This window comes from Podarcis vaucheri (assembly GCF_965113315.1).
Source record: "Podarcis vaucheri genome assembly, chromosome: 2".
Classification (NCBI taxonomy): domain Eukaryota; kingdom Metazoa; phylum Chordata; class Lepidosauria; order Squamata; family Lacertidae; genus Podarcis; species Podarcis vaucheri.
In genome coordinates, this window is record NC_138760.1 from 125,850,759 (window position 1) to 125,992,005 (window position 141,247).

The 141,247-nt window shown below is 45.6% G+C and overlaps 7 protein-coding genes and 1 long non-coding RNA gene across 21 annotated transcripts in view; 2 read left to right on the top strand and 6 right to left on the bottom strand.

The window, feature by feature from the left end:
• Window positions 1-29,840: 29,840 nt before the first annotated feature.
• On the bottom strand, window positions 29,841-35,937 carry LOC309526210 (vomeronasal type-2 receptor 26-like; the record flags this gene model as incomplete). Its single annotated transcript, XM_082212124.1, has 4 exons — window positions 34,315-35,937; window positions 33,455-33,752; window positions 31,969-32,784; window positions 29,841-30,116 (listed from the first exon to the last, which is right to left on the bottom strand). The coding sequence occupies exons 1-4, from the start codon at window positions 34,515-34,517 to the stop codon at window positions 29,841-29,843; spliced, it is 1,593 nt and encodes a 530-aa protein (XP_082068250.1). The 5' UTR covers window positions 34,518-35,937.
• Window positions 35,938-40,206: 4,269 nt separating this feature from the next.
• Window positions 40,207-49,131, bottom strand: LOC309524671 (vomeronasal type-2 receptor 26-like). 5 transcript variants are annotated; one of them, XM_082209536.1, is made up of 5 exons: window positions 48,815-49,131; window positions 45,761-46,012; window positions 43,670-43,897; window positions 42,695-42,821; window positions 40,207-41,452 (listed from the first exon to the last, which is right to left on the bottom strand). In XM_082209536.1, exons 1-5 carry the CDS (start codon window positions 49,127-49,129, stop codon window positions 40,542-40,544), a joined length of 1,833 nt encoding a protein of 610 aa, XP_082065662.1. In that variant the 5' UTR covers window positions 49,130-49,131; the 3' UTR covers window positions 40,207-40,541. The 5 variants fall into 5 exon arrangements, with proteins under 5 accessions (XP_082065662.1, XP_082065658.1, XP_082065659.1 ...); XM_082209532.1 differs by having other exon boundaries at window positions 45,761-46,567; XM_082209533.1 differs by having other exon boundaries at window positions 45,761-46,567; window positions 47,641-48,946.
• An 8,094-nt stretch (window positions 49,132-57,225) lies between these two features.
• Window positions 57,226-84,731, top strand: LOC309526211 (vomeronasal type-2 receptor 26-like; the record flags this gene model as incomplete). The annotated part of the gene is made up of 9 exons (XM_082212125.1): window positions 57,226-57,362; window positions 58,070-58,361; window positions 63,664-63,768; window positions 65,164-65,290; window positions 77,244-77,482; window positions 78,181-78,423; window positions 81,084-81,311; window positions 83,119-83,245; window positions 83,821-84,731. The coding sequence occupies 9 exons, from the start codon at window positions 57,226-57,228 to the stop codon at window positions 84,729-84,731; spliced, it is 2,409 nt and encodes an 802-aa protein (XP_082068251.1).
• Window positions 84,732-91,202: 6,471 nt separating this feature from the next.
• LOC309524668 (uncharacterized protein) lies at window positions 91,203-104,407 on the bottom strand. 3 transcript variants are annotated; one of them, XM_082209526.1, is made up of 7 exons: window positions 101,415-101,642; window positions 99,963-100,461; window positions 98,954-99,811; window positions 97,530-97,668; window positions 96,095-96,352; window positions 91,579-92,743; window positions 91,203-91,430 (listed from the first exon to the last, which is right to left on the bottom strand). In XM_082209526.1, exons 2-6 carry the CDS (start codon window positions 100,011-100,013, stop codon window positions 91,722-91,724), a joined length of 2,328 nt encoding a protein of 775 aa, XP_082065652.1. In that variant the 5' UTR covers window positions 100,014-100,461; window positions 101,415-101,642; the 3' UTR covers window positions 91,203-91,430; window positions 91,579-91,721. The 3 variants fall into 3 exon arrangements, with proteins under 3 accessions (XP_082065652.1, XP_082065651.1, XP_082065650.1); XM_082209525.1 differs by lacking the exons at window positions 99,963-100,461; window positions 101,415-101,642 and adding an exon at window positions 103,975-104,407 and having other exon boundaries at window positions 96,095-96,349; XM_082209524.1 differs by lacking the exons at window positions 99,963-100,461; window positions 101,415-101,642 and adding an exon at window positions 103,975-104,407.
• Window positions 104,408-105,971: 1,564 nt separating this feature from the next.
• LOC309524859 (uncharacterized protein) lies at window positions 105,972-114,104 on the bottom strand. Of its 7 annotated transcripts, none has more exons than XM_082210000.1 (4): window positions 113,876-114,104; window positions 110,244-111,044; window positions 108,437-108,563; window positions 105,972-107,257 (listed from the first exon to the last, which is right to left on the bottom strand). In XM_082210000.1, the coding sequence occupies exons 2-4, from the start codon at window positions 110,964-110,966 to the stop codon at window positions 106,443-106,445; spliced, it is 1,665 nt and encodes a 554-aa protein (XP_082066126.1). In that variant the 5' UTR covers window positions 110,967-111,044; window positions 113,876-114,104; the 3' UTR covers window positions 105,972-106,442. The 7 variants fall into 7 exon arrangements, with proteins under 7 accessions (XP_082066126.1, XP_082066124.1, XP_082066130.1 ...); XM_082209998.1 differs by having other exon boundaries at window positions 110,244-111,047; XM_082210004.1 differs by lacking the exon at window positions 113,876-114,104 and adding an exon at window positions 113,780-113,826 and having other exon boundaries at window positions 110,244-111,047.
• A 5,045-nt stretch (window positions 114,105-119,149) lies between these two features.
• Window positions 119,150-141,247, top strand: part of LOC309525572 — a 30,679-nt gene continuing 8,581 nt past the window's right edge. The window contains exon 1 of the long non-coding RNA XR_014216431.1: window positions 119,150-119,231. This is a non-coding gene — a long non-coding RNA (uncharacterized lncRNA). The remainder of the gene's footprint in view (window positions 119,232-141,247) is intronic.
• LOC309524676 (uncharacterized protein) lies at window positions 119,229-131,193 on the bottom strand. Of its 2 annotated transcripts, XM_082209557.1 has the most exons (6): window positions 131,004-131,193; window positions 127,227-128,033; window positions 124,593-124,766; window positions 122,802-122,934; window positions 121,427-121,678; window positions 119,229-120,766 (listed from the first exon to the last, which is right to left on the bottom strand). In XM_082209557.1, the coding sequence occupies exons 2-6, from the start codon at window positions 127,941-127,943 to the stop codon at window positions 119,679-119,681; spliced, it is 2,364 nt and encodes a 787-aa protein (XP_082065683.1). In that variant the 5' UTR covers window positions 127,944-128,033; window positions 131,004-131,193; the 3' UTR covers window positions 119,229-119,678. The 2 variants fall into 2 exon arrangements, with proteins under 2 accessions (XP_082065683.1, XP_082065684.1); XM_082209558.1 differs by lacking the exon at window positions 124,593-124,766 and having other exon boundaries at window positions 131,004-131,190.
• The window catches only part of LOC309525047 (uncharacterized protein), a 274,308-nt gene continuing 271,560 nt past the window's right edge, over window positions 138,500-141,247 (bottom strand). Inside the window, exon 3 of the transcript XR_014216045.1 lies at window positions 138,500-138,615. The gene's annotated coding sequence lies outside the window, so the exon portion shown is untranslated. The remainder of the gene's footprint in view (window positions 138,616-141,247) is intronic.

Consider the following 141,247-nt stretch of genomic DNA (forward strand, 5'->3'; position numbering starts at 1 on the left):
TAGAATCATAGAGTTGGAAGAGACCACAAGGGCCATCGAGTCCAACCCCCTGCCAAGCAGGAAACACCATCAGAGCACTCCTGACATATGGTTGTCAAGCCTCTGCTTAAAGACCTCCAAAGTAGGAGACTCCACCACACTCCTTGGCAGCAAATTCCACTGTCGAACAGCTCTTACTGTCAGGAAGTTCTTCCGAATGTTTAGGTGGAATCTTCTTTCTTGTAGTTTGGATCCATTGCTCCGTGTCCGCTTCTCTGGAGCAGCAGAAAACAACCTTTCTCCCTCCTCTATGTGACATCCTTTTATATATTTGAACATGGCTATCATATCACCCCTTAACCTCCTCTTCTCCAGGCTAAACATGCCCAGCTCCCTTAGCCGTTCCTCATAAGGCATCGTTTCCAGGCCTTTGACCATTTTGGTTGCCCTCTTCTGGACACGTTCCAGTTTGTCAGTGTCCTTCTTGAATTGTGGTGCCCAGAACTGGACACAGTACTCCAGGTGTGGTCTGACCAGAGCAGAATACAGTGGCACTATTACTTCCCTTGATCTAGATGCTATACTCCTATTGATGCAGCCCAGAATTGCATTGGCTTTTTTAGCTGCCGCGTCACACTGTTGGCTCATGTCAAGTTTGTGGTCAACCAAGACTCCTAGATCCTTTTCACATGTACTGCTCTCAAGCCAGGTGTCACCCATCTTGTATTTGTGCCTCTCATTTTTTTTGCCCAAGTGCAATACTTTACATTACTCCCTGTTAAAATTCATCTTGTTTGTTTTGGCCCAGTTCTCTAATCTGTCAAGGTCGTTTTGAAGTGTGATCCTGTCCTCTGGGGTGTTAGCCACCCCTCCTAGTTTGGTGTCATCTGCAAATTTGATCAGGATGCCCTTGAGTCCATCATCCAAGTCGTTGATAAAGATGTTGAATAAGACCGGGCCCAAGACAGAACCCTGTGGCACCCCACTAGTCACTCTTCTCCAGGATGAAGAGGAACCATTGATGAGCACCCTTTGGGTTCGGGCAGTCAGCCAGTTACAAATCCACTGAGTGGTAGCATAGTCAAGACCGCATTTTACCAGCTTCTTTACAAGAATATCATGGGGCACCTTGTCAAATGCCTTGCTGAAATCAAGGTAGGCTACATCCACTGCGTTCCCTTCATCTACCAGGCTTGTAATTCTGTCAAAAAACGAGATCAGGTTAGTCTGACATGACTTATTTTTCAGAAATCCATGCTGACTATTGGTGATCACAGCATTCCTTTCTAGGTGCTCACAGACTGTTTGCTTAATGATCTGCTCCAGAATCTTCCCTGCTATTGATGTCAGACTGACTGGGCGGTAATTATTTGGGTCCTCTCTTTTCCCCTTTTTGAAAATAGGGACAACATTTGCCCTCCTCCAGTCTGCCGGGACTTCGCCTGTTCTCCAGGAATTCTCAAAGATGACTGCCAGTGGTTCTGAGATCACATCTGCCAGTTCTTTTAATACTCTTGGATGCAGTTCATCTGGCCCTGGAGACTTGAATACATCTAAACTAGCCAAATATTCTTGTACTATCTCCTTAGTTATTCTGGGCTGTGTTTCCTTTGCTGAATCATTTGCTCCAAATTCTTCAGGTCGGGCATTGTTTTCTTTATCGGAGAAGACTGAGGCAAAGAAGGCATTGAGGAGTTCAGCCCTTTCTGTGTCCCCTGTTTGCATTTCACCATCTTCTCCTCTGAGTGACCCCACTGTTTCTTTGTTCTTCCTTTTGCTACGAACATACCCATAAAAGCCTTTTTTGTTGCTTTTAACCTCTCTAGCAAGCCTGAGTTCATTCTGTGCTTTAGCTTTTCTGACTTTGTGTCTACACGTGCTGGCTATTTGTTTGAATTCCTCTTTGGTGGTTTCCCCCCTTTTCCATTTTTTGTACACATCCTTTTTTAATCTTAATTCAGTTAAAAGTTCTTTAGATAGCCACCCTGGCTTCTTTAGGCACCTTCCACGTTTCCGTCTCATTGGTATTGCCTGTCATTGTGCTTTTACTATCTCCCTCTTAACAAACTCCCAGCCATCATGAACTCCCTTTCCTTTTAGTATTGCTGTCCATGGGATCTCACCCAGCACTTCCCTAAGTTTTATGAAGTCGGCTTTCTTAAAGTCAAGAAATTGAGTCCTAGTATGCTTGGCTGCTCCTTTCCGCTGTATAGTAAACTTCAGAAGAGCATGATCACTCGCGCCTAATGATCCTTCCACATCTACCCCACTAACCAGGTCATCAACATTGGTTAGGACCAGATCTAAAATGGCTGTTCCTCTTGTTGCTTCTCCCACTTTCTGGACAATGAAGTTGTCTGCAAGGCCAGTGAGGAATCTGTTTGACCTTATGCTCTTGGCTGAGTTTGTCGTCCAACAAATATCCGGGTAATTGAAGTCCCCCATTACTACTATCTCCCTTCCTTTTGCATGCTTGGCCATCTGTTCCAGGAAGGCATCATCTATGTCCTCCGTTTGGCTTGGGGATCTATAGTAAACTCCCACAATGAGGTCTCTGTTATTCTTCTCTCCCTTAATTTTGACCCAAATGCTCTCACTTTGGCTTTGAGGATCTAAATCTTGGATCTCTTCACAGGTATACACATCCCTGACATATAACGCCACTCCTCCTCCTTTCTTGTCTGGTCTGTTTCTCTGAAATAGATTGTATCCCCCCATTATCACATTCCAATCGTGGGACTTATCCCACCAGGTTTCAGTGATGCCTATTATGTCATATTTAGTTTGCTGTACCAAGAGCTCAAGCTCATCTTGTTTATTTCCCATGCTTTGCGCATTAGTGTAGAGACATTGAAGTCCATTAATCATTCCCCCGTGTCTCTTATTTAAGGATTTTTTAAATTAAGATCGCCGGAAGAAATATCAACAACCTCAGATATGCAGATGACACAACCTTGATGGCAGAAAGTGAGGAGGAATTAAAGAACCTTTTAATGAGGGTGAAAGAGGAGGGCGCAAAATATGGTCTGAAGCTCAACATAAAAAACCAAGATCATGGCCACTGGTCCCACCAGCTCCTGGCAAATAGAAGGGAAAGAAATGGAGGCAGTAAGAGATTTTACTTTCTTGGGCTCCATGATCACTGCAGATGGTGACAGCAGTCACAAAATTAAAAGACGCCTGCTTCTTGGGAGAAAGGCGATGGCAAACCTAGACAGCATCTTAAAAAGCAGAGACATCACCTTGCCAACAAAGGTCCGTATAGTTAAAGCCATGGTCTTCCCAGTAGTGATGTATGGAAGTGAAAGCTGGACCATCAAGAAGGCTGATCACCGAAGAATTGATGCTTTTGAATTATGGTGCTGGAGGAGACTCTTGAGAGTCACATGGACTGCAAGAAGATCAAACGTATCCATTCTTAAGGAAATCAGCCCTGAGTGCTCACTGGAAGGACAGGTCATGAAGCTGAGGCTCCAATACTTTGGCCACCTCATGAGAAGAGAAGACTCCCTGGAAAAGACCCTGATGTTGGGAAAGATGGAGGGCACAAGAAGAAGGGGACGACAGAGGACGAGATGGTTGGACAGTGTTCTCGAAGCTACAAACATGAGTCTGACCAAACTGCGGGAGGCAGTGGAAGACAGAAGTGTCTGGCGTGCTCTGGTCCAGGGGGTCACAAAGAGGCGGACACGACTAAACGACTAAGCAACAACAGACTGTCAAAATATTGAATGTTGATGCTGACAGGCTAAACCTCTCTTTAGTGTGAGTATGAATGCATGTGGGTTCATAACAATTTAAATATGGTAATGACTGGGAAAAACCGTGGCCACCTCATCCAATTACTAAAATAAGCAACCCCCTGGAAATTGCACTCCAGGACAGTTGACTCCTACATATGCACAGCTTGACAGAGATTCCAAGTTAGGTTGCCAAAGCTGATGTTGACAGGCATTTGAAGGCAGCCCCACACAAAGCAGGAGACCATGATTAGAGATTAGATAAAATGCAATAGACGGTATCTCCCACCTTGTTGAGCTTTTTGGGCAACACATCTGCATCAATGGTGCACTTTAGGTCTGAGGATCCCTGTCTCTTGATGTTCCCAAACCTCACTCTAAGGTAGGTCCGATTGGAAAACAGCACCCAGTTCACAATGTCCCAGTCGGCTCCCACTTCCCCGTTCTCATCCAAATACACTCCGTCCATTGAAGAATTGTAAAACTGGGCATTTCCCAGGAAAGGGTGGAGCTAGAATGGCAGAGAAAAGGGCAGTGTTTGGAATATGGAAAACAACAATGGCTATCCAACTCTGACCTTTCAATCCCTGGCTCTCGTCTGACTTGGATCTGGGTGCAGACTCAAGTAGCTTTGAGTGTGGGCTACACTGAAATTTATAGGGACGCGGGTGGCACTGTGGTCTAAACCACCGAGCCTCTTAGGCTTACCAGTTGGAAGGTTGGGCGGTTCAAATCCCCGCAGCTCTGTCCCAGCTCCTGCCACCCTAGCAGTTCGAAAGCACGCTGCTGCAAGTAGATAAATAGGTACCACTGTGGTGGGAAAATAAACAGTGTTTCCGTGTGCTCTGGTTTCCGTCACGGTGTCCCATTGCACTAGAAGTGGTTTAGTCCTGCTGGCCACATGACCTGGAAAGCTGTCTGTGGACAAACGCCTGCTCCCTCGGCCCAAAAGCGAAAGGAGCACCACAACCATATAGTCGCCTTTGACTAGACTTAACTGTCCAGAGGTCTTTTACCTTCAGCTTTTTACATGGAAATTTATGCAGGTTAAATTTGCTTAGGGAGGCAGTTCGAAAGCACGTCAAAGTGCAAGTAGATAAATAGGTACTGCTCCGGTGGGAACGTAAATGGTGTTTCCATGCGCTACTCTGGTTTGCCAGAAGCGGCTTAGTCATGCTGGCCACATGACACGGAAAAACTGTCTGCAAATAAATGTCGGCTCCCTTGGCCAGTAAAGCGAGATGAGCGCCGCAACCCCAGAGTCATTCACGACTGGACTTAACTGTCAGGGGTCCTTTACCTTTACCTAGAGACTAGGAGCTTGGAGGATGAGGAAATGGGGGAAACAAGCAGGTGCCCCAGCACAGAGCACAGACAGGAATCAGACATGGCAGCTTCACCACAGAGTCCATCGGCCCACCCCCCGTCCCAAAACAAGGTGTCTGATGCACATCACAGAGCAGGGAGCCAGGCAGAAACAGAAAGGGTCCCTAGGGGCTCCCCATAGACAGAGGGAGGGGCATGACACAGAGGGAATGTGGGGAAGTGGGAGGTGTAAGACAGTCCAGGCAGCTGTTGCTAAAGTGGAGCATCTCTCAGAGGTCTTTGCTTGTTTTCTGCTCTGCTTCCTTAATAATGGGGAGGAAGAGAGTTGCTGGGGTCTGCAAGGTGGCCAAGGAAAGGGGGGACAGTGGTGCAATAGGGCAGGTGTAGGGCTGGTACTTCCAGGGCAGCCTTGAAGAAAATGTAAATAGGCATTGTGACTCTTCAGGGGGGAGATGTGGAAGGTAGTGGGGGCTGATGGCTCCTGTGGCTCCTGGGATCTGGGCTGCTGCCACTGTGGTTCCTACTGCCTGCTGGGGGAAGGGAGGAAGGGAAGGACGGGAGAAAGAGAGCAAGGGGAGAGGAGAGGGGAAGGAAGAGGAAGAGGAAGGAAAAGGAGGTGAAGAAAGCAGTGGCACACAGTGCAAGAAGCCAACCCATTTGCCCTTGGGGAACAGGCAGGTCTTGGCCTGGAGAAGCAGCGCCACTCACAGGCAAGCGGGAGGGAGGGAGGGAAGCTGGTGCTGCCCACAGCTCCCCTGACAACCATCCAAGGCCCCCAAGGGAGCCACAGCTCACTGGTTGAAAACCGCTGCCATATGGGGAGAGGGAGCCTGCAACACCATCTCTCTTGCCAAATGGAATTCTTACATGGGGGTTAGGGGTCATGCTCCAAATGGGACACTGCAGCCAAAGGGGAGGGATTGGAGTCCATTACCAGAGGGGCAGTGCCCTCTGAGGGACTTTTGTGTATGGGGGGGGCACAAAGAGGATCCAGTTCAGGGCACTTCAAAAAGCAGTTTGATAAATTTCACCCACTACATTCCCCAAGTTCTCAGACCTTCCCCAATATGATATTTCTGGACCATCATATTTGGCAGAGATGTCAGTGATGGGAAGGGAAATACCTGCCATGGCTGTAGCCTTAGAACTTCCAGACTGTCCTTCAACCTCCACTTTGATCTGGAGGAATATGCAGCATGTAAAGAATGTGCCACAGCATGGACTGTGTTGTAAATCCTGTGACTGTCTGAAGAGGGGATTCTTTCCAGATCGTCTTGAGGAAGCATCTCCAGCTCTTCTCTCTCTCTGCATCTTGTCCGGCCTTTCACTGACAATGCATGCTTTACATAGGAACAATGGAAGCTATCCTCCCAAAACTTCTTGATAGCAAAGAAAAAGCGATTAAAGTCATCAGGTTGTGCCCAATTATTTTTCACAAGAAAAAAAGAAAAAATACCTTGGATGTGCTGGTAATTTAAACCACTGTACTTTAGAGTTATGGAGATGTCCCACATTGCTGTTGTGATCAAGACTTTTCCTGCAGTGGGTTTTTTAAAAACATTGATCAACTCTTTCACAATTTTGAGCCCCGCTGTTAAATAAATGTTTTCTACATAGTAAAGAAATACATTGACTTGTCCCCACTCAATGAACTGAGATCTACTGTAGATCAATGTGTTAATGCCTAGTTTTAGGATGAAGCCTTCTGAGAAGGCAACGCAAATGCCACTCTTTATGAGCAGAGGCGTCAAGGTCTTCACAAACCTCTCTCCGTTGTTGGTGTCTTGAGTCAGAAGACCAATGAATGTCCAGTTGAAGTGAAGGAGCAGCTTGACAATTCCGGGGTACAGGGCATCTTCTTGGGGGACCATCCTGTAGAAAAAGGGAAACTCCCTCTTGTCATTCAGATCTCGGGAAACAAAAGCATAATTGACCTGGCAAGAAGAGGAAGATTGTTAGATTGTTTTTATTTTGGATCAAAGCTGCAATATTTGGATCAAACGAATAACAAATAATTTTATTGTGAAGATAAATATTTTCCCCTGGGCTTTCCTTGACACATAACATTGGACTCTGTTTCTGTCTCTAGAAATAATTTAAAGCAGTTTTTTAAATTTGTTATTGTACTACTGTTTTCCTGATTTTCTTTTGTATATCTTGCATCATTGATGTGTTACTGTTTTTGCTGTACACCACAACAAGATTTTTAAACTCTAAGGTGGGTTGTAAATGTTCTGAATTAATAAACAAAATACCAGTGTTTTGCTTGGATTAAATGTTTCCAGTTACTCGAATTTCTAGCAGCATGGCTACCAGCATAATGGGCATGGAGTGCATAGAATCACTATTTGACACACACGGAAGGAAAGTAAAGGTGGTACGAAAACAGCCTACACCCCTATCCATTCTTACCTGTGGGATTTTATAGATGCCCAACATGGTGGAAATCAGGATGGAGTTTTGAGAGTCACAGTCAGCCCCTTCAAGAACAGCGAGCGGCTGATTCTGTTCCCCACAGTTGAAGTTTGGGACATTCACCTGCCCAGAAGAGAGCAGGTCAGCCAAAGCTTCATACGTCTCCCTTCCATGAAAAAAGTTATCATGGATGCTGTAGCCTAGTGTGATGTTGGGCAAGAGCTTGGGATTCTGGTTGATCTGCCGAATGGCAAAGATGAAGGACAGGAATAGCCAGTACAATGCTCCTGTTTTCCTGCAAAATGTACATAGCACACAATCATTATCCAGCATTTCACCAATATATCAGATTCAGTTCTGCCTTTTTGTGACAAGTTTTTACAGTTAATAGTGTTTCATGCAAGATTCCAGGTGTTCCAAACACTCACCCATAGTTCAGTTCACTTGGAATGAAGGACAGCGAAGAACGTGGTGTCCTAATGATATATGATTTATTTAAACATTATGTGACAGGTCACATTTACTGTTATCTCCCTGCCCCCTTCATGAATTAGAGGTGAGAATTAGCGTGACTTCATTTGAATCACAGTGTCTTGTGATCTTGATGTGATCTGGGGGGGTCTTCTGAGTGTGTGGTTCTCTTCACTTGATTTGAAACCAGTGATAAAAACAGTTTATGCTGTAAAACCTAGGGTTCATAACACAACTAACCCAAGCTTTAGACACAATTAACCCCACCCTATGATTAATAATAATAATAATAATAATAATAATAATAATAATTTATTTGTACCCCGCCCATCTGGCTGTGTTTCCCCAGCCACTCTGGGTGGCTTCCATAGAAACCAAAAATACACTGAAACCAAAAATACACTAAAAATTTATGGATTAATAAAACAAAAACAATAAGTTTTAAAAAGCAAAAATGAAAATTCACTTGTGCCGTGTCTTTGTCTGAGTGATGTGCTTTCACAGCAGTGTTGTCCTTCTTAGCATTCAAAGTTGTTTAATGTGCACCCAAGTTTTCTTCACTGAAAGGAAGTTCCTGAATCTTCTTGAAGCAACATATTATTATTTTTTTTTGATAAATTGTTTATTTCTATATACAGGCTGAACTTTAGTAGGAGTCTGACAGCATTAGCCCTCTGGCTGATCTTGCTCCACCATTCATTTTTGGAGGTAGGGACCCGGGTCCTTCAACATCCCCCTTGAAATCCAAGCGCTTTCTGACCCTTTCCTCAAACTGTTTCCAGAACTACAATTTGCAGTTTCCTGACAAAATTCTGGTGGTGGTGGTGGAGGAAACTCAGCTCCTTCCCCTTCCACAGGAGCCCATCCATGGACAGAGTTCTGCTTAGCAAAAGCAGCAGAGGTGGGCAAGTCTGCCAGAGAAATGAAGGTGACCTTTCCGTAGTCTCCACATTTCCATGCTTTCCTATTTTTACTTTGCAGTGTCATAATATCGGAGGGTTCCTTTGGAACATACCTTTTGAAACCTTCCCTACCTGTGGTTTGTTGCTGGATGCAAATAATCAGTACAAATGCTCAATAGAAAGCAAATAGAAAAATAACCAGACTGAATGCTCAGTATAGAGGAAATCCGGAAGATATTTACAATGGTTTCCATCAGATATTTAAGGCTATCAGATTGCTAAATTTTGTAGGGGATTTGGTTGCACTTTAAGGGGATGGACAGCGAAAAGCAGCAAGTCTGTTCACCCTCTTAGTGCAACTGCGTTGTGAGATGGCAGAGGCTTTCCTGGGGCCCTGATGAGGGAACTAGAACTCCAGTGCCCTTCCTGATAGGCGGTGGGGGGCATAAGCCCATTTAAGCAGCCCGCATCTGGGGCGCTGCCTGTTCATTCCTTCGCTGGGTTTCTCTGCCCACCCTCCCTCGGTTCAAGCTGATAGTCAATGACTTGGCTGTGGCTATGGTGGTTGCCGTTCCTTATGGGTCCAGGTAGGAATTTGCCCACTGGGCTAATTGGCTCTTACCTGGTGGTTTTTCCTACCTCATAGCAATCATCCCAACTGGTTGGGCATTGGGGCAATCCTGTGTTTTGGACGGAAGGGAAGTTGTAGTCTCTGCCTGCCCCTCCAAATGCTGGGGTATCCTGTTAAAGGGATCCAGGGGGAGTGTCCATGTCTGTGTGCCCAGGGCCAAAGGCACTCCCCCACACGGTGTTCACTGCAGGGGTCACCCTATTTGATGTAAGCCTTAGGAACCCCCACCAGGATTGACCACACATCACTTCTGGCAGGCAGGCAGGCTGGAAGTATTTAGATTGCTCCATGCCCAAGCCAAATCTCTTTCATATGTATTCAATAAAGTTGTGGCATGTTTTGACCCAAAACCGTCTTATTGGTCTCTTATTTATATGGGCTGGGGCATGGGGAGCCCGATGCCTGGTCCTGCAATGCAGAACGTACCCTGGCCCTTTCCACTTGCCAAACCAAGAATGAACCCCTTTAGCCTGGGAATTGGGACTCATGAATTTGTTAACCCCATTCCATAAAATGACTTACTCTCTAAAGTTGGTAGAGGGAGTCGTCTTGAAACTGTGTGGAATAAACGTAGCCATTGTGGCAGAGATGAGCCCGCTCATGAGGTGGTCTCCTGGTCTGGAATAACTGAATGGGTCTAGTTCATCTCTCTCCAGAGTCAAGGGGCATTTCACCTTCACTCCACATTCCACATAAGGCATCAGCAGCAGCAGTAGCAATCCCATTCTGGAACAGCTCCCTTCCTTGTGACTGCTCATCTCAGAGAATTATTTGATGAAGCCAAACTCTTTTTGCTTTCCTAATGTGGATGGAGCCCAACTACAGCTTCAGTTTTGAAGGGGATGGAAGTCAACCTCACACCTTCATCATCCAACTCACCTAACCTGAATTCCTACCCAAATTCTCATTGGAACAAAAGGCATTTATACCCCAGTCTTTTCCAAATGCAAGATGTTGCCTCATATTGCTCTTGATTCTCATGTTTACTTCAGTGCACTCAACTGCGATCTGTGAAGTCTCTGGAGCTTGCTTGAGAAGATGAAAGAAAATCACTATGATTTTGATAATTACAAAGGAAAGAAGCAGCAGCTCTACAATATCCTAAACAGTTAATTAATATTCATGTGCAAGGGAAGTAGTTGGGAGAAAAACATGTTTGTGAAAACTCCCAGTTCTAGCTGCCAATTCTGAGACGCCAGACCCTCCTCACTTGAACTAAGGGGCACCAACTTTAGGAGACCGTGGGAGCCCAGACAACCACATTTTTTGTTCTGTGGATGCTTGACCTCCACCCCGTACTCCCATCGCCACGTGTCTTCCACGGCCGTCCACTGCCAATTAACTTCTGGCACTCCGGTGCCCCAGTAGCAACTGGGTTGGGGCCCGTGCCTGTGCTAAAGCCTGTACGATGTCATCATAATCATAATCAATTTTATTTATACCCCGCCCTCCCCAGCCAATGATGTTGTGGCATTGTACACGTGCTGGACACCCACAGTATAGGGCCCAAGTCGGCACCGCTGCTTGAACCGCGAGTCACTTTTGCTCAGGCCAGGCCCAACCCGACTGCCTTACATTTGAAATTTTCCTAGAGGGACAGCCAAGTTGGAAGAAAGTTCATTCCAACTCAGTATGTCTTCTAACTCAGTATGCCTTCTAAGCAGACAAGAGTATGCTGCCATGACTTCAGTCCCTTATTCTCTCTAACCAGAGCAGCTCTTCTCTATAAACTCAAGTCAAGAAGCACTTCCTCAAGGCTTGGGCCAGAAGAGAAGGGGGAGGAAGAGCAAGAGGTGTAGCTGGTGAAAGCAAGTGTGGTGGGAAGAGACTGCTGAATTAATTTTGGGTTCCAAACATAGCTGAAAGTGAAGCATGACGTGGGGAAGGTCACACTCCACGTCTGCACTCTGGAAAGGGAGTCTGGAAGTCAATGCAAGCAACTTTTTGAAAAACAACCTTTGGACATCTCCAGTGGCTTAGCCATGCTTACCTCTAGCCGCATGCTATCTGGGCACACGTGTGTGCTTTAAAGCTCCAAGTGGTGTTTTGTTTTTTGGGCTGTTTATTCTTAAATATGCCTTTGTATTCCGATCAGACCTCAGCACAATAATGTTGCACTTGGGCATGAAGATGTAACCTAAAAGCCCAGCACTGGAGGCCAAGATGGGAGCTGACAGTGGCTTTGAGATTAGAGAGGCTGCACTTCCCGTGCTGCTACCTCTGTTCAAAGATGTTTTGGAAACAGTCTTAATCCATTTTCATTTAAATTTGTATTTTTAAATACAAGAAGAAGACACTCAAATGAATGAATGAATTTATTATTACGGTCACAGACCAGTTCCAGCCCACATACAATATAAAGGAAATCAATTAAAGGTAAAGCTTAATCATTTGGACACGTTTTGAATCCATCAGAAAAGGAGGCTTAAAAATGGTTTTTTGCAAGTTGAACCCAGGTGTGCACTAGCTGTATACAAAGTAGTATTTTTTCCACTGAGGCATATGGATTCTACATTTGCCAGATTCAAATCTGAAGGTAAGAGCAACAGAAATCAATATAAACTGAAACATGCAAAGTGGCAAATACATTTCCAGAGAGGCTGATACTGCCCAGATGTAGCCATTTCTGAGGAAGAGACAAGCTCTTCTCACAGAAACACCAGCTTCTATACTTTCCATTTTGCCAAACATGGTCAAATTGTTCACATTCCCTTTGATGAGCATAAATACCAGGACATGCCTACATATAATGCTATTTTTCTAGAAAGAGAGGTGCTAGAACTCACCCTTCTTTCTCTTAGAATGGCAATAGCCGAAAGAGAGGTGCCGGAATTGAGTTTCTTTGAGTTCCAACTGAAAAAAGCCCTGTCTACACGAGGTCCTCACATGCATCCAACTGTTCCCCTTTCTTTAAGTCTGAGTCTGACAACTTTACTCCTCCAAAGACCACCCATCTCCTTCCTGACTACCTAAAATCAACATCACTGTCCGGTCCAAAGCCAAAACTTCCAGTAATGTCCTTCCATGTACTAACTTTTCTTGTAGAACTTTTTACTTCATTCTGTGATAGCCTTACAGCTAAGAATCAAATGTCCTGTTTACGTTTTTTCTTGCCAGGTGCTCTCTCAGGTTCAGATCTGGCCTCAGTATAATAATGTAGCACTTGGGAATGAAGATGCAGCCCAGAAGCCCAGCACTGGAAGCCAAGATAGAGAAGACCTGCACGGCCACCATGTATTTCCCCTTTGTGCTCAGGTAGGTGGGAACAAAGGAGACCCAAACGCTGCAGAAGACCAGCATGCTGAAGGTGATCAGCTTGGCTTCATTGAAGGCCCCGGGCAGCTTCCTGGCCAGGAAAGCCACCGTGAAGCAGATGGCAGCCAGGAAGCCCATGTAACCCAGGGCAGCATAAAACATGGCAACAGATCCTTCGTTGCATTGCAGGGTGACCTCTCTGGAATGGGAATGCATGTCAGACTCTGGGAATGGTGGGGAGGCCCCCAGCCAGATGGTGCAGATGACAGCCTGGACAGTGGAACAGGCAATGATAATGGAGTTGGTCAGACTCTTTCCCAGCCATCTCTTCACCCTGTTTCCTGGCTTTGTGGCCAGGAAGGCCAGCACCACAGTGATGGTCTTTGCCAACAAAGAAGAGATGGCAACTGAGAAGATGATGCTGAAGGCCATTTGTCGGAAAAGACAGGTCACTTTCCTTGGCCTTCCAATGAAGAGCAAGGAGGACAGAAAGGAAAGCAGGAGGGAGATGAGGAGGATATAAGAGAGGTTCCGGTTGTTGGCTTTGACTATGGGAGTTTCTCGGAATATAATGAATATTCCTAGCACAACACACGTGGTTACGGATAAGAATAGGGCAAAGGAAGCTAGGAAGATCCCCATAGGTTCTTCATAAGCCAGGAAGGTGATGATTTTGTAGAAACATTGATCTCTGGCCTTGTTTGGATGCTGATCTTCTGGACACCTGGTGCAATGCTCTGCATCTGGAAAGAACACAAGGAATATCAACTTTATGGCCTTCTGTACTGCTTTTCATTAACAAAAAGTAATACCAAAGTGGTCTCCACTAAAAGAAAACATAACTATATTCAATAAAAATCATTGCATATAACCAGAGAGAGCTTTTATTGGTATTAATAATATTACAGGACAGGAAAACCTGAGGCAACTGGAATGTCTTCAATTGGTGGTAAAAACACTGGGGAGAGGATTCCACATACTAAGGGAATCACAATGCAGGAGGCCCTCAATAATATTTCTGACAGGAATAAAATAATTCTAAGCCATCGTGACCCCTTTCCTGAAAGGGTGTCAATGGTAGGATAAAGGTCCTGAAGCCCAATAGCTTCTAATATGACACTCAAAAGGGACCTTGTTGGACTCAACTGTCTGAAACATTTGTGACTGATAATCACCCCAGAGTTCATGGTGCCTCTTGTGCCAAGTTTGACTAACCGTCAAAGTAATGTCAAATTCCCACATCCCAGGATTTTCTCCCACTTTTTGTAGGCTTCCAATTGTCATTCAATGTGTCAATACAGCATGTATGTGTTGACAACTGGCCCCCTCGGCAAAGGCTGACTCCTCTTCCCAGGCACAGTGGCCTGTTGTCGGCGATCTACCCTGGCTGGTTTTCGGCCAGACCAGGGAGGTCTTCAATAAGTGACACCTCCCTCTTCAGAGGTGCACACTCCCTTCCCCCTTGCATGGCAGCAGGAGAAAGAAAACAGTCTGAAAAGTAGTCTATTTCATTCTACTTTATTTCACAGACTGTAAACTGTACAAAGACATGACTTCTCTCTCAGAAGCCTCCGTACAACTAACTGACTCCTCCTTTGCAGGAACAGAAAGGTCTCAAGTTACACTGAGAACACATCCCTGAGAAGAGCGTTGAACATCCGGTCTCACGCTCAGAGACATCAGACAATTCATGTGATGTAAACAATGAGCTGCTACTTCGCAGCTGCTGGGCACTCATATTACAACAGTATGGACACCCAATGGGGGAAATGCCCAGTTGTGTTGTAGCAGTGCATCAGTTCTAAAACTCCCCTTTAATAGACTCTGGACACCAGAAAGGTCCTTTGTCCTCTTCCCCAAGGGCAGCTCTTTCTTCTGGTGTCACCCACCTTCCTGAGTGGCCATTGTTCCTTCCGCACAGGGAACGCAGTCATAGCAGCAGAGCAGCATTCCTTCCTGAACTACCTTGAAGAATCCAGGCTGGCAACTTTCCACACACCTGGAAGTAGGCAGGGGCTGAGCATAAAGGGGCATCAAGGAAAACGTGTTAAGGCTGATGTGTTAAGGATGATAGCAATGTATTACTTAATTAATTATCTTTGACCACATTTATATACTGCTTGATTGCAGGAAAACCTCTCATGAGAATGTTTCCCTGTTTGATCCAAGCCCTAGTTCCTTCTGCTTCTCTTTCCCTGTTGCTCAACTCTGTTTCAGTTTCCCCTCTTGTACATGATAAAGTGTCATGATCACTGTATTAATCAGAGGTAGCTAAACTTTATTCATTTGAGGTCCATAGTGATCCCAGTGGAATCTGCTGTTGGTTTGGCCAAAACATCAATGTGGGCTTGATTGAGAACCACAGCTCTCAAGTTTGCCATCCAATAGGTTTTCCCATCACCTCTTTTCCAGTACTTTATATTTCATTGTAAGTTTCAGTTTTTAAAAAACGTATTTGCACAAACATATTTGATCAGGAGGGAGGTGTCACAAAAACTTTTAGCATCACAGCATTACAGCCGCAGACATACAGGAGCGCAGTAAAAACATTTTCAGAAAATAATACTTGGGTTTTTTGTGTGTTTTTTAAAGGGGAGATAGGTGCCACATATTGGGGGAGGAACTAGCTGCAAAAGTTGAGGGGTTGTTAAATTTCCTTGAAGGGTTCAAGTTAGGAGGCCATCTCTTCTGGCAAACAGATTTATTGCACACTTTTCTGGAGGTTGTTCCATAGAACATGGATTTACAGGAGCATTTCAGAAAATATTGCCAGCACTGAGGCTGCTAACAGCCACACTCTCCTACATATTTTAGGTTTTAAATGGTTTAAATATGACAGGGGAAGGGGAAAACCAGTGGCTGCATCATCTAGTTACTAAAACACCCACCTTGAAATTACACTCCCATAGCAGCTGATTCATGCATATACAGAGTTAGATTTTCAAGGAATGCAGGAGGCATTTGAAGGCAGTGTGACACAAAACAAAAATCAGATGGGAAATCTAATAAAAGCAAATTATTTTCCCCACCTTGTTGAGCCATTTGGGGCACACAGTGGCATTCTGGTCGATGGTGCACTTTAGGTCTAGGGATTTCTGCCTATTGATGCTCCCAATCCTCTCTCTAAGAAGGGTCTGATTGGGAAACACCACCCAGTTCACAATGTCCAAGTCAGCTGCCAGTTCCCCGTTCTCATCCAAATACACACCGTCAATTGAAGAATTGTAAAATTGGGCGTCTCCCAGGAAAGAGTGGAGCTAGAATGGCAGAGAAAAGGGGTGCATATTGAACAGGGGAACAACACTGACTATTCAACTCTGCACATTTCATGCTTGGATCTGCTCTCATTTGGGATTGGCTACAGAGTGTCAGGGACTGGTTGGGCAGTTTGGTGGGAAGCACCAGCCAGGGAACCCCCAGGGGAGGAAGGCTCAGAGCCAGGGGATTGGTGGTGGGAGACTGAGGAGAGGTCAGAGGAAGAAGATTGTGATAAGGCGCTAGATGCTGAAGGGGCAACATGGTTTAGTGAGCAGGGAGAGCCGGTGATGGGGAGCAGTACAGATTGTGAGACTGAAGCAGAGGAGAGGGGTAAGAGGCTGCTGGAGAATCCAAGGACTCTTTCTCTCCTGCTGAAACAGGCTCCCCTCCTCCCTAGTCTCCAAGAACGTGCAGGATAATGAAAAGGGCAGAACAGAGACCAGAGGTGCCTTAGAAAGGGCAGAAGGCAGGTCCCTTCAGTTCTGGCAACTGCTCTATAGGGGCGAGACCAAATGGGAAGGGTTGCTGAGTTGTATGCCGGTTTTCTTGAATAAATAGTTGACAATTGACTGCCTCTGTGTTCTGAGCTGCATGTGACTCCAGCCTGGCACCAAAAGATGTATAATGAAGGTGCCAGACAAACCCCCCTGGAGACAGCATTCTCCAAACGGGGAGCCACTGCAGAAAAGGCGCATTCTTGTGTTGCCACCCTTCAGACTTCTCATGAAAGAGACATATGAAGAAAGGCCTCAGATGATGATTGTAGGTATTATCTGCTCCATATTAAAATATTCAAGATTCTATATGAAATGGAAAATTTAGCTCATTGCATATTAATGGAATCAGAATATAAATACGCCAGAAATATGATGAATGTCCATATATCTCAAACTCTTATCGTAATGAGAACATGAGTCACTCAGGCACTTAATACAGGCTCCACCAACACACAAAATCTTTGGACAAAGGATAGAGCTCAGTGGAGCTCAGTTGGTGCCGAAATATCACAATAAACAGGAGGGAAGAAGGCTTTGGGAGAGAGAGCCTTTGCAATGCCATCTTCCCTGCCCAAGGGAATTCTTATGGAGGGGGTGGGGGTCAAATGGGCCACTGCAAGGCAGAGAAGAGATTAGGCCAGTGGTAGGAACTGTTCCCAGAGAGACTATCATCTGAGAGGAGATAAAAAGGATCCAATTCAGGGCACTTCACAAAGGGGTTTTCAAAACTTCACCTCCCCACTACATTCCCCAAGTTCTCCAAGACTACCATTCTGGAATTGTACAATTGATTGTCACGTTTGGCAGAGATGTCAGTGATGGGAAAGGAAATACCTGCCATGGCTGTAACCTTTGAACTTCCAGACTGTCCTTCAACCTCCACTTAAATCTAGAGGAATATGCAGCATTTAAGGAACGGGCCACAGCTTGGACAGTGCTGTAAATCCTGTAGCTGTTTAGAGATAAGAGTCTTTCCAAATGGTCTTGGGGCAGCATATCCAGTTCCTCTCTTTCTCTGCATCTTGTCCAGCTTTTCACTGACAATGTATTCTGTAAATAGGAACAATTAAAGGCTGTCTCCCAAAACTGCTTAATTGCAAAGAGAAAGGCATCAAAATTATCATATTTTGTCCATTTACTTGCCCCAATAGAGAAAGAAAGAATACTGTGGAAGTGCTGGAAATCAAAACCATGGTTGATGAAGCTGACGAAGTCTATACTCAAATCCCACATAGATGTTGTGATGAAGACTTTCCCTGCTGTGGGTTTGACCAGCTGGTCAAACATTATTTTTCCAAGTCGTATTCCCAGCAAGAAATAAGTAGTTTCTACATAATAAAGGAATACATGGACTTGTCCCCACTTTTCTAATGGAGGAACATTGACCGTCACACGGATGGTATTAATCTGTGGAATGATTAGTGAGACAGCAACACAAATGCCACTCTCTACGAGCAAAGGTGTCAATTTCTTCATGAACTTCTCTCCATTTTCAGTGTCTGGAGCAATGAGACCAATGAACATCCATCTAAAGTGATGGAGCAGCTTGACAATCGCTGGGTAAACGGCCTCTTCTTTGGGGACCGTCCGATAGAAAAAGGGGAACTGCCTCTTGTCATTCAGAACATGGGAGCCAAAGGCATAGTTGACCTGGCAAGAAAAGAAGGACTGTTGGCTTGCAATGTTTGGGATCAAAGCCGAAATAATTCTTACCCCCAATAACATATATCTGTTTTGTAAAGACACACTTTTTTGCCCAAACTTTCCTTGGCACATAAAACTCGATGCCATTTTTATGTTTATGTATTCCCTCAGTTCCTGTTTTCATCTTTTAAAATACGCTTTTATACTTCTATTTTACTGGTATTCTACTGTACATTTCTTTCAACAATTTTGTTACTATTTTATGTTGTGCAATGCTAAAATGTTTTTTTATTTGTTGAATGGGTTTTCAATTGAAAAACAAAATATCACAGTTTCACTCAGGTAAATCTTTTCGACTTTATCCTATTTTTAGTGGCATGGTGACTAGTACGAGGGAAGTTCCCTTCCTTCCCATTTTATATGAACAGGCATACAAACACACAGAGAGAAAAATCTGCATTTGACACAAAAGGAAAGGAAGAAGTACAAGTAGTATCAAAACGAGAACAACAATTCTTCTGACCGTTCCTTATCTCCTTTCTTCAATACCTTGACCTCCAATGTCTTCCTCATTCTGAGTTGACACTACCCAAAATTTTCATGCCTGAGAAGCTCGGTCAGATAATCCCTCCATCTCCATTCCTACCTGTGGCATTTTATAGATGCTCAACATGCTTGAAATCTGGATGGAGTTCTCAGAGTCAGAGTCAGCCCCTTCCAGTACAACAATCAAGTTATTCTGTTTTCCACAGTTGTAGTTTGGAACATTCGCCTGTCTAGAAGAGACCAGGTCTACCAAAGCTTCATATGTTATCCTTCCATGAAAAAAGGTCTCATGGATATTGTAGCCCAGAGTGATGTTGGGCAAGAGCCTGGGATCCTGGTTGATCTCTTGAATGGCAAAGAAGAAAGACAGGGGCAGCCAGTACCTCATTCCTTCTTTGCTGCAAAAAATATCACATCATATCCTCCAGCATTCAGTGAATATATCACTTCCAACTCTATTTTTTTAGACAAGCTTCTAAGGGTAATATAAAGTCCTGGATCCAATTTCTAGAATTTAATCATGCTAACACTGATCCAGATTCAGAGGTTTGACAGCCAGTCCCCACTTGATGATGCCTGACTGGTGGGAAAGCCTTGTTCAATCAAGACCCATTATCCCTTGGAAAACAAAACTAAAATAGAGTGAATTTTTCATGATGAAATTAGACGTGCACAGACTTTCAAATAACAATACGAGACAAAAGGTTTTTAAAGGCTCATAAAATGACACAGAACATCTATTGCTCTCTCCCTCCCTCCCCAGTCCTTTATTTTTATAATTAGTTTTATTGATTTGTTTTTAAAAAGAAGTGCAGACAGTAAAAAAGAAAGAAAATAAAGAATTAAAAATTTATAGCCTAAAGCATCACAGTCTGGAAGGTCTAAAGTACTCAGATACACCACAGTTCCAGAAGGATGATGGATAAAGATAAATATTGAATGAAGCAGCAATAACCAAATCGCCATAAATGGACTTACATGATAAACTTGGTAGAGGGAGACTCATTGAAGTGCTGTGGATTAAATATTGCACCTGTGGCAGAGAAGACTCCACTAATGATGTGGTCTCCTGGGCTATAATAATTGAATGGCTCAATCCAGTCTCTCTCCAAAGTCAAGGGGCATTTTGCCTTCACTCCACAGTCTGCATGAGGCAGGAAGAGCAGGAAAAGCAGTACCATTCTGTGCCTGCTTGGAACACCTTCCTTTCCTGTGACTGCTCCTCTGAACTAGAAGATAATTAGATAATGTGGATGGAATCCAACCAAGGCTTCCCATCTAGAAGGAATAGAGGTCAGTCTTGCACCCTTGTATAGCAACTCACCTCTCCTAAATCTGAACCCAAATTGTCAGTGGTACAGAAGGCCTTTATGCACTTATTCCTCTCTGCTCTGATGATATATCTTAATTACCTTATGTTGTTGACAATTCAGATATCTCCCTGAGTGGACTCAAAGGTGATCTTTGGACAAAATCTCTGGAGCTTTGTTGAGAAGAAGATGAAAGGAAAACCCCTCTATGATTTTGATGATTTTAATAATTATAAAGGGATCAAGCATGGCCTCTGAAATGTCCTGAACTCTTCACGTGGCTTCATGCGCAGGTGCAGGCTGAAGAAAAACATGTTTGCATAAACTCTGTCTGTCCTACACTTGGATTCTGGGAGGAAACAAAGAAGTTGGAGCACCCCAACTTAGAGGAACTAGACAAGCATATCCAAATTCACCCTTGCTTTTTCATATTTGCTTCTGCTATTAGACAACATCGGGAGATCTATGGAGTAGGCCATAATTCAGTTAAATATAAATTGATTTCATATGCAGAAGATATTCTTCTGATGATTTCTAAACCTCATTTTACTATTTCCCTGTTTGTGCAGATGATAGATGTCTTCACAATACTCTATTAAGTGGTACAAATTGGGTTTGGTGCCTATAGGTGAAAATTTACTTACCCATTCATTTAAGGACTATCAGTTCCACATTTGTTCCAAATCTATTAAATATTTAAGTATGGTAATACCAAGAGATTTACCTCTCACTTTGTAACAAGGAACATATATATATATAAAAAGAGAGAGAGAGAGAGAGAGAGAGAGAGAGAGAGAGAGAGAGAGAGAGATATTTTTTCAGACGTTATTAGCTGGGAGTCATTCAGCCTTACACTTTGGGCAAGAACATAAATTATACATCACAAACAGTTGATAAAGTCACATTCCCATATATCTTTTTAGGTTATCTGATATTTAAAGGTTCTTAAGGACCTTTCCAGTTGTTGTGGTATTTTGTATAATTTTGTAGCTACTGAGCCCAATTCGGCATGTCGGTACTTGGATCAGAGCTCAAGTTCTTAGAGGAGGACTCCCTCCCTCCAATCTCTGCCATGGTGAATGGTGAGATCTGCAGGATAGTTCAGTCGATTAGCACAGCATGTTGCAGCACCACAGATATGGAAATTCATTTATCAATCTTCCATGTAACACACCATGGAAAATAGAGAAGGTGAATGGTGAATTTACTTGTTTGCTTTAACAAACTGAAAGCTATGACGAAATTTCTGTACTACCTGATTGTAATAAATCCTCTTATGATTCTGCTTCCATGGTTGTAAACTCTCGAAAGCACATACTTCTACTCTTCTGCCCTGTAAAATGTTGCACCAATAAAGACCACAGCTGAATAGGAGTTGGCTAACCATTTTTTAAATGAACAACCACAGAAACCCATGTGGAACCTTCAGTGGGTATGGCCCAAGTATCAAAGTAGAAGAAGTTGTATGGAAACCACTGTGATTTTAATAATTACAAAGGAAACAAACAGCAACTCTACAACACCCTCAAGAATTTATTGATATTCATGTGCAGGCGTAGTAGTGGGAGATGTTTGTGAAAACTCCCAGATCTAGCTCCCAACTCTGAGATACTAAACCCTCCTCAAATGAACTGCTAGTCACTTTGGGGCAGGGCAGGCCTAACTGCCTTACACTTGACATTTTCTTGGAGGGAGGGCTGCCCTCTCACAGGGAAGCTGGAACCAAAATTCATTGCAATTCAGTAGGTCTTCTGAGCAGACAAGACAATGCTCCCATAACTTCACTTCCTTATTCTCACTCAGCTGAGCAGCTCTCCTCCATGTAAATGCTACCTGAGAAGCAGCTCATCAAAGGTAAGGAGGAGGAGGAGAGAGGGGTGCGGCTGGTTAAGGGAAGGGTGTGTGGGAGTGCTGAATTAATTTTGAATTCAAAGCATGTCTGAAAATGAAGCATGGCATGGGGAATGTCACACTCCAAGTCTGCGCACTGGAAAGGGAATGTGGAAACCAACACAAACAACTTTTTTAAAAAAATAATTATTTGATTTTACAAGGAAGCAATATCTTTTCTCCAGCACAATATTTGCCTGCATTTCTATACTACTTCTCTGTCAAGGCAACCATTATTAAATTACTAAAATAAATTATTGACAGAAGAAATAAAAGGGCATTTCCAATGGCTATAATGGTACCTCAGGTTACATACACTTCAAGTTACATACGCTTCAGGTTACAGACTCCGCTAACCCATAAATAGTACCTCGGGCTAAGAACTTTGCTTCAGGATGAGAACAGAAATCACGCAACGGCAGCGTGGGAGCAGCAGTGGGAGGTTAAGAACGGACCTCCAGAACAAATTAAGTCCTTAACCTGAGGTAACACTGTACTTATATTTGCCCCCAACAGCTGAAAGAGTATCTTAAAAACTCAATGGATGGAATTTAGGTGCTGTTACAATCTCATGATTAATCTGAGCCCTGAAGATTGGACAAGAAAAGTGGTCCATGGTACAGGGTATATTTTCTGCAAGAAACTTTTCAGGCACAGTGTAATAAATTACCTCATTTAGCCTTGATTCTGATGTTTGGCTGATTTGTCTCAATCCCTGGTGATTTGGCAAGAATAAGAATAATTGTAAGGGGGATATGCATCACCTGAGTCTCTGTGTGGCTCAAGGGACAGGTGCAGACCTAGAGGAAAACACGAGAACAAGAACGCACAGAAATGGCTCCCTGGTTTTTACATGGGTTGGCTTGGGGGGGGGGATCAAAGGTTAGCTTGACCTTTAAATGGCAACATACTCTTTTAATGTTCCGTTAATACCAGCAAAGTAGTGTGAACTTTGTTTTCCACATAATTATCAGAATCATAGTGATTTATTCTCCCCAGAACTCAAGCGATATTTTTCGTAATTGTCCATACATCTGAATAAATAGAAGCACAGTGTCATTCATTGCACTGTGCTGGGGCCCTGGGGAGAGAAATCTGGTGCACAGAAGATCCTGTGTCAGAGAAATATTGAGTCAAGATTTAGAGCAGCTGAAGTAGTTAGTAGTTTACTTCAAACTAAAAAACTTTAACCCCCGAAAAATACACGCACTCCAAAATAACAGCAAAAAACACTTGCAACTAACACCCCAGTTGTAACACCAACACCCACGTCCTGAACATTCACCCTTCCTTCCCTACAAGCTCAGTTACTCAATGGATCTGGTTCTGCTAACCATAGAATAGATGTAAGATCTTTTCAGTTGCTGTCTCTTCTGTATAGGCAAAACCTATCACTGTGGTGCTGTCCTTCGTGGCCACAAAGCCAGGAAACACAATCAAGAGATGACTGGGGAAGAGTCTGGCCAACTTCATTGTCATCTTCTGTCCAACTTGCCATCTGCATCATCTGGATGGGAATCTCTTCACCCTTCCCAGAGTCTGACATGACCTCGCAGGCTGGAGAGATCACCTTGCAATACAATGTAGGGTCTGTTGCCATGTTTTATGGCTCCCTCGGTTACATGGGCTTCCTGGCCTCCATCTGCTTCACAGTGGCTTTCCTGGCCAGGAAGCTGCCTGGGGCCTTCAATGAGGCCAAGCTGATTACCTTCAGCATGCTGGTCTTCTGCAGTGTTTGGGTCTCCTTTGTGCCCTTTTATCTGAGCACAAAGGGGAAATACATGGTAGCCGTGCAGATCTTCTCTATTTGGCCTCCAGTGCTGGGCTTCTGGGCTGCATCTTCATTTCCAAGTGCTTCATAATTGTAGTCTGGCCTGATCTGAATACAAAGGAGGATCTAATGACCAAATCAAAGGATGGTGTATGATCTTGTTCTATGCAACTGATTTGATGATTAATATCTAGTGTCTGACAACAAAAGCTGATTCTTATATTACTCATTTGCGACAACTGTCATCCAGCACAGACATACTTGCAAATGTAGCTTCTTAGATTTAAATCTTTCTTCCTGTCAAATAAATCATGAATGTTGAAATTGAAGTCATAATAGCTTTGCAGTGGCCATAGGTCCTTTGGGCATAAGCTTGTACATCGCTTCATCACAGGCTTATCCCGCTATATTATTGACCAACCATAGTAGTCTTTATGCTGCTCATATTTACCTGGGGTTCACAAATAACCAGTCACACTTATTTGCCTATTCAAACTGTTGGTAGTCAGACTTTTTCTTCTTCTTCTTAAATGCCTTTCTTTTGTGCTGCATAAATTATTTGATCTACAGCAAGCCTCTTAAAACAGATGTGCTTTGCTCTTCTCGCTAGCAAAGGGGTTGTTATTTGAAAATAGAACCATTTTCTCTGCATTTGTAGCTTCAATTTTTTTCCTGACACACCACATTGTTATCCTTTTCTGTTTGTGCCTTTTGCTGTGTATTTGCCCACTATCACATATTCTTTTCTCTGCCCTGAAACACCTTGGAGCACATCAGAATTTTTAGGAAATTATTAGGATTACTTTCATTGTTGATAAGATTTCTGTGTTGCCCCTTCTCAATAGGATCCTCGTCTTCTTCCTCATCATGTTGCAGCTTGGTATGTAACTGATTGTTCTGTGATGGATATTTCATACATGAATTTCTAGGATAAAATTTAGTTTATTTTTCTACATCTGAGGTTATCCCAAGACAGCTTACCGTGTTGCTTGATTTACTGGTATTTTCTTGTCTTGTCCAAATTAAAATCCAGCCATTATAACTCAATTTTACATGTAACCCATTAATCTTTCTGGATCATTCCTGGATCAGCAGTACATTTATATAAACTTTACAAGAGCAAATAAGGGATGAGATGAAGGTACTCTGCACATGCTCATGGGCACTCTCAGTTGGTATTGCTTTCTGTGCCTATGGCACAGTCCTGACTCAAATGGAGCTAGTCAGTCAGAAGACTCAAACCCAGCCATTTCTCAGGGTTTCAGAGGGCATTAACACCCCAACTCTGCTATGTGAACTAATTGGCGTTGCTGAATACATCATGGAACCTGAGATAAAATCATGCACTCAGCTACCTAGTTCTAGCTTCTCCACTTTCTCAGCTACTCACAAGTTTGTGATCCTCATAATGATGTGAGAGTGTCTCTTCAGAACTTCAGAGACCTGCCTCTCAATCCCTCATTGACCCTAGAAGAGAAATCCTTGGCAGTCAGATATTCTGACCACCTTTTATCACCAAATAATTATCCATGCTGGCAAATGAGCTAGCAATGGACTCTTTCCAGTTTGCCATGCTCCACTGGGAGTCCAAATGAGCATCTCTTTTGATCCCCTTGCAGGAGGGTGTCCCGGATAGTGTGACCTTGTCCCCACCCTCCACAAACTAGGTCTCTGCACCACTTGTTATCTATAGATTAAATGTGTCTCTGTGTGTTTATTTTAGCAATTCTCCCCTGCCTCTTATGTGGCAGAGGGACAACTGGAGCTGATCTAGGGTGGATTTCCTTCCACTATGATAAGTTCTGCCATGTCTAAAGAAGTCAGGAGACAGAGCTTCAGCTACAGAGAATCTAAGACATCACAGATTAAGGGAGGAGAATCCTTCCACTCATCATGGTAGTGGAAAAAGAGCAGCAGCAGCAGAAACTCCAGCCAGAGTCAAATAGGAGCGCATGCTGGATATGGTTTGCATTCCCACCCCCAAAGGAGCTGACAGTGGCTTTGAGACTAGAGAGGCTGCACTTCCCATATTGTTACCTCTGCTCAAAGAAGTTTTAGAATATATAACAAAAACTGCAAAATAGATGCAAAGCAAATGGGATGAGTGGGTGTACCATGAGCAGTTATCTCAAGTCACTATCAAAGGGCATTGGGCTTTCTGGAAGAAATGATCTTCCTTTCTCCATTACTTCCTTCATCTAACTATCATTGCCGTGATATTTCCCAACAGAAATGAAAAAGAAGAAAAAAATCAGCACTCTTTCTCGCCAGCTCAAAAGCAACTAAGTCCTGAGACACCGTGAAGAGCAACAGATTTATCAGGGCAGAATTATCTCAGTATTTTTAACATAATGTTTGTGAAGGAAAATACAGATATTAATTGTATGTAGAAAGAAGAACAATTCATATCTCAAAGTTCAACATGCTTTAAATGGCATTTTACAATAAGGAATAAATTATTCTTACCATGTTTATTCCCCCCTCCTAAGAACCCTCCCATTGTGATCTATATATATATATCTGTTTCTGTGCCCTCTATTAACTGTTCCTGGAAAAAAATCACTACTCAATTACACTTTTCTCCTCTATTTGTTTTAGCAGTCCCAATCAATTTTCCTATTAAATCAATATATTGAAATGCAGGAAGTGCCAAAGAACCTGAATTTTAAGAGAAAGACATTCAGCTTTCCAAGTTAAAATAGCACAATTAAAAATAAAATTTAAACATTTAGACACTTCTTAAAGGTTTGAAAAGTAACCATTAGAAAAGAAGCCATAAACATGCTTTTAAATCTAAGAAGCTACATTTGCAAGGCAAGTATGTCTTTTTCAACATTACTGTGCTGGACAACAGTTGTCGAAAATGAGTCATTTAAGAACCAACTTTTGTTGTCAGATGCTGCTTTGTGTTCAGATCAGGCCTAAGTACAATTATGTAGCACTTGGGAAAGAAGATGCAGCCCAAAAGCCCAGCACTGGAAGACAAGATAGAGAAGATCTGCACAGCCACCATGTATTTCCCCTTTGTGCTCAGATAGGAGGGCACAAAGGAGATCCAAACGCTGCAGAAGACCAGCATGCTGAAGGTGATCAGCTTGGCTTCATTGAAGGCCCCAGGCAGCTTCCTAGCTAAGAAAGCCACTGTGAAGCAGATGGAGGCCAGGAAGCCCATGTAGCCAAGGACACCGTAAAACATGGCAACAGACCCTTCGTTGCATTGCAGGATGATCTCTCTGGAATGGGAATGCATGTCAGACTCTGGGAAGGGAGGAGAGATTCCCAGCCAGATGGTGCACATGGCAACTTGGACAATGGAACAGAAAATGACAATAGAGTTGGCCAGACTCTTCCCCAGCCATATCCTCATCGTGTTTCCTGGTTTTGTGGCCAGGAAGGCCAGCACCACAGTGATAGTTTTTGCCAACAAAGAAGAGATGCCTACTGAGAAGATGATGCTGAAGGCTATCTGACGAGAAAGACAGGTCACTTTCCTTGGCTTTCCAATGAAGAGGAAGGAGGACAGAAAGGAAAGCAGGAGGGAGATGAGGAGGATATAGGAGAGGTTCCGATTGTTGGCTTTGACTATGGGAGTTTCTCGGAATATAACGAATATTCCTAACACAGCACATGTGGTTAAGGATAAGAATAGGGCAAAGGAAGCTAGGAAAATCCCCAAAGGTTCTTCATAATCCAGGAAGGTGAGGATCTTGTAGAAACATTGATCTCTGGCCTTGTTTGGATGCTGATCTTCTGGACACCTGGTGCAAAGCTCTGCATCTGGAATGAACACAAAGAATATCAACTTTGCTGCAATGCTTTTCATTAACAAAAAGTAATACCAAAGTGGCCCCCACTAAGAGGAAACCTAACTATATTCAATGAAAATCACTGCATATAACCAGGGAGTGCATTTATTGGTATTAATGATATTACGGGACAGGAAAACCTGAGGCAACTGGAATGTCTTCACTTGGTGGTAAAAACACTGGGGATAGGATTCCACATAGGAAGGGAACCACAATGCAGGAGGCCCTCACTAATATTTCTGACAGGAATAAAAGAATTCTAAGCCATGGTGACCCCTTTCCTGTAAGGGTGTCAATGTTAGGATAAGAGTCCTGAGGCCAAAAGCTTCTAAGATGACACTCAAAAGCGACCTTGTTGGACTCAACTGTATGCAACATTTGTGACTGATAATCATCCCAGAGTTCATGGTGCCTCTTGTGCCAGGTTTGTCAATTTCCCACATCTCAGGATTTTCTCCCACTCCTTGCACGCTTCTAATTGTCATTCAATGTGTCAATACAGCATATATGAACACCCAATGGGGAAAATGCCTAGTTGTGTTGTAGCAGTGCATCAGTTCAAAAACTCCCCTTTAATAGACTCTGGACACAAGAAAGGTCCTTTGTCCTCTTCCCCAAGGGCAGGTCTTTCTGCTGGTGTCACCCACCTTCCTGAGTGGCCATTGTTCCTTCCGCACAGGGAACGCAGTCATAGCAGCAGAGCAGCATTCCTTCCTGAACTACCTTGAAGAATCCAGGCTGGCAACTTTCCACACACCTGGAAGTAGGCAGGGGCTGAGCATAAAGGGGCATCGAGGAAAATGTGTTAAGACTGATGATTTAAGAATGATAACAATGTATTACTTGATTAATTATCTTTAACAAAACTTATTAACTGCTTGATTGCAGCAAAACCTCTAACGATAATGTTTCCCTGTTAAATCAAAACCCAAGATTCTTCCTCTTCCCTTCTCCTGCTGCTCAGTTGTGTTTCAGTTTGGTTTGTTAAATCCTCAAAGCATAGACCTCCCCTCTTGGACTTGATACAGTGTCATGATTGCTATATAAATCAGAGGTAGCTAAACTGTTTTCATTTGAGGGCCATAGTTACCCAAGCGGAACCTTCTATTGGTATGGCCAAAGAGTGGGCTTGATTGAGAACCACAACTCTCAAGTCCTCAGTCCAATATGTTTTACCATCAGCCATTTTCCAGTACTCTAAATTATTTTTATATTTCATTGTATGATTCAGTTTTATAAAACATATTTGCACAAACATATTTTATCAAAAGGGAGGTGTCTCAAAACCTTTTAGCATCACAATAACTGCAGCATACAGCACAGTAAAACCATTTCCAGAAAATAATGCTTGTCTTGTTGTTTTTTTAAAAAAAGTGGTCCTAGGTGCCATATAGAATTTGGGGGAGGGGGCCCAGATATTAGCCACTCTTCATATAAATAAATGATAAACTGGTGAAGAAGTTTCTGTCACCACAACCTGTTTTTGAACTGGAGCTGGGACAATATTTTCTAACAATATTTTTTTCATTCACCAAATTGGTTGGGAGAGGAACTAACTGCAAAAGTTGAGGGATGGTTAAATTTCCTTGAAGGGTTCAAGTTAGGAGGCCATCTCTTCCAGCAAACAAACCTATTGCACACTTTTCTGGAAATTCCACAATTGTTTGTGGAAGAGACCAAGATGCTGCTAAAAGCCACACTCTCCTACATATTTTTTTATGGTTTAAATATGACAGGGGAAGGGGAAAACCATTGGCCACCTCTTCTACTTACTAAAATAAGCAACCGCCTAGAAATCACCCAGCCAAACAGCTGAATCCTGCATATACACAGTTCCACAGGGACCTACTCTTAAATCTTCAAGAAATGCAGAAGGCACCTGAAGGTAGCCGCACACCGAGCATGGTGACTGTCAGGAGTTCCCAGCTTGATAACACAGTAAGCTTAGGTAATTAAAAAGGAAGATTTATTACAAAAACAGATAGCTCTGGATGGCTCTAACACAGCCACCACCATTATCACTCAAGATGAGCCTTCTGAAGACTCCTTCTGGTGTCTACAGAATATATTGAACCGATGCCTCTTACATCTCTTGTTTTGCTTCCTGTCTAGCAGTCCTCCCATTCACCAGCTCCTCGGACTTATTGGATCAGCTCCAGCCTCTTCCTTTTCTGAGAGAATATCTCTGTGTCTGTTCACGCCTATTTGAGCTTTCTGAGAGCTTTGGCTGAGTTCCAGCCCGCTCTCGGTTGTTCCCCTGGCAACCTTCATTCCAAGGGGTGGGGAAGTCTCCTCTGACTGCTGTTCAGTCTGTGTCCGATCTGACCATCTCTGTTCTGCAGCTGGCTGTAAAGTTCTACTATGAGCTGGCTCATTCCAGACAGTGACATGATTAGAGCTTATGGGATGGGAAATCCAATAAAATGAAACAAATTATTTCTCCCCACCTGGTTGCGCCATCTGGGGCACACAGTGGCATTCTGGTCGATGTTGCACTTCAGGGCCAGGGATCTCTGCCTATTGATGCTCCCAATCCTCTCTCTAAGGAGGGACTTATTGGGAAACACCACCCAGTTAACAATGTCCAAGTCAGCTGCCAGTTCCCCATTCTCATCCAAATACACTCCATCCATAGAAGAATTGTAAAATTGGGCGTCTCCCAGGAAAGAGTGGAGCTAGAATGGCAGAGAAAAGGGCCACATATAGAACAATGGAATAACATTGACTATTCAACTCTGCACACTTCATGCTTGGATTTGCTCTCATTTGGGATTGGGAACAGAGTGTCACGGACTGGTTGGGCAGTCTGAGGAACTGTGGGAAGCACCAGCCAGAGAACTTCCAAGGGAACCCCCAGGAGAGGAGGCTCAGAGCCAGGACATTGGTGGTGGGACACTGAGGAGAGGTCAGAGGAAGAAGATTGCAATGAGGGGCTGGATGCTGAAGGGGCAACAGGGTTTAGTGAGCAGGGAGAGTCGGTGATGGGGAGCAGTTCAGGCTCTGAGGCTGAAGCAGAGGAGAAGGGTGAAGAGGCTGCTGGAGAATCTAGGGACCATTTGGGAATTCCAGGGACAGAGGTATCTAAATTGTACAGAAATTATTTGTGTATGCAACAACAGCAGCTACTCTCCTAAAAAAGGAAAGAAGCAGAAGAAAGAATGGATACAAAATCTAATGGAATATGCAGAAATGGCAAAAGTTCCCGGAAGAATAAGAAATCATGTTAACAAACTTTTTAAAAAATGGTTTATTGAATATTTGCAGATAAATCACAAACATCTAAAACCATTGGCAGGATTATTGTAATAACCTGCAGTTTCATAAGGATATATATTTAAAGTACATAATTAAATGAGCAAATTAAATGAATTTGGATATGCCGAAGATATAAGAAAGCAAGTTTAAAGAACCACAGAAAGAGGCAGATGGAAGTCAAACGTTGAAATGTTAAAATGATTGTAAAACTAATGAAATGTATAAATTTTAAAAGTATAAATAAAAACTTTAAAAAAGATAAAAGACCGAATGGGAAGTGTTGCTGAGTTATATGCCGGTTTTCTTGAATATATAGTTAACAACTGACTGTCTCTGTGTTCTGAGCTGCATGTGACTCCAGTCTGGCACCAAAAGATCTCCCTGGAGACAGCATTCTCCAAATGGGGAGCCACTGCACAAAAGGCACATTCTCATGTTGCCACTCTCCAGACTCCTCATGAGGAAGGGACATGAAGAAGGCCTCAAACGATGATTGCAGCTGTTATCTGCTCTCAATAAAAAAAATTCAAGATATTCTATATAAAATGGAAAATTTAGTTGAATGCATATTAATGGGATCAGGATATACAGTGGTACCTTGGTTTACAACCATACTCTGTTCTGGAGGTCTGGTTGTAAACCAAAACAGGTTGTAACCCAAGGCGCGCTTTCACCAATGGGGCCTCCCCCCACAAATGTGTTGTAATCCAAAAAAAAGTGACATGCACTTCCGGGTATGACATGGTTGTAATCCAAAACGGTTGTAATCCAAAGTGGTTGCAAACCAAGGTACCACTGTAAATACACCAAAAATATGACAGATGTCCACATATATTAAACTCTTAGTATAATGAGAAGATGAGTGACTCAGACACTTAATACAGGCTCCAGCAACACACACAATCCTTTGGAGAAAGGGTAGAGCTTAGTGGAGCTCAGAAGATGTCAAAGTTACACCCTAAACAGGAGGGAGAGTCAGTGCAATGCCCTCTTCCCTGCCCAAGGGAATTCTTATGGAGGAGGTGGGGGTCGAATGGGCCACTTCAAGGCAAAGAAGAGGTTAGGCTAGTGGTGGGAACTGTTCCCAGAGAGACTATCATCTGAGAGGAGATAAAAAGGATTCAATTCATAGCACTTCACAAAGGGGTTTGCAAAATCTCACCTCCCCCCTACATCCCCCAAGTTCTCAGACAATCTCCAAGGCAACCATTCTGGAATTGTACAATTGATTGTGATGTTTGGCTGAGATGTCATTGATGGGAAAAGAAATACCTGCCATGGCTGTAGCCTTTGAACTTGCAGACTGTCCTTCAACCTCCACTTAGATCTAGAGGAATATGCAGCATTTAAGGAACGGGCCACAGCTTGGACAGTGTTGTAAATCCTGTAGCTGTTTAGAGATAAGAGTCTTTCCAGATGGTCTTGGGGCAGCATCTCCAGTTCCTCCCTTTCTCTGCATCTTGTCCAGCTTTTCACTGACAATGTATGCTCTGTATAGGAACAAGTAAAAGCTTCCTCCCAAAACTGCTTAATTGCAAAGAAAAAGGCATCAATATCATCATATTTGGCCCATTTATTCAGCCCAATAGAAAAAGAAAGAATACTGTGGAAATGCTGGAAATCTAAACCACTGTTGATTAACTCAATTAAGTCTACACTCAAATCCCACATCGATGTTGTGATCAAGACTTTCCCCACAGTGGGTTTGACCAGCTTGTCAAATATCATTTCAGCAACTTTCATTCCCTTCCAGAAGTAAGTAGATTCTACGTAATATAAGAATACTTGGACTTGCCGCCACTTTTCTGATGGAGGAACTTTGGACCTCATACGGTATGTATTATGTTGTGGAAAGCTTAATGAGATAGCAACACAAATGCCACTCTCTACAAACATAGGTGTCAATGTCTTCATGAACGTTTCTCCGTTTTCAGTGTCTGGAGCAATGAGACCAATGAACGTCCATCTGAAGTGATGGAGCAGCTTGACAATCGGTGGGTAAATGGCCTCTTCTTTGGGGACCATCCGATAGAAAAAGGGGAACTGCCTCTTGTCATTCAGAACATGGGAGCCAAAAGCATAGCTGACCTGGCAAAAAAATAAGGACTGTTGGCTTGCATTGTTTGAGATCAAAGACGAAATAATTCATACAAATAATTCATACACCAAATAACATATATTTGCTTTGTAAAAACACGTGTGTTGTTGGTTTTTTACCCAGACCTTTCTTGACATATAAGACTGGATTCCCTTTTTATTTTTATGAATCCCCACAGTTCCTGTTTTCGTTTTTTAAAATACGCCTTTATCCTTTTATTTTAATGCTTTATACTGTTGATTTGTTTCAACAATTTTGTTACTGTTTTAGATTGTGCACTACTAAAAGGTTTTTTTAATAATTGAGTGGGTTGTGAATGTTTTCAATTAATAAACAAATTACATAGTTTCACTCAGAGGAAACTTCCCCACTTTATCAAATTTTTAGTGGCATGGCCACTAGTAAGACGGAAGTTCCCTTCCTTCTCATTTTATATGCACAGGCATACAAACACACAAACACAGGAATCAGCATTTGACACAAACGAAAGGGAGGAAGGACTGTTAATATCCAAAAGAGCACAGCTATTCATCTGACCATTCCTTATCTCCTTTCTTCAGTGCCTTGACATCCAATGTCTTCCTCATTCTGAGCTGACAATGTGCCAAATTTTCATGCCTGAGAAGCACAGCCAGATAATCCCTCCATCTCCATTCTTACCTGTGGCATTTTATAGATGCTCAACATGCTGGAAATCTGGATGGAGTTCTCAGAGTCAGAGTCAGCCCCTTCCAGAACAGCAATCAAGTTATTCTGTCCTCCACAGTTGTAGTTTGGAACATTTGCCTGTCTAGAAGAGACCAGGTCTACCAAAGCTTCATATGTTATCCTTCCATGAAAAAAGGTCTCATGGATATTGTAGCCCAGAGTGATGTTGGGCAAGAGCCTGGGATTCTGGTTGATCTCTTGAATGGCAAAGAAGAAAGACAGGGGCAGCCAGTACCTTGTTCCTCCTTTGCTGAAAAAATGTACATATCACATCATATCCTCCAGCATTCTGTGACAAGCTTCTAAGGATAATATAAAATCCTGGATTCAATTTCTAGAATTTAATCACCCTAACACTGATCCAAATTTGGATGTTTGATAGCAAATTCCCAATTAATGATGCATGAGTGTTGGGAAAGCCTTGTTCAGTCAATACTCATTATCCCTTGGAAAACAAAACTAAAGCAGAATGAATGTCTCATGATGGAATTAGACATGCATAGACTTTCAAATAATAATAGGAGTTAAAAGGTTTTTAAAGGCTCATTAAATGACACAGAGCATCTATTGCTCTCTCTCCTCTGCCCTCCCCCAAGCCGGTTATATTTATAATTAATTTTATTGATTTGTTTTAAAAAAAAGAAGTGCAAACATTAAAAAAGAAAGAAAATGAAGAATTAAATATTTAAATCCAAAAGCATCACAGCTTGGAAGGCCCAAAGTACACAGATACACCAAGCTCCAAAATGATGATAAGTAAAAATCAATATTACACGGAGCAGCAGTAACCCCATCCCCATAAAATGACTTACTGCTTAAAGCTGGTAGAGGGAGACTCAGTGAAGTGCTGTAGATTAAATATAGCAAATCTAGCAGAGATGACTCCACTAATGAGGTGGTCTCCTGGCCTGTAATAAATGAACGGCTCAATCCAGTCTCTCTCCAAAGTCAAGGGGCATTTTGCCTTCGCTCCACAGTCTGCATGAGGCAGGAAGATCAGGAGAAGCAGTACCATTCTGTGCCTGCTTGGAACACCTTCCTTTCCTGTGACTGCTCCTCTGAACTAGAAAATAATTAGATAATGTGGATGGAATCCAACCAAGGCTTCACATCTAGAAGAGAGAGAGGTCAGCGTTGCACCCTTGTATAGCAATTTGCCTGTCCTAAATCTGAGCCCCAATTCTGAGTGGTACAGAAGGCCTTTATGTACCAATCCTTCCCTGCTCTGGTGAAATATGTTAATAACTTCATGTTGTTGTCAGTTCTGATATCTCCTTGATTGGACTCAAAGGTGATCTTTGGACAAATCTCTGGAGCTTTGTTGAAAAGGTGATGAAAGAAAAACCCCTCTGTGATTTTGATAATTACAAAGGGAAGAAGCATGGGCTCTGAAATGCCCTCAGTTCTTTACATGGCTTCATGCGCAGGTGCAGGCTGGAGAAAAACATGTTTGCAAAAACTCCCACATGTGCCTTCAAACTCTGAGAGGCATAAGAGAATGGGCAACTAAAAAGTCTAACTTTGGTGAAAGAAGCTCATTCCACACCCTCCAACATTCCTCTGATGTAAATCGGGACGGAACATATTTTGGTGCCGTGCTCTCGTGGGAGCCTGCTGACTTGACCAAGAGTGCGGCACCACTGCAAGCTTGAGCAGGGTCATGCCTGGGATATGGAAGGCTGAAGGTTTAGAAGGATCGTGCTTCTGTATCACAAGGGCTGACGGGAGTGCCGGGCCATTGCAGGTCAAGAAGAGGCTGGGGAGACAGCGAGGTCATTCTGGCTTGACTCCTTCAGCTCAAGAAGTTGCAGGAAACTTAGCTCCGGCCCCGCCTTTCCCCTCTAGCTTCTCACTCTGGAGCCCTTCCCAACAGACGGAGACTGCAACATGGGGGTGAGCTCCTCCCCTGAGTCTGTCTGTCAACATGTAGGACTCTTCTAGATCAGGGTGTGAGAGGAGGAGAGCCAGCAGGACTGAGACTGTTCTGCTGTGGGATGGCAGGTGTACTCTCTGATTCCTCACTGTCTGTGTCTCTGCTCACATTGAGACACTCAGCCTTGTCCTGGAATGGCCTCCTCCTTCTGACACCCCCCTTGATTCCAGCACCTCCCAGCTCAGCCCTTCCCCCTTGTCCCACCACCAGGACCCAGGGGTTCAGTCCTCATCTTCCCTGTCTTCCTTGAGGGGCTCTTGGATGGGAGGCTCCCCCGCTCCTCCTCATCCAGCCAGGCCGTGATACTTGAATATGGACCATGTTGAGACACAGGTCAACTGAGGTCTCCCACCGCCAGCCACCGCAGGAAGCTCTATGGTCCGCAGGCCCCACCCTTGGCTTCTGGAAGGAGACAAAGGTCTTGAGGGCTGCATGCAGCTCTTGGGACTGTGCATTGGAGCACCCCAACTTAGAGGAACTAGACAAGCATGTCTGATTTCACCTTTGCTTTTTCGTATTTGCTTCTGCTATTAGACAACATAGGGAGATCTATGGAGTAGTCCACAATTCAGTTGAATATAAATTGAATTCATACGCAGATGATATTCTTTTGATTGTTTTTAAACCTCATTTTACAGTCCCCGTGTTTATGCTGATAGATGTTGTCAGGGGTTCAGGAGCAGAGACGCAGGAAGGGGAGGAAACAGAGAGCGAGGGGGAGGAATCCGAAGGAAGGATGAGTGATGATGACGACCCGAGATCTCCGAGTCTTTCCAGTGAATCGGAAGATTCACAGAAAGGAGCGCCAGTGGTCAGAGCAAGGGGGGGACCCAGGGGGACACCCCAGGAAGAAGGGACCAGAGGGGACTCAGAGAGCAGCAGTTGGAAATCGGGGCCAGCGTCCCCAGCTGAGCGCAGCGGGGAGGAAGGGGGCCAGGCAGCGGATGCCTTCGCGTCAGAATTGCAGGAGGTCCACGACCAGCTTCGACGGCAGCTGGAACTAGCTAAGCACGCATACAAGGTGCAAGCTGATAGACACAGAAGGGTTGGCGAAAGCATACAGGTGGGAGACTGGGTCTGGTTGGCGGCCCAAGCAGTGCCGGCCAGATCGTTAGCAAAGAAGAAGCTAAGGCACAAGCAGCTGGGGCCCTACCAAGTCGAGGCACAGGTCAATCCGGTGGCTTTCCGGCTGACACTTCTGGAGGGGTCCAGAATGCATCCGGTGTTCCATAGATCAGTGCTCACTCCCTGCAAGGCACCTCACAGATTTCAGGAGCCAGGGACGGCACCGAGCCCCCTCAGGGAAAGGACCACGCAGGGGGGATTGCCAGAGGAGGAGCCCATCAACGAGGTCACAGAGATTTTGGACTCTAGATGGAGGGAAGAGGGAGTGGAATACCTGCTAGCCAGAGAGGGCACCCCGGTCAGTGCCAACAGCTGGGTTCGGGGCTACGCGTTGGACGAACCTCTGCTCAAGGACGAGTTTCATGCCCTTTTCCCACACAGGCCCATGCCAGCCGACTTTTTCGACGACTGGCTTTTCACACCCACGCTTTCAGCCAGCACGTTCCAGGGGTTCGACTCGGACGAGGAACCCACACTGGGCGCCCATTCCCAGGGAGGGTCACCCTCAGGATCTGCCTCGGAACCCTCGTATTGGTGGGACGATCGACTAGAGGAGCAGTGGCGCAGGAAGTGGCTGGAGGGTCCCGGGCGAGCGACGTACCCAGGAGAGACCGAGGGAGAGACTGACGTGGATGTGTTTGGGGAGGACGTCGGGTTCGAGCACGGCGGCACTGAAATGGAAGCAGAGATGATCGACGTCGACGAGCACGAGGAGGAAGAACCGGACTTATCCAGTTGGACGCACGCCACGGGAAGCGAACTGTATCCGGCATTCACCCCCGTGACGATGGAGCACCCAGCACCCACACCTGAAAGAGGGGAGGGGGAAGGGGGGCTTCGAGGGGGGATGGATGTCGGGTTCAGGAGCAGAGACGCAGGAAGGGGAGGAAACAGAGAGCGAGGGGGAGGAATCCGAAGGAAGGATGAGTGATGATGACGACCCGAGATCTCCGAGTCTTTCCAGTGAATCGGAAGATTCACAGAAAGGAGCGCCAGTGGTCAGAGCAAGGGGGGACCCAGGGGGACACCCCAGGAAGAAGGGACCAGAGGGGACTCAGAGAGCAGCAGTTGGAAATCGGGGCCAGCGTCCCCAGCTGAGCGCAGCGGGGAGGAAGGGGGCCAGGTGTCGGGTGCCGGAGGCTCTCAGCAGGAGAGAGGGCATGAGTCAGGAGTGGTCACGCCCTCATCAGGGAGCGAGGAAACGGTCAAGAGGAAGGTAGAAAGTTGGGCGCGCGCGCCAAGTTCAAATGCAGCGGAAGGTGGCGCAGTAAGCAGCCCGGAGAGGGAGCCAGGTCCCAAAGCCCGCCGCAAGGAGACAGAAGGGTCCGGGGGGTCTGCTTCAGAGGAATCCCGGAAGGAAGAGGCCATGGGGGGCAGAGGGACCCAGAGAAGGAAGGAAAGACGTAAGAGGTGGAGCAAGGCGAGGGTATTAAGTTGGTGTACAGGAGGCGGGGATTCAGACGGAGCATCGCCGGTCTAGCACATAAGACGTAGAGCTGCACGCTGCAGCTTGAAAATGAAACTGTAACTCAATAAAGACTTTTATTAAATATACGCTGGCTAGCGTGATCCTCTGTGAGCTAGGATCTGGAAGCAGCTCTGACAGATGTCTTTGGTTAAATACTCTGATAACTGGTGCAAACTGCAAAATTTACTTACCCATTCATTTAAGGAGTATCATTTCCACATTTGTTCGAAATCTATTAAATATTTAAGTATGGTGATACCAAAAGATATAACTCACTTTGTAACATGTAATATTGTGTGTGTGTGTGTGTGTGTGTGTGTGTGTGTGTGTGTGATAGCGATAGCGCTTTCTTCAGACGTTATTAGTTGGGAGTCATTAAAGCCTTCCTCTTTGGACAAGAACATTAATAATACATCGTAAACAGTTGATAAGGTCACAGTCTTGTATATCTTTTTTATTTTTTTATTTAAAGATATTTAAAGCTTCTTGGGGACTTTTTCAGCCTGTTATGATTTTTTATATTATTTTGTAGCCCTTAGCAACTTTTGTCCCTGGGTGCTGTTTAATGGGCAAATAGGGAGCCCAGTGAACTTTTCTTTCCATTTTTTTTAAAAAACCAAAGAATGATGATGCAAACTTGAAGCCCTAATAAAAGGACAATTATTTGGTTTATGAGTTGCTGTAACCCCATGTTCTGAACAAGACCCCTCCCCCTATGTCCTCGTAGCTTTATTCTTCATCTTGATAATGATGGACGAGTGTCTTTCCAGAACTTCTGAGACCTGCCTATCAATCTCTCATTGACCCCAGGAGAGAAATTCTTGGCAGTCAGATATTCTGACCACCTTTTATCACCAAATAATTATCCATGCTGGCAGATGAGCAAGCAATGGACTCTTTCCAGTTTGCCATGCTCCACTGGGAGTCCAAATGAGCATCTCTTTTGATCCCCTTGCAGGAGGGTGTCACAGATAGTGTGTCCTTGTCCCCACCCTCCACAATCTAGGTCTTCCCACCACCTGTTATCTATGGATTCAATGTGTCTGTGTGTGTTTATTTTAGCAGTTCTGCCCTGCCTCTTATATGCCAGAGGGCCAGCTGGAGCTAATCTTGGGTGGATTGACTTCCATAATGACAAATTCTCCCATATCTAAAGAAGCCAGGAGACAGAGCTTCAGCTACAGAGAATCAGAGATAGCCCAGATGAAAGTGTTAGTATCTCAGCTTACAGTCAGAGGTAACTGGCCTCCCCCAGGCAATTAAGCTGGATACTTGATGACCTCTCCGCTGCGTCTCCCGGCAGGCTAGGTCATAACTCCGGCGATTCTCCTCATCAATCAGACGTGAAGAACACACCCTCTGCTTCTCTGCTTCTCTCTCTCTCCCTGCATTCTCCCCAGGGAGGGGAAATGAGACAGACAGGAGTCCTTTTTACATGTTTTATTCCTGTCACTCAGCAATACATAGAAATGTGACCGTTCCCTTCAGACTCCATCAGAAGAGACTCACACTCCTCTGTACTTCCAGCACAGGTCACATGACACTCTGAGCTAACATCCGGTGCTCAGTACAGAGAATAGGCTCCACCTTTTCTCCAACAGTACATCTGCAAAACACAACATCCTGTTTTGCATTCCAGCCATCTGGAGCTGGCTTTTGCCTTGGTGCTTTTTCCCAACAGAAAGATGGAGAATGTCTCCACTTATCATGGTAGTGGAAAAAGAGCAGCAGCAGCAGAAACTCCAGTCAGAGTCAAATAGGAGCTCATGCTAGCAATACTCAAGCAATTTTTATTTCAAGGAGCTGACCGTGGCTTTGAGACTAGAGAGGCTGCACTTCCCTTGTTGCTACCTCTGCTCAAAGATGTATTGGAAGAGGTGCGAATCCATTTTCTTTTAAACCAGTATTTTAAAATACAGGAAGTGGCAGAAGACTTTCTCAGTAGTGGCACCCGCCCTGTGGAATGCCCTCCCACCAGATGTCAAAGAGAACAACAACTACCAAACTTTTAGAAGACATCTGAAGGCAGCCCTGTTTAGGGAAGCTTTTAATGTTTGATGTATTACTGTATTTTAATATTTGGTTGGAAGCGGCCCAGAGTGGCAGAGGAAGCCCAGCCAGATGGGTGGGGTATAAATAATAAATTAGTAGTAGTAGTAGTCCTAATCCTTTTTTAAAAAATTAGTATTAGTCCTAATCTGTTTTCTTTTAAATTAGTATTTTAAAATACAGGAACTGCCAAAGAGTATGATTTTTTAAGAAGAACACTCAAATGATGTCATGTTTTCCAAGTTAAAACAGCACAATTAAAAGTAAAACCTAATCATTTAGACATATTTTAAATCCATCAGACAAGGAGGCATAAACATTGTTTTCTGCAAGTTGAACCTAGGTGTGCACTAGCTGCATAGAAAGTAGTATTCTTTCGCTGAAACATGGTGGATTCGCCATTTGCCAGATTCAGAATCTGATAGAACACTAGCTCTAAATCATCAAACCATCACAGAACAAGATCATACACCATCCTTTGATTTTGTCATTAGATCCTCCTTTGTATTCAGATCAGGCCTGACTACAATTATGTAGCACTTGGGAAAGAAGATGCAGCCCAGAAGCCCAGCACTGGAGGCCAACATAGAGAAGACCTGCACAGCTACCATGTATTTCCCCTTGGTGCTCAGGTAGGTGGGCACAAAGGACAACCAAACACTGCAGAAGACCAGCATGCTGAAGGTGATCAGCTTGGCTTCATTGAAGGCTCCAGGCAGGTTCCTGGCTAGGAAAGCAACTGTGAAGCAGATGGAGGCCAGGAAGCCCATGTAGCCAAGAGCAGCATAAAACATGGCAATAGACCCTACATTGCATTGCAAGGTGATCTCTCCAGCCTGGGAGCACATGTCAGATTCTGGGAAGGGCGGAGAGATTCCCAGCCAGATGGTGCAGATGAGAACTTGGACACTGGAACAGAAAATGACAATGGAGTTGGCCAGTCTCTTCCCCAGCCATCTCCTCATCGTGTTCCCTGGCTTTGTGGCCAGGAAGGCCAGCACCACAGTGACGGTTTTTGCCAACAAAGAAGAGACAGCAACTGAAAAGATGGTGTTGAAGGCCATTTGTTGAAGAAGGCAGGCTGCTTTCCGTGGCTGGCCAAGGAACATGAAGGAGGACAAAAAGGAAAGCAAGAGGGAGATGAGGAGGATGTAGGAGAGGTCCCTGTTGTTGGCTTTGACTATGGGGGTTTCCTTGTACTTAATGAATGTTCCTAACACAATGCCTGTGGTTAAGGATAACAAGAGGGAAAAGGAAGCTAGGAGGATCCCCAAAGGTTCTTCATAAGCCAGGAAGGTTATAATCTTAAAGACACATTGATCCCTGGGCTTGTTTGGATGTTGATCTTCTGGACACCTGGTGCAATGCTCTGCATCTGCAAAGAACAAGAGTAATATCAAATTTGTACCCTTCTGAAATGGTTTTCCCTTGCAGAAAGTAATACCAAAGTGGTTCCCACAATAAGAAAACATTGCTATATCCAATAAAAATAATTGCATATGACCAAGGACATCAGGAATCAGTATTAATATTGTAGGTCATGGAAAACCTGGGGCAGCAAGTATGTCTTAATTTATTAGTGAAAACAATGGGGAGAGCCTTCCACAGACTAGACACCGCAATGTAAAAGCCCTCCTTCAATGTCACAATAACCCTGTCACATGGTTCAGGGTGAGAAAAATGGACTGACAAAAGGTCCTCCAGTTGTTCTTGCTTCTGGCTCAACAGATTTATGTCTTTCTTTTTGGAGAGAGAAGTTTGGAAGATAGGTTCTTATCCTCTTGTCGGAGAGTTAAGCACAGTGGTGTTTGTTCCAAGCACATTAAAATTTGGTTCAATTTGCATCGGCCCACATCTACTTGTAGATAAATGTTCCCCACTAGAATGCATTACAGGCAAAAGGTAAAGGGACCCCTGACCATTAGCTCATCTCACTTTACTGGCCAAGGGAGCCAGCGTATAGCTTCCGGGTCATGTGGCCAGCATGACTAAGCCGCTTATGGCGAACCAGAGCAGTGCACGAAAATGCCATTTGCCTTCCCGCCAGAGCGGTACCTATTTATCTACTTGCACTTTGACGTGCTTTCGAACTGCTAGGTTGGCAGGAGCAGGGACTGAGCAACGGGAGCTCACCCCGTTGCGGGGATTCGAACCGTCAACCTTCTGATCGGCAAGTCCTAGGCTCTGTGGTTTAACCCACAGCACCACCCGCGTCCCTAATAGAATGCATAGGCTAGAATAAATCACAGATACTTAGCTTTGCTTAGAGTTTCCATAAATAACAGCAAACAAATCTCAATCCGTTGTCAGAAAAATAAAGATTAAAACTACTTGGTACTTGGTTTTCCTTACAAGAAGGATCTTGCAATATGCGTGCTATAAAAATCTCATTTAAGAGAGATTCAGTTCACTTGCACATAGCTCCTTCTTCGCTTGCTCCAGGAAACATGAAAAGAAACAGGCTGAGAAACTGGGGGGAGTGTAGTGTGGCTTGCTTGTGCACATTTTGCATATGAATTTCAATAATCAGTTCTAAAATTTCTCTTCAAAAAGCCACTGATATCAGAATAAAATACCCTCTTTCCCAAGGTCAGCCCTTTCCACTGGGATCACCCACCTTCCTGAGTGGAGATGGTGCCTTCTGCACAAGGAATGCAGTCATAGCAGCAGAGTGGCTTTCCTTCCTGAATGACTTTGACGAATCCAGGGCTGCAACTTTCCACACACTGGGAAGTAGGTAGGGTCTAAGTAGAAAGATAAGGAGTTATAGAAATGGTGAAATGGAAAAAGCTGTGGGAAAGTGATCTTAATTTTACTGCCTCTAGTGGGTTGAAAGAAAACCATATGAAAATGGTATCTAACACCTGTTCAAATGGCTGAAATGTCTAAAAATGGTACTAATCAATGTAATCAACTTTTATTCATATCTGGTGGTTTTGTAAGAAAGCAAAAGCTTACCGGTAAATGGTAAACAATGAATTAATTAAGATGACAATAGGGGGAGCGGGAAACAGAAGCCTTTTTGCTAGGTTTGATAGGGCCAGAGATACCGAAAATAAAGATAAAATTGTTTATGTTTGCAACAACTGCAGCAAGTATTGTATTTGCACAGAAGTGGAAGGAAACAGCAATATCCACAAAAGAAGAATGGATTAACAAACTAATGGATTATGCTGAAACAGCAAAACTCACTGCTAGACTAAGAGAGTCTAAGGATGAGGTGTTTGTAGAAGAATGGAAACCCTTTTCAGATTACTTAAGTAAATAATTCTTTTTCAATACAAGATGGATTTAGATCTTGAGCAACAGAAGAACAAGAATATGGTATTTTCAGGTTTATATTTTATACTGTGTGTGCTGTTAGAAACAAATGGACAGTTCAGAGAGCAGAGATATAACAATTATCGAATGATATGGGAAGTCAAAGAAAAACAAAAATGGTAACTCGTGATGTTTTTTAATGGACTATGTAAACCATTTAATAATATATACATATTAAAGGAGCATTCAAAAAATGTGTTAGCCTGTCCCCAGCCCCCCATGGAAATGAGGGACAGGTTTAGGAAGGGCCATGAAAGATGATTTTTCCCACCGGGCTGAGCCATTTGGGCCACACAATGGCATCCTGGTCAATGGTGAATTGTAGGTCTGGCAAACCCTGTCTGTTGATACTCCCAAATTTCACTTTAAGGATGGACTTATTGGGAAACTTCAGCCAATTCACAACATTAAAGTCAGCTGCTAATTGCCCATTCTCATCCAAATACACTCCATCCATGGAAGAATTGTAGAACTGGGAGTTTCCCAGGAAAGGGTGGAGCTGGAAGGGAACAGAAAGAGCAGCATTTAGAATACAGTGGTACCTCAGGTTAAGTATTTAATTCCTTCGGGAGTCCGTACTTAACCTGAAACTGTTCTTAACCTGAAGCACCACTTTAGCTAATGGGGCCTCCTGCTGCTGCCCGATTTCTGTTCTCATCCTGAAGCAAAGTTCCTAACCTGAAGCACTATTTCTGGGTTAGCGGAGTCTTTAACCTGAAGCGTATGTAACCTGAAGTACAGTGGTGCCTCGCAAGATGAAATTAATTCATTCCGCGGGTTTTTTCATCTAGCGAATTTTTCGTCTTGCGAAGCACGGTGTCGGAAAAGTTTTGGAAAAGCTTCAAAAATCACCAAAAACCTCAAAAAAAGGCTACCACACCGTGTTCTATGAGTTGCTCCTCGAAGTCAAGTCGCAACTTATTAACGGTGTTAAGAAAAAGGAAACAAACTTGCAAGACGTTTTCGTCTTGCGAAGCAAGCCCATAGGGAAATTCATCTTGCGAAGCAGCTCAAAAACCGCAAAACCGTGAGTTTTTCGTCTTGCGAGGCACTTGTCTTGCGGGGCACCACTGAACCAATGTATGGGAAAGGACACTGACTATCCAACTCTGACCTTTTTATGCCTTGATCTCCTCTGACTTGGACGGCGTAGAGAATCAAGAAGCTGTGTATCGTTTTCAAGTGCTTGCTGCATTGAAACTTGCACCCAACGGGGCTTACTCCCAGGTAAGTAGGTCTAGGCTGCCATCTTGTGCACTTACCTGGGAGTATCCCCCATTGAACTTAATGGGACTTCTGGCTAGCAACATATAGGGTAAAAGGTAAAGGTAAAGGTACCCCCTGACCGCTAGGTCCAGTCGCGGGCGACTCTGGAGTTGCGTGCTCATCTCGTTCTATAAGCCGAGGGAGCCAGCGTTTGTCCGCAGACAGCTTCTGGGTCATGTGGCCAGCATGACTAAGCCGCTTCTGGCGAACCAGAGCAGCGCACGGAAACGCCGTTTACCTTCCCGCTGGAGCGGTACCTATTTATCTACTTGCACTTTGACGTGCTTTCAAACTACAAGGTGGGCAGGAGCTGGGACCGAACGACGGGAGCTCACCCTGTCGCGGGGATTTGAACCGCCAACCTTCCGATTTCCAAGCCCTAGGCTGTAAAAATACTGTGTCTTTATTATGTGGTTGGGACAGGCTTTCTTGCCTCTCCATCAGTTGGTTGAAACATATTTCCAGCACACAGCTCTTACCTGCTCTGTGTGGAAACGGTATGAAACTCTGCTGTTTATGATGTGAAAAAGATTGGTTTGCTGCATATTAATAAGACAAAAAATATTAACACCGTCATAATGAGTACAGGAGCCACTGTGAGATACGCAGGCAGGCATGGGAGTTTCCCCTTCTCTCTGGGAATTCTCGATAAGAATTAATGAGCCTCTGACAGGTCTATAGTCCTCTTTATTTACAACAACACAGAGATTGCGGCATCAAGCCACCCTCCTTCAGGATCTCAGTTGTCTAGGTAGGATCCTAGAATGGAACAACTGATTGGCTTGTAGGAGAAGCCCAATCAGGCTTCAGGAGGGAAGCAGAATCAGCCAATCAGACGGGACTCATTGTGTAAATAATGTAAACAAAAGCCTGAGGTTTGGGGGGGGAATTCAGTTGCTGTTTTACAAGCTGCAATAAAGAGCATGAAATCACTGCAGGACTCCGAGTATATTTCAGTAAGGGAATGGAAAGAGGGACCAATTCAATTTGCCAAATTTCACCTCTCCGCTAGATTTCACATATTCTCTGTCAAGTCTAGAATTGTACCACTGGTTGTCATGTTTGCCAGAGATGTACACAATAGGAAAGGAAATACCTGCCATGGCTGTAGCCTTTGACGTTCCAGGCTGTCTGTCACCCGCCACAGAGACCTGGAGGAATATGCAGCATTTAAGGCACGTGCCAAAGCTTTGACAGTGCTGTAAATCCTGTAGCTGTCTAGAGAGAGGCTTCTTTCCATTTCATCTTGGGGCAGCATCTCATGTTTTCCTTTCTCCCTGCATCTTATCCAGCCTTTCGCCGACCATGCGTGCTTTAAATAGGAACAACTGAAAGCATCCTCCCAAAACTGCTTGATTGCAAAGAAAAGGGATGGAATGTCGTTGGATTCTTTCCTTTTATTTGTTTCAGTGTAGAAAGAAAAAATGCCATGGATGTGTTCGTAAGATAAGCCGCTGTACATTAACTCGAAGGAGATGTCCCACATAGCTGTTGTGACCAGGACTTCCCCTGCAGTGGGCTTTATCAAGTTCTCAAATAAATGTTGTAGAATGAAAATTCCATGCAAGGCATGAAGTGTCTCTGCATAATAAACAAACACACGGGCTTGTCTCCACTTTAAGAATTTGCGGAAATTGATCTCGAATCCATGTGTGTTCAGTACCGAGATGGTTTGTGAGATGGCAACACAAATACCACTCCTGATGAACACAGGAGTCAGGGTCTTCATGAATCTCTCTCCATTCTCAGTGTCGGGGGCAATTAGACCGATGAACGTCCATCTGAAGTGATGGAGCAGCTTGACAATCCCTGGGTACTGGGCTTCTTCTTTGGGGACCATTGGGTAGAAAAAAGGGAACTGCCTCTTATCATCCAGAACATGAGAGACAAAAGCATAGCTGACCTGGCAAGAAAATAAACATTGTTGGCTAACTTAGTTTTGGATCAAAGCCAAAATATAGTCAACCCTGAATATAGTCGTACCTTGAAAGTCGAACAGTTTAGTTCCCAAATGTCACATGGCTCTCGAATGTCACAAACCCAGAAGTGGCTATTCCAGTTTGTGAACCATTTTTGGAAGCCGAATGTCCGATGGGGCTTCCACAGCTTCCGATTGGCTGCAGGAGCTTCCTGCAGCCAATCAGAAGCCGCACTTTGGTTTCCAAATGTTTTGGAAGTCGAAAAGACAAATGTTTTTGCCAGGCTTTCCTTGACACATAAGATCAGGCTCTATTTTTATCTCTATGAATTCCCTTAATTCTGGTTTGCTTTTTATATTGTTTTATGATACTATTTGACTGTTTTGAGGGGAACAAGTTTTAATGAGATAAGTCAAAACACTCATCAGTCTCCAGAGCTTGTGTTACTAAATCTAAATTTAAATGAGACTTGGTGGATAAACCACTAATTGGATTCTTTTAGTGGCAGCAAGTACGGTTATAACTGCACTCTGGCATACTGCCCTTATGGAAAAAAATTGACACACAAATTGAGTCCAGCAAGACAAACAAAGCACAACCACACTTTTGCTGGAGAATAGCAGAGGTTTATTTTGTTCACAAATGCTCCAGAAAACCAAAGACCAATTCCAAGCTTTTATACAAATTTGTGGAACACATAATAAAAATGTGCTTTACAGATGAATATTGTTATAAGCCATGGTTTATGTATGAGAATACAGACATAATGTCCCTGGGAAAAACACATTTGAGTTTGTTGGGTGTGGATTACCTTTGTTTCTGGAATAGATATGCAATGATTTGGAAAATAAAAGATACTGTTATTTGTTTTAAAGACTGTGTTTTTGTGGTACACTAAGAGTGTTTGAAAATATTAAGAGGGTCAATAATACTTCAGGGTTCACTTGAGGGAAACTTCTATTTGCCCCAGAATTTAGTGTCATAGCAATCCATACTACAGACATTACTTCTGTTCCCCTTTACTCTCACACACACACAAACACACACACACACACACCATTTGACACAAAGAGAAGGAAGGACAGGTGTTTTCAAAGAGAGCACAGCAAACCATCTGACTGTGGGATATAAAGCTGTCAGTCAAGCCCAACATTCCCAGAGGACTAACTGCCTCTATGAGGCAGTTTGTCTGTTGGTCAGTTGCTGCAAGGAGTGTTAACTGGTAACTGCTCGGATGCAGTCTTCTCATGACTCACTACTATCTAGTATATAGTTTATCTGTTAAGTAACTAAAGCCTGCCTTCAGTAACAACTCTGTAAACTGAATGAAACTGGAAGTAAAGTAGTTTATGTTAATATGATTCAGATTCATGTGTTTTGTTTAGAGGGACAGAAGGGATTATCAGCCAGGAATGTATAAATATTGATAGGACTCAAACGAGTTAGCAATCCACTAGTCGCTGCATAAACTCAGACAGGGAATCGTTTAAACTCTGCTAAATTATATAAACGTTCCAACACTGACCACTCCTGAACGTCTGTTGCTTTACCTGAAAGGACAGTCCTATTGGTTATTGACCCTTATTGCTCATGTATCCCTTTTTTAGTCATTACAGTGGTACCTCGGGTTACAGACGCTTCAGGTTACAGACTCCGCTAACCCAGAAATAGTACCTTGGGTTAAGAACTTTGCTTCAGGATGAGAACAGAAATCGTGTGGCAGCAGTCGGAGGCCCCATTAGCTAAAGTGGTGCTTCAGGTTAAGAACAGTTTCAGGTTAAGAACAGACCTCTGGAACAAATTAAGTTGTTAACCCGAGGTACCACTGTACATTAAAAAGAAAGAGAGACTTAAGGCTACAATCCCAAATGCACTTTCCACTATCTCCTCATGGGCTCTTCCCCTGCCAGACCCTGCCAGCTCAGTACCCATTTATGCTCATGGAGCTGAACTGGCATGGATTGGCCAGGAACAAGACCTTGGGGTTATAGTGGATGCCTCCTGTTACCCTAGTATGCGGCAAACTGGCAAATTCGATGCTATGGATTCTTAGGAAAGGGTATATAAAAGGGTATATTAAAAAAAACCTGCCAACATCTGTCTTCTTTTAAAAATAAATTAAGATTAAGAACAAGTTGTCCCCATTCACACTTAACATCTACCCCACCCTCTTTTGGCTTTCTCCAAAATTTGGCTCAGCCACAAAATGCCACACCCCTCTCCATTCCTACCTGTGGGATTTTATAGATGCCCAACATTCTTGAAATCTGGATGGAGTTCTGAGTGTCAGCCCCTTCGAGAACAGCAAGCAGGTTATTCTGTCCCCCGCAGTTGTAGTTTGGAACATTTGCCTGTCTAGAAGAGACCAGGTCTACCAGAGCTTCGCATGTCACCCTTCCATGAAAGAAGTTCTCGTGGATGTTGTAGCCCAGAGTGATGTTGGGCAAGAGCCTGGGATTCTGGTTGATATCCTGAATGGCAAATAAGGAGGAAAGGGGTTGCCAGTACTGTGTGAATGTTTTTCTGCAAAAATGTACATATTGCATCATCATCATCATCATCCAGTATGTCAGATTCAACTCAGCATGTTTGGCAAGCTTCTACAGATAATATAAAGTTCTCTATTCTGTTTCTTATACTACCCCTGATCCAGAAGCTCAACAGCCAATCCTCTCCTAATGATGTGTTACATGATGGCTACTGATTCATGGGGACGCGGGTGGTGCTGTGGGTTAAATCACAGAGCCTATGGCTTGCCGATCGGAAGGTCAGCGGTTCAAATCCCCGTGACGGGGTGAACTCCCGTTGCTCAGTCCCTGCTCCTGCCAACCTAGCAGTTCTAAAACACGTCAAAGTGCAAGTAGATAAATAGGTACCGCTCCGGCGGGAAGGTAAACAGCGTTTCCGTGTGCTGCTCTGGTTCGCCAGAAGTGGCTTGGCCATGCTGGTCACATGACCCAGAAGCTGTACGCCGGCTCCCTGTAGAGCGAGATGAGCGCTGCAACCCCAGTGTCGTCCACGACTAGACCTAATGGCCAGGTGTCCCTTTACCTTTACTGATTCATGAACAAGGCGAGATATTTCCAGTCAACATTTTCCTTTTGAAAACAAACATTTTAAAGCTTAACTGAATGACTGGCAACATTTACTGTTATTTCCCTAGTCTCCTGAAAATGGAGATGGCTTCATTTGAGGCACAGTGCTCTGTGCTCTTGATGTGCTCTGGATGTCCTCTGAGATTTTAGTCCACTTTTTCTTTGGGTTCACATTGTACCACAGTAAGGGGAGGAGAAATCCAGGGGTGCAGCCAAGTTTTGTTTCCTTGGAAGGAGGATCCTGGAAGCCTGTGACATTTTGTGATGTGTGGTTTATTTACACATCTATACAGGCTGAAGCTAAATAGAAGCTTGACAGCATAAAAACTCCCAACTGATTCTGCTTCCTCATTCAGTTTTGAAGGGAAAGCTTTCGGGATCTTCAGCACTTCCCAGAAACCCAGAAACTCTTTTATGCTTCCCTCAAACTATCTCCAAAACCAAAACTTTCCACTTAATTTCAAAAACAATTATGAGTGTGTGTGTGTGTGTGCAAGAGAGAGAGAGAGAGAGAGAGAGAGAGAGAGAGAGAGAGAATAAGGCCTCATTCCCCTTTCACAAGAGCCCTCCATGGAGAAAACACTCCTTAGCAAAAGCAACGTAGCTGGGCCGCTGGGCCAGAGCCAAAAAGCTTATATTTCTGTAGTTTTCCCCATATTTAAATGGTTTTATATTATTACTTTGTAGTGCCATAAGATTTAAAAGATTTTTGGGGGCTTCTCCAAGCCTGTAGTTTTGTATCTGCAAGATGAGAGGCTGTGTTACAAGACAGGACTGAAGTGGCCAAACCAGTCTCTGAGAAATTATCTGTATCTGAAGAAGTGTGCATGCACACGAAAGCTCATACCAAGAACTAACCTAGTTGGTCTTTAAGGTGCTACTGGAAGGAATTTTTTTATTCTGAGAAATTAGTGGCCCTAACCCAGGTGGTTAAGCATCCTTTTTACATATCTAAAGAGTTGGTCACATGCAGGTGGGTTGCCAAAGAAACAACCAGATAGTGGTGCCTGCAGAAGGAGGGGGTAGCCCCATCGCTTGGCTGGAGAGCATGTCATCCTAGGGGTTGGGGAACAATGGGCAGGGGAAGAAGAAGAAGAAGAAGAAGAAGAAGAAGAAGAAGAAGAAGAAGAAGAAGAAGAAGAAGAATAGTAGTAGTAGTAGTAGTAGTAGTAGTTTGGATTTGATATCCCGCCTTTCACTCCCTTTTTTAAGGAGTCTCAAAGCGGCTAACAATCTCCTTTCCCTTCCTCCCCCACAACAAACACTCTGTGAGGTGAGTGGGGCTGAGAGACTTCAAAGAAGTTTGACTAGCCCAAGGTCACCCAGCAGCTGCATGTGGAGGAGCAGGGAAGCGAACCCGGTTCACCAGATTGCGAGACTACCGCTCTTAACCACTACACCACACTGGCAATAATCCTGCTTCCATGAGAAAGAAATACTGACAGGAATGTGAACTTGAAAGTGCAACGTTTTCTGCAATGTTATATAATGTAAACAGCTCAATAAACAGCGGGTGTCATATGCCTCCCCTACAACCATTGTGGAACAATCAGAAGGAATACTCAATAAAAAGTTGATTTAACATGACATAGAACTGTTTCCTTCTTCGAAAAATTATGAAGTTTGCTGAAGTTCACAGTGGATCAGGTCTGACTTTCCTAAAGAAAAACTGCAACTGATTCCCCCATACCTACCACTCCCCTTCACCCATGTGTGATCTCAATTTTTTACTTCTTCCGTCTTGTTGTGTTGTTATAATTTGAATGTGAAATTTTATTTATTTGAAATATTATTTATAATATAAAAGTTTTAATACAAAATTTCTGTGATGTATTTGTATACAGCAAAGAGAAGTTTGGCGTAATTAGGCATATTTTGATTTAGTTAATCATGTAACAGGTTTATGTTAGGAAACAAATACGGATGCTGAATTTGATGTTTGTAATTTCTCTCATTTTTTTGGTTTTGGAAATGAAAATGAAAAACTGCAACTGATTTACTGATTTAAAAGGCAGATGCGGGGTGAATAAGATGTGGGGAGCAGCAAGCGGGGTTTGCCCTGGCTTTTCCCACTTGCAGAACTTAAAAGAACCGCTTTAGCCACAGGATTCTTTCTCAAAGTCTCTAAAAAGCTGAGTATGTAGAAGCTACTCTGCTTCACAGCTGAAAGGGAACCCTTGCCAACTTTCTGAAAGGCAGGCTATTATGCAGTCAGTGGTGCCTAACCCAAAAAATCTCTCTCCAAAAACAAAACGGGGTTTAGTAGAAGCAGGAAAGAGCCTGTCGATTGGGAGCAATTGGAACTCTTGAAATTAGTTGTGAGTGGAGCAGCAGGAAGCCCACCCCCATAAAATGACATACCGGAAAAAGCTGGTAGAGGGAGAGACGTTGAAGTGCTGTGGATTAAATAAAGCTCTTGTGGCAGAGATGACCCCACTAATGAGGTGGTCTCCTGGCCTGTGATAATTGAACGGGCCTATCTGATCTCCCTCCAGAGTCAAGGAGCATTTTGCCTTCGTCCCACAGTCTGCATAAGGCAGAAGGAGGAGGAGGAGAACGAAAACAAGAACCATTCTGTGTCTGCCTGAAACAGCCCCCTCCCTTGCGACTGCTCCTCTCAGTGAGAAAATCATTAGACGAAGCCAAACCCTTTTTGCAAAGTCCAGTGGCTTTCCTTACGTTGGGTGGAGCCCAACCAAGACTCCACATCTGAAGGGGATGGAAGTCAACCTCACTGTCTCATAATAAAACTCACCTGCCCTAAAACTGAAGCCAAGCTCTCAGGGGTACAGAAAGCATTTATCAGCTGGTCCTTTCCAGCTCAGATGAAAGAGATTGCGTCATGTCGTTCTCAATAATGATGTTTATTTTAGTGGATTCAGAGGTGAGCTTTGGACAAAGCTCTGGAGCTTTCTTGAGAAGCAGGTGCCGAAGGGAAGGGAATCACTATTATCTTGATAATTATAAGAAGCATTGCCTCTGCAACAATGTGAACTCTTTCCATGGCTCATGTGCAGGTGCAGGACTGGAGAAAAACATATTCACAAAAACTCCCATATCTGGCTGTAGACTTTGAGATGGAGGCAGCTGACCATGTCTAACCTCGCTGTGGGGTGGTGTTCACAGGTGTCTGGAACAAGATTTCCTTTTAAGACAAGCAGTAGGGACCTTTGGCCCACAAGCCAATTTAGGCCAATTTGAGCCAGTGTGGTGTAGTGGTTAAGAGCGGTAGACTTGTAATCTGGTGAACTGGGTTCGCTTCCCCGCTCCTCCACATGCAGCTGCTGGGTGACCTTGGGCCTGTCACACTTCTTTGAAGTCTCTCAGCCCCACTCACCTCACAGAGTGTTTGTTGTGGGGGAGGAAGGGAAAGGAGAATGTGAGCCGCTTTGAAACTCCTTCGGGTAGTGATAAAGCGGGATATCAAATCCAAACTCTTCTTCTTTTTAGGACTGCCAGACCATCCCCATTTGACCCAAAAGGCTACTTTGGCTACCTTCCCAACACAGAATGTATCTTTTTCCTGGGGTTCCCCTGCAGAGCAGAGGTGGAGATGAGGGTCATTTCTATTCAGTATATCTCCTGCGTAGACATACCTAGGCTCAGATAACTTCACTCCCATACTCTCCCTCGTGTAGAGCAACTCTCTGTTGGAATACACCGGGGGGGGGGTCCACGCAGCCCGTGAGATGAGACAAACCTCTCCGGGTGTCTTCCTGAAGTTGTGCAGCTCCAGGACGTCCATAAACCATCAGTCCCGGCACACTCCAGCAACACATGGCAGATACCTATGTGCACGCACACTCAGCAGAGATCAGCAGAAACAAAGTGGAGATTGGTGTGCTCATACTAAGCTTTTATTAAGCATATATACAGGACATATACAGGGATGCGGGCGGCACTGTGGGTTAAACCACAGAGCCTAGGGCTTGCCGATCAGAAGGTCGGTGGTTCGAATCCCCATGACGGAGTGAGCTCCCGTTACTCAGTCCCTGCTCCTGAGCGGCTTTTAGCGGCTTATCGGCTTATCGGATCAGCTGATAAGCAGCTTAGCGGCTTAGAAAAGGGGGGAGGGGAAAAAACCTGCAGGAACTCGCAAGACATTTTCGTCTTGCGAAGCAAGCCCATAGGAGATTCGTTTTGCGAAGCACCTCCAAAACGGAAAACTCTTTCGTCTAGCGAGTTTTCCGTCTTGCGAGGCATTCGTCTTGCGGGGCACCACTGTATAGATGATAGATAGATGATAGATGATAGATAGATAGATAGATAGATAGATAGATAGATAGATAGATAGATAGATAGATGATAGATAGATAGATATAGATAGTAGATAGATAGATAGATAGATAGATAGATAGATAGATAGATAGATAGATAGATAGATATAGATAGATAGATAGATAGATAGATAGATAGATAGATAGATAGATAGATAGAATTAAATTTTCTGTTTTACATTTTAAAGTACTCATTTTTTCATTTTTTCATCCTTAAGATATCAATGACTTCCCTTCTTCTCTTTCCATGGTTCATTTTACATATCACAAATCCCTGCATATTTTACAGAAACTATACCAATCGGTTTTTTCCCATTATTGCATCCATCATAACTTGTTTACACTGTTGAATTTCTCTTAATCCTGCCAGAGTTTTCAGCTGTACACAGTTATTTACCATATATTCAATAAACGTTTCCCCATCTTCTCTAAACGTACGTTCTTCTTGTTCTCTTATTCTATATGTTAAGCCTGCAAGCTGCACATATTTTGTCAGCTTAAGTTGCCATTCTTCTTTGGTTGGACATTTTGGATGCTTTCATCCCACGTATAAGGCTGGCATGACCTTTAATAACATTAGCTTGGTCCTGCTCCCCATGCTGCTCTTAAATGGTATAGTGATGCATTGCATCAGCAGGTTGCCTCTTCTAGCCAGGTAGGGCATAATTTATGTTATGTTAAGTGCTGGGCAGGAATTAAGAGACATGGCGATGTGGAGCAAATTAAAATTTTCATTTGGGGGCCATATATCTGTGGTTAAATTAAACATTTTGCCAAAGATGCTTTTCTTGTTTCAGACTATACCGGTTATTGGAAAAACAGGCTGCATTGACAGCTGGCAGAAAGAAATATCTAAATTCATTTGGTCAGGGAGAAGACCAAGAATAAAACATAAGGTCTTAATAGATATTAAGGAAAGGGGAGGCTTTGGTCTCCCCGATTTAAAATTATACTATGAGGCTGCCTGCTTCTTGTGGATGAGGGACTGGTACCTTCTAAGCAATACAGATGTACTAGTTATAGAAGGGCATGACATCCTGTACGGGTGGCATGTGTACTTAAGTTATGATAAATATAGAGTACATAAGAGCTTTGCAAATCACATAGTAAGAAATGCTCTGTTTAAAGTCTGGGGAAAATATAGAAGACTCTTAAAACCAAAGACCCCAAGATGGATATCGCCGGTTGAAGCAAACGCGGTAAAAAAAAAAGAACATGAAAGGAGATTGGTTAACGTATAATACATTATTGTTAGAAGACGACGGCCAAATTAAATTTAGAAAGTATGAGGAGATAAAAGACCAGCTTTCTGGTTGGTTGGAATATCATCAAATATAAGAAATATTTAAACAAGATAAAGAGATTGGATTTGATAAAGAGCCCTCCAAACTTGAAATAGAATTAATAAACAATAAAATTAGGGTAATTTCAAGAATGTATCGACTCCTCCTTGACTGGGAAGTCAAGAAGGAGGAGGTTAAGGCAACAATGATTAGACGGGCACGGGATATTGGCCGCCCAATAATGATGACCGAATGGGAAAATCTTTGGAGAACAAATATGAAATTTACGGCATGTTATAACATCAAGGAAAATATGTTAAAAATGCAGCACAGATGGTACCTCACCCCCTCAAGACTACCTAAGATGTACAAAAATTTAGCGAATATTTGTTGGAGGTGTGGTGGGAGTAAATGCGACATGTATCATATGTGGTGGACATATAGGAAGATCAAAGTGTTTTGGGGCTTAATTTATGATGAGTTTAAAAAAATGTTTGGAATAACGCTTTTTAAAAGACCAGAGGCATTTCTGTTAAACATTGTTGGCAGGGACATCCCGAAGGGAGGTATTTTTATATGCAACAGCTGCAGCTCAGACTTTGGTGGCAAAGGGGTGGAAGGAAGAAGTCCCAACAATAATGGAATGGCATAATAAACTACAAGAATTTGCTGAAATGGTGCAGTTGACAAATAGCCTGAGAGGCAATTCAAAACAAAAATTTATGGAAAAGTGGGATAGATATAATATATATGCTCAAAAATACAGTAAAGGTTCGCTATCTATGCTAGCATTCAATTGATGTTGGAGAGAGACTGAGTCGAGAAATAAGACCAAGGGTACATATTGATATAGGAATGTATTAGATAAAATATAAAGAAATATACAATAATAAGAGTACATTAATTTGTAAAAAAGGAATATACAACGGGAAAGACAGGAAATCCAAAGTGTTGGTACATATATGATCTTGGAATAGTTTTTTGTCCTTGTTTTTTTTTCTTTAGGTATAGAAACTTTGTATATAAACTTTGTATACATGCTGAAAATTATAATATAATAAGCCTTGTGATGTAATATAATGTTTACCAATGTAACATAAGAACGTTAATAAATAAATAAAACTCAAAAAAAACAAGCAATGGTTGAGCGACCCGGCATGGACAATAACAGAAGGGTAATAACCTCACTCCTCAGATCTCCTTAAAGAGTGCAACCCAGAAGCAAATGAGCCACTGACTCAATACTGCCATCTCCCCATGGACATAACCGTTTTTCCAGTGGAATTTATTGGCTTTCCATAGGTATCGGAATGACCACTGTGGGTAGCCAGTTACTGGACTGCATTGGCCTTTGGACTAAGCCAGTCATAAGATATTTCTTAGGTTCATGTCAGCAAAGTTCAAGCAATACTAACTGCCCCTCCCGACTGAAAAACTTTGGAGCTGCCTGTGTGATTTCTCACAAACATGTTTTTCTCCAGCTTTTCGCTTGCCCCTCGAGTCATGCAAAGACTATAGGAAGCTGCAGAGGTGACTCTTAATCCCTTTATAATTATGAAAACCAGGGTGAATTATCAAAATCCCTCACCAAAGCTCAATAGGTATTTTTTGGCAATTACGGTACCTAAACATCAGAATCAAGGTCAGCATGAGATTATTGGTTACACTTATGCACAGAATATATCCCATGTCAGAAACAGATTTATACCAAGAGTTCGGGCAGATAAAATATTGGGGGGGGGGGGATACCTGCCCGACGTTTAATGCCTCTGAAATCATAGCTGAACACCACCCACGTTGATAAAGTCACTGCAGCTTTGATCATACAAGAGTTTTTCGTTTCTTCTGATAAACTGGCACTGAAGAAGAGAGGAGATCAGGAGGCCGAACCAGAATGACCTCCCTGCTACTTCTGTTGCTGCTTCTGCTGCTAATACCCCATCGAGTCTGCGGACAAAATGCCCTGAAGACAAAATGCCCCTTGAATATGATCAGGGAAGAAAATGAAGCCCTCAATTACTACCGACCTGGATACTTCCTCATTAGTGGGATCGTATCACCTCAAAACTTTATTAAGCAACAGCCATACATCTTTTCCCAGCCCCCCTTATCCAAGTTTGATGGGTAAGTAATTATTGGGCAATCACTCATAGCCAAGTAAGATTGTCTTCCATGAACAAGGTCTTAACGGTGTGTCCGTAAGCGACTGTGGAGGCCAATTTGGGATCCACACGTCCTTCCACAGTGGGGACATAGATTTCTGGGTTCGGGTTGATCACGGTGAGGGTTTGCCAAACGTGTCTTCCTCTTAGCACGTTTCTCCCTTTCGTCCTGAGTTTGAAAGTCTTCAAAGTCCATGACACCTTTGGTAAAGGCTGTTCTCCAATAAGCAGGTGACTGTTATACTTCTCTGCCTGCACTCCTAAATACCCAGGAAATAACTGGTTTCACTTGCAAAGGGGAGACTCAAAGAAAGGGCACAAGAGGTCCTTCTGATCTCCTTTGGTTTCTTTCACTGAAGGTCTCTATTGCCCATAACTAGATACTGATTTACAGGAAAATACTAAATTTGTCTACTGAAAAATAAGTCCCATTGATTCAATAGTGTTTCCTGGCATTTCTGCAGCCCTGAAGCAACTGCAGTTTTTCATATTCAAATTATGTACTTTGAAGGCTATGCTCTCCTCATGTTTAACTGCAGTGGAACAGACATCTCCCCATTGTTATTCTATCACAGACACCCAGATTATTATTTGGGGTTCAAACAATGTTTGTTTTTAATAAATGGTGCAAAACATTTTGACGCTTCTTAATTGTTTGCTATTTTGCAGCTTGTCATCTATGTACTACTGGCACATTTTGTCCTTCTTGTTCACAGTCCAGGAAATCAACCAGGATCCCAGGCTCTTGCCCAACATCACCTTGGGCTATAACCTCTATGAAAACTATTTCGACGCACGGAGGACTTCCCATGCCATGCTCGAACTGCTTGCAGGCGGAGAAAGCAATATTCCAAACTACAAATGTGGGAAACAGAATAAACTGCTGGCAATCCTTGAAGGAAGCAATTCTATAATCTCGATAGAGATTTCAACCATGTCAGGCATCTACAAAATCCCACAGGTATGAATGTGGGGTATGGGTGGACAGAGGAGAACTTCAGCTGCATAAAATTCCAGTTTTTCTCCCAAGGAGTGAAGGGCATCCGAAAGTTTGAAAATCCTGAGACTTTCTTCAATTCCCAGCCTCCATCAACCTAGCACCCTCCAGATGGTTCAAATTAAAACTCCTAGCATCACCAGCCAACACAGTTAATTAGTAATCATTTTGGTTAATAAATATTGTTATTGACTGAGGGGTGTAAACCCTATAAATTAATAAATGCTAGGATTTTGATTATTTTGGATGCGAAGGGAGAAATACAAGCTGCAGAGGATTTTCTGGACTAGCCTATGCAAAACAAGCCGACTAAGCTAGGGGCGCCGGTGGTGCTGTGGTCTAAGCCTTTAAGCCACTGAGCCTAGGGCTTGCTGATCAGAAGGTTGGCAGTTCGAATCCCCGTGACGGGGTGAGCTCCCGTTGTTGGGTCCCAGCTCCTGCCCACTTAGCAGTTCAAAAGCATGTCAAATTGCAAGTAGATCCCTCTGGGATCCATCTTAGATTTCTCTTCTTTATTCATTTTATGTACAATCTTTACAACAGAAGACTTCACATCCAAGATAAAACAGCATATAACAAAACCTTGAGTCTCATATTTTTGTTTGTACTGATTCTTCTCATGTTCCCTTATTTTACTGTTCCTTAATATTTGTCTTCTTCTTTGGGTTCCTTATCCTTAATCTCTTAGGTCCCATATATATCTTTAACAATTTTTCAATCAATGCCCTCTCCCTAAACCCATTGGTTCCCTTCACCCATGTGCGATCTTCTTTACATACTGTTGTTGTTTTTTGTTGCATTAACAGCTGTTTATATTTGCTGTTCCATATTTCTTTTAATATCATCCTATAACCTTGCACCGTTTAAGCTGTTGCATATTAATTTTAGGCTCCGAAGTCAACTCTTTTCATGTAATCCTTTACGCATTCCCACTCTTTATAAAAAAAATATTAGAACAGCCTCTGATTGATGCTGTTAACTTTGCCATCTCCACAAATTCACAAATTTTAGCTCGCCATTCTAGTCATTCTGGAATTTTGGTCTGGGATCCATCTTTGGGCAGGCAGACCGCAGAGCTATGGACCGCAGAGCTGCCTGGAAGAGATGCCTTGGGCCCTCTTGAAATGTAATGCTGTAAGATCTGGACTCACTCCATGCAGACTGAAGGTGTAAATAGGTGAATAAACCATATTTCTTAAAGCTACGACAGTCTCTGCCATGTCTTAATTGTCCGAAGGAGCTCAGACCCGGGGTGAGTGCTTGGAACCCCATGGGCTCTTGCTACTGGTCAGCAGAGACAGGGGGAGGCACCCAACTTTTGTAACAATTTTATTGATTGATTGATTGATTGATTGATTGAATTTATATACCACCCTATATAAGACTCAGGGCAGTTCACAGAATAAAATCAAGATGTATAACCACAAAATACCTAATAAAAATAAAAACAACAGTCCAATAGTCTGCCCCCCTGACAAAAAAACACACATTTTAAAAGGGCATAGGATGTAACTAGGATCAACCAAAGGCCTGGTTAAAAAGGAACGTTTTTGCCTAGCACCTAAATGTGTACAATGAAGGCACCAGGCGGACTTCCCTGGGGAGGGCATTCCACAGATGGGGAGCCACTGCAGAGAAGGCCCTGTTCTCGTGTTGCCACCCTCCGAACCTCTTGAGGAAGAGGCAGACAAAGAAGGGCCTCAGAAGATGATTTCATGGTCCGGGTAAGTTCAGATGGAAAGAGGTAGTCCTTGACGTATTGCGGTCTATTCCTTAGCCTGAAAGCAAAACATTAATTCTTACTTTCCTCACCAGATCAGTTATGGCTCTGTTGCTCATCTTCTTGATGATAAAGCCCAGTTCCCTTTTGTATACCGGATCGTCCCCAAAGAAGAAAATCAGTATCTGGGGGTTGTGAAGTTGCTCCTGCATTTTGGATGGACGTGGATTGGTCTCATTGCTCCAGACAATGAGAATGGCGAAAGGTTCTTGAGAGACTTCACAGCTCTTACGACCAGTAACGGAATTTGCATTGCCTTATCAAAAAGAGTACATGAAAATAATCCACTTCAAATCCTCGGCCCGAGTGAACCATTTGCCATATGGAGACAATTCACTGTAGTGGTTTACTATGAAACCACCCAAATGGGATGGATGCCAGTTAAGGCACTACAAGGAAAACTGGAGAAAGAAATTGGGGCCAAAGTCTGGATCACTGCAGGTTCTCAGGACATCAACTTCAATTTGTCTTTCGATCTTGATTTCTTCCAGTACATCCATGGTTCTTTGTCCTTTTTAGTGAAACCCTCACAAAGGACCAAACATGACTGCTATAAGCCACGTTCCTATCTCCTTGGGCAGTTTTGGCAGAATGCATACCATTGCTCATATTCAAAGCACGCGCTGGCCAAAAAAGGTCAGACAAGATGCACAGAGAAGGATAAACTGGAGGCCTTGCCTAAAGAGGAGCAAGAGAGAGCCCTGTCTCAAGACAGCTACAGCACTTACCTCCATGTCCAAGTTGTGGCACACGCCTTAAATTCTATGTACTTATCTAGATCAAAGTGGATGTTGACGGTGGGTGGAGGAGAAAGGTTGGAACATCGAAGGCTGAAGCCATGGCAGGTATTCACTTTTGCATTTGCAAACTGTAATCCCTTCTCCCAGCTATGGAATAAAAAAGCTAATGCAATTCGGCAGCTAAAAAAGCTAATGCAATTCTGGGCTGCATCAATAGGAGTATAGCATCTAGATCAAGGGAAGTAATAGTCCCACTGTATTCTGCTCTGGTCAGACCACACCTGGAGTACTGTGTCCAGTTCTGGGCACCACAGTTCAAGAAGGACACTGACAAACTGGAACGTGTCCAGAGGAGGGCAACCAAAATGGTCAAAGGCCTGGAAACGATGCCTTATCAGGAACGGCTAAGGGAGCTGGGCATGTTTAGCCTGGAGAAGAGGAGGTTAAGGGGTGATATGATAGCCATGTTCAAATATATAAAAGGATGTCACATGGAGGAGGGAGAAAGGTTGTTTTCTGCTGCTCCAGAGAAGCGGACACGGAGCAATGGATCCAAACTACAAGAAAGAAGATTCCACCTAAACATTAGGAAGAACTTCCTGACAGTAAGAGCTGTTCGACAGTGGAATTTGCTGCCAAGGAGTGTGGTGGAGTCTCCTACTTTGGAGGTCTTTAAGCAGAGGCTTGACAACCATATGTCAGGAGTGCTCTGATGGTGTTTCCTGCTTGGCAGGGGGTTGGACTCGATGGCCCTTGTGGTCTCTTCCAACTCTATGATTCTATGATTCTATGAAAATTTAATTGTCAGATAAAAAGTGTGCCCATTGTGGAGGAAATCCAATTTGTGAGTCTCGTGGTGGAGGTCAACCCATTCTTTTCTCACTATCCTCCTCCTCCTCCTCCTCCTCCTCCTCCTCCTCCTCCTTCTTCTTCTTCTTCTTCTTTGATCCCTCGTAGCCGAGTAAGGTCTTCTATAAACACGGTATTAAAAGTGAGTCCATAAGTGACTGTGGGGGCCAATTGTGAATGCACACATCCTTCCACAGTGAAGTTATAGGTTTCCGGGCAGGAGTTGATCATGGTGAGGGTTTGCCAAGTGTGCCTTCCTCTTAGCATGTTTCTCCCTTTCCTCCTGAGTTCGAGCGTCTTCAAAGCCCATGACACCTTTAGTAAAGCCTGTTCTCCAATTGGAACGCTCGCAGGCAGTGTTTCCCAGTTGTCGGTCTTTATACTACATTTTTTTAGATTCACTTTGAGAGAGTCTTTGAACCTCTTTTGTTGACCACCAACATTATGCTTTCCATTTTTAAGTTCGGAATAGAGTAGTTGCTTTGGAAGACAATACAGTGGTACCTTGGGTTAAGAACTTAATTCGTTCTGGAGGTCCGTTCTTAACCTGAAACTGTTCTTAACCTGAGGTTCCACTTTAGCTAATGGGGCATCCCGTTGCCTCCGCACCGCCGCCGTGCGTTTTCTGTTCTCATCCTGAAGCAAAGTTCTTAACCCGAGGTACTATTTCTGGGTTAGCAGAGTCTGTAACCTGAAGCGTCTGTAACCCGAGGTACCACTGTAATCAGGCATCCGCACAACATGACCAGTCCAACGAAGTTGATGTTGAAGAATCATTGCTTCGACATGGGTGATCTATGCTTCTTCCAGTACACTGGCATTAGTTCACCTGTCTTCCCAGGTGATGTGTAAATTTTTTCTGAGACACCGTTGATGGAGTCTTTTGAGGAGTTGGTGAAGGCGTTTATATCAGAAGGCTCCCCCATATCTAGTGGTTCCTCCCTGGTTCCCGTAGAGAGATCCAGCTTTCCTAACCAAAGCTGGACACTCCTCATCCCCTCGCATCTCTGCTGGACATTGAAGCGGCCCACCAACAATTAAACACCTGGGACACAGGTTGAGCAGCCACAAAGGTCTCCTGGTCACAGTCTTCCCCACTATGGTGAGCTGAAGTGTGTTTTTATTCATTTACCTATATGGATTTATATTTAAGCATTCATCTACAGCTGATCACTGAAGAATTGATGCTTTTGAATTATGGTGCTGGAGGAGATTCTTGAGAGTCCCATGGACTGCAGGAAGATCAAACCTCTCCATTCTGAAGGAAATCAGCCCTGAGTGCTCACTGGAAGGACAGATCCTGAAGCTGAGGCTCCAATACTTTGGCCACCTCATGAGAAGAGAAGACTCCCTGGAAAAGACCCTGATGTTGGGAAAGATGGAGGGCACAAGGAGAAGGGGATGAGAGAGGATGAGATGGTTGGACAGTGTTCTCGAAGAGACAAGCATGAGTTTGACTAAAGTGCGGGAGGCAGTGGAAGACAGACGTGCCTGGCGTGCTCTGGTCCAGGGGGTCATGAAGAGTCGGACACAACTAAACGACTAAACAACAACAATACAGCTCCTTGTGAAAAGACCACAGGGATGTTTATGATGTAAGGAAACAAGAAGATAGCAAAAAAAAGCTCTTTTAAACTGCCACTGTTCCTTGATGGGCACCGTATTCGTTCTCCACTTTTGTGCCAATAGGATTCTAGCCGCATTAGTGGCATATAAAAATTTTTTGTTTGTGTTTTATGGACTTTCATTGTTACCTTTCACAAAAGGAATGCCTTGGGTTTTGGGGAGAAGGTTTTTTCAAATATCTTTTTTAATTCATTGTCAATTACTTTCCAGAATTCCCTGACGGCTTTACAGGACCACCTCATGTAGTTTCATGCTTTCTCTGTCCTTCCAGCTCCACCCTTTCTTAAGGGCAATCCAGTTTCCAAATACTTCCATGGGCAGTCTGCATTTGGATGAGAACGGGCAGCTGCCAGCCAACTATGATATTGAGAACTGGGTAATGCTTCCCAATAAATCTCGTGTGAGAGTGAAAATTGGGAGTATAGAGAGAAAGGCATTCACCATTAACCCGGAAGACATTGTGTGGCCCCAAAGCTTTAACAAGGTACAGAACACTTTATTCCAGTGGCGTGGCGTGGGGGGTGCAGAGGTGGCGGCCGCACCGGGCGCAACATCTGGGGGTTAGGGTTAGGGGGCGCAAATCCACGTGTTAAGGCGCGCAAATCCACGGGTTAGGGGGCACAAATTACTTGCCTTGCCCCGGGTACTGACAACCCACGCTATGCCACTGCTTTATTCTACGTGGCATCAGTTATGGGCTAATAACGTGCTTAATAACTCACATAGTATTTCAGCTGCAACCCTTTGCACGTTTACCAGGGAGTAAATCCCATTCAATACAATGCAGGAGTTGGAATAATAATAATAATAATAATAATAATAATAATAATAATAATTCAGGAGACATTTTTTAAGTTAGCGTCTCCAGTTGTTATGGTTGGACGCGGGTGGTGCTGTGGTCTAAACCACTGAGCCTCTTGAGCTTGCCGATGGGAAAGTTGGCTGTCTGAATCCCCGTAATGGAGTGATCTCCCATTGCACTGTCCCAGATCCTGCCAACCTATCAGTTTGAAAGCACACCAGTGCAAGTAGATAAATAGGTACCACAGTGGTGGAAAGGTAAACGGTGTTTCCGTGCGCTGCTCTGGTTTCACCAGAAGCGGCTTAATCATGCTGGCCACATGACCCAGAAAGCTGTCTGCGGACAAACGCTGGCTCCCTCGGCCTGAAAGCAAGATGAGCACCGCAACCCCATAGTCAAATTTGACTGGACTTAACCATCCAGGGGTCCTTTGCCTTTTTTTTACCTTACGGCTGGTTGTTGCAATAAACAACTATTTTACTTTTAAAAGACAACTGAAAGTGGCCCTGTTTAGGGAAGTTTTTAATGTCTGATGCTGTATTGTTTTTAATGTTCGGTTGGAAGCTGCCCAGAGTGGCTGGGGAAACCCAGCCAGATGGGCGGGGTATAAATAAATTATTATTATTATTATTATTATTATTATTATTATTATTATTGCTCTTCATCAGTGCGTTTTGTTGTTTGTAATTACTTTCCTTCTAGGACTGTTATTTTGCTATTGTATTTTTTGCAGTGCATTTTGAGTTTTCTAATGTGTATAAAAGAGGGATATAAATGTCAAACAAACAAGAAAACACACCCAAGAGGTTTTCTCATCATGATTTTCTGCATCAAATTTGCTTCTCGGGTGGGTGGGGGTGTTGCCAGTCAGTGGAACTAGAGATTCTGTTGGGTCCTATAAATGAATTCAATTGACACAAATCCTCCTAACAATTTACCTTTGGTGTTCCCTCTTCTCCTTATGGCTAGACCGTGCCGCGCTCCAGGTGTACAGAAAGCTGCCGTCCCGGCTATACCAAGGTGGTTCAAGAAGGAGAACCATTTTGCTGCTATGCCTGCGCTCTGTGTGTGGAAGGGACCATCTCGACTCAGGAAGGTGGGTGGTTCCAACCGAGAGGACATTCCTTGGGAGAGGAAAAGTAGGCCGACGATTCACTCAGACACACTTTCTGTGAAGATCCCAAAGACATATTTTCCAGGGAGTTGAAAGAAATGGCATTATCTAGGGGATAAGGGTTCATCAATAAAGACCTGGTTATGTTTAGAATGATGCTGCATAGGGAAATGTTCCCTGATACCAAGATGAGGGATTCTATGGAATGCAGATAGAGAGAATTTATAAGAATAATGATCTGTTGTGACCTTGACGGAAGCGTACGACAGACGAGCCTTCTTGTGTTTTTGCTCATTTTCCTCTATCTTTTTTCTTTTTCCCCTTTTCCTTTTTTCCCCCTCCTCCTTCTTCTTCTTTCCTTTTACTTTTTTCATTTTTCTTCCCCATAATGGCTTGTGTTCTATGCCATGTACTTTGATATTTTTTGTAATTTTTTAGCTTTTTCCACCATCATTATTATTATTAAGGATTTTTCTTTTGTAATTTTGGTTGTTTATATTTACCTGTATTTGTTTAAAGCAAAATAAAAGAATAAAAAAGAAAGAAGGAAAGAAAGAAAGGGCATTGAAGATGCGATCGCTGTGCTACAGAAAGGGGAAGAGGGAGAGGGCTGATCCTGCACTGCCCACAATGCCTTACTTTAGCTATTTTAAACTGATTCAAGAACCCCACCAAAAAGCAAGCAAGCAAATGAATTCATATATATTAACAAAAAATAACTGACAAACGGGAAGTAGTAAATATTTAAAACAGCGAAAGGATTATAAGGGAGAAAATAAATTCTGTGAAAGTGATTATAATGTAATAGATGAAAAATTACAGCGGGGCTACTGTGAAGTGCCTGGCGTGCTCTGGTCCATGGGGTCACGAAGAGTCGGACACGACTAAACGACTAAACAACAACAACTGTGAGCACTACATGGAAGAAATATAAAATGACTTTGTCTGAAGAAATCATACATTAGAAGTACTGGCAGAGAAAGGAAAAATATAGATAAATAAAAAGAATTTACTCAATGCCAAAATCCAGGTTAGGGGCAAGTATTCTTTGGTGAGAGAATCCCAGTGGAGATTTAAAATATGCAGCAAAGGAAAGCATGGTAATAGAGGCTTTTGGACCTTTGAAAGATGCCCTTCTGGGTTCCTTCCAAAATTTCTCACTTCCCCTAGCACAGCTAAGACCATGCATTTGGTAAGTTAAAAATTATTTACTTACAGATGCTTCAAAGGTCAGATTCATGTGCTTTTACATACAGCATTCAGACAGCACAGGCAGCAGAACTTAGGCTTGCTCCAAAGTGGTGGATGTTCCTAAATTATTTGTATAGGAACACAAGAATGGCTAAAAAAAAAAAAACATTCAGTGAGCTTGGAACAACAAGCTCAGGCCTCTTTCACATAGTAGACTGAAGGAAACAATAGACTTGCCTTCCTCCCAATGTGAGGGAGAGCGACCTAGCAAAGCCCAGCAGGACAGCTTAATCTATGGCATTAACCCCTTCATGCATCAATTGGACTTAAGCGTTTTGGTTAAGTCCAAGCTGGTTATCCTACCAAAAAAAAAAGTTCAGAATTAGATAGCAATTCTTCTTCTAACCAATTCCCTCCAATCCAGCTAACAGAAACATTGCTGGAGTTATAGAATAAATACATAAATGTAAAGAGGCACACCTTCAGCATCTGGCATAAGCTGTACAACAAAGAGGCCAGACATGCAATTCTGGGCTGCATCAATAGGAGTATAGCATCTAGATCAAGGGAAGTAATAGTGCCACTGTATTCTGCTCTGGTCAGACCTCACCTGGAGTACTGTGTCCAGTTCTGGGCACCACAATTCAAGAAGGACACTGACAAACTGGAACGTGTCCAGAGGAGGGCAACCAAAATGGTCAAAGGCCTGGAAACGATGCCTTATGAGGAACGGCTAAGGGAGCTGGGCATGTTTAGCCTGAAGAAGAGGAGGTTAAGGGGTGATATGATAGCCATGTTCAAATATATAAAAGGATGTCACATAGAGGAGGGAGAAAGGTTGTTTTCTGCTGCTCCAGAGAAGCGGACACGGAGCAATGGATCCAAACTACAAGAAAGAAGATTCCACCTAAACATTAGGAAGAACTTCCTGACAGTAAGAGCTGTTTGACAGTGGAATTTGCTGCCAAGGAGTGTGGTGGAGTCTCCTACTTTGGAGGTCTTTAAGCAGAGGCTTGACAACCATATGTCAGGAGTGCTCTGACGGTGTTTCCTGCTTGGCAGGGGGTTGGACTCGATGGCCCTTGTGGTCTCTTCCAACTCTATGATTCTATAGCTCTATAGCTCTTAGGGGAGGTCACTGCCTCTCAGCTTTACCTATAGTGTTCTTTGCAGTTCTGAAGTGAGAAAAACCTTGTGCGCACCACCTTTGTCTCCACAAAGGAAAGGCAAGATTCAAGGGTAAACATTAAAAGAGAAAATAACAGATCAACTGTTGCCCCTCCCTACCACACCTTCTTGTTTCCTGACCACTCCTGCATCAATGTTATTTTTCCAAGTCTATTTGAATACAGATGGTTACGGATGCCTATCTTTCTCTCTTCCTCAGATGCAAACCATTGTACCCTGTGTCCAGAGGATCAATATCCAAACAAAGGCCAAGATCAATGTGTCCCAAAGATCATCACCTTTCTGGCTTATGAAGAACATTTGGGGATCATCTTGGCTTCCATCTCCCTTCTGTTGTCTTTAGCCACAGGCGTTGTGTTAGGAATCTTAATTAAATACCAAGAAACTCCCATAGTCAAAGCCAACAACCGGGCCCTCTCCAACATCCTCCTCATCTGCCTCCTGCTTTCCTTTTTGTCCTCCTTCCTCTTCATCGGCCAGCCAAGGAAGGTGACCTGCCTTCTCCAACAAATGGTCTTCAGCATCATCTTCTCAGCTGCCATTTCTTCTGTGTTGGCAAAAACTATCACTGTGGTTCTGGCCTTCCTGGCCACAAAGCCAGGGAACAGAGTGGGGAAATTGCTGGGGAAGAATCTGGCCAACTCCATTGTCATTTCCTGCTCCAGTGTTCAAGTTTCCATCTGCATCATCTGGCTGGGAATCTCTCCCCCATTCCCAGAGTCTGACATGAGCTCCCAGCCTAGAGAGATTATCCTACAATGCAATGAAGGGTCTGTTGCCATGTTTTATGGTGTCCTCGGCTACATGGGCTTCTTGGCCTCCATCTGCTTCACGGTGGCTTTCCTAGCCAGGAACCTGCCTGGAGCCTTCAATGAAGCCAAGCTGATCACCTTCAGCATGCTGGTCTTCTGCAGCGTTTGGTTGTCCTTTGTGCCCACCTACCAGAGCACGAAGGGGAAATACATGGTGGCTGTGCAGATCTTCTCTATCTTGGCCTCCAGTGCTGGGCTTCTGGGCTGTATCTTCATTCCCAAGTGCTACATTATTGTACTGAGGCCTGATCTGAACACAAAGGAACATCTAAAGACAAAAACTGAAGATGGCGTCTGATTCTTAAATATCCTTTTAAATTTTGAAAATGGATCTCCAGCAAAATAGTTATGTGGAGATGGGTGCTTAAATGTGAATCTCTCTTCCATCCCTATAAATCATGAATGGTGAAAATGTATTCATAGTGAATTTGTGTCAGGGACTGGATGCAGAGGAATGGTGGAGGAACAAGCTGGAGAAGGCTCAGAACCTGGGGATTGATGGTGGGATGACAATGAACGATCAAGGGGAGAAGACTGGGAGGAGGAGGTGTTAGAACCTGAAGAAGTAACAAGGCTTAGTGAACTGAGAGAGTTGGTAGCAGAGAGAAATCTAGAAGCATAAGCTGAAACAGGAGAGAAGTGAGGCCAAGAGGCAGAGAGTCAGGCTGGTGAAGAGTCATGGGTGTCTCTCCGTCCTCCTGTGACAAGCTCCCCTCCCCTCTGGTCTCCCAGAACCAGAAGAGGAATGAAGTGGGAGCAAAGACAACCCGCAGATACAGTCTCTGATTGCTTGGGGAAAACCCTGTGGAGGAGTGGAGTTAAACAGTTGTTGGAAGGCGGGGACCTTCAGTCTCTGCAGCTGTACAAGATGTACAGAAAAAGAGTCACTGTGCTCATTAGATGTGATACTCCTGTGAGGATCCTGTTTCATTTAATAAAGAATTACCCTATTTTTTGCTCTATAAGACTCACTTTTCCCCTCCTAAAAAGTAAGGGGAAATGTGTGTGCCTCTTATGGAGCGAATGCAGGCTGCGCAGCTATCCCAGAAGCCAGATCAGCAAGAGGGATTGCTGCTTTCACTGCACAGCGATCTCTCTTGCTGTTCTGGCTTCTGAGATTCAGAATATTTTTTTTCTTGCTTTCCTCCTCCAAAAACTAGGTGCGTCTTGTGGTCTGGTGCGTCTTATAGGGCGAAAAATACGGTAACTCCACTTACCGTATTTTTCGCTCTATAACACGCACCTGACCATAATACGCACATCGTTTTTAGAGCAGGAAAACAAGGGAAAAAACATTCTGAATGAAACAGTGGACGTATCATTTTTGTGCTTCATGCTGTGGCCACAGACATGTGATCTGATGGTGAATTTGGGGTGACCCAATGCAAAAATCCTGAGAATCCATGTGGATCCATGCTTTTTAACCACGTTTTTGCACCATTGCAGCCCCAGGCAACAGTGGGTGCGTGTTTTTTTGGTGCAGGCTGTAGCCATGGACATGCTATGTGATCTGATGGTGAATTTGGGGTGACCCAATGCAAAGATCCTGAGGATCCATATGTATCTATGCTTTGTAACCACATTTTAAGTGGGGAGCGAAGGAGAAACAAAGAAGGGACATGAGAGGGGTGTGCAGAGAAGCAGCTGGCTAAGAATGCAGGAGAGGGATTTAACGGGAGGGAGGAAAGAAAGGCAAAAGTTTCTCCCCACCCAAGCCAGCCATCTCTCTCTCTCTCTCTCTCTCTCTCTCTCTCTCTCTCTCTCCCTCCCTCCCCCTCTCTCTCCCTCCCGCCCCTCTCTCTCTCTCTCTCCCTCCCCCTCTCTCTCTCCCTCTCCCCCAGCAGCACAGGAGCACAGAGAGGAATTAGAAGAACGACAGTCTGCTTTCCCCTCTGCTTGCCTGGAGGGGAGGGGCTTTCCCTGCTCTTTGTTCCGTTTCAGCAAACACATCAAGGAAACAGAGGAGGGTGGGCAGTAAGACCCTGAGGCAGAATGCAGGAAAGCAGCCACTTCCTCTTTTCAGGTTTCCCTTCTCCATGAAGCGCGATTTGATTTTTGCGTGATTTTTTGGCTCCAGGGACCACACATTCGCTCAATAACACGCACAGACATTTCCCCTTCCTTTTTAGGAGAAAAAATCTGCGTGTTATAGAGGGGGAAATACGGTACTTCATGTGATGTACTGCTGGCTTGCTCCTGACACTCTGCTGTGGTTGTGCATAATGAGTTCTTTCATCACAGACAGGTTGCGAATAAAATACCTACGCAACCACACTATTCTTACTAGTCTTTATGCAAGTACAGTGGTACCTCGGGTTAAGAACTTAATTCGTTCTGGTGGTCCGTTCTTAACCTGAACCTGTTCTTAACCTGGCGTACCACTTTAGCTAATGGGGCCTCCCGCCGCCGCATGATTTCTGTTCTCATCCTGAAGCAAAGTTCTTAACCCGAGATACTATTTCGGGGTTAGCAGAGTCTGTAACCTGAAGCGTCTGTAACCCGAGGTACCACTGTAATGCTCTTCCAGAGAGCACATGTGCAACTCAGGGATGATTCTGCCATCATAGCATTCAGCTGAGCCACGGTCCAGCTCTGAGGGCCTTCCGGTGGTTCCCTCACTGTGAGAAGTGAGGTTTCAGGGAACCAGGCAGAGGGCCTTCTCAGTAGTGGCACCCGCCCTGTGGAATGCCCTGGGAGGGAACCTGCACTCAGGTATAGGGGATATACAGTGGTGCCCCGCAAGACGAATGCCTCGCAAGATGGAAAACCCGCTAGACGAAAGGGTTTTCCGTTTTTCAATGCGCTTCGCAGGACGAATTTCCCTATGGGCTTGCTTCGCAAGACGAAAATGTCTTGCGAGTCTTGAGATTTTTTTTCGCTTCCCCCCCCCTTTATTCTAAGCCGCTAAGCCTTTAATAGCCGCTAAACCGCTAATAGCGCTAATCCGCTAAGCCGCTAATAGGGTTAATCCGCGGAGCGGATTAATTTCGTCTTGCGAGGCACCACTGTACATTTTATTTTGAGGGTCTCGGACCCACTTCTAACAGGGCAGATGTCCAGAACACCCTGCACCTCCCCACCCTGAATGCAGAGCAAGACTCCTTGAGCTGCAATCATCAATATGGAATCTTTGCTGCACGCATTGGCAACCGGTACTCTTGCTCTCTTTGCTGTGGGTTTGTGAGGAGTGCCCCTGGCCCCAAGCCTTGAGGAGCTGCATCTTGGGGGTGGTCTACATGCAGGAGAGCATCTCAGTGTGACTGAGAGTAAGTGGGGAAAGTCATGTGAGCCTAGGCTTGTCCACTCAGAAAGCATATGGACTAGAAATGGCCTTCGTTTCCAGCTCTTATTGAGGCATGGCTTGGCCAAAGCAGCCTCACTTGTCTAATGCTCACGGACTATCTCACCAGAGTGGTGCATGCTCTAGTTATCTCTCGCTTGGACTACTGCAATGTGCTCAACCTGGGGCTACCTTTGAAGGTGACCCAGAAACTACAACTAATCCAGAATGCGGCAGCTAGACTGGGGACTGGGAGCAGCCGCCACAACCACATAACACCGGTCTTGAAAGACCTACACTAGCTCCCAGTACGTTTCCGAGCACAATTGAAAGTGTTGGTGCTGACCTTTAAAGCCCTAAACGGCCTCAGCCCAGTATACCTGAAGGAGCGTCTCCACCTCCATCGTTCTGCCCAGACACTGAGGTCCGGTGCCAAGGGCCTTCTGGCAGTTCCCTCGCTACGAGAAGCCAAGTTACAGGGAACCAGGCAGAGGGCCTTCTCGGTAGTGGCACCCGCCCTGTGGAACGCCCTCCAACCAGATGTCAAAGCGAAAAATAGCTACCAAACTTTTAGAAGACATCTGAAGGCAGCCCTGTTTAGGGAAGCTTTTAATGTTTAATGGGTTATTGTATTTTAGTGTTCTGTTGGAAGCCGCCCAGAGTGGCTGGGGAAACCCAGCCAGATGGGCGCGGTATAAATAAAAAAAATGTTGTTGTTGTTGGGAAGAGTCTGCCAGGCCTAAATTGTCCTGTGCTCCATAGGATTCCCAGCACGGGCCTAAAAAGAAATCTTGCTCCTGACTCTTGTGAAGGTGTTTTCTCACCAAGGCTAAACATTTTCCTTCTTACAGTTTGGAGACAGATCTTGGAGTTTTCACAAACATGTTTTCCTCCAGCCTTTTGCACCTATGAATGGAGCTGTGTGAAGAGTTAAAGATATTGCAAAGCTGATGCTTCTTCCCTTCCCTTATTCATTCTTTTATTTATATTTTATACATTTATTACATTTTAAGCATATATATATATTGACAAAGTAATTTTGACACCTTCCATATCTCCTCAAAATAATTTTTCCTGCATATTCCCCATCTTACCTTAATGGCACATGCTAATTTATCATTAATAGATATATCCCACACCTCTGCATACCATTCTTCCATTTTATATTCTGCTTGCCCCTTCCACCTCCTAACTATCATAATTTGTGCAGCTGTCAATAAATTTGTGAGCAAATCCTTCATAGCCTGTGAACCTTCCACGCCCATCATAAATTGATAATAATGCTACCTCTTGACTTTTGGTCAGATTTAACCCAGTGATTTCTGTTATCTCTTTAAACACCCTTTGCTTTAAAAAAATTCACATATTTACACCCCTACCAGATGTGAACATAATTCCCTGTTTCCTGGCATCCCCTCCAACATAACACCAGATATTCCTTGTTTATTTGATTCAATCTGACTGGTGTTAAATACCATATCCAAATTAATTTATAATAATTTTCTTTTATTCTTATAGACAACATTTTCAATGTACGATTTTCCCATATTTTCCCCCCAGCTTTGACTATCAATCTGCCCTGTTGTCTCCTTTTCCCTTCTGAATGATCGAAATCATAGTGATTTTCCCCATCATCTTCTCAACAGAGCTCCAGAGATTTGTCCAATGAGCACTTACGAGTCCACTAAAATAAGCATCAGAATTGAGAAGAGCATGAGGCAATGTCTTGCGTCTGAGCTGGAAAGGACTGGTGATTCGGTGCCTTTGATGCCATTGAAAGCTTGGGCTGAGATTTGGGGCCAGGGAATTGGGCTGTGCAGGTGCTGGGGTTGATGTCCATCCACTTCAGATGTCAAGTCTTGGTGTGACTCGGTCAGTGCTCGGAAAGCCATTGCAAAAAGCGTTTGGCTTCATCTCATTGCTTCCTAATTGCAAGGCGCAGTAACAAGGGAGGGGGCTGTTCCAAGCAGACAAGGAATGCTGCGGCTGTTGCTGCCGTTGCTGCTACAACACCATTACGCAGAGTGCCGGATGAAGGCGAAATGCCACTTGTCTTTGGAGAGTGATAAGATAGGTCCATTCGGTTATTACAGGCCAGGAGATCACATCATCAGTGGGGTCATCTCTCCCACAAGAGGATTCTTCCATCCACACACCTTCAAGGAGTCTCCCTCAGCCAGCCTTTCCCTGTAAGCCATTTTATGGGGATGAGTTTGCTGACGCCCCACAAGCTACCAATTTCACGAGCCCCCCAATGATCAGGCTTTCTCCTGCTCCCCCTAAATCCCTGTTCTGTTATGTAATTGGGGAGAGACTCTGGGAAACCAGCAAGGGATTCGAACCCATGGCTTCAAGTTGCAGGAAGGGAGATTCCGACAAGACATATGGGGAAACGTTCAGACAGTAAGAGCTGTTTGACAGTGGAACAGCCTCCCTTCGGAGGTTGAGGACGATCTCCTTCCTTGGAGGTTTCTGGGCAAAAGTTGGAGGGCCACCTGTCAGGGATGCTTTCGCTGAGATTCCTGCATTGCAGGGGGTTGGACTAGATGACGCTCGGGGTCCCTTTGAGGTCCCTTCCAACTCTACAACTCTATGATTCTATGAACTGCCTAACCTGCCATTTGGACACTGACACAGAAAGGTCCCTTTTCAGTTGTAGAGCAGAGCAGCCTGGCGAGAAACATAGCTTTGACCTACAGAACAAGCGCCCAATTTTCTTTTTGAGACTTTGAGAAAAAGGCTGCTGCCTAAAGAGGTTCTTGCTTGACTTTCCAAGTGGAGAAGTCCAGGGCACCCTCTCCTTTTCTGTCCCCTCCCCCCAACCCATCTATTAAATAAGTAAATGTTCCCCCGATTGCAGCTTTTCTGAAGTAAATTAGCACCAGATCCACAATATAAACCCCAGCAACTTATGAGCTGTTCGTAAATTTCCAAAGAAGCAAAGAGTTGTACAGTAGGTCACTATGAGATTACCTTGTAAAGATAAGTAACTCTGCAACATTTAAAAGCTGTAATGAAGTCACATGTCTCAGACACAGACATGACTCCAGCTACTTTTGGCTTTTGTTTATTTAACCCAGAAATTCCAGGATGCGGTAGGAGTTTAGGTGAATGTGGTTTCTACAGCTGTGATGAATCCTAGCAGAGGGCCTTCTCGGTGGTGGTGCCCGCCCTGTGGAACGCCCTCCCGTCAGATGTCAAGGAAATAAACAACTATTTGACTCTTAGAAGACATCTGAAGACATCAGGAAAGTTTTTCGTGTTTGATGTATTGTGTTTGAATTTGTTGGAAGCCGCCCAGTTTTCAAATCAAGTGAAGAGGGCCAAATCTCAGAAAACATCCCAGAGCACAAGTCATAGAATCATAGAATCATAGAGTTGGAAGAGACCACAAGGGCCATCGAGTCCAACACCCTGCCAAGCAGGAAACACCATCAGAGCACTCCTGACATATGGTTGTCAAGCCTCTGCTCCAAAGAAGGAGACTCCACAACACTTCTTGGCAGCAAATTCCACTGTCGAACAGCTCTTACTGTCAGGAAGTTCTTCCTAATGTTTAGGTGGAATCTTCTTTCTTGTAGTTTGGATCCATTGCTCCGTGTCCGCTTCTCCGGAGCAGCAGAAAACAACCTTTCTCCCTCCTCTATGTGACATCCTTTTATATATTTGAACATGGCTATCATATCACCCCTTAACCTCCTCTTCTCCAGGCTAAACATGCCCAGCTCCCTTAGCCGTTCCTCATAAGGCATCGTTTCCAGGCCTTTGATCTGTAAACTAGAGCAATAATCCGCCAACGAATTTGGGATGTGGAACTGCAATGCCACGTGAGCGAGATGAATAAACACCCAGCAATAAAAGATAATGGGAGAGGATTTACCCAGCAAATTGTTTGTCAAAATTACAAATACCTAAATACAGACGGTCATTTACCCTCGCTAGATAAAATGTGCTGCCATCTGCCTTATTGCAGGGCAGATTTGAGGGTAAACCATACGCGGAACGAGTCTGCCCCTGCGGCTTGATGGAGGTAGAAACTCTCGTGCCTTGATATGCTGACATCTCTATGGGGATATACACTCGGTGTTTATTACCCCTGCTATGCAAAAATCTCCAAATGAATCCGAACTTCAATGTCTAAAATCCCTGGTAGAGGACAAGGATCCTGAGATCACATTAAAGGTAGCCAAATTCTGTGTGATTGCCATAAAACTTAGGGAACAAGCTGTGCTATCATAATGATTAAGGCCTTAAATGATAATCTTAGGTTATATGTTAGTGACTAAGTTTTAATTTATATATTTTTTAACTCTTGCTATATCTGTATTGTCCCTCTTATACCTAATTGCAAATTCAAATGTATCCCTATCGTGTTTTATGACTTCCTTGATATTGCATGTGGGCTGGAACTGGTCTGTGACCGAAATAATAAAATTCATTCCTTCACAAGTCACTGTGACTCAAATGAAGTAATCCCAATTCTTCCATGTAATCCACAAGACAGAGGGAGAGGGAGAGAGGTGACGCTGAATGTTGTTGTTGTTGTTGTTGTTTAGTCATGTCCAACTCTTTGTGACCCCATGGACCAGAGCATGCCAGGCACTCCTGTCTTCCACTGCCTCCCGCAGTTGGGTCAAACTCATGCTGGTAGCTTCGAGAACACTGTCCAACCATCTCGTCCTCTGTTGTCCCCTTCTCCTTGTGCCCTACATCTTTCCCAACACCAGAGTCTTTTCCAGGGAGTCTTCTCTTCATGAGGTGGCCAAAGTCTTGGAGCCTCAGCTTCACGATCTGTCCTTCCAGTGAGCACTCAGGGCTGATTTCCTTCAGAATGGATAGGTTTGATCTTCTTGCAGTCCATGGGACTCTCAAGAGTCTCCTCCAGCACCATAATTCAAAAGCATCCATTCTTCAGGGATCAGCCTTCTTTATGGTCCAGCTCTCACTTCCATACATCACTACTGGGAAAACCATGGCTTTAACTATATGGACCTTTGTTGGCAAGGTGATGTCTCTGCTTGACGCTTAACGCTGAATGTTACCTATCATTTAATGAAAGTTTTATCTGCTGTTATACTAATAAGTTTTGTTTTCCAAAGGGGAATGCCTGTGGATTGAACAAGGCTCTTCCACCTCCCACTCAGCGTTAAGTAAGGAGCAGTGTTAGCAAAAGCTCTGCAAACCGAATCCAGAATTTATCCATAAAAACTTGGGCGGGGGGAGGCAAAGATGAATCTGATATACTCACTGATTGCAGGATCATAGAATTGTAGAGTTGCAAGGGATTAACCCCCAGCAATGCAGGAATCTTTTGCCCAACATTGGGCTCCATCTCACGACCCTGAGATTAAGTGTCTCATGTTCTACCAAATGGCCTTGGATGATGCTGTTATGTGTATATTTTTTTGCAGGAGAGGGGGGACAAGGTACTGGCAATACCTGTCCTTCTTGCTTGCCATTCAAGAGGTCAACCAGAACTCCAGGCTCTTACCCAACATCACTCTGGGCTACAACATCCACCAGAACTTTTTTGATGGAAGGGTGACAATCGAAGCTTTGGTAGACTTGCTCTCTACTGGGCAGGCAAATGTTCCAAACTACAGCTGTGGAGGGCAGAATAATCTGCTCACTGTTCTCGAAGGAGCCGACTCTCCAAACTCCATCCAGATTTCAAGAATGTTGAGCATCTATAACATCCCACAGGTAGGGATGGAGAGGGGTGTAGCAGCTAGACTGGTGACTGGGAGCGGCCGCCAAGACCACATAACACCGGTCTTGAAAGACCTACACTGGCTCCCAGTACATTTTCGAGCACAATTCAAAGTTGGCCCAGTATACCTGAAGGAGCGTCTCCACCCCCATCGTTCTGCCTGGACACTGAGGTCCAGTGCCAAGGGCCTTCTGGCGGTTCCCTCACTGCGAGTAGCCAAGTTACAGGGAACCAGGGAGAGGGCCTTCTCGGTAGTGGCACACACACACACCCCTGCGGAATGTCCTTCCACCAGATGTCAAAGAGAAAAACAACTACCAGACTTTTTAAAGACTTCTGAAGGCAACCCTGTTTAGGGAAGCTTTTAATGTTTAATAGACTATTGTATTTTAATATTCTGCTGGAAGCTGCCCAGAGTGGCCAAGGAAACCCAGCCAGATGGGCAGGGTATAAATAATAAAAAGTTGTTGTTGTTGTTGTTGTTGTTGTTGTTGTTGTTGTTGTTGTTGTTATTTTGTGACTGAGCCCAATTCCAGAGAACTCAAAAATTGGGTGGGGTGGAAGTTATGTGAGATTGGAGACAGACCTTTGATTTTATAAGGACCAACACATGCCTTTCTTTTCTCATTCGATCATGGCTACTCATATCAGCTTTTCAGAATTTCAAAATAAATCTTCCTTTTCTTGCCAGATCAATTACGCTTTTGTCTCTCATGTGATGAATGACAAGAGACAGTTCCCTTTTCTCTACCCGATGGTCCCCAAAGAAGAAGCCCTGTACCCAGGGATTGTCAAGCTGCTCCATCACTTCAGATGGACGTTCATTGGCCTTCTTACTCAAGACACCGACAACGGAGAGAGGTTCATGAAGAATCTGATGCCTTTGCTCACCCAGAATGGCATTTGTGTTGCCATCTCACAAAGCATTCCACAAGTCAATACAATTTATATGATTGATATTCTTCCATTCGAAAAGTGGAGACAAGTCAATGTATTTTTTTACTATGTAGAAACATCTTATTTTGTAGCAGGAGTGGTACATGCAGAAAAAATATTCCACCGGTTGTTAAAACCCACTGCAGGGAAAGTCTTGATCACAACTATTATGTGGGACATTTCCTTCGAGTTAACATACAGAGGTTTCTCTTTCCAACACATCCATGGTATTTTTTCTTTCTTCCTTGGGACGAATAAATGGGCACAATATGATTACTCTCTTCCCTTTTTCTCCGCTATCACTAAGTTTTGGAAATATGCCTTTAATTGTTCATATTTAAAGCATGCCTTGTCAGTTAAAGGCTGGACAAGATGCAGAGAGAGAGAGAAACTGGAGATGTTGCCCCAAGATGATCTGGAAAGAATCCTCTCTCTAGACAGCTACAGGATTTTCAACGCCGTCCAAGCTGTGGCATCTGCCTTAAATGCGGCATATTCCTCTAGGTCAAACAGGAGGGTGATGGCCAGTCTGGAAGTTCAAAAGCTACAGTCATGGCAGGTATTTCCTTTTCCCACCACAGACATCTCTGCCAAACCTGACAATAGAGTGTAACCATTCCAGAATTGACAAAGAACATGTGAAATAGTGTCAGAAGGGGGAATTTTGCAAACCCATTGTGGAAGCATCCTGAACTAGCCCCTCTCCATGCCCCATACACTGACCTCAGGAATGGCCAGAGTAGGATAAGGTGGTAGGAGGAACCACCAAGGGCAGAAAACTCAGAGCCCGGGGATTGGTGGTGGGACAATGATGGGTGGTTACAGGGAGAAGATGTCACAGGGAGAAGACCGGGAAGAGGAGATGTCAGAAGCTGAAGGGGCAACAAGGCTTAGTGAACACAGGGAGTCTGTGGCAGAGAGAAGCCCAGAATCAGAGGCAGAAGCGGAGGCTGGAGAAGAGGGAGAGATAAGTCTGTCTGGTGAGGAAGCCAGGGAGTCTCCCCCTCCTGCTGCAACAGGCTCCCCTGACTCCCAGAACCAGAAGAGGTATGAAACGGGAGGAGCAAAGGCAGGCTGTTTGCTGGCACAGTCTCTGATTGCTCGGAAGAAACCCTAGAGAAGCGGCTGTGGGGAGGTTGGGACTTTTAGTCTCGGCAACTGGTTACATGGAGTAAGAACTTACAGTGCATGAGCTGCTGTGCTCATTAGGCATGAAACTCAGAAAAGCCTGTGAAGACCATGTTTTGCTAATATAAAGAGTTAACTCCAGCTTTGAACTGTGTGATTCACTGACCAGCTTGCTCTGTGACACCAGGGTATTATTTTGGCACCCACTGAGCTCCACTAAGTCCCAGCCTTTGTCCAAGGGACTGTGTTTGTGTTGCTGGACCTGTATTCAGTGTCCTGCACTAAGTTGTGCCAGCCCCATTCCTGTATAACAGGAATTAAAGGGGCATATCCTTGTTGGATCAGCACCTTCCACTGGCTAACCATGTCACAGGATGTGTCTTTGTATAGCCATGCCTTGAGTAGAGATATGTATTGTCTGCCGTGCCTTTGCTGAGTTGTATATGTACTAAAGTTATTTGAGCACTGAAGCTTTTGGAATTGGGGGGGGGATGCCAGGAAACAGGGAATTATGCTCACATGTGGTGGGGGTGTAAATATGTACAGTTTTTCTGGCAAAGGGTGTTTAAAGAGATAACAGAAATCACTGGGTTAAAGCTGACCGAAGGTCCAGACGTAGCATTATTATCAGTCTACGAGGGGGTGGAAGGTTCACAGGCCATGAAGGACTTGCTCACAAATTTATTGACAGCTGCGTGAATTATTGTAGCTAGGAAGTGGAAGGGGCAAGCGGAATATAAAATGGAAGAATGGTATAGAGAGGTGTGGGATATAGCTATTAATGATAAATTAACATGTGTCATTAAGGTAAGATGGGGGACATGCAGGAGAAATTATTTTGAGGAGATACAAAAGGTGTTTGTAGAATTTGTACTGTCAAAACGGAAAGGGGTAGCAAGAGATGTTGAAATTTTGGGAGGTTGGATAGTTACAATGGAATGGTCTCGGTGGTGGGATGCACATTTTTATTCTTATTTGTTTATGATTATTACTTTGTCAAAATGAAATTATAAAAAATAAAAAATAAAATAAACAGTGGCAGAGGGCGACTGGGGGAAAAAACCTTTTGGAAAGAATCAGCATCTGAGTTCTTGTGCTTCATTCAGGAGACAAACTGTTTAACACACACAACTACTTGAGCCTTAACTGTTAAGTTGTGGGTGAACATATCAGATTACACAGAGATTCTTCAAAACAGCTCTTGTTTATTCACAGGCCAGAACAGAACTGAACTGAAGGGTTCAGCCAGCCTGCTTATATAGAGATCCAGTACACTATAGAGCTCCATGCTACAGTAGCAACTTTCTGTAACTAGCCAATCACTGAACCTCACTTTCAATCCCCTATTTGCATATGTGGACCTCAGTGAAAACTATCTACAGTATCCCCCTGCTGGCCCAGGGTGAGAACTTCAGTACATAACATTAACCAAGCCCCAAATCAGAGGAGAGCCAGGCATGAAACAGGCAGAGCTGGATAGTCAGTGTCCTTTCCCATATCCTAAATGCTGCTGTTTTCTTTCCCTTCTAGCTCCACCCTTTCCTGGGAAACGCCCAGTTTTACAATTCTTCCATGGACAAAGTGTATTTGGATGAGAACGGGGAACTGGCAGCCGACCTGGACATTGTAAACTGGGTGGTGTTTCCCAATAAGTCCATCCTCAGGGTCAAGTTTGGGAGTATCAAGAGATGGGGGTCCCCAGACGTACAGTTCACAATTGATCAGGATGCCATTGTGTGGCCCAAATGGCTCAACCAGGTGGGAGAAATCATCTTTCATTCTACTGCATTTCCCAAACACCTGCCAACAACAAAGCTCAGCATTTATTGAAGATCTCATTGTGGGTCGCTGTAAAATTGTGTGTTGCACCAACACTTTGAATTGTGCTCAGAAATGTACCGGGAGCCAATGTAGGTCTTTCAGGACCGGTGTTATATGGTCTTGGTGGAAACTCCCAGTCACCAGTCTAGCTGCCAAATGAGTTGGCCAAAACTTCCCCCACCCTCTGCCATATTTAAACGATTAAAAGCCCTCATTATCTTGACCGAATTATGCTTTTAGCCCTTTTTCTGAAATGCTCATGAGAAGCCACATTGAACTGGCCATTTCCCAGCAACTTCCAGAAAGGCTGCGGTAGATTTGTGTGCTTGGATGAGAGATGACCTCCTCATCCAAACCCTTCGAGGAAATTTAACCATCCCTGAAAATTTGAAAGTAGTCTGTAATTTCAAGAAAGCCTCTCTCCCAGCTTTGCTTCAGAGAAAGGCTGGTTGGGGGAAGGAGCTTCCCCACCAAATTATTTATTTAAATTTTATGTGCCACCCAAGACTCCTATTTTTAAAAAATAAAAAATGATGTTGTTTTTAAAACATGTTTTTACTGAATGCGCCCAGGTGTCCACTGCTGTGATACAGTGATGGCAAAATTATGAAATACTTTATTGTCACTTGTACAACTTGTATACAATGAGATTACAGAAGTCCCCTGCCACAACAAGGGCGCCCTCTGGGTGGATTTGCTGCTGCCTAGAGATGACATCATATAGGTTAGAAAGTGCCACACTGACATTAGCATCAGGTGGAATATAAACGGCTATAATAATTATGACAGTTAATTCTCTAGACAGATAAAATGGCCGACATGTAACTGCCATCAATTCTACATCTGGAGAGCAATACGTGTAAGCTACTTTGCTGTTAACGCACCAACCATTGTGTATGTAAGTATAGACTCCTCTGCCCCTAGCTTTACCAGAATCACTGTTTCTATCAGAGCGATAAATTACTCGATTTATCAGCTCTACTGCTGCATCTGGTACTGCTGAATGTAGCCAAGTTTCTGTAATAATTATCATACAGCTCTCACAAAGAAGCTTGCTTGCCACCATCAGTAACTGTTATTCATCAATTTTATGGACGAGAGATCTGATGTTGGTCAGGAAGACGCTTGGCAGTGCTGGTCTGATGGGTCTTTCTTGAAGACGGGTTATCAGACCATCTCTGCAACCATGTTTTTGCTTTCTAGTGAACTAGTGAACCTGCCAGAACTGGAACTAGATACTCCATGCTACTGAATCTACATGGGCCTCTGGTACCTAGGTAAAGGGACCCCTGACCATTAGGTCCAGTTGTGACCGACTCTGGGGTTGCGGCGCTCATCTCGTTTTACTGGCAGTGTACAGCTTCCGGGTTATGTGGCCGGCATGACTAAGCCGATTCTGGCAAACCAGAGCAGTGCACGGAAACACCGTTTACCTTTCCGCCGGAGCAGTACCTATTTATCTACTTGCACTTTGACGTGCTTTCAAACTGCTAGGTGGGCAGGAGCAGGGACCAAGCAACGGGAGCTCACCCCGTTGCGGGGATTCCAACCGCCGACCTTCTGATCGGCAAGTCCTTTGCTCTGTGGTTTAACCCACAGCGCCACCTGCGTCCCTAGGTAGTTGCTACAGTTTTTCGGCCTTACACTCAGTCACAAGCTTCAAATGTAAAATGCCCTTCCCCAACCCTGTGCCCCATTTCCATAGAAAACACATTTTCCTTGTTTCCCCTGTCTTTGTGCTTAGACCCTGCCTCCCTCCAGGTGCGTGGAAAGTTGTCGCCCCGGATTTCTCAAGCTGGTTCAGGAAGGGAAGCCACTCTGCTGCTATGACTGCATGTCCTGCGCAGAAGGGATCATCTCCACTCAGGAAGGTGGGTGGCACCAGTGTCTTGAGCAAGGGGACAAAGACTCATAGAATCATAGAGCTGGACCCAGATGACCATCTAGTCTAGGGTTGCCATATTCCCCAGAGCAAAAACTCGAACTATATATATGTATAGCAGTACATGATTTTTTAAAAAAAAACACAATTTCAACATAACAATTTATCAATCAAAATATTCAATTACATTATTTTCCCCTCCCCCCTCCCTCTCCCCCCCCAGGACTCCCCTCAGCTCCCCTCTCTGGTTTCTTTGCACATATTGTTCTCTGCATATTATAAAATTGTACATGTCCTTGCCTTGTCTATCATATATTTAACTAATAAATTTGTAGGTGTTTATTCAAAACCTGCCAAGGAGTCCAAGTCATTTTTGTTGTCTTTTTAATTAGTTTGTAAAAAGTTCCCATTGTTCCAAAGTCATGATTCCCATTCTTCCAAAGTCATGATTGTCCTTGTCATGCAGTTTATATGTCAACTTGGCCAATTCCACATATCTCATCAATTTTTCTTGCCACTGTTACAGTGGGCTATGTGATTGATAATACTCCTGTTTTTCTACAGATGCGGAGCATTGCACCAGCTGCCCAGAAGAGCAACATCCAAACAAGGCCAGAGATCAATGTGTCCACAAGATTATCACCTTCCTGGTTTATGAAGAACCTTTGGGGGTCGTCCTAGCTTCCTTTTCCCTCTTCTTATTCTTAACTACAGGCTTTGTGTTAGGAACCTTCATTAAGTACAAAAAAACTCCCTTAGTCAAAGCCAACAACCAAGACCTCTCCTACATCCTCCTCATCTCCCTCCTGCTTTCCTTTTTGTCCTCCTTCCTCTTCATCGGGCAGCCAAGGAAAGCCACCTGTCTTCTCCAACAAGTGGCCTTCAGCACCATCTTCTCAGTTGCCATCTCTTCTTTGTTGGCAAAAACCATCACTGTGGTTCTAGCCTTCCTGGCCACAAAACCAGGAAACAATGTGAAGAAATGGCTGGGGAAGAGTCTGGCCTACTCCATTATCATTTCCTGCTCCAGTGTCCAAGTTGTCATCTGTACCATCTGGTTGGGAATCTCACCCCCATTCCCAGAGTCTGACATGAGCTCCCAGGCTGGAGAGATCATCCTGCAATGCAATGAAGGGTCTGTTGCCATGTTTTATGCTGCCCTTAGCTACATGGGCTTCCTGGCCTCCATCTGCTTCATGGTGGCTTTCCTAGCCAGGAACCTGCCTGGAGCCTTCAATGAAACCAAGCTGATCACCTTCAGCATGCTGGTCTTCTGCAGCGTTTGGGTCTCCTTTGTGCCCACCTACCAGAGCACCAAAGGGAAATACATGGTAGCCGTACAGGTCTTCTCTATCTTGGCTTCCAGTGCTGGGCTTCTGGGCTGCATCTTCATTCCTAAATGCTACATTATTGTACTGAGGCCAGATATGAATACAAAGGCATATTTAACCACAAAAACTAATTTGGAAACCTGATACTTCTGAAACCGTTTTCCAGAGGTGTCATTTATCAAGTTCAAGGCCAAAACTACTTTTTGTTTCAGATTATGTGGGAAGATTCTCATTCACATTTGGTTAGCCACTGTGAGAACAGGATGTCGTATGATGATGGGTCATACGACTGATTTAGCAGAAGGTTTCTCCTTATCACAGGAACCAACTGTGGTGAATCTATGTGCCATCTTCAACTCCTTGAATTATTCCATCAACGGTGCCTCCAAAAAATTGTACGTTATCACTTGGGAAGACAGGCGAACTAATGCCAGTGTACTGGAAGAACAAAGATCACCAGTGTCAAAGCAATGATTCTTCAACACCAACTTTATTGGACTGGTCATGTTGTGCCTGATGATCATCTTCCAAAGCAACTACAGTGGTACCTCAGGTTACATACGCTTCAGGTTACATACGCTTCAGGTTACAGACTCCGCTAACCCAGAAATAGTGAATCATAGAATCATAGAATCATAGAGTTGGAAGAGACCACAAGGGCCATCGAGTCCAACCCCCTGCCAAGCAGGAAACACCATCAGAGCACTCCTGACATATGGTTGTCAAGCCTCTGCTTAAAGACCTCCAAAGTAGGAGACTCCACCACACTCCTTGGCAGCAAATTTCACTGTCGAACAGCTCTCACTGTCAGGAAGTTCTTCCTAATGTTTAGGTGGAATCTTCTTTCTTGTAGTTTGGATCCATTGCTCCGTGTCCGCTTCTCCGGAGCAGCAGAAAACAACCTTTCTCCCTCCTCCATGTGACATCCTTTTATATATTTGAACATGGCTATCATATCACCCCTTAACCTCCTCTTCTCCAGGCTAAACATGCCCAGCTCCCTTAGCCGTTCCTCATAAGGCAACGTTTCCAGGCCTTTGACCATTTTGGTTGCCCTCCTCTGGACACGTTCCAGTTTGTCAGTGTCCTTCTTGAATTGTGGTGTCCAGAACTGGACACAGTACTCCAGGTGTGGTCTGACCAGAGCAGAATACAGTGGCACTATTACTTCCCTTGATCTAGATGCTATACTCCTATTGATGCAGCCCAGAATTGCATTGGCTTTTTTAGCTGCCGTGCCACACTGTTGGCTCATGTCAAGTTTGTGGTCAAGCAAGACTCCTAGATCCTTTTCACATGTACTGCTCTCAAGCCAGGTGTCACCCATCTTGTATTTGTGCCTCTCATTTTTTTTGCCCAAGTGCAATACTTTACATTTCTCCCTGTTAAAATTCATCTTGTTTATTTTTGCCCAGTTCTCTAATCTGTCAAGGTCGTTTTGAAGTGTGATCCTGTCCTCTGGGGTGTTAGCCACCCCTCCCAGTTTGGTGTCATCTGCAAATTTGATCAGGATGCCCTTGAGTCCATCATCCAAGTCGTTGATAAAGATGTTGAATAAGACCGGGCCCAAGACAGAACCCTGTGGCACCCCACTAGTCACTCTTCTCCAGGATGAAGAGGAACCATTGATGAGCACCCTTTGGGTTCGGTCAGCCAGCCAGTTACAAATCCACTGAGTGGTAGCATAGTCAAGACCGCATTTTACCAGCTTCTTTACAAGAATATCATGGGGCACCTTGTCAAATGCCTTGCTGAAATCAAGGTAGGCTACATCCACTGCGTTCCCTTCATCTACCAGGCTTGTAATTCTGTCAAAAAACGAGATCAGGTTAGTCTGACATGACTTATTTTTCAGAAATCCATGCTGACTATTGGTGATCACAGCATTCCTTTCTAGGTGCTCACAGACTGTTTGCTTAATGATCTGCTCCAGAATCTTCCCTGCTATTGATGTCAGACAGACTGGGTGGTAATTATTTGGGTCCTCTCTTTTCCCCTTTTTGAAAATAGGGACAACATTTGCCCTCCTCCAGTCTGCCGGGACTTCGCCTGTTCTCCAGGAATTCTCAAAGATGACTGCCAGTGGTTCTGAGATCACATCTGCCAGTTCTTTTAATACTCTTGGATGCAGTTCATCTGGCCCTGGAGACTTGAATACATCTAAACTAGCCAAATATTCTTGTACTATCTCCTTAGTTATTCTGGGCTGTGTTTCCTTTGCTGAATCATTTGCTCCAAATTCTTCAGGTCGGGCATTGTTTTCTTTATCGGAGAAGACTGAGGCAAAGAAGGCATTGAGTAGTTCAGCCCTTTCTGTGTCCCCTGTTTGCATTTCACCATCTTCTCCTCTGAGTGACCCCATTGTTTCTTTGTTCTTCCTTTTGCTACGAACATACCCATAAAAGCCTTTTTTGTTGCTTTTAACCTCTCTAGCAAGCCTGAGTTCATTCTGTGCTTTAGCTTTTCTGACTTTGTGTCTACACGTGCTGGCTATTTGTTTGAATTCCTCTTTGGTGGTTTCCCCCCTTTTCCATTTTTTGTACCCATCCTTTTTTAATCTTAATTCAGTTAAAAGTTCTTTAGATAGCCACCCTGGCTTCTTTAGGCACCTTCCATGTTTCCGTCTCATTGGTATTGCCTGACGTTGTGCTTTTAGTATCTCCCTCTTAACAAACTCCCAGCCATCATGAACTCCCTTTCCTTTTAGTATTGTTGTCCATGGGATCTCACCCAGCACTTCCCTAAGTTTTATGAAGTCGGCTTTCTTAAAGTCAAGAAATTGAGTCCTAGTATGCTTGGCTGCTCCTTTCCGCTGTATAGTAAACTTCAGAAGAGCATGATCACTCGCGCCTAATGATCCTTCCACTTCTACCCCACTAACCAGGTCATCAACATTGGTTAGGACCAGATCTAAAATGGCTGTTCCTCTTGTTGCTTCTCCCACTTTCTGGACAATGAAGTTGTCTGCAAGGCCAGTGAGGAATCTGTTTGACCTTATGCTCTTGGCTGAGTTTGACGTCCAACAAATATCCGGGTAATTGAAGTCCCCCATTACTACTATCTCCCTTCCTTTTGCATGCTTGGCCATCTGTTCCAGGAAGGCATCATCTATGTCCTCCGTTTGGCTTGGGGATCTATAGTAAACTCCCACAATGAGGTCTCTGTTATTCTTCTCTCCCTTAATTTTGACCCAAATGCTCTCACTTTGGCTTTGAGGTTCTAAATCTTGGATCTCTTCACAGGTATACACATCCCTGACATATAACGCTACTCCTCCTCCTTTCTTGTCTGGTCTGTTTCTCTGAAATAGATTGTATCCCCCCATTATTACATTCCAATCGTGGGACTTATCCCACCAGGTTTCAGTGATGCCTATTATGTCATATTTAGTTTGCTGTACCAAGAGCTCAAGCTCATCCTGTTTATTTCCCATGCTTTGTGCATTAGTGTACAGACATTGAAGTCCATTAATCATTCCCCCGTGTCTCTTATTTAAGGATTTTTTCCTCCCACCACTAGGTCCGCGTGCTGTTTGCTCCATTTGGTCTATGACATTTGGATGATCATCTTCATTAATTGATAGACTCCTACCTTCAGGAGCACTGTCTCCCTCCCCCACATTAGTCAGTTTAAAGCCCTCCTGATGAGGTTTCTGAGATTTTTGGCAAAAACATTTCTCCCAACCGTTGTGAGGTGCAGCCCATCACTTGCCAGAAGTCCATCTTCAAGAAACTGCAGTCCGTGATCTAAGAATCCAAACCGTTCCTGTTTACACCATTTGCGGAGCCAGCTGTTCACTTCCACTATTTTCCCCTCTCTCCCTGGGCCACGTCGTTCAACTGGGAGGACAGATGAGATGACAATTTGTGCATTTAGTTGCTTCAATTTCCTGCCGAGAGCCTCGTAGTCTCTTTTGATCTTCTGGAGGCTATTGCTTGCAGTGTCATTGGTTCCCACATGAACCAAGAGGAAGGGGTATTTGTCAGTGGGTTTTATGATTCCTTGCAGTCGTTCAGTTACATCTTGGATCTTAGCCCCGGGGAGACAGCACACTTCCCGAGACATCTTGTCAGGCCCACAGATCACTGCTTCTGTTCCCCTCAGTAGGGAATCCCCTATCACCACTACACGCCTCCTCTTGGGTTTGGTCTGGGTTCTTCCGTGAGCTGTCCGTTCCAAGGTCGCCTGCACATTCTCTGAGGACTGACTTTGCTGCTCGTCTTCATATACCTGATCGACTGTAATGAGGGAGAGATCCTCAAATGGAGTCTGCTCTTCGTCTTCCATGCTAGGGGAGAGGACCTCAAAGCGATTGTGTATTTCTAAGCAATCAGAGTGAACCCTGGGCCTCCTACTTCTTTGAGTCACGTTTCTCCATATATCTGGCTCCTGTGTTGGTGAACTAGACTCCTTCTCAGGGGAGTCCCCTGTCTCCTCCTTGGTGGAGACGGTGTGCTCTGTTGCTTCCAAGAAGAGCTCCAGCTCTCTAATTCTTTGGAGCGTAGCTACACGTTCCTCCAGTTGCTGGACTTTGTCTTTTAAGAGGGCAATCAACATGCAATTGCTGCAGGTAAAGCTGCCTGCAACCTTTGGCAAGATGGCAAACATTGCGCAGGAATCGCAGGCGACTGCAGCTGTTCCCTCCCCTTCCATCTTGAGATCGTGTCGTTGGGGTTGGCTACAGAGGTCCTCCATCATAAAAAGCTTGAAGACAGGACAAATAACTTCCCCCCCACAAAAAAAACACCTAGATCTCCCCAACAAACGTTTGAGACTAGCTCCCCTAAATCTAAAAGATGGATCTAACTGCGCGCGCCGCTGCCCTGCAAACTCTGATAAGCTCCTCCCACAGCTAATCCCCTGCCTCAACAGAAACCCTGCCCCCTCTGACCTTTACACAGGGAAAACAGCTAATCAGCCACAAGGAAACACACACAGACACAAGAAAACCCTTTTTGCTCCTTCTTCAACTGATGCCCTGCAAACTGCTTCAGGTTAAGAACTGTGCTTCAGGATGAGACCAGAAATCGTGCTCCGGCGGCGCGGTGGCAGCAGGAGGCCCCATTAGCTAAAGTGGTGCTTCAGGTTAAGAACAGTTTCAGGTTAAGTACGGACCTCCAGAACTAATTAAGTACTTAACCTGAGGTACCATTGTACTCTTCTTCCATTAAAAATGGAAAGTGTAATGCTGGTGGTCAATAAAAATGGTTCAAAGACTCTCTTTAGGCAAATCTTTAAAAATGTAGTATAAAGACCGACAACTGGCCTGCGAGCACTCAAATTGGTGAACAGCCTTTACCAAAGGTGTTGTGGGTTTTGAAAACGCTCAAACTCAGGACAAAAGGGAGAAATGTGCTAAGAGGAAGGCACACTTGGCAAACCCTCACCGTGACCAATTCCCGCCCAGAAACCTATGTCCCCACTGTGGAAGGATGTGTGTATCCCGAATTGGCCTCTACAGTCACTTATGGACTCACGGTTAAAACCATATTCATGGAAGGCAATCTTACTCAGCTACAAGTGATCGCCAAAGAATCACCTTCTCATCCAACTATAAATCCTAGAGACACTTAACCAGCCCAGTCTTTTTCACTGTACATGCAGACCCCTCCTTGCACCTTACCTGGACTTGTTTTTCACTCTAAGAGTCATTTTTAGCTTCCTCCTAAACTGGTTCTTACCAGTTCTTTGGTCAGGCCTCACTCCTGTGTAGCAACTCTGGCCTCCGGTAATGTGTTTTGCAGAATTTCTACTTCACCAACTGTAGCAGAGTTGACAGGTCTGCGGGTCTGTTTGTGACCCCCTGGTTTAAACTGTATATATGTGTCAGGGAACTGACATCGGAGCCAGAGGCGGAGGCTAGGCTCTCAAGCGATGCTGGAGAAGGGCCCAGCAGGGGGAGAGGCGGCTCACCAGCTGGGGAAGGAAATCAACGTAACACCAGGAATAAAGGGGGGCAGATGGGGGAATCGGCGAAGGGGCTCCAGGACTCCTCGCCGGAGATCAGCGAGGAGAGCACGGGTCCTCCGCTACCCACGCCCTCCCTGCGCAGAAGACTTCCGCGCAGGGAGAGTAGGAGGAGACTTGGAGTCAAACAACTTTTATGCTGGAAAAGGTTTACGAAACGCCCACTGACGGATTCTGCTAGCGACTGAACAGCCACAAAGTGTAGGGCTGTCCAGACAGAAAAGATAAAAAAATTCCTTCCAGTAGCACCTTAAAGACCAACTAAGTTAGTTCTTGGTATGAGCTTTCGTGTGCATGCACACTTCTTCAAATACACTTTCGTGCATGCACACGAAAGCTCATACCAAGAACTAACTTAGTTGGTCTTTAAGGTGCTACTGGAAGGAATTTTTTTATTTTGACTACGGCAGACCAACACGGCTACCTATCTGTAACCAGACAGAAAAGGTTTAACAAGGCAACTTAGCCAGGAGTGGCACCAACTTGCACACGAGCAACCCCTACATTTATTACAATATGTATATATATATAAGATACATCAATATACATCACTCGAGAAGCTTTTCCAAAACAACTTCAAAAGCTTTATAAAATCTTTTTTTTCCCCATTTGCAGCAAATGTAAACAATAAGAAACAATCCACAGCTCTGCTTGAAAAACCTGGAAGAAACCTTTATTTCAATGTAGTTTGCATAATGCTGACAAAAAGAAATATCTATCTAGGAAAAACTGCCCCCCAAAATTACTATCCTGTTTACATTTTAACTGACTGATGGAGAAACAATGGAAGTTGCTCAAACTATTGCCATCCCCCCTCAATTTTGTCCACTGTCACTCGTATGGTTTTCCAGGACTTATAACTTGACCTCCAGACATCTAGACATTTATGCAACCAGTGGCGTAGCGTGGGGGGTGCAGGGGGGCCCTGCTGCAACATCTGGGGGTTAGGGTTAGGGGGTGCAAATCCATGGGTTAGGGGGCGCAAATTACTTGCCTTGCCCCGGGTGCTGACAACCCATGCTACGCCACTGTATGCAACTTCTGTGTGTGAATATCTAATAAGATGGTAGCCGGATTTCTTCATGTGTAGAAAGTTTAATTTCTATGGTTTTCCCTATAGGTATACATCGAGGGCTCTTCCTACACTCCAAGCATTAATGCAACAATTTACTTATGCAGTTTTCCCACTGTGTGAGTTCTCTGATGTGAAATAAGATTTGTGTTTTTGCTATAGCTCTTTCCACATTCAGAACACTTATATGGTTTCTCCCCCGTGTGGATTCTCTTGTGTGCCGTGAGGCTAGAGCTCTGACTGAAGCTTTTAGCGCACACAAAGCATTTATAGGGCTTCTCCCCTGTGTGGATTCGCATGTGCTTAATAAGCGTCGAGTGATTGCAGAAGCTCTTGCTACAATCAGAGCATTTGAACGGTTTCTCCCCTGTGTGAATTCTCTGATGGGAGGTAAGGTTTGAATTCCAAGTGAAGCTCTTCCCACACTCTAGACATTTGTATGGTTTCTCCCCTGTGTGGATTCTCTGGTGCAGAGTAAGGTTGGTGTTCTTGCTAAAGTTTTTCCCACACTCCAAGCATTTATAGGGCTTCTCTCCTGTGTGAATTCTTTGGTGCGAGGTTAGGTGCCCACCCTGGCTAAAGCTCTTCCCGCACACAAAGCATTTGTACGGTTTCTCTCCTCTGTGAATTCTCTTATGCTTAATAAGATCCGACTGGCTAGAAAACCTCTTGCTACAGTCTGGGCAGCCATAGGGCTTCTCCCCTGTGTGGATTCTTTGATGTGAAGTAAGGTTGGTACTCCGTGTGAAGCACTTTCCACACACAAAGCATTTGTACGGTTTCTGCTCTTCACAGAGCATTTGAAATTCCGGAAGATTTCCGCCCTCAGTGAAGCTCTTCCCAAACACTAAAGTCTGTTCTGGTTTCTCTTCTGTGTGTATTCTCCAACAAATATCAAGGCCCTTGACCCTCCTGTTTTCTGCCTGTTCTTGTTGATCTGGGATGTCATAAAAGTTCCCATCCTGATAAGGAATGGATTGGTGTTTCTTTTTCCCTGTGTGGTTGCCTTCCTCCATCTGTGGTCCTTCTCGATTCCAAAGGATCTCCTTCAACTGTTCATGCCCATCTCTTCCGGACAATATCCCAGGTAATTCCCGTTCTTCCTCCCCCACATCATCTGCAAGAATAAAGAGAGAAACCCAGTAAGATATCAAGGGGGCGAAGGGGGGACAAAGTTCACTATTAGCTTGGGAAAGGCTTGGGACCTTCCACAAGGCACTACCACAACTCCCATAATCAGTGCAAAAGTCTGTGGGAGTCTTTTTGTCTGTGAACAAATATTACTGTATGCAACCTTGGGGGTGGCTTGGACAGTGGGAAGGAAGGATCCCCATTTCCCCCCCCCATAGTAATAAATTGGTGGTGAACAGGGCATTTTGGGTAGTGGTGCCCTACATGGGAGAGCCTTCTCAGTGGTGGCACCCGCCCTGTGGAACGCCCTCCCACCAGATGTCAAAGAGAAGAACAACTACTAGACCGGGGGTCGGCAACCTGCGGCTCCAGAGCCGCATGCGGCTCTTTAAAGCCTTTGCTGCGGCTCCGGGGCGGTGGCGAGGGGAGGAGGCGAGGAGCGGAGGCGAGGGGCGGGGGCGAGGGGCGGAGGTGAGCAGCCTGCCGCCCGGCGGGCGGGGCGCCCTAAAGCAGAGCGCCCCCCTCGCCAGGCAGACACCCGCAGCGTGGGGAGCCTTGCCGGACTTCCCGGCAAGGCTCCCCACGCTGCGGATAGCAGCCTGCCGCCCCGCAGGGGGGGCGCCCTGATGCAGAGCGTCCCTCGCGCGGGGCAGACATCGGCCAGCCCCACAAGCTCGGGGGACAGCAGGGAGGCGCAGCGCCGCCATCCCGCTGTTCCTCGACCTGGTTCGGTTTCCCCGACCTGCTTTGGGGGGGGGGGAAATAAAGGGAATTTTTTTTTCCTTTATTTCCCCCCAAAAAAACTAGGTGCGTCCTATGGGACGGAGCGTCCTATGGGGCGAAAAATACGGTATTTTTATAATGACGAATGCCTCATTATTAATTATTATTTACATCAGGCACTGATTATGATTTATGGTTCACTGGGGCCCTGGTTAATTTTCTTTGGCATTTTGTGGCATTGATTATGCAGTCGCGGTCGCATGGAATTCCACGTGGAGTTAGTTGCCTGAAGCCCCTTTTTAGTTGCTTGAAGCCCCTTTTTAAACTTAAGCAGGTGAAAGTTTGGTGAATTGCTGCCAAGGAGTGTGGTGGAGTCTCCTTCTTTGGAGGTCTTTAAGCAGAGGCTTGACAACCATATCTCAGGAGTGCTCTGATGGTGTTTCCTGCTTGGCAGGGGGTTGGACTCGATGGCCCTTGTGGTCTCTTCCACATATGTATGTGAGCAGGTCTTCTCCAACATGAACTATATTAAAAACAAACACCGATCACGCCTCACAGATGACAGCTTGCAAGCCTGTGTGAAAATGAAGGTGACGTCTTGCAGCCCTGATGTGCAGACACTGAGCACTGAGGTTCAGGAGCAAAAGTCCCATTAACCTGGTTACCTGGTTGTAAATTAAATATTTTAATTAGCTATTAATTTGTCCTTTTTTCTTGAGATTGACAGCTGACTGCACGATCCTATATATATAGCATTAAGGCCAGAAACAATATATGCAGTGTTATATTTGTTTTAAATGTTGCAATGTTTTTGCGGCTCCCAGTTGTTGTTGTTTTTTCGGAAACGGGTCCAAGTGGCTCTTTTTGTCTTAAAGGTTGCAGACCCCTGTACTAGACTTTTAGAAGACATCTGAAGGCAGCCCTGTTTAGGGAAGCTTTTAATGTTTAACAGACCACTGTATTTTAATACTCTGTTGGAAGCCGCCCAGAGTGGCTGGAGAGGCCCAGCCAGATAGGTGGGGTATAAATAATAAATTCTATTCTATTCTGTTTTGGTTTTTCAAATTAAAGTTTTACTATCACATATCCAACATAAAAACAAGATTCCATAGAATCTCCTGGATTTCCCTCCTCCCCTTTGCGGGTCCTATTGTTAGTCATTTCCTCCTGCATCTTTTATACTAATCCAAATAGTTTCAACTGTTTACAGTCGTACCTCGGCTCCCAAACGCCTTGTGAGTCGAATGTTTCAGCTCCTGAATGATCGAAAACCGGAAGTGAGTGTTCCGGTTTTCGAACGTTCTTTTGGAAGCCGAACATCCGACAGGGCTTCTGTGGCTTCCGATTGGTTCTATGCTTTTGAAATCAAACTTTTCGGAAGTCAAATGGACTTCCAGAACGGATTCTGATCGACTTTCAAGGTACAACTGTACAGTGGTACCTCAAGTTACAGACGCTTCAGGTTACAGACTCCGCTAACCCAGAAATAGTACCTCAGGTTAAGAACTTTGCTTCAGGATGAGAACAGAAATTGCGCAGCGGCAGGGCAACGGCAGCGGGAGGTTAAGAACAGTTTCAGGTTAAGAACGGACCTCCAGAACGAATTAAGTTATTAACCTGAGTTACCACTGTACAATGGGTTTTAAGATAAATTATAAATTTGCCCCATTCTTTATTTAAATTCTGTTCTTCCTGATTTCTGATTCTTCCAGTCATTTTTGCCATTTCGGCATAAATCCATCAACTAAAATCTGCCATTCTTCTCTGGTTCCATCACCCCCACACCCCTTTCTCAATGAATCATAAAGTTGTGGTGGTTGCTTCCCCTCCTGTAATGAGTGTGGGGTTGCTCGTGCGTAAGTTGCCGCCACTCCTGGCTGTGTTGCCTTGTTAAACCTTTCCTGTCTGGACAGCCCTTCACTTCGTGGCTGCCTCAGTCGCTAGCAGAGTCCGTCAGTGGGCGTTTCTTAAACCTTTTCCAACATCCAAGTCTCCTCCTACTCTCCCTGCGCGGAAGTCTTCTGCGCAGGGAGGGCATGGGTAGCGGAGGACCCGTGCTCTCCCCGCTGGTGTCCGGTGAAGAGTCCTGGAGCCCTCTCTCAGATTCCCCCATCTGCCCCCCTTTATCCCTGGTGTTGCGCTGATTTGCTTCCCCATCTGCTGAGCTGCTTCTCTCCCTGCTGGGCCCTTCTCCAGCATCATTTGAGAGCCTTCCCTCCACCTCTAGCTCCAATGTCAGTTCCCTGACACCTCCCATTGTTTTGTTTGATGTTTATCATCTCCAGTTACCTGTTTATCACTGTGTGTGGGTTTTTTTTAATCCATTTGCTCATTTGATAGTGGCATTATTTATTTAACATGAGCAAATCATGGAGAATAAATCTATCAATTGCTACTGGCCCTGATAGCTGCAATCTACCTCCAATGTGTCCCCCTGAATGCTAGTGTCCCCCCTGAATGCTAGTTGCTTGCAATCGCAAGACTGTCGATGCTGCACTCAGGTCCTGGCTTGGGGGCTTCCCACTGCAGCCTCCGGTGGGCCACTCTAGGAAGAGGGAGTCCGTGAAGTTTTGTCTGCTTTTGCCACAAGCACTTGAAGGGTTCTGTATCTTACCGGCATCAATCTCTATTTGGATCGTGGGTTCACTAGGGACCTGGGGACCTTCCCCACAGGAAATGGATAGTTCTGCTTCCTGTGCTGGGCAGATTTCCTGACAGCACTTCGTTCTTTCCTGACTTGCTGAAGAACTATTGAGCTCGTGAGACAAGGAAAAACTCTCTTTCCATGCTGAAGTCCCATCTGGCGCCACCGTGTCAGAATCTTCGGGCAAATATTTCTCCTCCTCATCTGCGGCCATCCATCCATTGCCTGCTGAAGACAAAAAAGTGGGAATCCCAAACAATTCCATACCTGTATTAGAGGAAACGGGGGTACAAAAGACAACCAAGCTTCTTGGATCAGAGAAAAGAAAAAGGCAACATTATCAAGTGCATAATTAAGAATGATGTGGAGAAGGTGGACAGCGGAAAGCTTTTTTCCCCCTCTCATAACTCAAGAACTCAGGAATGTCGAATGAAACTGGATTTTGGAAGATTCAGGAGAGTGGTGAAGATGGTTAAACTCTTCTCCCTTGCACATAAGACCTGAAGGAAGAAGTTGGAAGAGTGACGCTCTTTCCCACTTCCTCTTTCAGCTCTATGTGCTTTTAAAGCTTCAGAGTCGTTCTGTCAGAACGGACTTCGAAACATAATATTTTATAAATAAATAAATTGGCCGCTTTCTCTCCCGGGCAACTGATTTCCTGTGCATGCGTTTTCTCTTGGAGGAGAAAAGTGACCATGGCGCTCACTCAAAAATCTCAGGGTGCTCACACACCTAACAAAGAAGGAGCGAGTATAAATGATATTCTCTTTGCTTCTCTTTTTAAAATTATTAGTTTTTTTCAGATTTACAAGTAGTTCTCAGCTACCTCCTTTGGTAATCCTCACAGAACTCTAGCCCAATGGTTGCCATTAATTTGATTTTGAACTGATTTTAAAATGAATTGATTTTAGAATGCTGTGTTACTTTTATCGTTGTTAGCCGCTCTGAGCCCGGCTTCGGCTGGGGAGGGCGGGATATAAATTAAAAAAAATATTATTATTATCATTACAGTATATTGTCAAATGAAGAGTCCTTCTTATTCTTATACACTCCGTAAAGCACACAACATTTACTTCTTTAAACAAACAACACAAAAGAAGCCACAGGTATGTAAAAGCTTGAGAGGCTATACATAGGGCTGCAAAGTGGGTGCTTAATCCAGATTCAGTCATCATAACTGAACTCAAAAGCAGAATTCTAAAACCCTACCACATTAAGGGAAACTGATCGGAACATTAACATAGACGTCATGTTTAACCCAATATGTTCATAAGCAAGAGGGAGCTTTTGGCTGGCTTCTCTTCCCCTTCTGACTCGGACTGCTCCTCTGGACTGCGGGAAGCTATGTCCACGACACTGTCTGATCTTGAGCCCAGCACAATAGCAGGCCATCCACCATGCTTACCCAATGGGCACGGATCCCCATCGTAGTGGCTGCCATCTTCCTGCTTGGTTTCCACGTTGGCCGCCCTCTGCACAGCATCAGGAGGAGTTTGGTCAACCTCAGACGAAACCTCTTCCTCCTCGTCCTCCTCAAACAATACCTGCAACAGCAGACAGGGAGCTGTTCACCTTTTTCAGCCTAAGGACCACAGCAGCCTGACAAGGGTCACATGTTGTTAGCAGGCAAGGACAGAGGCAAAAGTGTCAGGAGTGAGGAGCTGTGGGTTAAACCACTGAGCCTAGGACTTGCCGATCAGAAGGTCGGCGGTTCGAATCCCCGCGACGGGGTGAGCTCCCGTTGCTCGGCCCCAGCTCCTGCCCACCTAGCAGTTTGAAAGCACGTCAAAGTGCAAGTAGATAAATAGGTACCACTCTGGCGGGAAGGTAAACGGCATTTCCATAAGCTGCTCTGGCGACTTTCAGGCCTGCTCTGAAAACTTGCTCTGTTTCCAGATAGGCCTTTCACAATATGAATTTTCTCTTTTTTAAACCAAGTAGCACAGGTGGCTAGCAAGACAGTGCGCTCAAACCACAGTTTATTCCGGGAGTGAGGAACCTTCCAGACATTGCTGAACAACAACTCCCATCAGCACCAGGAAGCGTGGTCAATGGTGATGAGAGTCATAGATTAACAACATCTGGAAAGCCAGAGGTTATATAATAATATAATAATCATAATTTATTATTTGTACCCCGCCCATCTGGCTATGCTTCCCCAGCCACTCTGGGTGGCTTCCAACAAAGATTAAAAATACATTTAAATGTCATATATTGAAAACTTCCCTGAACAGGGCTGCCTTCAGATGTCTTCTAAAAGTCTGGTAGTTGTTTATCTCTTTGACATCTGATGGGAGGGTGTTCCACAGGGCGAGCGCCACTACTGAGAAGGCCCTCTGCCGGTTCCCTGTAGCTTTGCTTCTCGCTGTGAGGGAACCGCCAGAAGGCCCTTGGAGTTGGACCTCAGTGTCCAGGCTGAACGATGCGGGTGGAGACGCTCCTTCAGATATACTAGGCTGATACCATTTAGGGGTTTAAAGGTCAACACCAACACTTTGAATTGTGCTCGGAAACGTACTGGGAGCCAATGCAGGTCTTTCAAGACCAGTATTATGTGGTCTTGGCAGCTGCCCCCAGTCACCAGTCTAGCTGCCGCATTCTGGATTAGTTGTAGTTTCCGGGTCACCTTCAAAGGTAGCCCCACGGAGAGCGCATTGCAGTAGTCCAAGATAACTAGAGCATGTACCACTCTGGTGAGACAGGTAGGGTCTCAGCCTGCGTACCAGATGGAGCTGATAGACAGCTGCCCTGGATACAGAATTGACCTGCACCTCCATGAACATCTGGTTTGGTGTAACCTGCCAACCACAGTTTTATGGCAGCTCTCACCTGGTTATCCAGTCTCTCGGCCTCTCGCTGCCTCAACAAGAACTCCTCGGCCAGGGCCACCGCCTGAGAGCAGGTTTCCGGGCTGTGCTCCCTCACCCAGCTCTGGATCTCCGGCGGAAGGACGGTCAGGAACTGTTCCAGGATCAGCAGCTCCAGGATCTGCTCCTTGGAGTGCCTCTCCACCTTCAGCCACTGGCGGCAGAGCTCTTGGAGCTGCCCGCAAACCCCTCGCGGCCCCTCAGCCTCCTGGTAGCGGAAGCAGCGGAAGTGCTGGCGCCACCTCTCCCTCGTGAGGGCATCCCATCGCAGGATGATGGCCTTCACTTTCCCATAATTCTCCTTGTCTCCTGCCTCCAGGCTGCTGAAGGCTAGCTCGGCTTCCCCGCTGAGGGCCGGCAGCAGACGGACCGTCCACTCGGCCTTGGGCCACCGGCAGGCTTCGGCCACTCGCTCGAAGGAGGCCAAGAAGGCCTGGGCGTCGTCCCAGGGGGTGGGCTCCTCCGGCAACAGGGGGACCCCCCATTCTGAGTGAGGGGACTCTACCGTCTTCAAAAACTCCTGCCACTGGGCTTCCCAGGACTGGGCCAAACCATCTTCCGGCTCCTCCTTCACCTGGTGCAGAGTCGCTCTGCGGCGCAATCCCCCACAATGCACTGCTTCAGGGGATTCGCTTTCTCCCTCGAAGCCCATCCTGGGTTTGCGGCTTACATTGTCCCAGAGGAAGCGAATGGATTTCCCGGGGCTTTCCCTTTGCGTACTGCCGTCGGGAACATCCCTTTCCATTTTCATCCCGGGACAAACTCCCGGAAAACTCCAGAATAAGCTACCGTGATCGAGGTGGGTGCGTTGAGCTTCTGTCTGGGGGAGAGAGAAAAATACGCAGGTGAGATAAACCTTTCCAAACTCCTTCCCTGGTGGCATCCCTTTCCCCAGGCAAAGGGCCTTCTCGGTAGTGGCACCCGCCCTGTGGAACACCCTCCCACCAGATGTCAAGGAAATAAACAACTACCTGACTTTTAGAAGACATCTGCAGACAGCCCTGTTTAGAGAAGCTTTTCATGTTTGATGTTTTATTGTGCTTTTAATTCTGTTGGGAGCCGCCCAGAGTGGCATTGGCCTGGGCGGAACCAACTGCCATGTACCTCCTTCCCTCTCCGGAACATTCTACCTGGTTATTATGGAACCAGAATGTTTTAGGACCTAAATTTGCTCTCTTCCCCACCCCCTTCCTTCCACATTGCCAGGGATCGAACCTGTGACATTCTGCATACAAAAAAGATGCTTTTCCATTCATCCACGTTATGATTTGAGCCTCACACAAATTCCCAGAGTTTCCCAGAAAGAGGAGCCGATTGCTAAACCGCTTTGGGAATTGTCAATCAAGGGGAACATGGGACCTCTTAATTTCAACTTCTTCAACAAAGGTTCCCATGATTCTCTGGAGAAGCCACAACCGTGGAAAGTTGTATTAAAAGCGCTTTGAGTATAAGGTACACAGACATTTCTGTCTTGGGCCCGGTCTTATTCAACATCTTTATCAACGACTTGGATGATGGACTCAAGGGCATCCTGATCAAATTTGCAGATGACACCAAACTGGGAGGGGTGGCTAACACCCCAGAGGACAGGATCACACTTCAAAACGACCTTGACAGATTAGAGAACTGGGCCAAAACAAACAAAATGAACTTTAACAGGGAGAAATGTAAAGTATTGCACTTGGGCAAAAAAAATGAGAGGCACAAATACAAGATGGGTGACACCTGGCTTGAGAGCAGTACATGTGAAAAGGATCTAGGAGTCTTGGTTGACCACAAACTCGACATGAGCCAACAGTGTGACGCGGCAGCTAAAAAAGCCAATGCAATTCTGGGCTGCATCAATAGGAGTATAGCATCTAGATCAAGGGAAGTAATAGTGCCACTGTATTCTGCTCTGGTCAGACCTCACCTGGAGTACTGTGTCCAGTTCTGGGCACCACAGTTCAAGAAGGACACTGACAAACTGGAACGTGTCCAGAGGAGGGCAACCAAAATGGTCAAAGGCCTGGAAACGATGCCTTATGAGGAGCGGCTAAGGGAGCTGGGCATGTTTAGCCTGGAGAAGAGGAGGTTAAGGGGTGATATGATAACCATGTTCAAATATATAAAAGGATGTCACATAGAGGAGGGAGAAAGGTTGTTTTCTGCTGCTCCAGAGAAGCGGACACGGAGCAATGGATCCAAACTACAAGAAAGAAGATTCCACCTAAACATTAGGAAGAACTTCCTGACAGTAAGAGCTGTTCGACAGTGGAATTTGCTGCCAAGGAGTGTGGTGGAGTCTCCTACTTTGGAGGTCTTTAAGCAGAGGCTTGACAACCATATGTCAGGAGTGCTCTGATGGTGTTTCCTGCTTGGCAGGGGGTTGGACTCGATGGCCCTTGTGGTCTCTTCCAACTCTATGATTCTATGATTTGCACACACTTCAAACCTTAAAAGTTTAAGAGAGCCTCGCCTTCTCCTGTTGACAGCTACCTCAAGCTTCTCTCTCTTAGGCTGCAGTTGCACGACATATACAGTGGTACCTCAGGTTACATACGCTTCAGGTTACAGACTCCGCTAACCCAGAAATATTACCTCGGGTTAAGAACTTTGCTTCAGGATGAGAACAGAAATTGTGGTCCAGCGGTGCGGCAGCAGCAGGAGGCCCCATTAGCTAAAGTGGTCTTCAGGTTAAGAACAGTTTCAGGTTAAGTACGGACCTCTGGAATGAATGAAGTACTTATCTTGAGGTACCACTGTATTTTGCTTTCCTGACATTTCCCTGTTAATTTCTACATTACAGTTGGGCATTCACACAACATGAAAGCCACATCTGGGAATACAGTGCAAGCTTTACACTAATTTCTCAGTTACAGTGGAACCTCGGTTTTCAAACGTAATCCGTTCCGGAAGACCGTTCGACTTCCGAAACGTTTGGAAACCGAAAATCTAAGGGCTGTCTCCAATTTCAATGTGGGGGGGGGGAGAGAAATGTGCCTTGGAAGCCATTCGAGTTCCAAAAAACATTTGAAAACCAAAACACTTACTTCCAGGTTTTCAGCGTTGGGGCGCTGAAACGTTCGGCAATGGAGCCGTTCGAGAACCGAGGTTTGACTGTATTTTCTGGGCAGGGGGCGGGGGAATCTGTTTGCAAATGATACAGAAATGAACGCTAAACTTACATACCTTTCAACATTTCTCTGATGAAAATAGGGACATCCTCTTCCATAATAATAATAATAATGTTATTATTTATACCCCACCCATCTGCTGTCACTCTGGGCAGCTTCCAACATATATAAAAACGTAATAAAACATTTAAAAAACCTTCCATATGAACCCAAACCAATGGCTTTGAGTTACAAGAAAGGAGATCCCGGCTGTTAACGGAGAAATCTGAGGGCTCCCTTGGACAAAAAACAAGGACACCAGCCAGGATTACCAGAGCAAAGCAGCAGCCAGTAGGCTTGACCTTTATTGAAGACTGTCGCAGGACTCCCACCTGCCACAAGGTGGAACAAGATGGAAGCCCTGAACAAAAGAGAGCCCAAACTTTTATTAGCTGCCAATTCCCATGTTACACCCCCCCAAACTACATCACTAATACATCATGAAAGGGGAGGTCTGGTGGCAGTAATCTGAGCATCCTGGACCCTGCCCCATCCTGGATCCTTGCCCTCCACCAAACACCCATCAAGTGTAACAAAAGAGATATTTACCGTATTTTTTGCACCATAACACTCACTTTTTTCCTCCTAAAAAGTAAGGGGAAATGTCTGTGCGTGTTATGGAGGGAATGCCTACAGGTGGCATGCCTACAGATTTTCCTCCTCTAAAAACTATGTGCGTGTTATGGTCGGGTGCGTGTTATAGAGCGAAAAATACGGTACATTTGCCTGTTTCCCAGCCAAGTTAATCACACCCTTTTGTCTTCATCTGGATTTGTTATTTCTGGAATGGCTACCTGTCTGGCACTCAGGTATCAGGATCCAGGGATTATCACTCAGGCAGAGGTGCTGCTGAGTAGCTGAGCTCACATGTCTATATGAATTTCTGAAGTTTTCCCTGTGAGCCAGTACATAAGTACATTTATCAGTGAATTCTTACATTTGGTATCGTGCAGCAAAGGCCCTTTGAATAGATAGGAAGAAACTGTGATGAAGTGTTTTGTGGGGACAAATCACAAAAGTCACAAAGGCGATTGTGCTGATTTTGGTAGTGGGCTGCATGCGCATGATATCTGCTGGAGGGGCAACCCCCCCAAACTATACATAAATTCCTGCAACATCAGGAAGAACTTTCTGACAGGAAGAGCTGTTCAACAGTGGAATGGTCTCCCTCGGGAGGTTGTGGCCTCTTCTTCCTCAGAGGTTTTTAAGCAGAGGTTGGATGGCTATCTGTCACGGATGCTTGAGTTGAGATTCCTGTATTGCAGGGGGTTGGACTAGATGACCATGGGAGTCCCTCCCAATTCTCTGATTCTGTGATCTGTATACCTGCTAAGCATCCTAGACATGGAAGTGTTCTCTCTTACACACACACGCACACGCACACACACAGAGGAGTACCAACTTTGTCCTGCAACCTTGGGTGCCCGGGGCCATGGGTGCCATGGGGCATGGCCCTGACGCCAAAATTTGTGGGTGCCCGCCCCCTTCATAGGGAATTTTGTGGGAGGGTCCCATGGAGTTGGCACCTGTTCTCACACACACACACATTTAAGAGGAAGCGCTCTCTGGAAGCCAGTTTTGGGAAACTGCATTAAATTGCATTCATTTGGCAATGACGTGCAATAATTTAGGGACGCTTTTAATGTTTATTAGATTATTGTATTTTAATATTCGGTTTTTAATATTCGGTTGGAAGCCGCCCAGAGTGGCTGGGGAAACCCAGCCAGATGGGCGGGGTATAAATAAATTATTATTATTATTATTATTATTATTTAGAAAATCAATAAAAACAATTGGCAAAAAAAAGGAAGGAAGGAGGCGCTCTCACCTTCTGATCCGACTTGGTGTTTGAAGGGATGCGCGTCCCCAATCTTCCCCGCTCCTGCGTCCGTTCAGACGTGCGTCTCCCCCGTGACGCCACGTGCGCCCCAAGAGCACCCACCGGCCCCAGGAAAACTGCATGCATTCAAAAGGAATCGCGGAAGGAGCTCAGCTCTCCATGCGAACATTTAGATCTGCTGGCTCTCTCTTTCCCTCTCCCAGCTTCTCTAGCAGAGATCTTCCTGGCCCAGATCCAATTCTACAAGGGGAGTTTTGGATCCACACATAAACATAAACACACACACACACACACTTCTCTCTCTCTCTCTCTCTGATCCCCGATTCTAGGTGGGTATATTATTTTAAATTTTTGTGCAAAGGGCTCCCTCCTGCCTTCTTTGCATTGACTGGGGGGGGGCGGGGGGAGAAAGCTCCTCCTCTTTCTGCAGAGGAGAGGGGAGTCAGGCTCACGCCGGCTGGACTTTTCTGGGCAAAGGGGAATTCTGGGAGTTGTAGTCTTTCCCTGTCGGAGCTGCAATTCCCGCAGAGTCTTTCCGATCTCTCCAAAAAAGGGGGGGGGCGTCACTTAAGGGCGCTGCTGCGTTGATTTTCTCATTTGATCCCCCGGCTGTTCGCATCCCTGCGCCGCTTCCCATTCAAACGAATCCCAAGATAGCTTGAAAAGCACCAGCGGTGTTGTTTAAGCTCATGGCTCTAGCATGGCTCTTATGATGTTCTTATATACAAGAGCTACACACACTGCCCCTTAAAAAACGTGGTAACTGTTTGGGTATGGCTGAATTGCCTGAGAACTTTCTACACTGTACGATACCCCAACAAAACATGGAACCGACCAGTTAACAGCAACAGTTTAAAAACCATTTAATCACTTTTTTGCAAAAGAATTTTATTTATTGAAATGTTTATGGGGAAATGCATGCATAGTATGTAATTCTTAGTCCTCTGCCCATATACGTTCTTCTCTGCTGTTTTATCCTTTCTTTTCCTTTCCCTCCTCCCTGTCCCACAACCAATATCCACCTGAGTCTTTTTATGTGAAAATCTCTCGTGTGTGTGTGTGTTCTTGACTCTGGACACACCGCCTGTTTGTAAAGCTGATGCTAGCTAATAGTCCAGGATAAAGAGTTTAGGTTTCCTCAGTGGAAGCTTAAAAGGCTCCAGACCCGTCTCTTGATTGCTGGGCCTCTCCCTCTGGCTTTTGGAATGGGACACCCTTCAGAGCAAGGAGAATAGGAGGGGAACCAAGAAACAGCTGTAAGCTGCTTTGAATCTGAATACAGTCGTACCTTGGATCTCGAACGCCTTGGCTCCTGAACAAATCGGCTCCGAAACAATCGAAACCCAGAAGTAAGTGTCCCGGTTTTCAAAGGATTTTTGGAAACCTGGTTCTCTTAACTCTTTCTGTTAAGGTCATGCTGATTATAAATACAGGCCAGAAGGATCCTGGGTTTTACCTTCTATCTCTCTGTTCTAGTGTTTTGTTTCTGTATGCTCTGGTGTTAGGGTTTAGTCTTATTATAAGTTTGCAAGTTTTACTGTAAGCGCTGCAACTGGATTCCTATGGACTGTGCCAATCCTGAATGTGACCATTATGCTCATTTGCCTTCAGCAGCAAGTAAAGCTCTGCTGGATGAAGCACAATTGCCTCTGGTCTGATTTTTGGAAACACTGTATCGTGTTTTAAGTTTTTTCCTTCCCAGAAGAGGCGACAAATTCTGCCCCCTTACCCACTACAGAGCGGTTCAAAAAAGGGAGTTTATTTTCGGCCCCAGAGCCATTTAAAGGATGCCTGTTCCTAAGACAAAAACTGCAGAGCATCCCTTTGCCATGTTTTCTCCTCTTCCGAACAGAAAGCCCCCCAAAGAAGAAGAGTTTGGATTTCATATCCCACTTTATCACTACCCTAAAGGTAAAGGTAAAGGGACGCAAGACCATTAGGTCCAGTCATGGCCAACTCTGGTTGTGGCGCTCATCTCGCTTTATTGGCAGAGGGAGCCGGTGTACAGCTTCTGGGTCATGTGGCCAGCATGACTAAGCCGCTTCTGGCGAACCAGAGCAGCACATGGAAACGCCGTTTACCTTCCCGCCGGAGCGGTACCTATTTATCTACTTGCACTTTGACATGCTTTCGAACTGCTAGATTGGCAGGAGCAGGGAGCGAGCAACGGGAGCTCACCCCGTCGCGGGGATTCGAACCGCCGACCTTCTAATCAGCAAGCCCTAGGCTCTCAAAGCGGCTAACATTCTCCTTTCCCTTCCTCCCCCACAACAAACACTCTGTGAGGTGAGTGGGGCTGAGAGGAGTGTGACTAGCCCAAGGTCACCCAGCAGCTGCATGTGGAGGAGCGGGGAAGCGAACCTGGTTCACCAGATTACAAGTCCACTGCTCTCAACCACTACACCACACTGGCTCTCACTGGCTTGCCACCCGTCCCGGGGGGAAAGACAGGAGGGTCAGGTGCCCGCCTTGTCTTCACTGTGTACGCTCTGGTGCCTGGCAAGGTGCGCTTTGCGGATGAAGTCCCTCCCGCACTCAGCGCACTTGTAGGGCTTCACGCCGGCGTGGATCCTCTTGTGGTTGATGAGCCCCGATCCCGAGTGGAACCTACTCCCACACTGTGAGCACTTGTAGGGTTTCTCCCCCGTGTGGGTCCTCTCGTGGACGGTCAGCAGCGAGTTCCGGCTGAAGCACTTCCCGCAGGCAGGGCACTTGAAGGGCTTCTCCCCCGTGTGGCTCCTGCAATGGACCAGCAGGTGGGAGCTCTGGCTGAAGGTCTTTCCGCAGAAGGAGCACTTGTAGGGCTTCTCGCCCGCATGGCTCCGCTGGTGGTAGATGAGGCCCTGGCGCGAGTGGAAACTGCTCCCGCACTGGGTGCACTTGTATGGCTTCTCCACGTCGTGGGTCCTCTGGTGGAAGAGAAGGTGCGAGCTCTGGCCAAAGGTTTTTCCGCAGGTGGAGCACCTGTGATAGGGCCTCTCCGGAGCGTTTTCGCCCGAGTCCTCCCCAGACGCGACACACATCTTCTGTGTCTGGGGCAGCGGGCCTTCGACGAGGATTTTTCCATTTGCAGCAGGGGAAACGGACACCACCAATCTGTTCCGGACGTGGTTTCCCTGCGGGGTTTTGGGTCTGAGCTCCTTCGGGGAAGTTTGCCCCTGCTCAGGACCCCGGGGACTGCAATCAACGGACTTCCTTTGGGGTGCCCGATGCAACTCCACTGGCTTGGGCCTTGCCTGCAGATCGTTGTGCTCGTTCGTTTGCCTGTAATCTGTTGGAATCAAGAGAAAGAAGATTAGCCTGAGGGATCAAGCCAGCAAACCTGTCAAAGAGTGAGTCGGCAGTAAATCACACCACTCAAAGTTGGAGTTAACTGTTTGTTTGTGGTTTTTGACAAAGTAATAATCATAAATATGTAAGAATAACAATGTGCACCCCACCCCAAGACCATTCCACTGTAACTATCCAACCGCCCAAAATTTCAACTCCTCCTGCAACGGTTTGACCCCTTTCCGTTTTAACAGTACAAATTCTACAAACACCTTCCGTATCTCCTCAAAATCATTTCTCCTGCATATTCCCCTTCTTACCTTAATGACACATGTTAATTTATCATAAATAACTATATCCCACACCTCTTTATACCATTCTTCCATTTTGTATTCTGCTTGCCCCTTCGACTTCCTAGCTACAATAATTCGTGCAGCTGTCAAAAAAATTGTGAGCAAGTCCTTCATGGCCTGCGAACCTTCCACCCCCTTGTAAATTGATAATAATGCCACCTCTGTGTCAGGAAAAAGCAGCAATGCAAGAGCGAGCTGCAGCTGCCTGGAATGCAAAACAGGATGTTGATGTTTGGGACTGTACTGTTGGAAAAAAGGCGCAGTCTATTCACTGTACTGAGCACCGGATGTTAGCTCAGAGTGTCATCTGACCTGTACTGGAAGTACAGGGGTGGAGTTTCTCTGTCTACTGTTGGAGACAGGAAAGTGCAGACACGTTTCTCTGTACTGCTGCAATGACAGAAATAAAGACATGTAAATAGATTTCTGTCTGTCTCTTTTCCCCTCCCTGAGGGAAGCAGGGAGGAGGGAGAAGTTTGTGTGTCCCTCTCACGCTGAGTGGGATCGCAGATAGTGAACTTGCCTGTATCCTGCCGGGAGACGCAGACGGGGAGGTCAACAAGGATCTCAAGCCGAATGCCTGGAGTGTGGCCAGTTACCTCTGACTGCGGCTCAAGAATCTGACACTCTGGACTTTGGGTCAGCTTTAACCCAGTGATTTCTGTTACCTCTGTTATTTCTGTTAACTTTATTAGTGCCATGTCTAATGAGCTCAGCAGCTCACCCCTGGTAGGTCCTTTAGATGTGATTCCTGTACTGCAGCAGGTTGGACTAGATGACCCCTTGAAATCCCTTCTGATGCTACAATTCTGTGATTTTGTGCTTACCCAGCAGGCTGTCACTACAGTCATTCTCCTCCTTTGCTTCTCTGCGTGGCTGTGTCTGGGCTGGAAGCACAGAGGTTCGCTCTGTTCCTAAGAAACCAACAGCACCCTCCTCACCTGGCAGAGGCTCCTGAAACAAGAAACATGAATCAATTTTAGCCAAATAATAATAATAATAATAATTTATTATTTGTACCCCACCCATTTGGCTGGATTTCCCCCAGCCACTCTGGGCGGCTTCCAACAAAGATTAAAAATACATCAAAATGTCACACATTAAAAACTTCCCTGAACAGGGCTGCCTTCAGATGTTTTCTAAATGTCAGGTAGTTGTTTATTTCCTTGATGTCCGATGGGAGGGCGTTCCACAGGGCGGGTGCCACTACTGAGAAAGCCCTCTGCCTGGTTCCCTGTAACCTCACTTCTTGCAGTGAGGGAGCCACCAGAAGGGTCTCAGCACTGGGCCGAGGCCCGCAAATTCCTGGCTAGACCTAACTCGCAATGCTTTAGTGAAAATAAGGACACAGGAACAGCCCGCTGGATCAGGCCAATGCCCATCAAGTCCAGCATCCTATTTGGGCTGGATGTTCATCAGTATGCAGATGATAGCCAGCTCTACCTCTCCTTTAAATCAGAACCAGTGAAGGCGATGAAAGTCCTCTGTGAGTGTCTGGAGGTGGTTGGAGGATGGATGGCGGCTAACAGATTGAGGTTGAATCCTGACAAGACAGGGGTACTGTTTTGGTAGGACAGGGGGCAGGCAGGTGTGGAGGACCCCCTGGACCTGAATGGGTAACCTTGCCCCTGAAGGACCAGGTGTGCAGCCTGGGAGTCATTTTGGACACACAGCTGTCCATGGAGGCGCAGGTCAATTCTGTGTCCAGGGCAGCTGTCTACCAGCTCTATCTGGTACGCAGGCTGAGACCCTCCCTGCCCGCAGACTGTCTCTCCAGAGTGGTGCATGTTCTGCTTATCTCCCGCTTGGACTATTGCAATGCGCTCTACGTGGGGCTACCTTTGAAGGTCCCAGAAACTACAACTAATCCAGAATGCGACAGCAAGACTGGTGACTGGGAGCAGCCGCCGGGACCATATAAGACCGGTCCTGAAAGACTTGGTTCCCAGTACGTTTCCGGGCACAATCCAAAGTGTTGGTGCTAACCGTTAAAGCACTAAACAGCCTAGGCCCAGTATTTAGCGATTTAGCGCTTCTGTTCATGCGTGAGCGCCAAAACCCGGAAGTAACCCGTTCCAGGTTCGGCACGGTACGTAACCCGAAAATGCACAACACGCAGTGGTCACAACCCAAGGTATGACTATAGCTGAAGGAGCATCTCCTCCCCCATCGTTCCGCCCGGACACTGAGGTCCAGCTCTGAGGGCCTTCTGGCGGTTCTGCGAGAAGTGAAGTTACAGGGAACCAGGCAGAGGGCCTTCTCAGTAGTAGCACCTGCCTTGTGGAACGCCCTCCCATCAGATATCAAGGAAATAAAAAACTACCTGACTTTTAGAAGACATCTGAAGGCAGCCCTGTTTAGGGAACTTTTTAATATTTAGCGTTTTATTGTGCTTTTAATATTCTGTTGGGAGCCGCCCAGAGAGGCTGGGGAGACCTGGCCAGATGGGTGGGGTATAAGTAATAAATTATTATAACATTATTAATTGTCACCTCAGCCAGACAATAAACACTCAACGAGGGTCTGAAGCAGAGCTGGTTAGGGGTGTAGCCTGGGAAGTGTCCTGAGGGGAGCTGGGGGATCCATTTGGCCCACCGTGCCTGAGGTTCCTCCACCTGGATTAGACCTCCTCACCTTCTGCTGTTCCCATCTCTCTGTCTCCTTCTGCCTCTGTAGAAAATCCTCTGCCAGGGCCACTGCGTGGGAACAGCTGTCCGGGCCGCATTCCCTGACCCAGCTCTCGATCTCCGATGGTAGGATGGTCAGGAACTGCTCCAGGATTAGCAGCTCCAGGATCTGCTCCTTGGTGTGCCTCTCCACTTTCAGCCAGCGGTGGCAGAGCTCCTGGAGATGGCTGTAGGCCCCTCTCGGACCATCAGCCTCCTGGTAGCAGAAGCGCCGGAAGTGCTGGCGCTGCTTCTCCCTGCTGATGGCGTCCCCGCGCAAGATGGCCGCCTTCACTTTCCCATAATCCTCTCTGTCTCTGGCCTCCAAGCTGCCAAAAGCCCATTTGGCCTGTCCGCTGAGGGCCGGCAGGAGTCGAGCCGCCCACTCCTCTTTGGGCCACCGGCAGGCTTTGGCCACTTGCTCAAAGGAGGCGAAGAAGGCCTTGGCATCATCCCAGGGGGTGGGCTCCTCTGGCCACTGTGGGACCCCCCACGCCGAGTGAGGAGACTCCACTTCCTTCAGGAACTTCTGCCACTGGGCTTCCCAGCACTGAAGGATCCCTTCTTTTGGCTCCTGTTTCACCTTTTGCTGCCAATGTGGCGTCCTTCTTGGGTATTTCTGGGTAACATTAGCATTTTCCCCAGATCCCTCTGACCCTTCCAACAGTCTGAGGCCTAGTGGGTCTTCCATCTGCAGGCTGGTGGCAATACCTCCACAGGACACTGACAGTCTCCGAATATTTCCGCAAGTGCCCAGGAAAGGGGATTTCTTCTTCAGAGGATGGGGGAGAGGAAGAAAGGAACACAAATAAACATTTGTTTCAAGATCATCAGCAAACATTTTATGCCAGCTTATTTTCTTTCTTATTTATTTATTTCATTTATATCCCACCTTTTTCCTCCAAAGAGATCAAGGTGGCACAGATGTTTTGCTTCTTCCTCATATAAGGTTAGGGACGCGGGTGGTGCTGTGGGTTAAACCACAGAACCTAGGACTTGCCGATCAGAAGGTCGGCAGTTCGAATCCCTGTGACGGGGTGAGCTCCCGTTGCTCGGTCCCTGCTCCTGCCAACCTAGCAGTTCGAAAGTACATCAAAAGTGCAAGTAGATAAATAGGTACCACTCCGGCGGGAAGGTAAACGGCGTTTCCGTGCGCTGCTCTGGTTCGCCTTAGTCATGCTGGCCACATGACCCGGAAGCTGTACACACGCTCCCTCTGCCAATAAAGCAAGATGAGCGCCGCAACCCCAGAGTCGGCCACGACTGGACCTAATGGTCAGGGGTCCCTTTACCCTTTACCCTTTACCTTTTACATATAAGGTTGGTTAGGGCAAGAAGCAGGCGACTGGCCGTCAAAGTCACATAGTGAGCTTTACGGCCGATCGGGGATTTGAACCCATGTCCCAGCTCCTGGCCTAGCACTCTAACACAAATGCCACACTGTGGCCACGGATTTATCCTCTCATTGAGAATGAGACCTGTGGGGTGAGGATAACATAACCAAATCCCCCCCCCCGCCATGAGAGGATAGGAAGTCCCTGCATCACACACAGAGCCTCATAGTTTAGAAATCCACACACCTCAATAACAAACAATGCAAACACACATCTCAAATCCACAACCTTTACAAAAAGAAAAAGAAGGAATGCCATTGCTACTGCTATTCTGGTTTATAACCTGAAGATGAAAACTCGGGTCACTGAACATGCCCCCAACACCATATGGTGGCAACGGGAATATCTGCATGCGCAGAAGAGTTTGGACTTGATATCCCGCCTTTCACTCCCTTTAAGGAGTCTCAAAGTGGCCAACAATCTCCTTTCCCTTCCTCCCCCACAACAAACACTCTGTGAGGTGAGTGGGGCTGAGAGACTTCAGAGAAGTGTGACTAGTCCAAGGTCACCCAGCAGATGTATGTGGAGGAGCAGGGAATCGAACCCGGTTCACCAGATTACGAGACTACCGCTCTTAACCACTACACCATGCTGGCATGGCTGCCGTATTTCAAAAGTGAAAATCTGGACACAAAAGTTGAGCTTTTTCCGTTTTCCTGGACAGTTCAGTGATTTTACGCCCGGACATTGTTTACGAAGGCAGAATACCAGCTATGTCCGGGAAATTTAAGACACATGGCAGTCCAATGCATGCAGGAATATCGGAAGAGGCTCCCTACTGTGAGACCCAGCCAGCCAAGTACTGTGCACAGGAATGGGCAAAGTCATTTCAGGCAGGGGACATTCCCAACCCTACCTGGGGGTGCCAAAGACATAGACAGACAGACAGACAGACAGACAGACAGACACATAGATAGTGTCAGGGTTGCTTCCAGATCCTAGCTCACAGAGGATCACGCCAGCCAGCGATCATTAAATAAAAGTCTTTATTGAGTTACAGTCTCCATTCTCAAGCTGCTGCGCGCAACTCTACGTCTTATGCTTAGATCGGCGAAGCTCCGTCTGAGTCTCCGCCCCTTGTGCACCAACTTAATATCCTAGCCCTGCTCCACCTTTTCCGCCTGACAGTTCTCCTCTGGGTCCCTCTGCCCCCCGGGGTCTCTTCCTTCCGGGATTCTTCTGACGCTGACCCCCCTGACTCTCCTGTCTCCTTGCGCCGGGCTTTAGGACCTGGCTCCCTTTCCGGGCTGCCAACTGCGCCACCTTCCTGTGCATTTGAACTTGGCGCGCGCGCCCAACCTTCCACTTTCCGTCTAACCGTCTCTTCGCTCCCCGATGGAGGTGTGGCCACTCCTGACTCGTGCCCTCCCTCCTGTTGTGAGCTGCCAGCGCTTGATCCCTGGCGCCCTTCCTCATCCCTGCTCTCTGGCGGTGACGCTGGTCCCGATTTCCAACTGCTCCCCTCTGAGTCCCCTCTGGCTCTATCTTCCTGGGGTGTCCCCCTAGTCTCCCCCCTTGCCCTTGCCACTGGTGCTCCTTTTTGTGAATCTTCTGATTCACTGGAAAGACTCGGAGATCTCGGGTCGTCGTCATCACTCATCTTTTCTTCTGCCTCCTCCCCCTCGCTCTCTGTTTCCTCCCTTTCCCTCGCCTCTGCTCCTGAACCCCTGACAGATAGATAGATAGATAGATAGATGATAGATATCTGCATTGATATACTGCCCTCTCATAAAATAATCATGGTTGTGTACAGCAAAATTACAATCGTAGCGGGAGATTGTACCTGAGAACTTCTGCATGCAAAGCCCCCCTTTTGCTGCAAATCACTCTGAGCATATCCCCTTCACATCTTACCCTTCGGTGATTGAGCCTGGGGTCTTATGTACAGCTAATAATACACCAGGGAGAAGGTGGAGGCTAGAACCCTGAGCTGCTAGCTTTCTAGGTGCAAGGCATTACAGACCACTAGGAAGCATTCCATCGTGCAAGACCCACGTCAGTCAGCAGGAGAGTCTCAGGAACGCTGCAGTCCTGCCTGGGCTTCACCACCTGTCACCTGCCACACCTCCCTTTGCAGGTGCAATTCCTCCCCCCTCCCCCCCCCTTTGACCTGGTCTGCTCTCCTTCTCTTCCCAGAATCGGGCTTCTCCTTCAGGAGCTCCAGCCCCAACAACAAAACGAAGAGATTGTGTACTGATAACCTCACCTAAAGGCATAGCCCCACACCAAAAAAAGAGAATCGGTTTCCGGGGGGAGAAGGAAACAGGATGGAACAGGAAACGGGGCTTTCCAGTGTTTACATCCTGGGTTATGTTTTCACCACTTCCGTTTCCTCCTTTCTAGGAAGCTGGAGGGTCCTCCAAGGAACTCTCTCGTTTTAACTCCTCCATAGGCAGTGGGAAAATCCCCTTTTGCACACAGGGACAGGGTTTCTTCGGGCACCTTAATTGTACAGTATAGCTTTCATCATAGGCTGAAGAAGCATCTTTTTACCCTGGACTCTGACACCTGAGATATAAGGGTGTTTATTTTATTTTATTTTATTTTAAAGAACCCACCCTTTTCTTTTAACTGCAAACTCTTTTTCACATATAATTGTGTTTTCGCATTGCTGTTTCCTTCCTTTGTGAAGCATAGGTAAGGGTTAGAATCTAATAATAATTTTTTTAAAGATAATGATGCTTTTTGTTAGGACCAATAAAAAGGTGTGTTTTTTTTTCTGAGTAGTGAGCAAGTTTTCATATTCCACAAATTCTCCCTTGATTGAAGCGGATGGATGGAGAAAGGTCCCCCTCCCTCTCTTAACGTGACAACCTGTGGACATCAAAAGAAGCTGAACATTGGAAGATTTGGGATTCCCACTAGTGTTACTGAATGTAAAAGAGCATCTCTGATGTGATGGACATCACGTTATGATGCAAGAGTCAAGTTAACCTGACCTATCTTTTATAAACCTAATGAGAAGCAATAACCGGATGATTGCCCTCAGAGGTCTGGTTCCCCATCATTTAGAATGTACTGCAGCTAAGCAAATACCTTTCCCCCCAAGCTTGTTTGGCTCCAGCATGCAGAATTGGAGGGGGTCATGTACAGACTGGAGACTGCAATTTGTGTGATACAAGAATTCAGGCATCAGTGCCAGGCATTCAGAGCCAGTCTGGTGTAGTGGTTAAGAGCGGTGGACTCGTAATCTGGTGAACCAGGTCTGCTTCCCTGCTCCTCCACATGCAGCTGCCGGGTGACCTTGGGCCAGTCACACTTCTCTGAAGTCTCCCAGCCCCACTCACCTCACAGAGTGTTTGTTGTGGGGCAGGAAGGGAAAGGAGAATGTGAGCCGCTTTGAGACTCCTTCGGGTAGTGATAAAGCGGGATATCAAATCCAAACTCTTCTTGGGATAGGCAAAAGGAAAAGTCTTCTTTCCAGGACAGCAGAGCAAAACTGATTACGGAACTCTCTGCCACTGGAGGCAAAAGAAAATGCTTCTTCACACAGTGCATAGTTACATGGGACACGTTCCCAAAGGAGCCAGGGATGGCCACCAACATGGCTTTAAAAGATTGGTCTTGGAGGTTGAGGCTATCAATGGCTTCTATCCATGGACAAGAGGCCATAATGCTTTTCAATACCGCTTATGGGAGCTGCAGGAGGGGAGAAAGCATAGCTGTCAACTTACAGATTCAAAAATAAGGGACCAGCAGCCAAAATAAGGGACCTGCAGCCTCACCTGTTCCAGGCACTCCAGTCTTCCTGTCCTCCTGCAGTCTGGTCAAACTCATGCTGGTAGCTTCGAGAACACTGTCCAACCAACTTTGTAACCAGAGGTTCAACTGACTAGAATCTGAATCACATGCACCACAAGGCCTCTGCAGCCTCAACTTAAGATGGCTCCCCGGCCTGACTTTGCACTGCAAAGTTTGCAGCAGCACGTGCAACAAAATGGCGTCCAGCATTCAAAAACCTCCTCAGCTTGCATTAACTAGCCACACACAAGGCATGCAAGCTCCACCCCCCCAGTCATTCTTAGACTTCTTATTGGGTGAGCAACACAGCCAAGCAACACAGTTGGAGCCTCCCTCCTCCCTGGCCAGCAGGGAGGGAGGGAGAGGAGCTGCTTCCTTTGAAATTTAAGGGACATCATTTAAGGGACATTTAAGGGACATCCATCAATAAGGGACAGCAGCGGGACATGGCGCTGGAATAAGGGACTGTCCCTTCAAATAAGGGACACTTGACAGCTATGGGAGAAAGTGGTACTGTTCTCGGGTCCTACTTGCATGTTCCCCATGGGCACTGTTGTAAAATTTAAGTTGCACACAGAGGAAAATGCCTTGAGAGAAATGATACTTTATTTTAGCACACAGAACAATCCCAAAAAACCATTTTGACTCTTCCAAAATGACCTCAAATATTCATTTGCAGTTGGGGGAAGGAGATGGGGAGAGCTTCCCCATTGTCTTTTCAACTGCAAATCCCCACTAAGTTTCTGTTAAGCTGTCAATAGGTGTTAAGTTTGTAAGTAAAGAATTTAGAAACTAAAGTATTTACCATCTCGACCAGGAAATCCATTTTCAGATATCCAGGCAGACAGGAGTGAAGCCTCATGCTCAAATTTCTGTGGGAGATGTATGATGTTTTTAGGGTGGTCTTGGGCTAATTTCAAGTCTATATTTGTTTGTTCGGGGTCTCTCCTACATCCTTGCAAGGAGGGAAGGGAACTCTGTTGCAACAGAAAAATAAAGATCAGCCTTGCTTTTCACTGCCTCCTGCCTCCTCCATCCATTCTTCTGAAATAAATAAATTAAGGTCTTATATATATAATAAATGTTCATAAATGTACCAAGCAAACACGTACATAAATATGTGAACCATATGTCTGAAGCAGTGCAGGAGGGCAGTCCTGGAGCCATTTTGGCTCCCAAACTGACCAAATGTTTTCTCTGCAAGGTCAAAGGAAAATGGAAAAGCTCCCTGTTGTCTTTTCATTCACAAATCCTGTCTTGAGGGTATATCTGTGTATGAATGGGGTGAGCCTGTGGCCTGGCTCAGGAACTGGGTATTCGACACTGCAAAAGACTGGCCAGGCTCCCCAGGGGTAAGCATTAACAGGTAACCTGCCAGACAGGAGATAAACGACAAGAGATAAACAACGCACTCAGATTTCTGCTGTAGACCGCCCTTTCTGTGATGTATGTATGATGTTTCTGGCATGTATGTTTCTGGCCTTGGACTCCAAGGCGGGCAATTTAAAATGTCTATATAAGGGCAGGCACACCTGGGTTCTGGGTCCTCCTCCTTTCCTGCGGGTGAGGGGAGCACCCTGTTGCAACAGTTCAATAAAGATCAGGCTTACGAGCTGCTTTGCTTCTCAATGTCCTCTGGTTGGCCTCTGTTCTTTTCTCCGACCGATGCAGAATCTACAAAGGACTCTATAAGGACTCTTGTGTTCCCCATAAGGGAATAAGGGCAGATTTTCATTTATTACACTTCTCTGACCGATCATGGATTTAGGGGACTCAAAAGTCCCTTGGGGAGTTGGGCAGCAAATGCCAAACCCCGATTTTTTACATCAGCACAGCCACTGTGAGAACAGGGTGGGAACTTCTAACGTTCTTAAAAACAAGCTTTCTGAACAGGGAACAGTAGGAAAATGGGAAGTTGCTTAAACAGAGTCAGGTCCATCTATCTCAGTATTGCTCAAGACATACTGCCGCCTGAGTTCCCCTCATTGTCTGCAAGTCCTGGAAAAGCTGCCCCTGCCTTGAAGGTTTTTTCCCACCTGGTCTGAGAGGGCAGGCCCCGGACTGACTCCAGCTGCAAAAGCGGAGGCTGCCAAACAGACTCTTGAACCGGGGTACTGTTTAGTGGGGTCTGTATTGTGGGGAGTGTGTTGCTGTTAATTTTTTGTATCTCTTGTTTTGCACATACAGTTGTACCTTGGAAGTCGAATGCCTTGCAAGTCGAACGTTTTGGCTCCCAAACACTGCAAACCCGGGAATGAGTTTTCCGGTTTGCAAATGTTCTTTTGGAACCCAAACGTCCAATGCGGCTTCCGTGGCTTCCGATTGAATCGGAAGCCATGCCTTGGTTTCTGAACGTTTTGGAAGTCGGACGGACTTCCAGAACAGATTCTGTTCGACTTCCAAGGTATGACTGTATACCCAAGCAAATGATCTGGAGTGCTCTGATATCTTTTTTCAGAGGGACTTAAATTGTTTTCTGTGCACCTACACTGCACGTAAAAGAGCTTGCACACCATTTTTTGAAACGGAAGTTTTCAGTGTTCCTAAATCACAGAATCGTACAGTTGGCAGGGACCACAGTTTCTGCTCTGGTCAGACCTCACCTGGAGTACTGTGTCCAGTTCTGGGCACCACAATTCAAGAAGGACACTGACAAACTGGAACGTGTCCAGAGGAGGGCAACCAAAATGGTCAAAGGCCTGGAAACGATGCCTTATGAGGAACGGGTAAGGGAGCTGGGCATGTTTAGCCTGGAGAAGAGGAGGTTAAGGGGTGATATGATAGCCATGTTCAAATATATAAAAGGATGTCACATAGAGGAGGGAGAAAGGTTGTTTTCTGCTGCTCCGGAGAAGCGGACACGGAGCAATGGATCCAAACTACAAGAAAGAAGATTCCACCTAAACATTAGGAAGAACTTCCTGACAGTAAGAGCTGTTCGACAGTGGAATTTGCTGCCAAGGAGTGTGGTGGAGTCTCCTACTTTGGAGGTCTTTAAGCAGAGGCTTGACAACCATATGTCAGGAGTGCTCTGATGGTGTTTCCTGCTTGGCAGGGGGTTGGACTCGATGGCCCTTGTGGTCTCTTCCAACTCTATGATTCTATGATTCTATGACAGTGTTCACCAAGTCCCAACCCCCTGCAAGGCAGGAAACTTTTGCCCAACATGTAGCTCAAACCCTGAGATTAAGAGTCTCATGCTGAGATATCTCAGCTGATAAGGCTTAGCTTTGGGGCACACAGAACAACTCCTCCCTGGTGTCACCATCTCCAGGGTGGCCCTAAGAGGTGCACCTCTTTACTCTGTACCCCTCTGGTACCTGAGAGGAATGTTTGAAGGCCATACCCCATTCTTGCGATTGTAATCCAGTTTTGTTTTTTCTAAAAATTATTTATTAAATTTATATAGCGTCCTTCATCGGAGGATCACAGGTTTACAGCATAAAAACACAAAAATACATAACATAATAACAAACGAAACAATAACCCCCGCCCCAACACACACACACAAACACAGTTTCAAAGATAGGTTAATTAACCAAAGGCCTGGGAAAAGAGGAACATTTGAATTTGTAATTGTTGTAACCCACACTTGGACCTGCTGGCAAAGAGTAGGTAATAAATTTAATGATTAATTAAATTTAATGATGATCATGATAATGATAATAATCTGCGGTGCCTTTGTTTTCAAACAGCTTAGTTCTCGAATGTTTTGGCTCCCGGACACCGCAAACCCGGAAGTGACTGTTCTGGTTTGCAGACTATTTTTGGAAGTCGAACATCCGACGGGGCTTCCGATTGGCTGCAGGAGCAGCGCTTTGGTTTCCAAACGTTTTGGAAGTCGAACAGACTTCCGGAACGGATTCCATTCAACTTCCAAGGTACAACTGTACACTGGTACCTCTGGATGCGAACATGATCCATTCCAGAGCCCCGTTCACATCCTGAGTAAAACGTAAGATGCGTCTGCGCGTGCACAGGTCACGTTTTGACGTTTCCGCGCATGTGCGTGACGTCATTTGGCCATCTGCGCATGTGGCAAAACCCGGAAGTAAGGTTCCTGTGGTGCTTTTCCTCCGTTCATTCCAGGGAGCGTTCCGATTAACCAGCAAACCCCTACGAACAACCGAGGCAAAGTTTCTCCTCCGAGCAACGGCAACCAGCCAGAGACCCCCGCAACGACGAGCAGGCCAGCACCAGTTTACACGGCTTCCTCTGTGTGGGTTTTTCTCGCGAGATGCGAGTTCGAAACAAAGCTCTCCCCACAGTCAAGAGCGCTCATGGGGCTTCTCCCCGACGTGGACCCTGCCGTGCGCGAGGAGGAGCCGCTTGCGGCTGAAGCATTTCCCGCAGGCCGCGCATTTGTGGGGCTTCTCGCCCGTGTGGGTCCGCCGGTGCGAGGTGAGGCCCGCGCTCCAGCCAAAGGTCTTCCCGCACTCGAAGCAGCGGTACGGCTTCTCCCCCGTGTGGATCCTGCGGTGCGAGGCGAGCTCGGCGCTCCGTCGGAAGCTCTTCCCGCAGTCAGGGCACTTGTGGGGCTTGTCCCGCTGGTGGATCCTCGCGTGCTGGATGAGGTAGGAGACGCAGCTGAAGCGCTTGGCGCAGACGGAGCACTTGTGGAGCTTCTCCCCCGTGTGGCTCCTCTTGTGCTGCGCCAGCTGGGCGTTGCGCCCGAAGCTCTTCCCGCAGGCGAGGCACTGGAAGGGCTTCTCCTTGGTGTGGATCCTTTCGTGAAAGATCAGGTGAGACCTCTGGCGGAAAGTCTTGGGGCAGGAGGCGCACTCGTAGGGCCTCTCGCCCGTGTGGGTCCGCCTGTGAAGGATGAGGTTGGAGCTGCAGGCGAAGCGCTTCCCGCACGCGGCGCACTTGTAGGGCCGGTCGCCCGTGTGCATGCGCCGGTGGCGCAGGAGGTATGAGTTGCAGCTGAAGCTCTTGCCGCAGGCGGCGCAGACGTATGGCTTCTCGCCCGTGTGGATCCTCTCGTGCACCACCAGGTAGGAGTTGCAGCTGAAGCTCTTGCCGCAGGCGGCGCAGCGGAAGGGCTTCTCCCCCGTGTGGATCCTCTCGTGGCGGATCAGGTGAGACTTATCCCGGAAGGTCTTGGGGCAGGAGGAGCACTGGTGGGGCTTCTTCTTTCCCTCGTGCATCTGCTGGTGCCGGGTCAGGTTGTCCTTGCGGCTGAGGCTCTTCCCGCACTCGCCGCACCGGTAGGGCGCTTTCTGAGCCGGGGCTCTTTTGTGCCCTGAGAGCGGGGGGTCGTTTCCTTGGCGCCCGGGAGGGATCGGGTACCATTCCACTTGCTCCAGACTCCGCAGGCAACCGTGCTTCCCTTCAAATGCTCTCGCCTGCCTGCCATCTAACAGAACATGGAAAAAAGAAGGAAAGGAAAGAGGCATGTATGAGGACAGCGAGAACCAACCACCTAGAGTTCCCAGCAGCTGGTATTATGAGTATTTTTGCTTATTAATTTGCATGAAGCAAACGTAACATGAGGTATGACTGTATTTTCTCACAAGCAGTGGGCAATATTCAATCGCATTTTACTCCGAGTAGACCCGCTGATGAATGAAGCTAAGTTAGGTCCGTTAATTTCTACTTTGAGTGAAACTTAAGTCAAGTAGTGACACGGGTGGCGCTGTGGGTTAAACCACAGAGTCTAGGACTTGCCGATCAGAAGGTTGGCGGTTGAAATCCCCGCGACGGGGTGAGCTCCCGTTGCTCGGTCCCTGCTCCTGCCAACCTAGCAGTTCGAAAGCACGTCAAAGTGCAGGTAGATAAATAGGTACCGCTCCGGCGGGAAGGTAAACGGCGTTTCCGTGCGCTGCTCTGGTTCGCCAGAAGCGGCTTAGGCATGCTGGCCACATGACCCGGAAGCTGTACGCCAGCTCCCTCGGCCAATAAAGCGAGATGAGCGCTGCAACCCCAGAGTCGGCCACGACTGGACCTAACGGTCAGGGGTCCCTTTACCTTCACCTAAGTCAAGTAACACCCACTGAATGTGTGTCCCGTCTCTTACCGTTGGAGATTCTTTGCTGGACCGTGACATCACCAACCTCACTGAGATCTCCTCTAAAAGTAAGGGATCCACATGTGGTCTTCTCCAGGTTGATCTCCTGACGGCTCTCTCTCATGTGCCGATTCTCCTGCTTATTCCATGGGGAAATGCTCTGCTCTGCCCTCTCTGGAGACAGACCGTGGAGCCCCAACTGCTCCAGACCGCCTGGGGTGTATTTTGCTTCTTCGCAAGCGTCAACACAGCCTTCAGCGGCTAGGGAAAAAGAGAGTCATCCCAATCACAAACGTAGGGTCAGCCCAGTGAAGAGCAGGGGCCAGGGGCAATGAAACCAGAATTTGAAGTGAGAATATCAGAAAAGGACCTTCATACAATAATCTTTATTCTTATTGTCCCAATGTACGTAGATTTTTAATTTCATTGTTCTGTATGGGACAATGACAATAAAGATATCACATATCGTATATCAAAATTGAAAAAATCTACATCAGACATTAAAAAACCAACAAGCCTGCTATCCCAGCTATCCCAGTCTGGTTAACCCTCTAAAAATTCTGATACCCCATTATTAAATGCAATATATTCCCACAGAGACTACCTTACACTGCGTTTAAAACCCAAATCGCATTTGGATAGAAACTGCTTCTCAGGCGGCTAGTCCTAGTCTTTATAACCCTGTACCTTCTTCCAGAAGGCAGAAGCTGAAAGAGATAATTTCTGGGGTGCGCACTGTCCTGCGCTATCTCTGCCGCTTTCTTATGGCACCTGGAAGCATAGATTTGATCCAAGGTGGGAAGAGTGCATCCAATTATTCTCTCCGCAGTCTTTACAACCCTGGAGAGCACTGTTTTTCCCCGACCGTGCAGCTCCCAAACCACACACACAGACCATAAGTTAATACACTCTCCACAGTACAATGGTAAACTGATTTCTGTTCTCACCCTGAAGCAAAGTTCTTAACCCGAGGCACTATTTCTGGGTTAGTGGAGTCTGTAACCTGAAGCGTCTGTAACCCGAGGTACCACTGTACTCGCCCGAGCCCTATTTGTGATTCCCAGCAATAAAGAACCATACAGTTGTAAGGGGTCCTGGGGATCATCTAGTCCAACCCCCTGCAATGAGGGAATCTTTCTCCCAACGTGGGGCTTGAGCCCACAACCCTGAGATTAACATTCTCACGCTCTACTGACTGGAGCTCCCAGATGGGGCTAAGGAGAGCTGGGAACCTGACAGCGGCTTTCACTGTTGGAGCTGAGCCTACAGAGCCTCGAACCCGCAACCTCCCAAGTGCCACTGAGCTGCGCTGCCTGATCCTGGACTGAGCTCTGCAGGATTTTCTCCACTCCCGCCAGGAAGTCAGGCAGGTAACAATGCTCACCTATCAGACCGGCCTCTCCGCTGCCACAGTCCTCCTGCTTGGCTGCCATGCTGAGCTGTTTCTGCTCGGCATCTACAGGATCCTGGCTTGGCCCCGTGAAACTGACGGCCGCCTCCGCGAGGAGAGTGAGCACCTGGAAACGGGTGACAGCAACAATTGATAGCAGGGTGGACCAACCCATAGTGATGTATGGAAGTGATGTACAGTGGTGCCCCGCAAGACGAATGCCTCGCAAGACAAAAAACGCGCAGGACGAAAGAGTTTTCCGTTTTTGAGTCGTTCCGCAAGATGAATTTCCCTATGGGCTTGCTTTGCAAGACGAAACGTCTTGCGAGTTCTTGCGAGTTTGTTTCCTTTTTCTTAAAGCCGCTAAGCCGTTAATAGCCGCTAAGCCGCTAATAGCCGTGCTTCGCAAGACGAAAAAACCGCAAGACGAAGAGACTCGCGGAACGGGTTAATTTCTTCTTGCGAGGCACCACTGTATGGAAGTAGTGATGTATGGAAGTGAGAGCTGGACCATAAAGAAGGCTGATCACCAAAGAATTGATGCTTTTGAACTATGGTGCTGGAGAAGACTCTTGAGAGTCCCATGGACTGCAAAAAGATCAAACGTATCCATTCTGAAGGAAATCAGCCCTGAGTGCTCACTGGAAGGACAGATCCTGAAGCTGAGGCTCCAAGACTTTGGCCACCTCATGAGAAGAGAAGACTCCCTGGAAAAGACCCTGATGTTGGGAAAGATGGAGGGCACAAGGAGAAGGGGACGACAGAGGACGAGATGGTTGGACAGTGTTCTCGAAGCTACAAACATGAGTCTGACCAAACTGTGGGAGGCAGTGGAAGACAGGAGTGCCTGGTCCATGGGGTCACGAAGAGTCGGACACGACTAAATGACTAAACAACAACAAGGACCAACCCGTATCCCGCGAGGCCTCTTTCGGCAGTCCTTGGCAACGCTGGGGGGGGGGAACATCTTAAAGCCTGAAAAAGTTCATGCATGCCACCACAGCAGCAAGATTTCTTGTGGCGAGGAAGTGGAAAAACAAAACAATCACAGATTGGCAGATACTCATGTTGGAATATTTACAACTAGCAAAACTGACGGGAAGAGTTAGAGGAGCATTGAACCAGAAAATATTTGGAGAATGGAGAATATTTAAGGATTGTATATGATCATATTGTACCAACCACACCATATTAGCAGAACTTGAGTGATACTTGTAAACACAACAAATACCATTGGTGGAGTAGACGGGAACAATATTAAAGAATATAAAACTGGGCGGGGGAAACAACGACAGTATAAACAGTACAATGATTGGAAGACTTGTTTTGACAGAAGTCTTTTTTATTTAAGTGTTTATTTACGTATTAATTAGGAAGATTGAGTTTTTTTATGCACGTAAATCAGCTTTTTCTTCTTTCTTTTTTCTGTACTTCCTTCTTTTCTTTTTTCTTAATTTTTTTTCTTTAATTTTCTTTTTGTAGTATGCGATTGTAAATTCTTTGCATATGTGTGTAATTTAAATTAATAAAGATTATTTTTTAAAAAATAAAAAATAGATATTTTTGTGTCATAGGTTGTTAACACACACACATATTTTGTGTATTAAATTGGTTTAACATTTAAATACGGTATATTAAACCTGTTGTGCATTTAATACACACACAATTTCTCTCTCTATAAATGGCATATATTGTATGTTATGAAATATATTTTAATTTACATTACAGAAATTTAATTCAGGGTGCGGCCCACAAGTACAGTGGTACCTTCGTTCTCAAACACACATCTGCTCTGGAAGTCCGTTCGACTTCCAAAACGTTCGCAAACCAAGGCACGGCTTCTGACTGGCTGATTGGCCCTGGGAAGCTGCCTTCCGATGTCTTCCAAAAGTCAGATAGTTGTTTATTTCCTTGACATCCGATTCTTGCTACACACTTGGTCTGAGACGTTGAACCACCCTGCCAGTACACTGATCAAAAAGCCACATTTCCCTAACACAACAGGTGAATGGAACGTTAAGAGGATAGCATAATTATAAGAAGGAAAACTGATGCAACATACTCCCTGCCCGCCTGCAACCTGATTTAGATCATTGATCCATCTAGCTCAGTACTGTATCCCTGAAGGAGCGTCTCCACCCTCATCGTTCAGCCCGGACACTGAGATCCAGCGCCGAGGGCCTTCTGGCGGTTCCCTCATTGCGAGAAGTGAGGTTACAGGGAACCAGGCAGAGGGCCTTCTCGGTGGTGGCGCCCGCCCTGTGGAACACCCTCCCTTCAGATGTGAAGGAAATAAGCAGCTATCCTATCTTTAAAAGACATCTGAAAGCAGCCCTGTTTAGGGAAGTTTTTAATACTTAATGCTGTACTGTTTTTAACATTTCATTGGGAGCCGCCCAGAGTGGCTGGGGAAACTCAGCCAGATGGGAGGGGTATAAATAATAAATTATTATTATTATTATTATTATTATTATTATTATTACTCAAAAAAAAAAATCCTTCCAGTAGCACCTTAAAGACCAACGAAGTTAGTTCTTGGTATGAGCTTTCATGTGCACGCACACTTCTTCAGATACACTGAAACAGAAGTTGCCAGATCCTTCTATATAGTGAGAAGGTGGGGAGGGGTATTACTCAGAAGGGTGGTGGGAATGGGAGATTGGCAGATAGCTGAGATGAGCCTGTTGACGACTCTTAACGACTGCAATAGGTCTTACAGGAAAAGGCAAGGCGTGAAAAGGTGAGAAATGGCTTAGTCATGTATAATGAGATAAGAATCTAATGTCTCTGTTCAGACCAGGTCTCTCAAACCATGGGGGTCTGAATCTGGGACCTTCTGAAGGCAAGGCAGACGTTTTACCCCTGAGCTAGGGCCTTTCCCCTACACAAGCTCTGCATCTTCCCTCTTCTGCGCTGAGGTTTACATGACGTGCGCCATGTCCCTCTGCCAAACCAGGCCCACACATCCGCCTGAAACCTTCTCACCTGCTTCTCTTTCTTATTTATATATAATTTTCATTGAATTTTCTGTTTTACAATTTAAAATCCGCATTTAAACATCCTTAAAATTTCAGCGACTTCCCTTCTTCTCTTCCCATGGTTCATTTTGCATAACATAAGTCCCTGCATAAACCATTCAGTATTCCATTATTACATCCATCAAAATTTATTTACAAAATTTATCTGAATTCTGCCCACATTTTCAAGTGTACAGAATTCCCCACCACCACCATATATTCAATAAACATTTTCCAATCTTCTCTAAACGTATGTTCTTCTTCTTCTCTTATTCTTTATGTTAAGTCTGCAAGCTGCACATATTCCATCAGCTTAAGTTGCCATTCTTCTCTGGTTGGGACCTCGCTGGTTTTCCATTTTGGAGCTAACAAAACACAGGCCAGAGTAGTAGCATACATAAATAACATTTTCTGACACCTGGGAATTTCCACCTGAATTATCCCCAACAAAAAGGACTCTGGTTTTTTTGGGGGAAAGTGCTTTTGAACATTTTTTTCCAATTCATTATGGATCATTTCCCAATACTCTTTTACCCTTTTACATGTCCACCACATGTGGAAGAAAGTTCCCTCCACCTCTTTGCATCTCCAACACTTATCTGATTCAGCCTTAAAGATCTTAGCAAGCCTACTCAGAGTTAAATACCACCTGTAAATCATTTTTACAGATTTACAAAAGGAGCGTCTCCACCCCCACCATTCTGCCCGGACACTGAGGTCTAGCTCTGAGGGCCTTGCGGCGGTTCCCTCACTGCGAGAAGCCAAGTTACAGGGAACCAGGTAGAGGGCCTTCTCGGTGGTGGCACCCGTCCTGTGGAAAACCCTCCCACCAGATCTCAAAGAGAACAACAACTACCAGACTTTTAGAAGACATCTGAAGACAGCCCTGTTTAGGGAAGCTTTTAATGTTTAACAGACCACTGTATTTTAATACTTTGTTGGAAGCCGCCCAGGGTGGCTGGGGAGACCCAACCAGATGGACGGGGTATAAATAATAAATTATTATTACAGTGGTGCCTGGCAAGACGAAAAGAATCCGTTCTGTGATTCTCTTCGTCTAGCGGTTTTTTCGTCTTGCGAAGCAAGCCCATTGATGGATTAGCGGATTAGCGCTATTAGTGCTATTAGCGGCTTTTAGCGGCTTTTAGCGGCTTTTAGCGGCTTTTAGCGGCTTATCGGATCAGCTGATAAGCGGCTTAGCGGCTTAGAAAAAGGGGGGAGGAAAAAAACCCGCAGGAACTCGCAAGACATTTTCGTCTTGCAAAGCAAGCCCATAGGAGATTCGTTTTGCAAAGCACCTCCAAAACGGAAAACTCTTTCGTCTAGCGAGTTTTCCGTCTTGCGAGGCATTCGTCTTGCGGGGCACCACTGTATATTATTATTATTATATTTTCCTCCTCACCTGCTTCTCCATCCTTTCGGCATCCTTCTGGAGGAAGTCCTCGGCCAGGGCCACTGCCTGGGCGCATGTCTCTGGCCCCCACTGCCTGACCCAGCTCTGGACGTCGGCCGGAAGGATGGCCAGGAGCTGCTCCAGGACCAACAGCTCCAGGATCTGCTCCTTGGAGTGCCTCTCGATCTTCAGCCACGCCTGGCAAAGGTCCCGGAGCTGCCTATGGGCCCCTCTCGGTCCCTTGGCCTGCTGGTAGCAGAAGCCCCTGAAGCGCTGCCGCTGCTTCTCCTGCCTCAGGGCATCCCAGCGCAAGATGGCCGCCTTCACTTTCCCATAACCCTCTCTGTCTCGGGCTTCGAGTGCAAGGAAAGCCTGCTTGGCTCCACCGCCGAGGGCCGGCAGGAGCCGGGCTGCCCACTCCTCCCGGGGCCACCGGCAGGCTTCGGCCACTTGCTCAAAGGTGGCCAGGAAGGCCTTGGGGTCGCCCCATGGCTTGGGCTCCTCCGGCAACGGGCCAGTGGGGCTGAGGGGCTGAGGGGCCTCCACCATCTTCAGGAACTCCTGCCACTGGGCTTCCCAGTGTTGAAGCAAACCCTCGCAGGGCTCTTGTTTAACTAAGGTTGCGTCTGGTGTTTTTGGGACGACTTCTCCGACGGTCTCATGGGGATCCTTTCCGCTGCCGTCCAGCGCCTCCCCTTGCAGACAGCTTCCTGGGTCCATTTTCATGCCGGTTCCACCTCGGTTGGCAGCCCAAGGGACTCAGAGTAACCCAGAGAGTCGTGGCGGTTGATGCTGCCACATTCTAGGGGTAGCTCCCTGGGTATAGCAAAGAAAGATCACAGAATCGTAAAAAAAGGCAAGAATCTTTTGCCTGATGTGGGGCTCAAACCCACAACCCTGAGATTAAGAGCTTCCTGGTCTGATCCAGGTCTATTCAATTAAATGGATTTAGAAACCATTTAACCTTTCAGAAGTCCCTTAAGTGGTGTGTACCACGTACGATTAAATGAACAGGGTCTCTATTACAACGAAATTAGAACCTAAAAGCCAAAAATCCGGCAGAATTTAGAGCAAACCCATCAAAATAAATGGGCCCAAGTTACTCATGGCCAGTGCTTTTTTTCTAAAAAAAATGTTTAGGGGTACTCTCATTTTGACTCCATTTTATAGCTCAAATTGAGGAAAATAAATACAGTAAATGGACAAAAGTACAAAGATTCACAAAATGTTTAGGGGTATGTATACCCTTGTGTACCCCCAGAAAAAAAACACTGCTCATGGCCATAATTCCTGATAGATCGACTGACATTTATTTTATGCATTGTACAAAATCCTATCTTTTTTCGTTGCTGCTTCATGAAGTGCCAAGGCACTGTTAAAACATAAAACACTGTTTTTTTAAAAAAAAGTAAAGTGACCAGCTAATTCAGAATACAGTGGTACCTCTCGATACGAACCACCCACTTTGCGAATGCTTCGAGCTACGCACGTGGCAAACCCAGAAGTAAAGGAAAGGTTTCCACCGCCCGCGTCTGTGCAGATCAGCGCGCCTCTGGATATGAATGTTTCAGGGTAACTAAGTTCGTATCCAGAGGTACCACTGTAGAAGTCAAACAGCTACAAAGGCCTGTTAGCATTAAAAAAATGTCTTCAGGAAAAATCAGGAAGTCAAAAGTGAGGATGTTTGCCAGACCCCTGCCCCTGTACAGTGGTACCTCGCAAGACGAATGCCTCGCAAGACAAAAAACTCGCTAGACGAAAGGTTTTTTTGTTTTTTGAGCTGCTTCGCAAGACGATTTTCGCTATGGGCTTGCTTCGCAAGACGGAAACGTCTTGCAAGTTTGTTTCCTTTTTCTTAACACCGTTAATACAGTTGCGACTTGACTTCGAGGAGCAACTCATAGAACGTGGTGTGGTAGCCTTTTTTGAGGTTTTTAAAGACTTTGGTGATTTTTGAAGCTTTTCCAAAACTTTCCCGACACCGTGCTTCGCAAGACGAAAAAAATCGCAAGACGACAAAACTCGCGGAACGAATTAATTTCGTCTTGCGAGGCACCACTGTACACATATATATCAGGATCATGGACCATTTATAAACACCATCTCCAACTCCTTGAAAGATTCCAGCAACAGCGTCTCCGAAAAATTTTACACATCACTTGGGAAGACAGACGAACTAATCCCAGTGTACTGGAAGAAGCAAAGATCACCAGTGTTGAAGCAATGATTCTTCAACATCAACTTCGCTGGACTGGTCATGTTGTGCGGATGCCTGATGATCGTCTTCCAAAGCAACTACAGTGGAACCTCTGGTTACGTACTTAATTCATTCTGGAGGTCCGTTCTTAACCTGAAACTGTTCTTAACCTGAAGCACTACTTTAGCTAATGGGGCCTCCTGTTGCCACTGCACCGCCACAGCACGATTTCTGTTGTCATCCTGAAGCAAAGTTCTTAACCCGAGGTACTATTTCTGGGTTAGCAGAGTCTGTAACCTGAAGCGTATGTAACCTGAAGCGTATGTAACCCGAGGTACCACTTTACTCTATTCCAAACTTAAAAACGGAAAGCATAATGCTGGTGGTCAACAAAGAAGGTTCAAAGACTGTCTCAAGGCAAATCTTTAAAAATGTAGCATAAACACCGACAATGGGGAAACACTGGCCTGCGAGTGCTCCAGTTGGAGAACAGCCTTTACCAAAGGTGTCATGGGCTTTGAAGACACTCGAACTCAGAACGCAATGGAGAAATGTGCTAGGAGGAAGGCACGCTTGGCAAATCCACACCGTGATCAACTCCCACCTGGAAACCAATGTTCCCACTGTGGACGGACGTGTGGGTCCAGAATTGGCCTCCACAGTCACTTATGGACTCACTGTTAAGACTGTGTTCATGGAAGACAATCTTACTCGGCTACAAGTGATCACCGAAGAAGATATATCAGGATCAGACCGCTTCCCATGAAGTATCCTGGGAACTATAATTTGTTAGCGGTGCTGAGAGTTTTAGGGCATCCTCTATTCTCTCCTTGTTGTGCTACAGTCCCCAGAGTCGAAAGGGGCCCTGGGGGTCGTGCAGTAATTATAATTGCAGTGTTGTTGCCTCCAAAATAAGGAGCCAGGTCACAGGGCAGAAGAGGCTCTGCTAACATCACGGCAAAGGCCCCAAAATGCTGGCTAGTGATCCCTCCATGCCGCTTAATTGCCCAAACCTGTAAAACAACCTAAACAACATGTCACTAGATAAGGCAGGAGGCTGTTCTGTGCATTGTGTAAGCAACACAACCCTTTCAAGCTGCTGCAGTTTGCGAAGTCAACACAAAACAATTTTTCGCCTTCTCCTTGACAACTCATCATTTGAGGCCAGGACAACAGGGATGATTATCATACATAACAACAGCAACAACAATAACACAGCACCTTTTCAAGCAATAATAATAATAATACAACAACAACAAAGCACCTTTTCCAGCAATAATACAGCTGCATGGCTGTCTTCATAAGAATAAGTATGATTTGGATACAATGGAGGACTGTAAATTGGATTGACCTAAAATATGCAGCTAAAAAGGTTACTTAAAGAAAACCCATAGGGTGGGGGGAGTCCTAAGATTCGGAAGAATCTTGTGTAACATTCTAGCATGTGCAAGAATATTATTTGTGTGAACGAATTTGTAAAATCAAATGATACGCAGGAATAAATATGATTGTACAGCAGCACAGTCGTCAAATAAAACAGCGGTAATACAGCATCAACATGACAATATCGCAGCATTGCCTATTCCAACCTTTTCAAGTGAATTCTTCTAATAACAAGAATAATATGGCAGCAGAGTCGTCTGGCGCACCTTTTCAGCGGCGGTTTGCCGTGCAGAAATCTGCAAAGGAGCCTTTTCCCCAGCCCACCACTCTCCTCCCCAAACAGGAACACGCGACCCTCCCCTAGATGCTGGGAGCGGGGGAGGGAGGAACCCCCTGATTGTCTCTTTCGCTAATTAGCGGGGCCCCCCCGCACGCAGTCCCCCTCCCCCGAGCCCCGTTTCCTCCCCGAGAATCTCCGTGCACCAAACCAGGCGCGCAACGCGTGTGTATACACACACACACACACACACACCACACTTTTCCGGGCGCGGGAGGGGGAGAGGGGCTGCTGCGTTGAAAAGCATCCCGTGTTGCAGCGTCCTTGCTAGGAATCGCAGCCTCTTTCTGCTTTAACTCTTTCTGCATCTCTCTCTCCCTCTCACCCCTATTCACAGGTAGGTAGTCGTGTTGGTCTGCGGTAGTCGAAACAAACAAACAAAAAATTCCTTTACAGTAGCACCTTGTTGTCGTGTCCGACTCTTCATGACCCCATGGACCAGAGCACGCCAGGCCCTCCTGTCTTCCACTCCCTCCCGCAGTCTGCTCATACTCATGCTGGTCTCTTCGAGAACACTGTCCAACCATCTCGTCCTCTGTCATCCCCTTCTCCTTGTACCCTCCATCTTTCCCAACATCAGGGTCTTTTCCAGGGAGTCTTCTCTTCTCATGAGGTGGCCAAAGTCTTGGAGCCTCAGCTTCACGATCTGTCCTTCCAGTGAGCACTCAGGGCTGATTTCCTTCAGAATGGAGAGGTTTGATCTTCTTGCAGTCCGTGGGACCATAATTCAAAAGCATAAATTCTTTGGCGATCAGCCTTCTTTATGGTCCAGCTCTCCCTTCCATTCATCAGTACTGGGAAAACCATAGCTTTTACTATACGGACCTTTGTTGGCAAGGTGATGTCTCTGCTTTTTAAGATGCTGTCTAGGTTTGTCATTGCTTTTCTCCCAAGAAGCAGGCGTCTTTTAATTTTGTGACTGCTGTCACCACCCCTTTTATTTGCCAGGAGGTGATGGGCCCAGTGGCCATGATCTTCATTTTTTTGATGTTGAGCTTCAGACCATATTTTGCGCTCTCCTCTTTCACCCTCATTAAAAGGTTCTTTAATTCCTCCTCACTTTCTGCCATCAAGGTTGTGTCGTCTGCATATCTGAGGTTGTTGATATTACTTCCGTCAATCTTAATTCCGGCTTGGGATTCATCCAGCCCAGCCTTTCGCATGATGAATTCTGTATTGTACATTTGGAAGGGGGGTTCCCTGAGGGTCATCCAGCCTTACCCCGCCATGATGCAAAAATGCGGAGAAACCTCAAGTAGGGAGAGGGCTCTTGCACTTGAATCCTGCTAGATGGGCCCCTGGTCTGATCCAGCTGTCGGGCTTACCAGTTTTAAAACAGCAGCTTTTCAAAAGAAGCTTCAGTTTAAAAGCAGCTGTCATGAACGCTTTCCTGCATTGCAGGGGGTTGGACTAGATGACCCTTGGTGTCCCTCCAAGCTCTACAATTCTATGATTCTATGATTCCTATGATTTCAGGGTTGCCAGGAATAGTATTCAGCCACCAAATGCCTGGGTAAACTATTGTTATTGTTATTGTTGTTGTTGTTGTTATATGTTGCCCATCTGACTGGGTTGCCCCAGCCACTGTGGGCGGCTTCCAGCAAAATATGTTTTAATAATGATGTAGACAGGCTCACCTCACTAGGGAGGGTATTTCCACAGCTGGCGAGCCACCACCAAAAAGGCCCTGTCATGAGTCAGTGCCAACCTTTATGAGGAAACAACAGAGAACCCCATAGATAATTTCTGATACAGATTAAGCATGTGAAATAAGCTAGAAATGTGTGATTTTTGTATTCATCTACATTATATTTTTCTTTTTTAAAATTTTATTTATCCATTTCAGATTAATATATTTCATCAAATTTACAGTCATCTTAACATTTCGAAGCTTTACTTCCTACCCCCTCTTTCTGTGGTTCCTTAAAATTTATTTTTAAATATCTTCTGCATAACCAAATCAACTTAATTTGCTCATTTATTCATCCTTTTTAAATATATACCCTTATGAAACTGCAGGTTATCACAATAATCCTGCCAATGTTCTTAGGTAAAGGTAAAGGTACCCCTGCCCGTACGGGCCAGTCTTGACAGACTCTGGGGTTTGTGCGCCCATCTCACATCTATTGGCCGGGGGCCAGCGCTGTCCGGAGACACTTCCGGGTCACGTGGCCAGCGTGACAAAGCTGCATCTGGCGAGCCAGCGCAGCACACGGAACGCCGTTTACCTTCCCGCTGGTAAGCGGTACCTATTTATCTACTTGCACCCGGGGGTGCTTTCGAACTGCTAGGTTGGCAGGCGCTGGGACCGAGTAGCGGGAGCGCACCCCGCCGCGGGGATTCGAACCGCCGACCTTTCGATCGGCAAGTCCTAGGCGCTGAGGCTTTAACCCACAGCGCCACCCGCCACTTCCTTCTTCAGCGCCTCCACCAGGGCCAGGGCCTTTTCAGTGATGGCTCCAACCTGGTGGAATGCGCTGCCCTACGAAACCAGGGCCCTGCAGGATTTAACTTCCTTCCGCAGGGCCTGTAAGACAGAGTTATTCCGCCTGGCTTTCAATTTGAACTTAGCCTGATCTTTTATTCCCCTTCCTTCCCTCCCCCTCCCCTTTTTATGAAGATCACCTGCTCTGGGATCCCACAGCTAATTCTCCCCTGGTCTCCTCGCTGGCCCAATGTTCTTACCTGTTTACAATTTATCTGTAAATATTCCATAAACACTTTCCATTATTTTATAAAAGGTTTATTATCTTGATTCCTTATTCTTCCGGTAAGTTTCACCTCTTCTGCATATTCCCTAAGGTTCTGTGTCCATTCTTCCTTTGCGGGGACTTCTGCTGCTTTCCGTTTTGGGGCGAGTGAAATCAATCAGTCAAATCTTCATTACAGTCATAGACCAGCATATAGGCGGGTGACATTCTTGCCATTGTAGTAGCATACATAAATAAATATCTGTACAGTTTAGGTAGTTCTGTCCTTATAATTCCCAAAAGACTATCCGGTCGGTGTTTATCAACCCAACTTACTGACCATGCAGTCGGGAAATAAGTTTTATTCCAGAAAATAGGAATATGAGGAGTCCCATTTGCAGAACAACTTGTTCATTTTTCAGGCTTAGCATCCTCTCTCCTCCCTGTGCCCCCTCGTATTTACGGGACCGCCTCTCCTGGTATGCCCCGCAGAGGACCTTAAGGTCCATGAATAATCATAGTTTAGAGGTCCCAGGCCCTAAGGAAGTCAGGTTATCCTCCACCAGGGCCAGGGCCTTCTCAGTGATGGCTCCAACCTGGTGGAATGCGCTGCCCTACGAAACCAGGGCCCTGCAGGATTTAACTTCCTTCCGCAGGGCCTGTAAGACAGAGCTATTCCGCCTGGCTTTCAATTTGAACTTAGCCTGATCTTTTATTCCCCTTCCTTCCCTCCCCCTCCCCTTTTTATGAAGATCACCTGCTCTGGGATCCCACAGCTAATTCTCCCCTGGTCTCCTCGCTGGCCCAAATAGGACTAATTTAGCCAGCTAGCCCTGGGGATTAGCTAATGTCTATTGGATGGATTTCCCCCCTAAATTGATTTTTGAATACTTAATTCATTTTTATTCACGTTTTATATTGTATTTCATGCTGTTTTTTGTGTTGCATTAATTAAGTGTTTAAAATTTCTGAGCCCGTTTCTTTGAACCGGGAAGGGCGGGGTATAAAGAAAAAAATATTTATTTTATTTAACATACGCAGCCGGTCTTTGCCTTGAGGCAGAACCTGGCTGGAGAGGAAGGAGATCCTTCAGCCATGATGGGGACAGCCTTGGAGCAAAAGCGGAAGATGGAAGATGAAGAATCACCTGTCCCTTATCCAGGAAGAAGGCATGGTGCCGTCGGAGGCAGAAGCAGTGGGGGATTCTGGGACGGAATCAGGCAGGAGATCCCGGTCCAGGAGGAGACTCTCGTGTCAGAGACAGAACCTCACCTCTTCGAGTTGATCCACTACTGGAAAGCTGAGGGACCCCGAGAGGTTTGCAGCCGACTCCACCATCTTTGCCATCAGTGGCTGAAGCCGGAGAGACACACCAAGGTCTAGACCTGGTGATCCTGGAGCAGTTCCTGGCTGTCCTCGCCCCGGAGATAGAGAACTGGGTGAGGGAATGCGGAGCGGAGACCAGTTCCCAGGCGGTGGCCCTGGCCGAAGGTTTCCTCCTGAGCCGGGCAGAGGACCGGAAGCAGGAAGAGCAGCAGGTGAGAGCTGGGGCTATACAATGTATGCCTCTGCTCAAATGGTTAATGTCTGGGCTCATCTGAAACGAGAATTGGATGTTTACAAATAGTCAGCTATCAAACTCTGCAGGGAAAACTCTTTCCTTGGGAAGTAACCATAAATAGTGGTCCTTTTTTCTTGTCCTCACAGAGGTAAATAATAACAGTTTACAAAATGTTACATTGCAAGATAAATGCAAAGCACCCCAAACACAGATGTTATTTTCTTTCTGTCATTGGAAAGAAAGAAAGAAAGAAAGAGGTGAAGGAAGGCTGATTAGAATTTACTGTACACATCACTCTAAATAGTAGCACCTAGTATTTTTGCTTGCCGATCTTCCTATTGTATAAATGTTAGAGACATTTTGTTTCGGCAAAAGGATATTAATTATATATATTAATCTTATTCTATTCCTAATAAAGTGTGATCCCCGCCCCCGTGGAAAATAAATAAATAAATACAAATACAATGTTTTAAGTGCACTATACAAAAGTGACACTAGATGGTGATGGTGAGCTAATGGCAAATTCTATACAGTGGTACCTCTGGTTGCGAATGGGATCCGTTCCGGAGGCCCTTTCCGGTACTTCCGGGTCACCGCAGGACGTAACCTGAAAGAATGTAACATGAAGCAAATGTAACATAAGGTATGACTGTATATATTTTTTATAACTTTTTTTCCCTTTTTAAGGCATTTTTATATATGTCTAACCCAGTGACGGCCAAACTTGGCCCTCCAGCTGTTTTGGGACTACAGTTACCATCATCCCTGACCACTGGTCCTGTTAGCTAGGGTTGATGGGAGTTGTATTCTGGGTATCTTATTTAGAGAGTTGGGAGCAAATATTTTCCTCCCATATGAGCTCCCCCCCTTAAAAAAAAAAGTTTGGATATATGAATTCTTAAATGGTTGAAAGAAAACATTTGCTTGAACTCAGAATTCCCTCAGCCCAGCACCCAGCTCAAGGGAACATCAAAGCAGACCACAGACTCATTTATTTATTTATTGTTCCCTATATGTATATAGGAAACAATATGTAAATGTAGGAAACATTTATTTATTTATTGTTTCCTATATGTATATAGGGACGCGGGTGGCGCTGTGGGTAAAAGCCTCAGCGCCTAGGGCTTGCCGATCGAAAGGTCGGCGGTTCGAATCCCCGCGGCGGGGTGCGCTCCCGCTGCTCGGTCCCAGCGCCTGCCAACCTAGCAGTTCGAAAGCACCCCCGGGTGCAAGTAGATAAATAGGTACCGCTTACCAGCGGGAAGGTAAACGGCGTTCCGTGTGCTGCGCTGGCTCGCCAGATGCAGCTTGTCACGCTGGCCACGTGACCCGGAAGTGTCTCCGGACAGCGCTGGCCCCCGGCCTCTTGAGTGAGATGGGCGCACAAACCCCAGAGTCTGTCAAGACTGGCCCGTTCGGGCAGGGGTACCTTTACCACTTTATATGTATATACCACTTTTTTTATGTATATACCACTTTATATGTATATACCACTTTTTTGGCTAGGCTGAGACACAGGGACTGATCCATCGTGGCTGAGCGGGGATTCGAACTCAGGTCTCCCAGGTCCTGGTCCAACAGCCTAACCGCCTGAAGCATTATTAAACCTCAGAGGAGCCCCTGAAAGGTCTTGTCAAAGGTCCATCGGGTTCAGCATAATATTGTCACATCTGCCAACCACCAGATACTCAGCGGAAGCCTGCAACTAACCCCCAGCAATTTCCCCAGTTGCAATTCCCAAGAGAAAATATTCGGAGGAATGCGCCCCCTTTGACAGTGGAGGGAGAGTGGGGAGCCATCGTGGCGAGAGGGAGGCCAAGCCGAAATCTTATCCTGTCCGCCCTTACCCTGCAAGGTGGCGTCTTCATCGTCCTTCATGCTCTTGGACAGAAAACATGGCCGGCAATCCACCGGGGCTGCATTCTGCACCTCGGAGAAGTCAGTGGCTTCTTCAGTAAACAGGCCCTGCTATGCAAAGAGCCGGAATAATAATAATAATAATAATAATAATAATAATAATAATAATAATAATAATAATAATTTATACCCTGCCCATCTGGCTGGGTTTCCCCAGCCAATCTGGGTGGCTTCCAACAGAATATTAAAATACAATAGTCTATTAAACATTAAAATCTTCCCTGAACAGGGCTGCCTTCAGATGTCTTCTAAAAGTCTGGTAGTTGTTTTTCTCTTTGACATATTGTGGGAGGGCGTTCCACAGGGCGGGTGCAACCACCGAGAAGGCCCTCTGCCTGGTTCCCTGAACCTTGGCTTCTCGCAGGGAGGGAACTGCCAGAAGGCCCTCGGCGCTGGACCTCAGTGTCCGGGTAGAACGATGGGGGTGGAGACGCTCCTTCAGGTACACAGGACCGAGGCTGTTTAGGGCTTTAAAGGTCAGCACCAACGCTCTGAATTGTGCTCGGAAACGTACTGGGAGCCAAATGTACTGGAAGTTCTTTACTTTCTAAATCTTATTTTCTATCTTGCTCTTTAAACTTCTTTTCTATTTTTTATTTTCTAAATTTCTATATAAAAGTATCTATATAAAAGTCTTGGTTTGTTGTTTTTTAACAAGGAAAAAATATCAAGTTTGGTATTTTTCCTCTATAAGAAACAGAGAGAATCAGACCAGACTGGTGCTTTGGTATTGATGGGAGGTCTGGCTGAAGCTCCTGCAGCCAATCGGAAGCTGTGGAAGCCCTGTCAGACGTTCAGGTTCCAAAGAACGTTCACAAACCGGAACAGTAACTTCCAGGTTTGCAGCCAAAACATTCGTCTCACAAGGCGTTCAGGATCCGAGGTACGACTGTAATGTTATAGCTTCAATCTTTTCTCTCTCTCTATTTTTTTTTTTATTTTCTGTTTTCTGTATGTTCAATATGTGTTCTATGTTCTATGTTTGAAAAACCAATAAAATATTTAATAAAAAATGCCTCGCAAGACGGAAAACTCGCTAGACGAAAGAGTTATCCGTTTTGGAGGCGCTTCGCAAAACGAATTTTCTATGGGCTTGCTTCGCAAGACAACAATGTATTGCGAGTTCCTGCTGGTTCCCCCCCTTTTTCTAAGCCGCTAAGCCGCTTAACAGCTGATCCGATCAGCAGATAAGCCGCTAAAAGCCGCTAATAGCGCTAATCCGCTAATCTGTCAATGGGCTTGCTTCGCAAGACGAAAAAACCGCTAGGCGAAGAGAATCACAGAACAGATTCTTTTCGTCTTGCAAGGCACCACTGTACTGTTAAAATGGAAAAGGGTCAAACCATCGCAAGAGGTGTTGAAATTTTGGGAGGTTGGATGGTTACAATGGAATGGTCTCAGTGGTGGGGTGCACATTTTTATTCTTATTCATTTATGATTATTATTTTGTCAAAATATAACAACAACAACCACCACCACCACCACCACCACCACCAATCTGATCATGGGCAGGAATTCCCTTTGTGGAAGTCAGTATGCCAAATTCCCTGTAAGGATCATAGAATTGTAAAGTGGGAAAGGACCCTGAGGGTCATCTAGTCCAACCCCCTTGTAATGCAGAAATCCTTTGCCCAACGTGGGGCTCAAACCCATGACTCTGAAATTAAGAGTCTCCTGCTCTTCCGAGGGTATAGTAATGCGTTACAGAATGAAATCCAAAGATCCTTTGAGAGCTTTCCATTAGCTTTCCATCTTTGAGAGCTTTCCCTCTGTATTGGAAAAAAATGTACAGTGGTACCTCGGGTTACGCACTTCAAATTTGCTCATCAAATTTGCTCATCAAATTTGCAGATGACACCAAATTGGGAGGGGTAGCTAATCTACTAGGAGGGTAGTATTATAGTGTGTGTGCGTGTGTGTGTGTGTGTGTGTGTGTCTGCCTTCCACTGCCTCCCGCAGTTTGGTCAAACTCATGCTGGTATCTTCGAGAACACTGTCCAACCATCTCTGTCGTCCCCTTCTCCTTGTGCCCTCCATCTTTCCCAGCATCAGGGTCTTTTCCAGGGAGTCTTCTCTTCTCATAGGGTGGCCAAAGTCTTGGAGCCTCAGCTTCAGGATCTGTCCTTCCAGTGAGCACTCAGGGCTGATCTCCTTCAGAATGGATACGTTTGATCTTCTTCCAGTCCATGGGACTCTCAAGAGTCTCCTCCAGCACCATAATTCAAAAGCATCCATTCTTCGGCGATCAGCCTTCTTTATGGTCCAGCTCTCCCTTCCATTCATCAGTACTGGGAAAACCATGGCTTTAACTATACGGATCTTTGTTGGCAAGGTGATGTCTCTGCTTTTTAAGATGCTGTCTAGGTTTGTCACTGCTTTTCTCCCAAGAAGCAGGCGTCTTTTAATTTCCTGGCTACAAAGGGTTAAATGCACGGATGCTTGTAGGCAGCATCCTAGAGAGGAAGGAAGTTGGCGGGAGGAGGCTCTTGGTCCTCCGAGAGCGGAGGCCCCGCCCCCTCCAGCCTGGCCGCTCGCTCCTTGGAGACTGGTGCGCACGGAAGATGCAAAGGAGTGGTTTGCTGCTGCTCATTGCTTCGAGCCGGGATAAAGTTTCCCCAGCGCAGTGGAAAGAGTTTCCCTTGGCGTTTCCAGCTTCAGGAGGGGGTCTGGTGAGCCCCCTCCCCATTTTTCCCCATGCAGAGGCGCAGTGGAGGCTAGAAAGTGGGGAGGGGGCGGGTGGGAAGACCCCTCAGAAGGTTGACTTGGGGAGAAAGGGCTTAAAAGCTGCCTTGCACTGAGACAGAACAATGGGGCCACCTAATATTGTCGACACTGGCTGGCAGCAGCTCTCCAGGGTTTCAGGCGGGGGGCGGGGATGGGCATAGAATTGCAGAGTTGGGGGGAAGGAAATGCGTTCTCCCCATATTTAGTTCCCCGCTTGATTTATCCAGCTGCCCCATAGCAGAAGTACTGTAGGAAGGCAGTGCGGTGTAGTGGTGAGAGCAGAGCTTTCTAAATGGTGTCACTGGGCTGCAGTGTGTAGGTGTGTCTTGCGAACGCTTCTCACGTTCCTCCTGGGGCTGGAAAGGGTTTCATTTAACCTCTGGTTTGCTAGTAAAACTGAAGCAACATGTCGCGAAATGATACATGTCTTAAAAAGTGTGTCTGCGATGTGAAATGTTTGGAATGCTCTGGGTTAGCGTGTCAGACCAGGATAAGGGTTCAACCCCCCCCCCACTCCATCATGAAGCTCGCTGGGTGACCTTTGGCAGCCCCACAGGGCCGTTGTAGGGATTAACTGAGGAGGGGGGCAAACCATATGCCCCTTGGAGAAAAAGTTGGGATATAAATGCAGTAAATGAGATCTTCTGCTGACCTGCATAAGAAAGATGGTGTGGCCAGCCAGATGGAGATGTCAGTTGCCAACCATGGCATCCAGAGATCTCCACGTGGCCGAAACGTGCCCAGGGGGTTTTAGGGAAGCTTTTAATGTTTGATGTATCACAGTATTTTAATATTCTTTTGGAAGCCGCCCAGAGTGGCTGGGGAAACCCAGCCAGATGGGCGGGGTATAAATAATAAATTATTATTATTATTATAGCACTGAGGTGCGGGTAGGAAGACATCCCCACAAGGAGAGCGAAGGCACCCTTGGCTAAGAGCAGGGCCGGGGATGTGGGGAAGAAAAGGCAGGGGAGTGCCTGTGAGGAGGGGCTGAGGGAAATAATATTTCCATTAATATTTGTTGAAGACTGGTAAGACAGAAAGCAGGGCTGCCAGACAGTAAGTGGATCCACAACGAATTACAGGCAGATAATTCTAGTTGCGTCCCCATTTGATACCATTTTAAACGGCCACAGCTTCCCCCAGAGGATTCTGGGAGCTGACGTCTGTTAAGGGCTCTGGGAGCTGTTGGGAGATCCCCTATTTCCTCACAGAGCTGCA

Excerpts from the sequence above, each read along its gene's own strand:
- LOC309524671 (XM_082209532.1), bottom strand. The coding sequence starts at position 49,129 with ATGCAATATGTACATTTTTGCAGAAAAACATTCACACAGTACTGGCAA. Across the intron at positions 43,898-45,760 it reads AAAGGCTACAGCCATGGCAG|CTCCACCCTTTCCTGGGAAA; the intron begins GTATTTCCTTTC and ends GTTCCCTTCCAG. Across the intron at positions 41,453-42,694 it reads CACCATCTCCACTCAGGAAG|ATGCAGAGCATTGCACCAGG; the intron begins GTGGGTGATCCC and ends TGTTCTTTGCAG.
- LOC309524668 (XM_082209524.1), bottom strand. The coding sequence starts at position 104,112 with ATGCATGCAGTTTTCCTGGGGCCGGTGGGTGCTCTTGGGGCGCACGTG. Across the intron at positions 99,812-103,974 it reads ACACCAAGTCGGATCAGAAG|ACAGAAGCTCAACGCACCCA; the intron begins GTGAGAGCGCCT and ends TCTCTCCCCCAG. Across the intron at positions 92,744-96,094 it reads CCAAATAGAGATTGATGCCG|ATGATGTGGGGGAGGAAGAA; the intron begins GTAAGATACAGA and ends TTATTCTTGCAG.
- LOC309524859 (XM_082210000.1), bottom strand. The coding sequence starts at position 110,966 with ATGGAAGACCCACTAGGCCTCAGACTGTTGGAAGGGTCAGAGGGATCT. Across the intron at positions 108,564-110,243 it reads AGAGATGGGAACAGCAGAAG|GAGCCTCTGCCAGGTGAGGA; the intron begins GTGAGGAGGTCT and ends TTCTTGTTTCAG. Across the intron at positions 107,258-108,436 it reads CTGTAGTGACAGCCTGCTGG|ATTACAGGCAAACGAACGAG; the intron begins GTAAGCACAAAA and ends TGATTCCAACAG.
- LOC309524676 (XM_082209557.1), bottom strand. The coding sequence starts at position 127,943 with ATGAAAATGGACCCAGGAAGCTGTCTGCAAGGGGAGGCGCTGGACGGC. Across the intron at positions 121,679-122,801 it reads CGGAGAGGCCGGTCTGATAG|CCGCTGAAGGCTGTGTTGAC; the intron begins GTGAGCATTGTT and ends CTTTTTCCCTAG. Across the intron at positions 120,767-121,426 it reads CCAGCAAAGAATCTCCAACG|ATGGCAGGCAGGCGAGAGCA; the intron begins GTAAGAGACGGG and ends ATGTTCTGTTAG.